Raw genomic sequence first — 139,231 nt, forward strand, 5'->3', positions numbered from 1 at the left:
GGGGCCAGTTGGCATCCTTGGCAGAGCGTTCCTGTGAACGGTCTCAGACACAGGAGGGGCAGAAATTGAAGAAGGAGGCGAGGAGGAGGGGACACTTCTTTTAAGAATGGGGAGATCTGAGCAGAGAAAAGAACATATTGAGACACAAATAGGAGATGGGTGGGGTAACCTCAGGAAAGGCAGAAGACAGGACTGAGCAAAAAGGTTCCACATCCATCTCCACAGTGGAAGACGGGGAGAAGAGAATGGGTGAAAAGACAGAAATGAGGAAGAGCATGCACTGCTGATGGTGCCAGCAGAGTTCTGCCAGGATTCCCTGAGTCCTCTCCACTGGGTAAGAGGAAGGGTGTCTGCTGGAAATGAGAGCCAGTGGTGGGTCTTAATGTTGGGGAGAGGAGTGGAGCAAGTGTGGAACAGCTCTGGAGGGCTTCTCACTTGTAATGTGTGTACAGGTCTTGGAAAATTGCAGGTTCTGATTCAGCAGGTCCGGGCAGGGCCTAAGAGTCTGCATTCCTCACCACCAGCTCCCAGGTGATGTCAGTGCTGCTGGTCCAGGGACCACACTGTGAGAAGCAAGATTTAGAGAGGCACATCAGGAGAAGGAGAAAGAGACTGGCTTAAGAATTGTCTTACGGAGAGACCCATGTTTGATAATCCTACCTAGGGTAAAAGCTGAGACCTGAAGGAGTCCTGGTGGGAATGGCAGCCCCCTGTGAGTGATGGGGAGAGGCATAGAGAGAAGCGGTGGTAAAGAGACCAGGAAAGGAGGTGAGAGGGCCTCTGTGATGGTAGGAGAACCAGCAGTGCCCCCAGGACGCCTCATCTGGGCCAATGTGTGACAGAACATAACTCACCCTTGGAGCCCCCCCAAAAGAGGATGAGAGTGAGTTGGAGCAGGAAGGTGTTATTGCAGGGGTGTCTGAGCGTGAACATGGCAGGCAGGGCAGGTGGCCCCCATGCTGTTCTGCGGGAAAGTGCTGGACTCATTCTGGGCTTGCTCAAAGCCTGGCCAGGACAACGTGGGGAGAGGGGCAGAAATGTCTCTGCCCCACGGTCAAGGGCCAGACGACTTCTGTGCCAGGAACTAATAAAAAAAAAAAAAAAAAAGGAATGGGATCTGAGAGGGGACGCGGCTGGGGAGAAACAGAAGGTGAGATGGGCTCTGAGCCTACCTGTCCAACTTGCAATGAGAAATCAGGAGGTTCCTGAAAGGCACAGATGGAAACTGAAAATGCTTTAGGCTTAGGTAACCCAGCATCAGGAATAGGGATGGTTGGATGCAGGGAACTCGCCCAGCTTGTCTGGGGCCCCAGCCTGAGGCAGAGACGTTTCAGTCCTTAGCTGGGGTTAAAGTGAGGTCAGGGTCGCCGGGGAAATGCGGGAGTACAGTCACGCAGGAGAAAAACGTCAAGAGCGAAAGCTCGGAGGCGTCAAAACGAGCAGCAAGTCCAGGCACAAGGCGTCGGGCGCGAAGAGTACAGCGGGTGCCGGGGGAGGGAGATGAGGCCGCGAAGACGCCGGGGCTTCGTCCGGCGGCGACGGGGAGGCCGCGGAGGTTCCAGAGCGCAGCGGGGCGCGCACCTCCCGCTCGGGCCGGGCTCCCTCGCCGCGCGGCCCCAGATCCTCCCTGCGCGGGTTTCCGTGGCCCCCGCCGGGCTCTTCCGTTCCCTCCCGCGGCCTCGAGCAGGCCGCAGCCCCCAGCCCGGGCGACAGACTCGCCAGGGTCCGCCCCGCCGCAGCGGCCCGGGCCCGGCCGCTCCTCCCCCGATGATGTCACGTCCCCGGCCGCCCCTCGGCCGGCCGCGCCGCCCCGCCCCCGCCTCCCCCGGGCCCCCGTCCCCTGGGCCCGCCCGCTCCCGACATCCCTCCTCCCGCCTGCGCTCCCTCCCTTCGGCTACCGCTCCCCCGGGAGCGGCGGCGGCGGCGGCGGGATGGCCCGGGCCCGAGGCCAGGCCCCGGGGAGCGGCGGGCGGCGGCGGCCGCGGCGGGGCGGCGCGGGAACCGGGCCCCGGGGGGAGTCGGCCGGGCTGTTGCTGCTGCTGCTCCAGGTGCTGCCGCCCGGGGCTACGGCAGGGCCGGGACGCCGGGGCACGCGGGGCGCCGGCGGCGGCGGCGTCTGCTGGCCCGGCGCGGCCCCAGCCTTTCCCCGGGACGCGCGGCTGCTGCTGCTCCTGCCGCCGCTGCCGCCACTGTCGCCGCCGCCGCCGAGCTCCGCGCCCGCAGCCTCCGCCTCCCGGATGGTAATCAGCGCCCCGCGCTGGCGCCGCGGGCGGGCGGGAGGTGGGGGCGGCGAGGGGGAAAGGGCGGGCAGCCCCGCGCCCCCGCCTTGCCCGAGGCAGCTCCCGGGGCGCTCGGGCCCCCCCCTCCGACGACCGCGGCCCCGGGCAGCCGCCAGAGCGCGCCTCTGGGGCGCCTCCGCGCGGATCGGGTGCGGGCTCCGCTCCCCGCCCTCCCCGCCCCGCTCGCAGTCCGCCCGCCAGCGCTCAGGCCGCGGGGGAATCCCTCCATCTCTCCGCCCCGCGCCCCAGGAGGGGAGGGGACAGCGCCGGCGCCCGCGGACCCGCTTTCTCCGAGGGAGCGCCCAAGAGGCGAGCGCGCACTGAGCCGCCCGGACTCGGCGCTGCGCTGCTGGAGGCGCCTGGTGCCGTCGAGTCGGGCTGAGCTAGACGCCCGCAGCCTCAGCGAGACCGGATCCGGGGCGGCGGGGGCGCTCACTCACCGCGCGCCCTCATGTTCCCTGCGCAGGACGCTCTGCCCCGCAGCGGGCTGAACCTGAAGGAGGAGCCGCTGCTGCCCGCCGGCCTGGGCTCAGTGCGCTCCTGGATGCAGGGCGCGGGCATCCTGGACGCCAGCACCGCGGCGCAGAGGTAAGCGCTCGGACCGGACCCGGTGCGCTCGGGTTGGACGGCTCCGCGCCGCCTCAGCTCAGCTTGCTGGAGCTGCTGGAGCCAGGGGCGGAAGGAGCCCTAACTCTGGACGGTCCCGGCAAGCTCCCCCGCCCACCCCGTCCGGAGTGCCGGTGCTGCCTCCTGAGGATATGGGGCGGGCCGGGGCGGGGCTTCTGCCTCCACTCCGGGCTGCCCGGGTAGATTTCTGACGGCCGCTTGCGGGTTCGGCGGTGAATGCCACCCCAGCCGGGCTGTCTATGGCTCTGAGAGAAGAGGCAGAGCTCCGAGCCATGACCCACAGCCACCGGCCGTCTAGGAACGTCCAGCCCCTCCTTCCTGGGCAGTCCCAGTGACTCTCCTTGTCCAATTCCGCAGCTCTCTGTCAGGAAAGGCACGAAACCCAGCCCCCTTTTTCCTTTCCCACGCCCCTCAGAGTTGGAGGATGGGGGTGTGCAGAGCCAGAGAAGCGGCTGGGGGCTGGACAGTGGCGAAGAGATGAGGTGGGCAGTCGGCCTGGCTGGACTGATTGGCCTGGGAACTGGGCAGGGCCCCTGCCTTTCCCTCAGGTATTTTTCTGGTAGGTCCTTTGGAAGGCAGAGAGTCCCTGGGAACCTAGCACCCGCGCCGGTCTCCTCTGACTTCTTTGCAGGGGTCTGGGAACCTCAGCAGGGGATTGACTCCAGGATTTGAAGGCGAACTTTAAAAGTTTATTGACCTGCCCCCAAAGCACCTGCACCCCCTGGCTTTTTGCACCTTCAGCTGTGACCATGGAGGGAGGCATTTAGGTATCCTATGGGGAGTCACTGTGGTTAGGATTAGGGAGGTGCCAGCTCTGCTGACAGCTGGGACAGGGTGGGCACTGGGCTTCCCAGAAGTCTGAGCTGTTCCAGCAGCCCAAAGGGATTCTGAATGGGGGGCTTAGGGCAGACCGGGCCTGACACAGGAGCCCACATTCACACCCCGGAGGACGCCTCAACCTCACCGTGTAACAGACACCGCGCTTCATGCGCAAACTGAAGCCGTTTCTGCACGCCGGTCCTTTCCTGGCTGTCAGGGAACGCTGGGGGGCTCTAGAGCTGATCTCTTCCGGAAGAGAAAGGGTCTTGTGGATGAATTAATTTCCAAAACTTTTACAAGGGATATAGCTATATTCCAGAAAAACTGGAAAATAAAAAATTTAGTCCCTCCTCTCTAATACAACTACTGTCAACATTTTATTGTATTTCCTTCCTATTTTTCTTCCCATTAACTTGTGTTTTCCTGTGCTATGCTTACAATTCCACCTCCTGCCTATTCTTCTGTTGGTTCTGGTTTTTTTTTTCAACTTGAGAAGGTCAGTTTCTTAACATGGCCCCCTCATTGTCCCCACCACCTGCTGTGTGGCGAGAGCTCTTAGTAAGAGTGGGTGAGGAGTGCTGACGGGGGCCTCTGGGAGTTAAGGTTCCATTTCTCTGCAACCTTTCCCTCTGCCTACCCAGAGGCAGGTCTGATGAAGGGGAAGCAGACGTGAAGGAGGCAGTGCCCTTGGAGACTGCGTGGGGTTCAAGAAGTGTGGGGATAAGGCTTCCCCCAGAGCATGGGCCACAGCAGTGGTGTCTGCGCATAGTGGGGTTGAGTGGGCTTGGGGTGTCCAGTCTGAGTCCCCACATTGTGAGGGCCACATGCTGGGATGCAGAGGGCTTCCGCAATGTGAACGGGCTTTCTTTCAGGCTCGGTCTGCTAATCCCCAGGTTTGGAGACTTCTCTGTCTCAGGACATAGACAAGGAGCCCCCACTCGCTTTGTTGTTCAGCTGACTTTCCTCCCTGTCCCAGAGGGAGCTGCTTCATCCTTCCTCCCCACTCTTCCCTGTGTTGTCTGTCATCACTACAGTTGTATCTTGTTCCTCAGTCAGTCCTCTGCGCAGGTCTTCTCATCCCAAAACAGCAACAATGAAAATTCCTCCCCCTGGCCCTGCCGCCGCCTTCATCGCTGCCTGGTTTCTCTCCCTCTCATCTCTGAGAAACTTTCACGGAAGTGCTGTCCCAAAAGACTCCCCGGGATCCGAGAGTTGGCTTTGACACCTTCCTCAGCCTCACCCCACAGTTGCCTGATTGTCAAGGCTTAGGAATGTTCTTTTCTGTGTCCTAGTCCCAATCTCAGTGCCCTGAGCCACCACTTTTAGCAATGAAACCCCCTGGCCCTCCACCCGCTTCCTCCCTGGCTTGAAGGTTAACTGCACCCTGGTTACCACCTCAGCCTCCTGGCCCAGCGCCTAGCCCCAGCCATTCACCACACCCCTAAAACCATCTTCCCTGCATTGGGGACCAAAGCAGTATTTCCAAAGTACTTTTTTCTGATCATGTCTCTCTCCGATTACAAATAAAGCGACCAGACTAGGCGCAGTGGGTCATGCCTGTAATTCCAGCACTTTGGGAGGCCCAGGTGGGCGTTTCACTTGAGGCCAGGAGTTCGAGACCAGTCTAGCCAACATGGTGAAACCCTATCTCTACTAATAATACAAAAATTAGCCGGGCGTGGTGAAGCATGCCTGTAGTCCCAGCTACTTGGGAGGCTGAGGTGGGAGGATTGCTTGATCTCGGGAGGCAGAGGCTTCAGTGAGCCGAGATCGCACCACCGTACTCCAGCCTGGGCGGCAGAGTGAAACTGTGCCTCAAAAATAAATAAGTAAATAAATAAAATAAAATAAAATAAAGCGACCAACCCCCAAGCCCCACTGCTTCCTCATGGATATCTCCAACATTCAAGGCCTATCATGGTCTGACTCCAGCCTTCCTCCCCAGCCTCCTCTGCATGATACTTGGCAGGCAGTGGATACTTGGAGAATTAGCTGCGCCTCCAGTAAGTGCTATGGTCTATTGAAACAATCCCTCTGCCCTCAGCACCCGCACATCCCCTGGATTAAGTCTCACCAGCCTCAGGACTCCCTCCCACACCCACTGACCCCAGCACCTGCTCTTTCTGTGCCCTCCCACCCTGCCCAGGGGAGTGGCTTTAGTGCTGCCTACGAATGCTTACCATAGGCCAGCATCTGCTGTCCTCTGCCTGTCCCGGTCCTCCTTGCCCTGCCAGCTGGGGCCTTCCCCTATGGCAAGGGTAGCGGTCCATTCATCCTTGTGTCCACAGCACCCAGGGCAGGCTCAAGCTGTCCATGGGAGGTGGGGCTGATGATCGTCTGCCGGAGGAAGCAGTAATGTTTCTCAGAGGGCTCCCAAGTCCCCTTATGTTGGGTTCCCCTCTTGACTTTGGGAGACTCCAGGTTCTACCTGACCCAGGAATCAGCTACTGGAGCAGCTTCTCCTGTCCAGTTGTACAGCTTGACTTTTACAACAATGCTAAGATTTTACAGAAGGTGGGTGGGGAGGAAAAGGCCCAGAAAGCCTGCTAAGATCAGTGAGGGAGGCTCTGCCAACAGGAAGGAAAGTTCTGAGCAAAAGAGGGGTAGGGAGGGCCGGGTGCGATGGCTCATGCCTGTAATGCCAGCACTTTGGGAGGCCAAGGCGGGCAGATCACGAGGTCAGGAGATTGAGACCATCCTGGCTGACACAGTGAAACCCCATCTCTACTAAAAATACAAGAAAATTAGCCGGGCATGGTGGCCGGCACCTGTAGTCCCAGCTACTCAGGAGGCTGAGGCAGGAGAATGGCGTGAACCTGGGAGGCAGAGCTTGCAGTGAGCCGAGATCGTGCCACTGCACTCCAGCCTGGGTGACAGAGCAAGACTCTGTCTCCAAAAAAAAAAGGGGGGGGGGGTAGGGAGAGCAGAGGGGCTGCCTCCCCTTAAACTGGAGGCAATGGGGATGGGAAAGCTGGTGGAGAGGGTTGCCCTCTCCCTACCAATGTCTTCCTACCAGGGAAGTCTGCACAAGGACCCCTGCCCCTGCCCTGAGCCGACAGGACTTTATCTCTGAGCTCCATTTGCCCAGCCCCAGCCCATCTTCCCCTGACTCCCCTGAAGACCCAAGTCCTCCTGCTGGCACACTCGACACAGAAGTAGCTCTCTTCTCCTTCTGATGTGCTTCCCAGTCTGGGGAGACCTCTGGAGGGCCCAGGCCAGACCTCCCACTGGAGCTGGTCCCTGCACACTAACAGGGCCCCGGAGAGGGAGGCCAGCTGGGGCTGCCTTTCCTGTAAGCAGCTGCAGGCTAGCATCCCTGCTAGGAAATGCTTTTGTTTGCTTTAATAATTCATAGCCGATTCTCAGCCTGGGACCTGGCAGGCAGGCCTGTGGGTGGGTGGCGAGAGGGTGGGCAGAGAGCAGTGGAGTGTGGAGTCTTTAGGTAGAATTGAAGGCCAAAAGAAGAGGGGGAGAGCAGGCCTGTGAGATCCTTCCCCCTCCCTTTCCCCTGCCTTCAGGGACTTTGGTCACTGTGCCAATTTCCTGGGGCAGGTGAGCAGGGCAGCTGCTGGGACAGTGGGAAGAGGGGATAGGGACCCTCCCCAGACCCAAACCTCATCTCCATCAGGACCATCTGGACACAGGCTCTGGGCAGCTGCCTGCAGCCACCAGGTCCTCCCTGTGCAAGCATTGTTGAGGTGGGTGTGCCCCACTGAGCTGCTGCTTTCATCTTCCACTGGGCTGCTGCTTTTATCTTCCCCAGTCTGCACCATGGTCAGGGGTTGGCATGTCAGGGGCTGGGCAGGGCCAGGCCAATAGATCTTGTCTGGGGCAGGAAGGCCAGGCCCAGCTTGATCATCATCAGCAGTCCCGGGGTCCAGAGGATGCCTGCAGGGGAGAGCGGGGGCCAACGGGATGCTTGGAGGAAGGGGGGGATGTAGAGGAAAGGGACTGATGGAGCCCTGTCAGGATGGGGCTAAGAAGAGCTGGACTTAGCAGAGAGAGACTTTGGGGAAATCTGCGAAAAGGGATGAGATGCAGGAGTTTTTGCTCCTTCCACTTCCTGGGGTGAGGGGTGTCAACAAAGAGCCTCCCCACATTACTGATGAAAGTAGGGCTTGTCCCCTGTAGCCCCAGCATCCCAGACTCAAAGACAAATTAGGGCCAGGGCAAGGCACGGCTCAAAACCTTGAGTTATCAAGGCAGCCAAGAGTTAGGATTTGGTGGGGAGAAGGGAAGGCAAGACGCCTGGGGGTGCCTCTGAGAGGAGGCCAAGGCTCCAGCCTCGGTCACTTGTCCTCTGTGGGATTTGAGCTGGCTGTGGTTAAATTGCTCACATTTATAACAAGCATGTAGTCAAGGATGTGAAGAGCCGTGAGTGGCCTTGGGAAGAGAGAACAGAGACTGTGAGGGGGGCTTTGTCTGTACCAGACAGTTATGCTGTGGCAGGGGAGAGCAGCTGCCACGAAAAGGGCCCTGGAGTGTCCTGCTCAGCCTTGCAAAGGAGCATCTCCCAGGACCTGCTGGGCAGCCCCAGCAGTAGCAGTCAGACACGTCTGCAGCTTCCAGCATCTCCCCACGGGCATCCGCATACACTCTGGAGCACAGTCCACCTGAATGGCCTAGGCTGTGAAGGTCAGGTTGCCCTTGGTGTTGGCTTGAACCTGGATTCTTAACAGTGCTCAGGATGTCCGTGCACACCCATGCTCACTACAAAGCATGTTGACTCTGACCAAAATGCATCTGTGCAACATAAATCTTTTTAGGTGTCTCAAAGAGTCTCCTTTAATTTTCAGTCTATTTAAGAACGAAAGATGGGAAGGAGGTGAGTGGGGCACAGTGGAAATACAAAAGCGAGCATATTCTCTTCCCAAATCTGGGTTCTTTAGTACAGGGGCAAATGTCCCACTGCCTCAGGACACTGGAGTTGAGAAGAAAGTGTTTTGAACATTGTGCTTGAAACAATCTTCTTAAGAAAGCGAGGAAATGTATAATTCATTTTGCAGTCTTGCAAAAGTGGTTAATGTGGCTGATTTTGTCACTCAGCTGCATTTCTCTGGAAAAGGCGCTTATGTGGCATGGTTTGTTCACTAATGATGCTAAGTGAATAAGCTGTTTCTGAATTATGGGTGCCAGCAGTACATGTGCCAGGTGAGGCAGTTCTTACTTGTATTTGTCATAAACTGATACCTGCCAAGCTGCACTCAGGGCCTTGGGGCTGTAGCTTTGCTGGCATCCATCGTACCCCAGACCTCTGAATGACTGGCAGTTGGTACCCACCCACATCCCCTCAGGACCCTTGGTCAAGGGTCTGCCTCCCCTGCTATTATCTGCTTCCCTTTGCTTGAGGACTTGCTCAGGCTGCCAGGGCCTGCTCTGCTCAGCCCAGAAGTACCTGAGAAGTAACAGCCCTAGAAGCCTTCCATCAGTGACTGACTGGAGTTGGTGGATAAATACCCCAGCTCCCTCACCCATCCCTCTGGTGGGGTAATGCTGAGGCACACATTCCATGCTGTTTCCAGAGTTCCCCATGGAATGGAGCTCCAGGGTGCCCACAGTGGGGACTTGAAAATGCACCCTCTATAGGCTGCTTTCTCATCTTTGTCTCACCCCCAACCCCCAGTGTTTCTGAATCACTGCCCAGATACACTGTTGGTATTTGAATCCTTGTCCCCAGGTCTGCTTCTAGGGGAACCCAAATAAAGTACTTGCCTCTCCAGGCTTCAGAAGCTCTATTCCCCCTCTCCCACTTTCTTTCTTTTAGATTAAGGATACATATCAAAAGACATACTTGCAGTTTCTCTCCACCCCCCAATGTTTGTCTTAGGCGGCGTCCCTTTGGAGCAGCACCATGGGATCAAAGACATTGGCCTTGGTCCACATCTCTCTGTCTCTAAGCCAGTCTGAGAGCAGACAGTGGCCCCCACCTCCCACCTGTGTCCCCACACATCTGCACCCAGGATGTGCCCATCAGGGGCCCTCAGACCACTCAGCACCTCCTGAGCTGTTTGAGTCTCTATCTCTATGTTTCTTTCTTTCTGTTCTTTAGTCTGGGTTTGTTTTCTCATTACAAGAGCATCAGCTACCCCCAAGGAGTAAGAAATCTCCCCTTCCCCTTCCCCAGCCCTGTCTCTTTGGAACTTGCATTTCCATTCTACGAGTGTTGATTGGTCACCTCCTGCACATTGGGGTCAATAAGGAGGAGGCACCGTCGACACCTGCCTCAAGTCCTATTCCCTGCAACATGCTGTTCCTCGTGTCCTTCTCCGTCTCTTGTTCATAGGAAGTATCCTTTGCTCGTCTTGCCTTGAGCTTCTCCAGGCCTGACAGGGCTACCAACAGGGTGAGCTGGAGACATTCCCAGGCAAGGGGCAACCCCATGTGTGCTGCAGGGCTCCTGCCCACTCTGCAGTCCTGCTCTGGTTGGAAGGGGCTGGGGCTGCCCTGTTGTTGTCCATGGCACGGATCTTGTCCTGCAGCTGTAAACTAACCAGTGCTGCTCCACGGGTGGGTGTGAGCCTGGGAGGGTGAGTGTGCCTCAGACCCACTGAGCCGTGCTGGGGAAGGGCAGGATGCCGCTCTGGGCTGCCTCGGGGCAATGGACTGAGCCTAAACCTACTATGGGGCAGGGCACAGGCGCGCAAAGCAGGGCAGCCCCTCCTTGCCCCAGCTGGCAGAAGACACTGGCCCAGAGACCCTAGGGGAACCTGCTGTCTTCCCCCTCCCTAGGTCCCTGTGCCCTCGCTCCTGTGTAATCCCCTCCTGCAGGGATGCTGAGCCCTGGGAAGGAAGCTTGGCTTGGGGCTTATGCCAGACTTCCCAGGTCTGGTCCTCAGCAGCCTGGCAGGAGCTGGGGGGCAGCCAGGACCCAGGAATGGCTGATATTTGGGTGGGACAGGAAGCTCAGGCCAGCATCTTTGATTTATGCTGCACCAGTCTGGAATTTGGCCTGAGCACTTGCAGGGTGTCTGTGTAGAAAGGGCATGTCCAGTGGTCTGGGAGATTCCATTATTTCTCAGCACCCACCACTCCTCTGACAAGGCTTCCTTTTCCCTCTACAGCCTCCCTCCCCGCTGCCTGAGAGCCTTCCAGGGTCTTCGCTGGGCTAGATGACAGGATAAAAGCCACAGGGACCTGGGAGTGCTTCACAAACCCATCTCCTCTGGCCTTCTCTCCCACTAGGTGGTCCTGGAACCCATCCCCGGTGGAGTTCAAGTTAAGCTGGTCCTGGGAGCAGGAGGGAGGAGCTCAGGGTTGAGGCCTCATTAGCATATTCATCAACAGTAATCAGGGCCCCGCTGTGATCGAAAGCCCTCTTAGGGCTTCCCTGCCTCTTGCTGGCTGGGGAGCGGGTGAGGAGCCATCAAGGCCTCAACTTGAAAGGACTGCAGCCTGAGGGCGAGGGGGTGAAGCGGGGAAGGATGGAGGGACAGTGAATTCCCTAGGGAAAGGAGCATCTGTAAAAAGAATCTGGTCAGAAAGAAAGGTGTTGAGGCCGGGCGCAGTGGCTCAAGACTATAATCCCAGCACTTTGGGAGGCCAAGGCAGGAGGATCACTTGAGCCCAGGAGTTCAAGATCAGCCTGGATAACATAGTGAGACCCCATCTCTCCAAAATTAATTAGCTGGGCATGGTGGCTCATGCCTGTAGTCCCAGCTACTCAGAAGGCTGAGGTGGGAGGATCACGTGAGCCTAGGAGGTTGAGGCTGCAGTGAGCTATAATTGTGCCATCGCACTCCAGCCTGGGTGACAGAGCAAAAAAAAAAAGATATTGGAGGTCCCCTCCCCTCATCTTGATCAGGGACAAGAAGACTTATGGCTTCTGCCTCCTAAGTCAGCATTTCATGTGGACCACTGAGGGAGGCTCCGGGGCAAGCTTTCAAGAGGAGGAAATATTTTCCATTTTACTATTTATTATAATTTGTATGTGTAAAACAATAGCAAGTCCCTCATGCCCATGACATCCTAGGTGTTATGGCTTAGCCTGAAGCCAAGTAAAAGAATAAACTGATTTAAAGTTATATGAAGAAAAACAGTAATTAGTGGTGACTGTGGCAGCCATTGTCACAGGAGCATGCTCATGATGGGCACCTGGACAAGCTGACCTAAGTGGTCCTCAAGGCAGTTCCCCATCCTCGGCGCTCCCCTGCATCCCTGCAGCAGCCTCTCTCTTGTCCTCCACACTGCACCCTCCTTTCCCCCATAGCATCTTTAAGCCCTGCCTGGCTTCAGAACTTTCTAGTGGCCTTTAGTCATGTTTCCCAAACCATGACCCTCAACAAAAGTGCTCCGTAGTCAGGCAAGCAGGGTGTGCTAGTTGGCCGGGTGTAGTGGTTGGCACCTGTAATCCCAGCACTTTGGGAGGCCAAGATGGGAGAAAGCTGGAGCCCAGAAGTTCAAGTCCAGCCTCATCTCTACAAAAAGTAAACAAAATTGTCCAGGCATGGTGGTGCATGCCTGTAGTCCCAGCTAGTCAGGAGGCTGAGGTGGGAGGATTGCCTGAGTCCCAGAGGTTGAGGCTACAGTGAGCTGAGATCACACCACTGCACTCCAGCCTGGACAACAGAGCAAGACCCTGTCTTTAAAAAAAAAAGTTACTCCAAGCTGAGTATGATGGCTCACATCTGTAATCCCAGCTCTTTGGGAGGCTGAGGCAGGAGGATCGCTTAAGTCTAGGAGTTCAAGGTTGCTATGAGCTATGATCACTCCAGCCCAGATGAGAGAGCAAAACCCTGTCTCAAAAAAAATTATTCCAGGTTGGGCATGGTGGCCCATGCCTGTAATCACAGCACTTTGGGAAGCCAAGGCAGAAGGATCATTTAGCCGGGTGTGGAGGCATGCACCTGTAGTCACACCTGCTTGGAGGACTGAGGCAGCGGGATCATTTGAGCCAGTAGGTCGAAGCCGCAGTGAGCTGTGATTGCAGCCTGCACTCCAGCCTGCGTGACAGAGTGAGATCCTGCCTTGAAGAAAAAAAGGCGGGGCAGGTCTTGAGCCCAAGTCTTCAAATTTGTATCTTAAAAAAAAAAAAAAAAAAAAAAAAAAACTGACTCCAAAACTTAGCAACTTAAAACAACAAACATTTATTATCTCACACAATTTCTGAGGTCAGAAATAAGGGAGCAGACTAACCTGGTGGTTCTGGATCAGGGCCTCTCATGAGGCTGCAGCAAGATGAGAGCTGGGGCTGCAGTCGTCTGAAGGATTGACTGAGGCGGGTGGATCTGCTTCCAAGGTCACTCATGCTGGCAAGTCAGGGCTGGCTGTCGGCAGGAGGTCTCAGTTATTCTCCCTGTGGACCTCTCCATTGGGCTACTTGAGTGTCATCAAGACATGGCAGCTGGCTTCCCCCTGAATCACTAATCCAAAAGAGGGAAGAAGTCAGAAGCGACAGTGCTTTTATGATCTAACCTTGGAAGTTATATGCTATTACTCCTGCCATAGTCTATTGACCTCACAGGCCAATCCCAACACAATACAAGAGAGGGCTAAGGGCACGAATCCCAGGCGGTGGGGCTCACTGGGAACCATCTTGTAGGCTGGCTCCCACATATGCAGGGCACCAGCCCTAGCCAACTCAAGCAGGGTACATTCCTGGAGGGTGTCCTAGGGCCCCCCAAATACACCCATGTATGCGGCCACAGCATCCTTTTCTCAAGGGAGGCTCTGGAGCCATGAGAGATCTAAGGAACACACTTTGGAAGGCCGTGGCTCAGAGAAGAGAATCTAACCCCTTCCCCTGGTGTCTGTGTCCTTCCATGATCTGACACGAACTTCCAGTACAAACTTTCCTCCTTTCACTTCACTTTTTGACACCTGCGGTACAGCAGCAGCCTCTACACATCCAGCCATTCCTTATGCTGTTTATTCTGCCCTTTTCCTTGTTCATCTGTTGAGCTTCTGTTTATTCCTCAAGGACTTAGGGAAAAGCCACCATTCCATGAAGCCTTCCCTTCATCTCCCATAAAAAGAATTAATGTTTTCTTCCTTTACTTCTCGAGTTTTTTTGCATGGTGACATCTTTCGGGGGGCACCTGCCCCTTTTTCTGATGTTGTACCTCTCTCTCTCTCTCCCCTCTTCCAGGCATTTGCTCCCAGCCCCAGTTGTTGCCATGCGTCCAGTGCTTGGTGTATCAGTGGGATGTAGGGGATATTTGGGGAAGAGGGAATGCCTTCCTCCTGCTCTCACTCTGGCCTTGCTTCTGGGCATGGTTTCTGATGAGCCAGGAGAGATCCCTTAGCAAGGGCAGAAGAGAAGTTCCTCCTGCCCAAGGGAGCCTGTGGTTGTCTCTCCCAAAGCCTGGAGGCAGGTTCCTCTACACTTTGGGGGTGCTCCCCACCTTCAGCCAGGGCCCAGGCCAGGCAGACTAGTGGTCCTGAGCCAGTTTGATGCCTCCAAGGGTCTGATGGACATCGTCATTCCCCAGGCAACACCACAGGCTCATGACAGCCTCAGCCTGGGCTGGGGTTTAGTGGGATATTTGTTCTAGGGCCCCCCGGGTCTCCTTGAAGTCCTAAAGGACAGTCACAAGAGCCTCTGGTCAGAAAGACGGATTGGTTCGTACTTTTGATTTTTGAGACTGGCCTTGCAAAATGTGCTGCCCAGGGAAAAGCCTGGGAGGGAGACTGACAGGGCCTCCTCCTTTGCAGTCACCACTGTGCCTCTTGTTTTCCAGGGGGCAGGCTGGGGTGCCCTCAGTGCTGAGAGACCTCTATCTGGAAGCAAGATGGCCCTGGTCAGGCTGGAAAGGGCCTGTCTAGTTGGATTTTTTGCCCAAACTCTTGGCATCTTGGAGCCATGTCCTGGCCAGCGTGCCTGCCTGGCCCGAGGCGCTGGAGTCTTTCTCACTGGGGGGCCTTCCAGTGGTTTTCCAGCTCTTTTCCTCCCACAGTGGCGTGGGTCTGGCACGAGCACATTTTGAGAAGCAGCCTCCCTCCAACCTCAGGAAATCCAACTTCTTCCACTTCGTGCTGGCCATGTACGACCGGCAAGGGCAGCCCGTGGAGGTGGAGCGCACAGCCTTCATCGACTTCGTGGAAAAGGACCGAGTGAGAGGCTCGTGGGCTTGGCTGGGACTGGCCCCGGGAGGGAACCCCCAACCACACACACACACACACACACACAAACACACACACACTAGGGCAGATGAATGGATGGATGCTGGCTGAGTGGCTGGAAGGGGTGGGAAAGAAGTTGGGGTTAGGAGAAGGGGTGGGCGAGGGAGGCTGGAGGATCCCTGAGCACCCGAGCATCCTCCTATCTTGTCCCTGCAGGAGCCCGGGGCAGAAAAGACTAACAATGGGATCCATTACCGCCTCCGGCTGGTGTATAACAATGGTGAGTGCAGGCCCCTGCCCTACCCAGCCCTGCCCCTGAAGTCTGGGCACTGCAGCATCATGTGACACCTAATGCCCCACATGCTAGGGCTGGGGAGGGTGTGATGTGGTCTGGTCATTGAGGCTGCACATGCTCCCCCGGCAGCAAGCCCTCTCCATCTTCCCATCCTAGGACTGCGGACAGAGCAAGACCTCTATGTGCGTCTCATCGACTCCATGTCCAAGCAGGTGAGTCAGCGCAGGGGGTGCCGAGGCCCATCTCACTCTCTTCCTGGACCCTGCCTCCTCCTGGTCTGAGTGAGCCTCCTTGTTCCTGCCCTCATCTCCCTATGCTGTTCGTCCCCATCAGCCTAGCTCCCCCAGTTCTCACCCCAGCCTATGCCGGAGGGTGTGTGGTTCTTGCCCTCTGTTCTAGAAAAGACAATATTTGTACAAAAACCCTGGCTTGGGTCATGTTTCCTAGCAGCCCAGCTTTAGATGGGAACTCAGGTGCAGGTAGTTTATTTGGGGAAATGGGAGGGGCTCCTAGGAGCAGGGGAGGGAGGCAAGCTGGACAGAAAACTGCACGGGGAGCTCTGGAGAAGGAATGGCACCAGACGTGTCCCCCCTCAAAGCAAGTACCAGGATTTTGTACCCCGTATCACCAGTCATTGGATATCCCCATATCCTAGTCATTGGCTGGGAACCACTCCTAAGGGTAGCATGTAACCTCCCAGACATTTTCAGACCAGGCAGTTCCTATCCACTGAGAGCAGTTCTCAGGAGGAAGCCCTCTGCAGCCAACATCAGCCACAGCCATGGGAAGGTACACGTGTCCAGTAAAGGGGATGTGGGTGCAGCCCTGGGAATTTCCACTGCAGACCCTCAGCACCTTGCTGATGTGATGGTTACGGGAAGGAGGCTCAGAGGCCAGCATAAGGAGCTAGAGGAAACTGAAACCTGAATAGGCCCTGATGGATTCTGCCAACACAGGGCCCCAAATCTCAGGGCTTTTCAGAGAAGCTGTGCATGCTGGCAAGGAGGGGGCTGAGTCTCAAATGGGCCAGATTAGCGGGCTAGGAATGCAAGGTGGAGATCTGGGCTTCCTACACAGGCAGGGTCTTTTGGCAGCCCCCACCCAATCCCAGGGCAGAGGGAAGAATGGTTTATTTCTAGAATACCCACGGCCACTGGGCTGGGGGTGGCAGGCCAGGCAGTGCCGAGTGGAACTGTCAAGGGGATGGGTGTGGAAGGGGTTCGAGGAAGTCCACAGGGAGAGGGATCCCACAAATGGGGGAAGGCACAGAGGGTTATAAACTGGGAAGGCAGATTTGCAGTTAGGAAGCTCACTTCTTGCTTCTGGGCAGAGGGAGGCTGGAAGACTGGTGAGGAGGTGATGCAGCAGTCCCAGGGGAAGACCAAGCTGGGCTGGGGATTGTATGGGGGAAGAGGCAATAGGTATCTAGGGGGAAGAGGCAGCCGTGCAGCCCTCGGAGCTGACTGGGCTGGCAGGGATAGCTGAGAAGGACAACACTCATCAACAGAAGCAGAGGTCCGCCAGGACATGGAGGATGCATACAGGAGGATGCTGGGGGAGGGGAGGGGCCTGGTGCTGGGTGGGCACAGGAGTATGTCTACCCCACCAGCCACCTGACCTTTGTCCTGGCACCATGAGGAACCCCCTGTCCCAAGCAGAGCCAGCTCTGGAAAGAGCCACCTACAGACAGACAGAATCTGCAGACTTCATACCATTCTTGCCAGCCGATGGTGGTCTGGTTTGGGAGGAGGGGTTATCCCCGGCCAGGGCAGCCCAGAGCAAGGCAGAGGGCATGCTCTTCCCTGGGGCAGGGTCTCCCTGGGCCTAGGCTTGGGAGATGCCAGGTCCGTCTGTGCTGCCACCTGCACCTCAGAGGAGCCTCCTTCCCCTCCAGCCTGTGCACCTCCCTCTCCCCAGGCCATCATCTATGAGGGGCAGGACAAGAACCCCGAAATGTGCCGAGTGCTGCTCACCCATGAGATCATGTGCAGGTGAGATGGCCATGTCACTCACACCTCGCCCCTCTGCCAAGGCGTTTCCGAGGACTCCACCCAGGCCCTGCCCCCTTGCCGCCCTTGCCCTTGGCTGCTCTCTGCTGCTGCTCCCTGGAGAAGCCTGGTGGCAGGTGATGAAGGGAGGGGTGAGGCCCCTGGGCACAGCACTGGCTGAGGAGAGGGTCCTTGAGGCCCCATTAGCCTGGCCTGTTTATGTGGCTTCTCTGAGTGTTTTTATAAGAGAGGCCTCCTGCCGCCGCTGGGAAGCTTAGCTAATAAAGCTCAGGGGAGGGCTGCTGGGGTTGCGGGAACAGGGCCTGGGAAGGCCTCTGGGATTAGCTCAGAAGCTAATCTTTGAGGAAATTTTGAATCCTAGGGCAGCTCTCTGGTGGGGCAGGGCAGGAGTGAGGGGGTGCACAGCTCTTGGCTCCCTTTTCCCTGTTATCCCAGAGCTTGGCATTTCTAGTAAGGTCTCCCCAGGAGATGCCAGTCATACAGGGTCCTCGGAGGCAGTTCCTGATGCATGGAAAAGAGAACAGCGTTCTGAAATCTGTGGTTGGTAGCTAGGCGCCTGTGATCCCAGCTACTTGGAAGGCTGAGGCAGGAGGATCGCATGAGCCCAGGAGTTCAAGGCTGCAGTGAGCTATGATTGCACCACTGCATTCTAGCCTGGGTGACAGATCCAGACCCTGTCTCTAAAAAAATAAATAAAGTAAAATAAATTTAAAATAAATAAATCTGTGGTTGGAACTGTGGCTACCCTTGGAAAGGGGAGTGACAAGGAAGAGGCATGACCGGCATCTGGGCTGCTGGCCACACAGCACTTCTTGGTGTGGATGCTGCTTTCACGGGCAGATTCACTTTGTGGCCATCCGTTGGCCAGGCACAGTGGCTCACGCCTGTAATCCCAGCACTTTGGGAAGCCGAGGCAGGCAGATCACTTGAGGCCAGGAGTTCAAAACCAGCCTGGCCAACATGGTGAAACCCCATCTCTACCAAAATTACAAAAATTAGCCAGGCGTGGTGGTGCACACCCGTGATCCCAGCTATGTTAGGAGACTGAGGCACAAGAATTGCCTGAACTCAGGAGGCAGAAGTTGCAGTGAGCCAAGATCATGTCACTGAACTCCAGCCTGAGCGACAGAATCAGACTCTGTTTCAAAAAAAGAAAAAAAGATTCACTTTGTGGTCATTCATGAGCTCACCGTTTGAGCTCCTGTCTCTGCGTAGACTGTGCTTCCATAGAGACCCTGTGGGTGACCTGCAGCCTGCCCTTTCCTGGGTCCTCCAGGAACGAGGTGCCTTTGGGGCAGGGGTCTCTGGCCAGCCTCATCCCCAGGCTAGGCTCTCGGGGTCCCTGCGGAGGAGCCCACAGCCTTTCTCCCCCAAGGCCCTGGGAGTGAGCCCCTCCAGCCCAAGGATTCCACACCCAGAGACAGGACATCAGCACCCTCAGCTCAGGGAGCCCCCCACAACTCACGCACTGTCATGGCCCCCTCCTTCCTTGGCTTCCACCTTCCCTCCTTCCTCATCTTTCCTTCAGCCGGTGCTGTGACCGGAAGAGCTGTGGCAACCGGAATGAGACGCCCTCAGACCCCGTCATCATTGACAGGTACAGGCTCAGGGAGGGGGCCTGGAAGCTCAGAGGGGAGTTGGGGAGGGGCGGCTGTTTTCAACCGCAGAGCACGAAGGCTCAAGGGAGGAGTGGAGCAGCCGCCCAGGGCACCAGGTTGGGTGGCTCTGAGCAGAGAGAGAAACTGCCAGGCACCAGGGAGCCTCCAGCCGTGTCCCCTGAGTGAGGCCCCTGGTGGCCAACTTTCTGGAGCTGCTTTCCCAGACTCCCTGAGAGAAGGAGCCAGGGAGGGCAGGGAGGTTGAGAGGGGTGTGGGAAAGGAGGGGAGGAATTGCACTCAGGAACTGCCCAGGTGTAGTGGCCGGCGTGGTCATGTCAGCAAAAACCAGGTTCAGGCTCCCAGTTCACCCCTGTGCTGTCTGATTTGACTTCTCTGAATGTTCGTTTCCTTCACTGGAAAAGTGGGGAAAGAACTGGCAGGTTTCGGTCATAGAATTGTCGAGGTGATGCATGTGAAAGTGCATTTGCACACCATGATTTCTATTTCTTTATTTTCTTTTGTGTGTGTTTGTTTTGTTTTGTCGCCCAGGCTAAAGTGCAGTGGTGTGGTCATGGCTCACTGCAGCCTTAGTCTCCGAGGTTCCAGTGATCCTCCCACCTCAGCCTCCCAGGTAATTGGGACCACAAGCACACGCCTCCACACCTAGCTAATTTTTGTATTTTTTGGAGACCGGGTTTTGCCATATTGCCCAGGCTGGTCTTGAACTCCTGGGCTCAAGCAATCCACCCACCTCGACTTTCCAAAGTGCTGGGATTACAAACATGAGCCACTGTGCCTGGCCTACTTCTTTTTGAAGAGGAAATGCATAAATAAGGTGCAAAATTCAAATGGTACAAAACAGTAAATAATGAAAAGTAAGTCTCCCTCCACCTCTATGTAGAGCATACTGTACATGTTATTTTTTTGGTAACAATATATTTTAGATATTCCATACAGGAACATAAACCATATCTTATTCTCCTTTTAATAGAAAAAGCATTCATAGGTGCAAAAATTCAAGAAGTTTAAAAGGGTTTACAGCAAACTATCTCCCACCTCTGTCTCCCACCCATCCATTCCCCACCAAATAAGCCGCCACTGTTAGCAGTTTCTGTGGTATCCTTCCTGAGATAGTCTATATACAACAAAACAGTTATATGTTCTTTTTGTACCCTTTCCTTTTGTTTTTATAAAAATGGTGACAGTGGCTGGGTGCAGTGGCCCATGCCTGTAATCCCAACACTTTGGGAGGCTGAGGCAGGGGGATTGCTTGAGCCCGTGAATTTGAGACCAGCCTGGCCAACAGGGTAAAATCCCGTCTCAACAAAAAATACACACACAAAAATTAGCTGGGCATGGTGGTGTACATCTGTGGTCCCAGCTACTCAGGAGGCCGAGGTGGGAGGATCACCTGAGCCCAGGAGGTCTAGACTGCAGTGAGCTGTGATTGTGCCACTGCACTCCAGTCTGGGCAACAGAGTGAGACCCTGTCTAAAATAATAATAATAATAATAAAATTAAATTAAAATTAAAATGGTGGCAGGAAGCACAACTTTCAGCACCTTTCTTTTTCCTTGAAAAATTTAGATCTGGGAGTTTATATCAGGACACAAGAAGTCTTATTCTTTTTTGCCACTGCAAAATATTTCATTGTATGGGTATGCCATAATTTATTTAAATAGTCAGCTATTGCTGGACATTTTGGTTGTTTTCATCCCTTTTCAGGGATTTTAAAATGCTGCAGTGAATTACTTTGTCCATGTGTCATTTCACACATGTGTAAATTTATATGAAGGCTATTACTAAGTAGAATTGCTGGGACAAAGAATATGTGCATTTATAGTTTTGATAGTTACTGCCAATTCGACCTCTGTAGGGGTTATATCAACGGCATTGAAACCAGCAATTTTGAGAATGCTTATTCCTTACACTCTGGCCAATTAAATATTTTTGTTTATTTGTTCAATCAACAATTCTTGAGCATCTACTCTGTGCCAAGATCTTTTCTATATGCTGTGGATTAAGCAATAACCAAAATAGACAAAAAGCCTTGTGTTCATGGGCTTACAATCTGGTAGGGGAAATAGACATTAACAAACTAAATGAAAAAAATGCATAGCTGGTTAGATGGTGATAACAGCTAAGAAAAATAAAGCCACTGAGGAAGATCTGGGAGTGCCTAGGAAGGAAGGTTTGAAGCTTTAGGGTATTTAAGGTCTCATTGAGAAGATGACATTTGAGCCAAGACCTCAAGGAAGTAAGAGAGTGAGTGATGTATTTATGTATCTGGGGGAAGAATGTTCTCCGCAAGAGTGTGCCTGCTGTGTTTAAGGGACAACAAGGAGGCCCAGGTGGCTGGAGCAAGGAAAGTAGTAGGAGGAAATGATGTCAGGAATAATGAATGGGGCAGAGGAAGGCACGACCATGCAGGGTCTTATAGGCTGCATGTAGGCCACACATGTGGGTCATTGTAAGGGCTTTGGCATGACATGGAAGCCATTGAGGGGTGTTGAGAATGATAAGACCTGGCTTATATTTTAGCAGGATCACTCTAGCTGCCATGTTGACAATGACCTGTACGAGGCAGGGAGATGAGTTAGGAAGCCAGTACAATAGCCCAGGTGAAGGATGATGGAAGCTGAGACTAGGGATGCTATAGGGGAGGTTGTAAGAAGCGGCTGCATTCTGTGTACGTTTCATTTCATAGGCAGGACTGACAGGATTTGTTATGGAAGGAGAGAGAGAGAGAGTCAAAGATTCAAAGATGTCTCCAAGGTTTCTGACCTGATCAACTTAGAAGGATGGAGTTTCCTGAGAAGGGTGTGATTTGGGGAAGAGCAGGTTTTGGAGGAGAAAGATCTGGAGTTTGGTTTGAACATGTTATGTTTATCATGCTCACTAAACATCCAAGTGAGGGGCTGAAAAAGCCACTGAAAACATGAGGATGGGACTCAAGAGAAAGGTTCAGGCTGCAGATGTAAATTTGAATGAATGAAATAATCAAGGGGATGAGTGTTGATAGCAAACAGAAGAGGCCTAAGAACTGAATCCTGGGGTGTCTAGTATTTAGAGGTCACGGAGATGTGGAACCTGCAAAGGAGAATGAGAAGAAGTGATCAGTGAGGTAAGAGGGAAGTCAGGGGAGTGTCGTGTCCTGGAGCCAAGATAAGAAAATGTTCCAAGAAGGAGGCATCTGTGTCCTGTGCTGCTCATGGATATGATAACAAAGACTAGGGACTGATCATTAGATTTAGCAATGAGGAGGATATTGGTGACTGTCACAGAAGCCATTTCAGTGGAGCGGAGAGGCAGAAGCCTGATAGGATTGTGTCTAAGAGAGAACAGGAGGAGAGAGATTGGAGACAATGAGTAGAGGAACTCCTTTGAGTTTTGCTCTAAAGAGATCAAAGGAATCAGATGATGGCTGGAGCACAGTGTAGGGCCAAGAAAAAATATAGCTTGCTTGTATGCTGATGAGAAACAGCCAGGAGGGAAGGGAAAAATGAGGATGCAAGAGAGAGGGGAGAATTGCTGAAGCAATATCCTTCAGGTGGCAAAAGGGATGGGACCTAGTGCACAGATAAAGAGGCTGGTTTTAGCTGGGAGCACAGAGAGTTCATCCATAGAAAAGCAGGGAAGAGAGAGAACATGGACATAGAAGTGGATAAATGGGTATATCCAAGTGGGAGCTTGGACGTTGTCTTCTGGTTGCTTTGTTTTCTCCATGAACTAAGAACCAAGGTCAACAGTTGAAGATAAGGATAGAGAGGGAGACACTAGAGGGCGTGATATAGTTATCCAAGAGTGAGTGAACCGGGGGCGGGGTGAATGTCATGTGATTGACAAGCAGCACTGAGGGTACCCCTGACATTTATGATCATAAATTTGGTGATAACTTTATCCAGGCACGTTGAGCTGCACAGGTGCAGGTGCAGAACAGGTGAGTGGTTGCATAAAACCAGAGTTAGGGGTTTGTCAGTTGAGTAGAAGGAAACATGAGAGGGCAAGAGAGTGAAATGTATGTGCAAGGGGATTTTTTTTTTTTTAAATGGAAGGATTCAAGGTGGGTAAAGAGAAGAGTATGATGAGAGTGTGGACATCGATTCTGATGGAGCCAAAGAATTGTTGGAGTTGAGATATGAGACAGGGGTTGAGCTGGATATTAGATGGATGGAGAATGGGTTGCCTGTAAATGGGATTCAGGGTTGAATTGGTAATGCTTGACCAGGGAAGGTGGAGACAAGATCCTTGGAGAAAAGATGCTCACGGAATAGAGAAGAGAGTGCATTGGAAGGATTATGTGTCTATATTGACATTGAAATAACCAAGAATTATGACAGGGACAAATGTTCAAGGGTGTATATAATGATCCAGGAGTAAAGCTTCATGGAGTGAAGGTAAGTGATCTTGGGGAAGATAAATGGCAACAACAAGCAGTGGTTACCATAACTGTTTTTTCTCATATTTCTCCATCGTGTAAGCGAACTACGGTATCCCAGTGACTTCCGTTTCTCTTACTCTGAATGAGGTTGAGCCCACCAGGGCTATTTAAAGGCTATTCATGTTTCCTTTACTGTGAACTGTCTGTTCATATCCTGTGCTTATTTTTCTTTTCTCCTTCCTTCCTTCTTTGCTTCCTTCCTTCTTTCTTTCCTTCCTTCCTTCTTTCCTTCCTTCCTTCCTTCTTTCCTTCTCTCTCTCTTTCTTTCTTTCTTTCTTTTCTTTCTTTCTTTTTTTTTGACAGGATCTTGCTCTGTTGCCCAGGCTGGAGTGCAGTGGCTCAATCATAGCTCACTGCACCTTGACCTCCTGGGCTCAAGCCATCGCCCACCTTAGCCTCTGAAGTAGCTGGGTCCACAGGCTCGCACCAACAAGCCCAGCTAACTTGTGTATTTTTTGTAGAGATGGGGTTTTGCCATGTTGCCCAAGCTGGTCTCGAACTCCTGGGCTCCAGCAGTTCTTCTGCCTTGGCCTCCCAAAGTGCTGGGATTACAGGCATGAGCCACAACACCCCACCATGTGCTTATTTTTATATAAATTATTGACTTTTTAAAAAACTGATGTGTAGGAGTGTGTATTAATGAAATTATCCCTTTGTGATGAGTTGTCCATATTTATTCAAGTCATTTAACTTTGCCTATGGTGAAATTTGCCCAGTTCCTAAATCTTTTACATACTCTGGGTTTTCATTATATTTAGAAAGGCCTTTATCACTCCAATATTATTTTTAAAATGTATCCTGTGGTTGCTTCCAGTATTTAGATGGTTTCATTGTTTACATTTAAATGTTTGATTCATTTGAAAAATATTTTGTTATTGTATCCTACATGATACATGCAAAAGAAAAATAAAACAAAATAAAAATTATAAGGTATAATAACCAATGTACACCTGTGAACCTACCAACAAACTTAAAATTAGAACATGAGAAATTCCACTGAAGCCAGTTGCCCCCAGTCTCATACCACTGCCCAACCCTCTCCCACAGGTAAACCAAGTTTTGTGTTTATCATGACCTTGCTTGTTAAAAAAAAATTCATCACAGATTGCATAATCCTAAAAAAAAGTGTGTAGGCGTAGTTTAGTTGTGCTTGTGTTTAACTTCATAAAAAAATGATATCATGTTGCAGCAACCTTCTGCAAGCCTCTTTTTAAATTCAGCATATTTCTAAGATGTATCTATCTTGTTGTATTTAGCTGTAGTTTGTCGTATTTAGTTTTTGCTATTATAAGCAAAGCTGCTATGAGCATTCTTGTTTGTGTCTCTTAATTTGAGTAAGTGCAAGAGTTTGTTTAGGATATAAACTAGGTCAGGAATTGTCAGGTCATGGGATATGCACGTGATCATCTTAACAAGTTAATGTCAACTGTTTTCCAAGGTGGTTTGACTAAGTAACACTCCCACCCACAATACTGAGTTTCTATTGCTCCACATCCTCACCAACACTTAATAATGTCACACTTCTTATCGTTTGCCAACCTAGTGGGTGTACAGGGAATTTTGTGATGGCCTTAATTTGTGTTTTCCATGGTACTATTGAAGTTGAACATCTTTTAATTTGTTTGCTTATTTATTTATTTATTTATTTTTGAGACACAGTTGCACTCTGTCACCCAGGCTGGAGTGCAGGGGCGCAATCTCGGCTCACTGCAACCTCTGCCTCCCTGGTTCAAGTGATTCTTGTGCCTCAGCCTTCCGAGTAGCTGGGATTACAGGCGTGCGCCATCACACCCTGTTAATTTTTGTATTTTTAGCAGAGATGGGATTTCGCCATGTTGGCCAGGCTGGTCTCGAACTCCTGACCTCAAGTGGTCTGCCTGCCTTGGCCTCCCAAAGTGCTGAGATTACAGGTGTGAGATACCACACCTGGCTTTTTTTTTTTTTTTTTTTTTTTTTTTTTGAGACAGGGTCTCATTCTGTCATCCAGACTGGAGAGCAATGATGTGATTATGGTTCACTGCAGCCTCTACTCCTGGGCTCAAGCAATCCTCCCACCTCAGCCTCCTGAGTAGCTGGGACTAGAGATGTGTGCCACTATGCCTGGTTGATTTTTTTTTTTTTTTTTTTTTTTTTTGTAGAGACAAGATCTCACTGTGTTGTCCAGGCTGGTCTCAATCTCCTCGGCTCAAGCGATACTCCTGCCTTGGCCTCTCAAAGTGCTGGGATTACAGGCTTGAGCCATCGTGCCTGGCCTGCCTTAGCGATTCTTCATAAATCCTAGACACTGATCCTTTCTCAGAGTAGTACATTGCAAGTTTTTTTTAATTTTTTCTTTTTTTGACAGAATCTCACTCTCTTGCCCAGGCTGGAGTGCAGCAGCACAATTATAGCTCACTGCACTCTCTAACTCCTCCAACTCCTGGGCTCAAGCAACCCTCCCATCTCAGCCTCCCAAGGAGCTAGGAGTACAGGTGTATGCCACTGCACCTGTCTAACTTTTAAAAATATTTGGTAGAGACAGTGTCTTACTATGTTGCCCAGGTTGGTCTTGAACTCCTGGGCTCAAGCAATCCTCCTGCCTCGGCCTTCCAAAGTGCTGGGATTACAGGTATGAGCCACCGTTCCTAGCCACAAATATCTTTTTTTTTTTTTTTACTTTGGCTGGAGGAGTGCAGTGGCACGATCTCAGCTCACTGCAACCTCCGCCTCCTGGGTTTAGCGATTCTCCTGCCTCAGCCTCCTGATTAGCTGACACCTGGCTTATTTTTGTATTTTTTTGTAGAGATGCGGTTTCACCATGTTGGCCAGGCTGGTCTCGAACTTCTGACCTCAGGTGATCCACCCACCTCAGCCTCCCGAAGTGCTGGGATTACAGACATGAGCCACCACGGCTGGCCTTACTCTGTATTTTACTTTAAAAATCTTGCCAGGCACAATAGCTCATGCCTGTAGTCCCAGTTACTTAGCAGTTGAGGTGGGAGGATTGCTTGAGCCTGGAAGATCGAGGGTGCAGTGAGCCATAATCCCATCACTACACTCCAGCTGGGGAACAGAATAAGAACCTGTCTCAAAAAAAAAAAAAAAAAAAAATTCTTGCCAGGCGTGGTGGCTCACACCTGTAATTCCAGCACTTTGGGAGGCCAAGGCAGGCAGATCACCTGAGGTCAGGAGTTCGAGACTAGGCTGACCAACACGGAGAAACCCCGTCTCTACTAAAAATACAAAAAAATCAGCTGGGTGTGGTGGTGCATGCCTGTAATCACAGCTACTCAGGAGGCTGAGGCAGGAGAATCGCTTGAACTCAGGAGGCAGAGGTTGTGGTGAGCTGAGATCATGCCATTGCACTCCAGCCTGGGCAACAAGAGTGAAACTCCGTCTCAAAAAAAAAAAAAAAAAAAAAAAAAAATTCTTTTTCTCGGCTGGGGTCATGAAGATATTCTTCTATATTTTCTTCCAAAGGTTTCACAGTTTTCCCTTTCACATTTAAGTTTGTCATCCCTATGGAACTAATTAGGGGTATGGTGTGAATTAAGGAATCAATGTGATTATTTTTTACTTAGGAACTACCGATTATTCCAATACCATTTATTAAAGAGCTCATCCTTTCCCACTGAGTTGTAGTACCAGCTATGTCCTATATCAAGTTTTCTGCTATTTGTGGGTCTGTTCCTAGACTCTCTATTTTATTCCTTTGATCTATTTGATAACTCCTATGTAATCATCACTTTTTAAAATCACTATGTATTTATAATACCAATGCAAGGACAAGTGTATAGGGCAAGTCTCCCACCTTCCCTGAACATTTTTCAGTTGAATGTTGGATATTTTGGCCTTTTGTGTTTCCATGTAAACACCACACTCCTCTTAGAGTTTTAAGTAATATTACAATGAACCTATATGTCAATTTGAAGAAGAATTTGTCTTTATGCTACTGAGTCTTCTGATCCATTAATATGGTTTATCTCACCATTTTTGTAGATCTTCTTTAATGCTTTTCAATATAGTTTTATAATTTTTTCAATAAAGGCCACAAATACTCATTATTTTCACTAATTCATTTATTCAATATTTATTTATTTATTTATTTGTTATTTATCAATGTTTTTAAATATTTATTATACTATGTACCAGGCAGTAGGTAAATAGTGCACCTACCAGGTTCTAGGCTTTAGGAATACGAGAGTAAACAAAGCAGACAAAAAAAACCTGTTCTGGAGAGAGAATATATAGGGATGGGGAATAAATAATTATTATAAGTCTTTAGAAGATAATAAATGAAAAAATAGAGAAAAATAAAACAAATTAGGATTGGGGGAATGTACAATTTTAAATGAGGTGGTCAATTAGGCCAAATTGAGAACGTAGAGTTACAGGAAACACTGAAGAGATGAGGAAATGAGCTATTTAGTTGTATGGGTAGCTTATTTCCAGGTACTATTTGTATTTTGTTGCTATTGTAAATGGCATCTTTTGTTATGTTTTCCAATTCTTTGTTTATATTATAGAGAAATGCAATTATTTTTGCATTGATCTTTGTCTTTAATTTGCCTTGTTTTTATTTTTTTTATGTAGACAGCCATCTTATACAAATAAATACTGTTTTATCTATCCAGTCCTTACATATTTTATTTCTTTTTCTTGCTTTATTGCACTGGCTAGGACCTCAGTTACAGCTTCAAATATAAGCAGTGGTAGTGGGCATTCTTTTTTTATTTTTTATTTTTATTTTTTTGAGACAGAATCTCACTCTGTCTCTCAGGCTGGAGTACAGTGGCATGATTGCAGCTCACTGCAACCTCTGCCTCCTGGGTTCAAGTGATTCTCCTGCCTCAGCCTCCTGAGTAGCTGGGATTACAGATGCGTGCCACCACGCCCCACTAATTTTTGTATTTTTAGTAGAGACGGAGTTTCACCATGTTGGTCAGGCTGGTCTGGAACTCCTGACCTCATGATCCACCCACCTCAGCCTCCCAAAGTGCTGGGATTACAGGCATGAGCCACCACACCTGGCTGGTTAATGTTAAGCCAATTCTACATTTCCCAGATAAACTCCACTTAATAAGGATGTATTATCTTTTTAAATATACTGTTCGATTCTACTTTACATTTTGTTTAGAATTTTTGCATCTATGTTCATAATGGATATTTTTCTGTAGTTTTCTTGTAATTTCTTTGGTTTTGGGATTGGGGTAATGCTGGCCTCATTTGAATTGATTGGGAAGCATTTCCTTCTCTTCAAATTTTTTTGAAGAGCTTGTGTGGAATCAGTATAATTTCTTCTTTAAGTGTTTGGTGGAATTCACCATAAAGCCATCTGGGGCTGGAGTTTTCTTTGTTGGAAGGATTTTAACTGTAATCTCAATTTCTCTAATAGATAAAGAAGGTTATTCATTTCTTTCTGAGTGAGCTTTGGTAATTTATGTCTTTCAAAGAATTTGTCAATTTCTTATGAACTGTTGAATCTGTTGGCATAAAATGTTTGGCATAATATTCCCTTTATCATCCATTTAGTATTTCTAGAACCTATAGTGATGTCACCTCTCTCATTCCTGATACTGGCAAATTGTGTCTTCTCTTTTTCCTCATCAATCTGGCTACAGGTTTTTCATTGATTTTCTCTATCATTTTTCTGTTTTTTGTTTCATTGATTTCCACTTTGGTATTTATTTCCTTTCTTCTGCTTACTTTTGGTTAATTCCTTCTCCTTCTGGTGTCTTAAGGTGGAAGCTAAGTTATTGGCTTAAAATCTTTCATTTTTGTCTTAAAATAGACTTTTAGAGACATACATTTCTCCTCAAGTACTGCTTTAGGAGCATACCCAAAATTCTGATATGTTTTCATTTTTATTCAGTTTAGAATGCTCTCAAATTTCCCTTTTGAGGTCTTTTTTGACCCACATGTTACTTAATTTCCAAAAACTTGGGGGGATTCTCCTAGAATCTTTTTATTATTAATTTGTTTTATTTACTTATTTGTTTTGAGACTGAGTCTCACTCTGTCACCCAGGCTGGAGTGCAGTGGCATTATGATGGCTCACTGCAGCCTCAACCTCCTGGGCTCAAGCGCTCCCTCTGCCTCAGCCTCCTAAGTAGCTGAGTAGCTGGGACCACAGGTGCATGCCACCACACCCAGCTAATTTTCGCATTTTTTTTTTTTTTTTTTTGAGATGGAGTCTCGCTCTGTCGCCCAGGCTGGAGTGCAGTGGCGCGATCATGGCTCACTGCAAGCTCCGCCTCCCGGGTTCACGCCATTCTCCTGTCTCAGCCTCCGGAGTAGCTGGGACTTCAGGCGCCCACCACCACGCCCAGCTAATTTTTTGTATTTTTTTTAGTAGAGACAGGGTTTCACCGTGGTCTCGATCTCCTGACCTCATGATCCACCCGCCTCGGCCTCCTAAAGAGCTAGGATTACAGGCGTGAGCCACCGCGCCCGGCCAATTTTTGTATTTTTTGTATTTGTTTGTTTGTTTGTTTTGAGATGGAGTCTTGCTCTATCGCCCAGGCTGGAGTGCAGTGGTATAATCTCGGCTCACTGCAACCGCCGCCTCCCAGGCTCAAGCGATTCTCCTGCCTCAGCCTCCTGAGTAGCTGGGACTAAAGGTGCCCACCACCACGCCCAGCTAATTTTTGTATTTTTGGTAGAGACGGGGTTTCACCATATTGGCCAGGCTGGTCTCAAACTCCTGACCTCAAGTAATCTAGGCCTTGGCCTCCCAAAGTGCTGGGATTACAGGCATGAACCACCATGCCTGGCCTTTTGTATTTTTTGTAGAGACGAGGTCTCACCATGTTTTCCATGCTGGTCTTGAACTACAGGGCTCAAGCAATCTGCCCACCTCAGCCTCCCAAAGTACTGGGATTAAAGGCGTGAGTCACCATGCCCAGCTCTTCATTATTAATTTCTAATTTAATTGCATTGTTTGTCAGACAACATGTGCTTTGTGTGACTTGAATCCTTTTGAATTTATTGAAACTTGCTTTATGGCATAGAATATGGCCCACGTTGGTAAATATTTTGTCTGCGCTTGTGAAGAATGTTTATTCTGTTGCTATTGGGTGAAATGTTCTATAAATATCAAACATGTCAAGTTAATTGATAGTGTTGTTCAAGTGCTGTTTTAGCTGATTTTCTTCCTATTTATTCTATTATTGAAAGAAGGGTATTAAAATCACTGACCATTATTGTACATTTGTCTATTTCTCCTTGAGGTTCTATCAATTTTCCTTCATATAATTTGAAAATTTATTGTTAGGTACATGGATGTCTAGAATTATTATGTCTTCTTGTTTAATTGACTTCTTTATCATAAAATTCACAAAATCTACTTTGATAATATATAGTCACACTAGCTCACTGCAACCTCCGCCTCCCAGGTTCACGCAATTTTCCTGCCTCAGCCTCCCAAGTAGCTGGGATTACAGGCACCCACTGCCACGCCCAGCTGAATTTTTGTATTTTTGGTAAAGACAGAGTTTCACTATGTTGGCCAGGCTGGTCTCAAACTCCTGACCTCATGATCCCCCTGCCTCGGCCTCCCAAAGTGCTGGGATTACAGGCATGAGCCACCGCCCCTGGTCCATTTTTCTTTTCCTTATCTTTTTATTTGTTTTTTTCTCCCTTTCTTTAGATGACTTGGGTTTTTCAGATTATCTTATTTTTTGTCTCCTGTGTTGGCTTCTTAGCAAAACTCTATATTTTGTTATTTCAGTTGTTTATTTAGAACTTATTGTATATATCCTAAATTTATTACAATCTACCTTCAATTATACCCCTTCTTGTATTGTATGCTATTACTGTCGCAGACTATTTTTACGTGTTGTAAAATCCACAATACATTGTTATTATTTTGCTTTGTCAATCGCTTTTAATGAGATTTAAATAATGTTTAAAATATTTTATCTATTTATCCATGTAGTTACCATTTCCTTTCTGTTGATCCAGATTTCCATCTGGTATCAATTTTCTTAGGCCTGAAGGGCATCCTTAAATATTTCTTGTATTGTCTGTGAAAGCTATTTTGCTGGGTATAGAATTATAGGTGATAGTTGGGTTTCTTTTTTGTTCGTTTTTAAGATGTTGCTCCACTGTCTTCTCTCCTGTGTTTCTGATAAGAAATCTGATGTTTATCCTTATCTTTGTTCCTCTGCACATAACATGTCTTTCATTTCTAGCTGCTTTTAAGATATTCTTATAATTCATTTTGAGCAACTTCATGATGATGTACATTGATGGAGTTTTCTTCATGTTTCTTGTGCTTAGAGTACATTGATCTTTTTGTATCTGGGAGTTTACAGTTTTCATTCAATTTGGAAAGTTTTTGACCATGATTTATTCAGTTATTTTTTTCTGCCCCTCTTCTTTGGGGACTCCAATTACTCACATATTGGAACTCCTTGAAGTTTTTCTGCAGCTCACTGATTCTCTTCATGTTTTTTTTTTTTTGGATTTTTTTCCCTCTGTGTTCATTTTGAATAGTTTTAACTGTTATGCCTTCAAGTTCACTAATCTTTTTTTCTGCCAGTTTTCATCTGCCATTAATCCCATTCCATGCAATTTTAAAAATCTCAGACATTGTAGTTTTTATCTCTACAAGTTTGATTTGATTTGTATCTTTTTTATATCTTCCATGTCCCTAAGTTTCTTTTTTTTAGATGGAGTCTTGCTTTGTCACCCAGGCTGGAGTGCAGTGGCACAATCTCGGCTCACTGCAACTTCCACCTCCTGGGTTCAAGTGATTGTCCTGCCTCAGCCTCCCGAGTAGCTGGGTTTACAGGCAAGTGCCACCACGCCCAGCTAATTTTTGTATTTTTAGTAGAGACGGGGTTTCACCATGTTGGCCAGGCTGGTCTCGAAATCCTGACCTCAGGTGACCCGCCTGCCTCAGCCTCCCAAAGTGCTGGAATTACAGGTGTGAGCCACTGCACCTGGCCCCATGTCTCTAACTTTCTGAACATATAAAACACAGTTATAATAGCTCTTCTATTATATTTTTCTGCTGATTCTAACATCTGTGTCTGTTCTGAGTCAGTTTCAATTGACTGATTATTCTGTTCCTTACAGATCTTTTTTAAAGCATTTTGGCATGCCTGGTAATGTGTAATTGGATGTCAGATATTGTGAACTTTTTCTTGGGTGGTAGATATTTTTGTATTTCTGTAAATCTTGAGCTTTGTTCTGGGATATAGTTAAATTACTTGGAACCAGTTTGTCTTTTTGAGCCTTGGTCTTGTTTTTGTTTTTGTTTTTTCTTTTTTGAGATGGGAGTCTCACTGTGTTGTCCAGGTTGGACTTGAAATCCTGGGCTCAAGCAGTCCTCCCACCTCAGCCTCCTGAAGTAACCAGGACTACGGGTATGTGCCACTGCCCTCATTGAGCCTTGCTTTTATGATTTCTTAGATGGTCCACAGCAGTATTCAGTCTGGGGCTAATTGTTCCTCACTACTAAAGTAAGACCTTCCTGAGTACTCTACCCAATGCCCTATGAATTACGAGGTTTTTTTTCAGTCTAGTTGGTAGAAACAAGCACTATTTTCATCCTTATGTGAGCACCAAGTCATGCTTCCTTTATTCGTTTTGAGTGATTCTTTACTTGGCTTCAGGTAATTTTCTCACATGCATGCCTTTATCAGTACTCTACTAAATGTTCAAGGAGGTTCCTCCGCAAATCTCTAGGATACTCTTTGTATGCGGCTGTCTCCTCTCCAAGAAGTCTAGCTGCCTTGGTCTCCCTAGACGCTGAGCTCTATCTCCTCAACTCTGGGAGTCTGCTGGGAAGTGCCTCAGTTCCTTCTCCCTGTGCCACAGCCTGGAAACTCTCAGAGCATTATGCTGGGATATTTGTAAGGCTTAGCCTGTTTATTTCTCATCTCTTGGGGATCACTGTCCTTCATGGTGTAATATCTATTGTCTTGAAAAATGTTTTCTTTATTTTGTCTGGTTTGTTTTGTTTTGTTTTGTTTTGTTTTCAGGATGCAGGTAAATGTGGTCTCTGTTACTCCATCTTGGCTAGAGCAGAAGTGTGTTTCTTAATTTCCAAATATGTAGTATTTTTCTAGTTATCTTTTGTCACTAATTTCTAACCTAATCATGTGTCTTATTGGATCTACTATATTACACATGTCCATTAAATCAAGATTGTGTTGTTCAGATCTGTCGTTACTTATAATTGTCTGCTTGATCTATTGGAAATGGAGAGATGAGGTTACAATCTCCCACATGCGTTTTCACCTTATCCCTGTTGTTCATCAATTTTTGACACATATATATTATTGACTATTCGATAAATTGTGGACAGGTTTTTAAAAACTTTATAACTTCCTTCTGAATTGAACCTTTTATCAGTATTTATTGATACTTTATTTCTAATAATACTTTTGCTTCAAAGTCTGTTTTATCTGATATTATTTACAGGCTCCCTCAACACACTTTTGGTGATATTTGCCTCAGATACTTTTTACTCTGCATTTATTTTCAACCATTATGTGTCCTTATGTTTAGATGTTTCTCTTTTATTTTTATTATTTTTATTTTTTATTTTTTATTTTAGACGGAGTCATGCTCTGTCGCCCAGGCTGGAGTGCAGTGGAGCGATCTCAGCTCACTGCAGGCTCCACCTCCCGGGTTCACCCCATTATCCTGCCTCAGCCTCCCTAGTAGCTGGGACTACAGGCGCCCGCCACCACGCCTGGCTAATTTTTTGTATTTTTAATAGAGACAGCATTTCACCATGTTAGCCAGGATGGTGTCGATCTCCTGATCTCGTGATCCGCCTGCCTCGGCCTCCCAAAGTGCTGGCATTACAGGCTTGAGCCACTGTGCCCTGCCAGATGTTTCTCTTTTAATAGCACGTTGCTGGATTTTTTTAATCTAGTCTATTTTTTAACTGGCAAGTTTAGTTCATTTACTTTATTGAGATTTTTTTTTCAATTTTATTGGAGTATAGGTGACAAATAAAAATTTTATATATTTAATATGTACAATATATTTTAACCATTTTCTACCATATTGCTTTGTGCTTTCTATTTGTTCCACTTCTGTGTTTGTTTTCATTTCTTGTCATTTAAAAAATTAAGTATTTCATTTGATGTGTGTGTGTGTTTCTTATTTCATTTTCTCTTCTTTGATGGTTTGGAAATGTATTCACTTCAATTCTATTCTTTGAGTTATTGCCCTTGAAATTTACTATATATTCTTAAGAAAGTCATAATTCCTCTCCTGACTAATATTACAATTTTTAGCCGTGATGTGTTGGAGCTGGTTTGTACTGGCTCACAAGAGCTGATTGTTAGCATCTCTTCTCAGTTTTATGTTCAGTGACACCCATTGGCAGTTTGAAATCAACCATGCTGGGAACATATAACCATGGAAGTCAACAACACTATGAATCAGAGTTTTGCACCCTGAAAATTTGGAAATTGTTGTTAAACATTAACCAGCACACTACTGATCTTAGGCCATTCTATCACACCTGCCCTATTTTTAAAGCTGCATATCATTGTTATTATTTTTTATTATATATGAATAATTTTTTTTAGCTCTACCAAATTTTCTGCTCACCTTTTCCTTCTTGCATTTTGCAACTCTTTGGAGGGTCATTTTCTTTCTTTCTAAAGTACATCTTTTAGAAGTTCCTTGAAAAGATTGGCTGGTAGTAAATAATGTTCTCACTTTTGTCTTTATGTGACTCTATTTCTTGAAGGATGGTTGTTCTGGGAACACAATTCCACATTGACAGTTATTTTTTACTTAGTGCTTTGAAAATATTTCCATTTTTGTTGTTGAAAAGTCCAGCATGCCAGGCATGATGGCTCATGCCTTTAATCCCAACACTTTGGGATGACAAGGTGCAAGGATCACCTGAGCCCAGGAGTTTGAGACCAGCCTGTGCAACATAGTGAGACCCCATCTCTACAAAAATAAGAAAATTAGCCAGGTATTGTGGTGCATGCCTGTAGTACCAGCTACTTGAGTGGCTGAGGCAGGAAGATCATCTGAGCCCAGGAGTTGGGGATTACAGTGAGCTATGATGGCACCACTGCATTCCAGCCTGGGCAACAGAGTGCGATCCTTTCTCAAAAAAGAAAAAGTTCAGCATAATTGTCATTCTTTTGTAGATAAACTCACTCTTCTCTCTGGCAGTATATGAGAGCTTCTTTTTGTCTTTAAAGTTCTTCAGTTTCACTCTGGTATGTCTAGGTGTGGATTTTTAAGAATTCTGCTTAGAATGTGTTGGCTTATTTACATCTATGGATATACGTCTTTTACCACGTCTGCAAATTTCTTAGCCTTTGTCTCTCCTAATGTTACATCTCATTCGTTTTCTCTCGTTTCTCTTCTGGCACTCCAAAGAACACTCCAATTTAGATCTTTTTATTTTATCCTCCATGTATCCTAAACAATTTTATATTTCCTGCCTATTTTTCTCTTCGTATTGCATTCTGGGTAATTGTTTTTCATTCATCTTTCAAGTCATTAATTATTTCTTTAGCTGTATCTAATTTTTCATTTATCCCATGAGTTTTTTATTTCAATGATTCTATTTTTTATTTCTGAAAGTTTTATTTAGATCTTTTTCAATATGTCTAGTTATTTTGCATGGTCTCTTCTTGCTTGCTCATATTTCTAAGTTGATTTTTATTTCTTTAAACGTTTTGTAGTTATTTTACATTCTGTATTTGGTAATTTCAATATCTGAAGTCCTTGGGGCTTTAAATCTGTTGTCCATTATTTCTGCTATTACTCATGGTGGCTTGTTTCTGTGTTTGGTCTTTTTGTTATTGATGTGGTGGTGGTTATTTTAGTTGATATTTGGTTGAACCAAATCTGACCCCAAACTGGGTGTGTTTTCCCCCAGAAGAATTTTGTTTGATTCTGCCTGGAATAAGGGGTGCTACCAACCTCAGACTTTTGTAGGTTCCTCAGAGGATCCAGGGCCCTCCTCTCAGGTGGTTCCTATTCTCCATCCCAGTGTTTATACTGACATTTGCCACAAGTACAGTCCTGATATTTGTGTATTTGTGTTAGCTCATAGCTTATGGCTCCCAATTAGATTTCAACTCACTTATTTTTGTTTTTTAATATCTTTGGCAATTTCCCTTACCGTTTTTATGAAAGTCTGGTATCTAGTTCTGTTGCCGGGGGGACCTCAAGATATGTAGTCTGCTATTATCCTAGAAGAGGAACTCATTCATTCAGAATTTACACTGGTGAAAGGTAGAAAATAAGGCTCTACATGTATTTTTTTTCTTACGGCTGCCAGTTGCCCCAAGAGCATTTATTTAATAATCCATCAATTGGAAATATCAATCACATCATATTCCAAATTCCTAAATGTAATTGTATGTTTTTCTGGACTTTTCATTCAATTTTATTATTCCATCTGTTTTTCATGGGGAAATATGATGCTGTGGCCAGGCAAAGTGGCTCATACCTATAATCCCAGCACTTTGGGAGGGCAAGGCAGGAGGTGAGGTGCAGTAGCAGCTACTTGAGAGGCTGAGGCAGGAGAATCCTGACTTGAAGTCAGGAGTTTGAGAACAGCCAGGGCAACATAGTGAGACCATGTCTCTACAAAAAAATTTTTTAATTAACCAGGGGTGATGGTGTACTCCTGTAGCCTCAGCTTCTCAAGAGGCTGAGTTGGAGGATCACTCGAACCCAGGAGTTCAAAGTTACTGTGAGCTATGATTGTACCACTATACTCTAGCCTAGGTGAGAGAGAAAGACCCTGTCGCAAAAAAAAAAAAAAAAAAAAAAAAAAAAGAAAAGAAATATGATGCTGTTTCAATTTTTGAAGATTTAAAATGTGTTTTAATAACTGGTAGATCTAGTCCTTTTCCCCCGTTACTCTTATATTTTAGAATTTTCCCAACTATTCTTGATTATTTGTTATACAAACTTTACAATTAGATTATCTAGATCACCAAAACATAACTTCTTGGTGTTATTTTTTTAGGTTGTGGTAAAAAACACATAACATAAAATTTTCCATCTTCACATTCATGAGAGTATGGTTCGGTAGTGTTATATTCAAATTGTTATGCAACAGATCTCCAGAACTTTTTCATCTTGCAAACCCAAAACTCTATATTTATTAAGCAGCTCCCCATCTCCCTCTCCCCCGAGCCCATGGTAGCTGCCATCCTACTCTCTGTTTCTATGAATTTGACTACTTCAGACTCCTCACATAAGTGGACTCACATAGCATTTATCTTTTTGTGACCGGCTTATTTTACTTGGCATACTGTCCTCAAGGTTAATTCATGTAACATGTGACAGGATTGCCTTCCTTTTTAAGGCTTAATAATATTCCATTATATGTATATACCACATTTTATTATATATTATATGTTTATAACATGTATATATATTTTATTATATACATACATCACATTGTATGTATATACTACATTTATCCATCAATGAACCCTTCAGTTGCTTCTGTCTCTTGGCTATGAACATGGGTGTGCAAATATCTCTCTGAGATCTTACTCCTTTCAATTTTTTTGGATATGCAGTCATCCCTCAGTATATGCAGGGATTGGCCAGGTTTCCCATGCTGCCCACACATGTACCAAAAGTGCCACAGTTGTCCCTGCAGAACTGCATATATGAAAAGCCATCCCTCTGATAAGCAGGTTTTGCATCCTTTGAATACTGTATTTTTTAATCTGCATTTGGTTAAAATAAATCCACATGTAAGTGTACCCACACAGTTCAAACCTGTGTTTTTCAAGGGTCAACTGTATACCTAGAAGTGGAATTGCTGAATCAGTGGTAGTTCTATTTCTAATTTTTTGAAGAACCATCATACTGTTTTCTATTTAAAAGGTTGCACCACTTAAAAATCCCACCGACAAAGGTTCCAATTTCCCCACATCCTTGCCAACACTTACCATCTTTTTTATAGTAGTCATCCTAATGCGCGTGAGGTAATATTTGATTATAATTTTGATTTGCATTTCTCTAATGATGTTGAACATCTTTTCATATGCTTCTTGACCATTTGTACATGCTCTTTGGAGAAATGTTCACTGAGATCCGTTGCCTATTTTTAAATTGGGTTATTTGGGGGTTTTCTGAGTGTTGAGTTTTAGGAGTTCGTTGTATATTCTAGATACTAACCCCTCCTCAGATATATGATTTGCAAATATTTTCTCCCATTCTACAGGTTGCCTTTTCACCCTATTAATTGTGTCACTTTTATTGAAATCATGTTTAACTCAGATTAACCTGGAGGAAATGGAATATTTATGATGCCAAATCTTTAAAGTGCTTTGAAAATGTAATTCATTTATTGTATAAGTTGCACTAAGAAGGGTGCAGACAAAATCAGCTTTACCATTTCTAACAACTGCCCTATAAACCTGCTTGGTGGGATCATTTCTCTCCATCCCTGGATGAAATAATGGACTATTCCTTCATCTTTTTTCCATCACTCTCATGAAATAAAAATTCTCTGATCACTTAGGTAAGAAAATGTCCAGAGGAGTGTAACAAACTCCAGAGATTGTCTGATTCTAAAGCATCTCATCTTCCTGGCTTGGTCCTGCCTTGGGTTTAGTGGTGGGGATGGGTTTGGTAGAAGGGTCTTCTCCCTTTCTCCATTCACCTTCACCCCAACTTATTACCTGTAGTCTAGAGTCACCTCCATGGTTGAAGTGGCTGAAGGGAAAAGAGGTTCGGGGGGGGTTGAAGGGACAAGGTGTTCCTAGGTGGCACAGTGGCAATCTGTCATTTGTGCCTCTGGAAATGGTGAATAACTCTGGCTTTCTTTCTGAGCTTTTGTAGATCTCTCAGATCCCCCACCCAGGACCCTCTGATGGCCTTTTATGATCCCCTCAGCTTCTAGACCTGGTTCTTTATCCACAGCAGGATTCCTAACCTGAGGTCTACAAGAATTCCCGTGGGTCCATAGGTAGAGTTCTGGGAACTTGGATGGGAAAATTCCATTTTTTTTTTTACACAGTTTCCAGTCCTGGAAACCTTTAGCTAATCTGTAGCATTCCTTCAATAGTGGGAATGGGCAACAGATCACCATAGTATTAACACTCTGTGTAATTTTGTCATTAGAATGGTTAATTACCATATCGTAGTAGAGCTGTTGCAGATATTTTGAAATCCCATTATACTCACTGCCACTTCAAGATTACTATGGTTGTTAGAACAGCTGCTAGATCTTTTTACTTAATAAATTAATAAAGTGTGAATATAACTATATTACTATTTTAAAATGTTTTTTGATAACTTTCAATATAATTGGTTTATTTTACAATTCTATGAATTTCTTTTGTACTTATGAAAACAAGATGCTGAGAATGGGTTCAATGGGTCCATGGCACCAAAAAAAAAAAGGTTAAAAACTCCTGACTGAAAGCCTTCACCGACTCCTATTGAGTGCATTTTCGCAACAGTTCACAGCCAGCCACGCTCAAAGAACCCAAATCTGGCTGATGAAAAACAGGCATGGTCCTTGCCCTAATCAGCTCTGAAACAGCATCCGGTTCTTAAAGCCACCCCCACCAATGTCTGGCCCCGTTTAGCTACTCAGGATGAGCTTGCCTTTCCCCAGCCTCTTGCTGTTAAACTTCACAAGTATGAATTTAGTATGGATCTCTCTGCTCTTTGAATTCTAGTAGATGCTTGTCAACTTCTGCAAGCAGTCCTTTTGAAGCTCCCCCACTAGGCCGAAGTGAGACAGACACACCCCACACTTCCTCCCCATTGAGATGGGGGGAGCTACAGCATCTTGAGAGCTCCACCTACTACAGTTCCTATTTTTCACCCTAGAGAGAGATGATGAGCTCAAGGACAGTCTGTGACCGGGTAACATAGGTGCTCCAGCAGCTACATTGTCATTCTTAACTTTGAGACCTCAGCTGAAACCAAGACAAAAAGAGTCCATTTTCACATCCTATTACACCGAGAGTAGTAAGTTGAGGTTGTTACTATTTATAGAGATTGTTACCCTCTAAAGCAGAGCCTGAGATGGGGATTCTCTTTCAAGTTCCTCCCTCACAGGGAGTGAAGGAAGCGGGAGGAGGCAGGAGGCAGAGCTGAGTAAGGATGTGCATTGAACTGGAATCCAACCTCTAGCCTCAGAGCCACTGGAAGCTCTGCAGTGTGGATCCCACTCTGTGGCAAGGACACAGTCTTTGGCAGCTCTTTGAGAGCAAGTCAGTCAGAGGCTGCCGGCCAGCCCTATGGTGAGGGAATAACCACCCCTGGCATTTCCAGGTGCCCCGTGGCTGAGGACACTTTGCAGCTGGGGGATGAATGCACTTGCTTAGTGTATTAGTTTCCTAGGGCTGTCCTAACAAATTACTGCAAACTTGGTGGTTTAAAACAGATGTTAATTATCTCCCCATTCTGGAGGCCAGAAGTCCAAAATCAAGGTGTTGGCAGGTCTGTGCTCCCTCCAAAGGCCCTAAGGGTGAATCTTCCCTTGCCTCTCTTAGCTTCTGGATTCTGTTGGCAGTCCCTGTGGCTGCAGCACTCCAATCCCTGCCTTCCTCTTCACAGTGCCTCTTCCTCTTCTGTCTAATCTCCCTCTGTCCTATTGTTATAAGGACCTCATCACTAAATTTAGGGCCCACTCAGATAATCCAAGTTGATTTCATCTCCAGATCCTGCAAAGACCCTTTTTCCAAATAAAGTCAGTTTCACAGGTTCTGGGACATAGACATAACTTTTGGGGAGCCACCATTCAACTCACTACCCCCAGTGAAGGGGATTGGGGTGAGGCAACAATGACATCCCCTACACAAGTAATTCTTAAGCCACCACATCACTCAAAACAAGCTCTGTGGACTCTGCTGTCCCCTTAACTGCTGGAGAGACTCATGAGCACACATACATGAAGCACTGTTCCCTTTAGGCATGCGAAGCTGGCCTGTCCATCCTCTGCAAAAACAGGACATGCAGGGGCCTGTCGGCTGTGCAGCAGCTCTGCTGGTAGAAAGCATTCTCTTTCTCCTCCACCAAACTTCTTGTATACCATCCTATCAGTCAGTGCTCCAATCATAAAGCCCATCTCATTTCCCTCCTACCAGCCTTGCTGGGTTTTGTTTGTTTGTTTGCTTGTGTTTGTTTGTTTGTTTGTTTTAGACGGAGTCTCGCTCCATCACCAGGCTGGAGTGCAGTGGCGCAATCTCGGCTCACTGCAACCTCCACCTCCAGGGTTCAAGCAATTCTCCTGCCTCAGCTTCCTGAGTAGCTGGAATTACAGGCACGCGCCACCATGCTTAGCTAATTTGTGTATTTTTAGTAGAGACGGGGTTTCACCATGTTGGTCAGGCTGGTCTCAATCTCATGACCTTGTGATCCACCCACCTCGGCCTCCCAAAATGCTGGGATTACAGGCATGAGCCACTGTGCCCGGCCCAGCTTTGCTGTTTGATGACACTATAAGTTAGCGTAATCTACTGTAACAAAGAATCCCCAAATGTAGTAGCTTAAATATTTGTTTAGTTCTCTCAAAACAATCCAGGGCATCAGTCCGGGTGGCTCTTCTCCATAAAGTCATCCAGGACCAAGCAGTCTTTTCCTCAGCTCTCCCCTAAGGTGACACCCTCATCTGTATAGCCCAAACAGGCTCAGAGATACCACAAGGGGATAGAAGAAATGGGGCATGCAGCTTACTTATAAAGACATAACCTAAAGGTCCCACCTTACCTCTGCTCATGCCATTAGCCACACCCTGCTGCAAGGGAGGCTGGGAAAGGTAGGGTCTAAATGGGCATTCCTAAACCTAGGTAAGACTCAGAGGGTTCTATCATGAAAAGAAAGGAAGGAAGCTAGATAACGGGGACAGCCAGCATTCTCTGCCACAGACATCTGTCTGGCCGCTTCTGCTGTCCTTCTTACTATGAACAAACCAAGTTTTTCTCTGTCCATGGGTACCAGGTGCCTCTCCCTCTTAAGCAAGCCCCTGTAATCTATGGTATTCCTTTTAGAACAGAGAACTGGCACAGAACCCAGGCCTCCATCTGCCTGTGACTTGATGGGCCTTGTGCTTCTGGGATGTGAACGTGAATTCTTAGGAATAGAGCTAAAACCAGGAGTACCTCACCTTTCACTTGCCACTTCATATTGTGTGTATAGAGCTTCAACACACAGAATGTGAGTTTCTTTACCAGTTGCATGCTAAGTTGGGCCCCAGTCAAACCTAATAGTTCTATGCATTCTTGCAAGTAGGGTATTGAAGTTGTCAGTTATTATTGTTTGTTCCTTCAATTCTGTTAGTTTTTGCTTCATGCATTTTGGAGCTGTTATTAGATACATATGCTTTTTTGTTTGTTTGTTTGTTTTTTTCTTTTGAGGCAGGATCTCACTCCGGTTGACCAGCCTAGAGGGCAGTGATGCAGTCTCAACTCACTACAGCCTTATGGCTCACTACAGCCTCAACCTCCCAAGCTCAGCTGATTCTGCCACCTCAGCCCCCTGAGTAGCTGGGACTACAGGTGCATGCCACCACACCCAGTTAATTTTTTGTATTTTTAGTTGAGACGGGGTTTCACCATGTTGCCTGGGCTGGTCTTGAGCTCCTGGATTCAAGCAATCTGCCTGCCTCAGCCTCCCAACGTGCAGGGGTTATGGGCATGAGCCACCACACCTGGACTGTTATTAGATACATATGCTTATAATTGTTATTTCTTTCTGACGATAGACACTTTTATCGTTATAACATGTCCTTCTTTGTCTCTCATAATTTTTATCTTAATGTCTATTCATAAATTAGTATAGCCACTCCAGCTATCTTTCAGTTAGGGTTCACATGATATCTCTTTTTCCACCCCTTTATTTTCAAAGCCTTTTGTACATTTGAATTTAAAGTATGTCTCACATAGACAGCATATAGTTGGATTGTGTTGTAGTTTTCTTTTTAATCCATTCTGCCAATCTCTTCCTTTTAATGAAGCATTTCATCCATTTATATTTAATGTAATTGCTGATAAAACAGGATTTATGTCTGCCATTGTGCTTTGTGTTTTCTTTTTCTTTTCTTTTTTTCTTTTTCTTTTTTTTTTTGAGACAGGGAATTATGAAGAGTTCCCATATATCCCATACCCCAACAAATGTGCAGTTGTCTTTTAAATTAGATAGGAAAACAAAATCGTTACAAACAAAAATACATTTATACTGTCTTTTATGTTTACCTATGTAGTGACTTTTACCAGTGCTCTTTATCTGTTCATGTTAATTCATATTACTGTCTTGCCTTTTTTCATTTCAGACTGAAGGACTCCCTTTAGTATTTCCTGTAGGACAAACCTGTTAGTGATGAATCCTCTCAGTTTTTGTTTATCTGAAAATGTCTCAATTTCTCCTTCATTTTTGAAGTTGATCATTTTAGAAGTTGATAGTTTTTCTGGACGTGCAATTTTTTGGTTGATAGTTGTTTTCTTTTAACACAATATGTCATCTCACTGCCTTCTGACCTTCATGGTTTCAGAAGTTATGTGGTGATCTTATTGAGGATTCCTTATACATGACGAGTTACTTCTCTCTCTCTCGTTGCTTCTCAGATCCTTTCTTTTTCTTTGGCTTTCAAATGTTTGAGTATGATGTGTCTTTGTATAGATCATACACTTCGTGTTCATACTACTTGGAGTTTATTGAGCTTCTTAAGATGTGCTCAATAATGTTTTTCATTACTGAGCACATTTAGGAAATTTAGGGGCATTTTCTTGAACATTTTTCTGTGCTGTTCTGTCTCTACTCTCCTTCTCAGATTCCCATTATGCATATACTGGTATGCTTGATGGCTCCCACAGGTCTCTTAAGCTCTGTTCATTTTTCTTCATTCTTTTTTCTTTCTGTTCCTGAGCTAGATAATTTAAATTGGCCTATATTCAAGTATACTGATTTTTTTTCCTTCCACCAAATGAGATATGTTGTTGAGTTCCTCTAGGTCAGGGGTGTCCAATCTTTTGGCTTCTGTGGGCCATACTGGAAGAAGACTTGTCTTGAGCCACACATAAAATATATTAACACTAGCGATAGCTGATGAGGAAAAAAAAAAGCAAAAACATCTCATAATAAGAAAGTGTACAAATTCGCGGCCGAATTCAAAGTCAACCTGGGCTGCATGTGCCCCGTGGGTCACAGGTTAGAGAAGCTTGTTCCAGGTATTTTTAAATTTTACTTATTGTTCTTTTCTACTTCAGAATTTCATGGGTTTTTAAAAATATAATTTGAAATCTTTTATTGATTTTTTTGGTGTGACTTCATTCTCATACTTTTCTTGAATTTTTTAGACATAGTTTCCTTTAGTTCTATGAACATATTTATAATTGCTCATTTAAAGTCTTTGTCTGTGCCAGGTGCAGTGGCTCACTGCTATAATCCCAGCATTTTGGGAGGCAGAGATGGGCAGATTGCTTGAGCCTAGGAGTTTGAGACCAGCCTAGGCAACATGGTGAAACCCTGTCTCTACAAAAACCTACAAAAATTAGCTGGGCATGGTGGCTCATACCTGTAGTCCCAGATACTTGGGAACTAAGGCGGGAGGATCACTTGAACCTGGGAGGTCAAGGCTTCAGTGAGCCATGATCACACCACTGCACTTCAGCCTGGGCAACAGAGCAAGACCTTGTTCCAAAAATAAATAAATTAATAAAGTATTTGTCTAAAAAGTCTAACCTCCGGGCTTCCTCAGGGATAGTTCCTATTGACTGCTTTATTACAATGTATGGGTCTTACTGTCCTGTACTTTGCATGTCTCATAATTGTTGAAAACTGGACATTCTAATCATATAATGTTGCACTCTGGAAATCAGATCCTCCCTCCCAATTTTGTTCTTATTGCTATTGCTGTTTGTTTGTTTAGTGACTTTCTTGGACTAATTATATAAAGTCTGTATTTCCTGTCATGTATGATCACTGAAGTTTCTGCTCTTGGCTTAGTTATCAGGCCATGATTGGACAGGCATTTCTTTAAATGCCTTGAATGCCAATAAGTGTTCAACCCTTTGCCAAAAGGCTCTGTATGTGTGTTAGGACATGCCTTCGGTGCTCCAGCAATTTACAACTCTGCCTTGACCTTCACTTCCTGCTTGCTCAGGGCCTTGGGATAAACCAGAGGTGAGAGACCAGGGGCTTTCCATGCCTTTTTTGGGCATGTGCCTCTCCCTGCACATATGCATAGCTTTCTAGATCTCCAGGAATATGTCAGAGCTTTTCAGAGCCCCCTGTGAACATCTTATTCCCCACTTTTTCATTTAAAATATTATGCCAAACTTTTATTTGCCCCCCACTTATATTGCTGCCTCATGTAGCTGCAATGTTAAGCAATTGACACTGGTCGTTTTCAACAAACACCCTGAAGATAGGGTCTGTCCGACTAAGTAAGTTCTGAATCAGGTCAAATAACAAGTTCTGCAAATAAAGCTGTCAGGGAGTTGCTAGAAAGGTTAAAGAGTGAAAACTGACGGGAATACAGCTTGTTGAGAGGCTCCAAACCCACTCTACACCTTCCTATGGTTGCTAGCTTGCTAGTTTTCACAACTACAATAGTGGTTGCAAGGTAGCTGGTCTTCAACAGGGCTGGGGAGTAGGGGATGGGAATAGGGCAAATTAAAACACCACAAAGCTTTCTGTTCTTATTACAACTCAGCCATCTTTCCTGCCTCAATGTTCCTTGAGTTGTTGCACACATTTTGTTAATTTTTAGAGTTCTGAGAAAATTGATTTTGACCATGTTTGCCAGCGTTCTTGTTTCTTTATGGAAGAACGGATTTTCAGAGGTCTTTACTTAGCAATTCCCGAAGTCCTGTCCCTGTAATTGTTATTTCTTACCTGGGCACAAGTTAAAAGTGACTTGGGGGCTTTAGTCCAGCATTAAGCCAGTCACAGTAATTTTTGACTCTTGAATTCCATCATGAATCACTTAGCACCTGTTGTGGGGCTGGCATTATGATGGATGCTTGGGAGAAGAGAGGCTTAAACAATGATCCCTGCCCTCCGAGAGCTTACAGAGCAGTTGACAAGACAAATATAATTATGTAAACATTTTATAATTTTGAAAAAAATGTGTGTACTTGAAGAAAGGTCAGTAGAGACTATCTATAATTACATAATGATAAGAAGAAATAGAGAACAATGTAAGGCTTGAAGACCACACTATCAAATAGTACTTTCTGCAATGACGGAAATGTTCTGTACCAACCAATATGGTAGCCAATAGCCACACATATTTACTGGGCACTTGAAATGTAGCTACTGTGACTGAGGAATTGAATATTTAATTGTGTTTAATTTAAATCAAATTTAAGAAATAACACATGGTTACTCTATCTGACATCACAGCTCTAAGACTTTAAATATTTGCTTGATTGTCCAGGATGACCCTATGGTAGGGGTGGGGAAAGATCCCCTCCCATGGGAGGCTCATAGCTCTTCTCTGGCTCCTAGGGATAGATAGGAGCTGGGGGCTATGGATACTCCCTGGCATGTAATTGTGCCTGCTGCCTGGTGAGTGTTGTTCAGTGACACTGTTGGAATAGTTTAGGTCTGAGCCACCTGGCAAAGGTAAGCTCTGGTCTACTCTATTGGGGGCAAATTTAGACCCTAGATCAGGCACATTGTAAGTGCAATTAGATGAAAGGGGCTGTGGGAACTGCAAAAGAATCAGCCCCCTTCCTAATCCACTGGTCAATGCAACATTCCCTGTTTTCCTCTACAGCCACAAAACTAGCCCAATGTCATCCATCTCCTTCCACCCTTTCCAGCAGGATCTCCCACATTCATGGTGCAAGCACAGACTTCTGTCCAGATCCATTCTGGCAATCCCCCTTGAGGTTCCAGAACCTCCCTGCTGGGTCAGTGCTGAGGTGAGACTAAGGTCTTCCCTCTTGCCACCTGAATGCACTGCATTTCCTTCCCCATTCCCCCCAACCACCACCACTCTTTTCAGAGCTGAGAGCATTTGAGAGAGGGAGAAGCAGAGGGGGTTCAAGAGAGATTCGCTCATGTGCTCTGAGGGTCATATAGGCTGAGATGCCAGTCATAAGGACAAGGGTCTCCAAAGGACCCCTAATGAAGAGGAAGGACTTATGAGGAGATCTCTGGGCAGCCGAAGCCAAGCTTAGGGCCAGATTGGCCCCCATGCTGAGACAGGAGCAGAGATTTGGACAGTGCCTCCATAGAAAACTGGGGGAAGAGGGCCGGGCACGGTGGCTCATACTTGTAATCCCAGCACTTTGGGAGGCCAAGGTGGGCGGGCGGATCACAAGGTCAGGAGATCGAGACCATCCTGGCTAACACGGTGAAACCCCATCTCTACTAAAAATACAAAAGAATTATCCGGGCATGGTGGCGGGCACCTATAGTCCCAGCTACTTGGGAGGCTGAGGCAGGAGAATGGCGTGAACCCAGAAGGTGGAGCTTGCAGTGAGCCGAGATCACACCACTGCACTCCAGCTTGGGCAACAGGAGCGTAACTCCGTCTCAAAAAAAAAAAAGAAAAGAAAAGAAAATTGGGGGAAGAGGGGGACCGCAGGCATGAGGCAGCCTAGGAACCATAATAGGTGGAGTGGAGGCGGCTAGTGAGTGAACCACCTGCAACTTGAATAATAAGCTTTCTCCACAAAGTGGAAAGTTATTGAGGGTTGGGGACTCAAGCCAACCTGGGATGTCTGGCTGTGTAACTTGGAGCAAGTTCTCACCTCCCACAGCTTCAGTTCCCTAATGTGTAAAATAGAGCTGACCAATGAGCCTCCTGTGATTCTGGGAAGGAGAGGATGCTGTGGAGTTAGTAGGATGTATTCATGCAGTGCCCAGCACAGTGACTACCTCAGAGTCATTTCTTACCCTCCTGCTGCCCCACCCTTACCGATCATCTTAGAGTAAGTGCAGCTGAGCCTGGACGGCAGCAAGAAAGTTCAGGCCGGGCGCAGTGGCTCACGCCTGTAATCCCAGCACTTTGGGAGGCCAAGGTGGGCGGATCACTTGAGGTCGGGAGTTTGAGACCAGCCTGGCCAACATGGTGAAACCCCGTCTCTACTAAAAATGTGAAAAAAAAAAAAAGGCACCTGTAGTCCCAGCTACTCAGGAGGCTGAGGCAGGAGAATCACTTGAACCCAGGAGGCAGAGGTTGCAGTGAGCCAAGATTGCGCCATTGCACTCCAGCCTGGGCAACAGAGCGAGACTCCGTTTCAAAAAAAAAAAAAGAAAGTTTAGTGGGAACCAAGGAGGAACGTCCTGCCTCCAGAGCCAGAGCCCACAGTCAGGGGTAGACATCCCAGGCTGGGGATGGGTCTTTCTCTGAATAGGAAGGGGGACACTCTCACTTGATCTTCTGTCTGTTCTCTCTGCCCTGAGTGCTTGGTGAATTGTAGAAGATGCTAGGCCTTGCTAACACCCCCTACCCACCTCTCACCTGATTCAGATAAGAGGTGCCGAGGTCTCTGGCCTTGGAGCCCGGGGTTCACCTCCACCACCACCTCTGTCCAAGGCCAGAGGAACCCACAACTTCTTTCCTTCAGACTTCCACCTTCTCCTTTAAATCTCTTTCTGACTCACAAGCACCCCTTCCAGCTCTGTGACTTCTGCTGCTGTCCATGCCCCATCCCCCCTCCTCCCTCCTTTTTCTCTATCTCTCCTTCTCTTCTGTTCCTCCTGTGGACTCTGATAGCCTGCACTCGCAGAAGACTCCCCAGGTTTGAGGGGACTTGTGTGGGTGTGTGTGTACATCTGTGTCCACACAGGCACACACCATGGTGACCATGCACCAGCCCCTTCCTGCCGCTGCATGTGGTATGCCCAGAGGCCTCCCATTAGTGGCCACTCCACCCTTCCTCCTCTCCCCTCAGGCCTAGTTTGGGGGAAGTGGAGCCACTGCCACTCTTGGTGGGCAGCTGGGGGCCCCTTAGCAGTCTCTCCACACCCCCTCCCCTTCTCCTCAGGCCCCATGCCCAGCCCTGAGGTTTGGAGAGCCTAGTAAGTGCCCTATCAACATGTTAATCAAATTACTTAGGAGCTAAAATTGACGCTGTTCATTAATTATACAAGATTATGCTAATTGTGCATGCAAATGCATGCAGGGGAACAGAAGGTGTTCAGGCGCATGGTGGGCCATTAGCATAGAGGATGGGGTGCGGGTGCATTGGCATGCTAATGTATGCGCCCTGGCTATTTATAGTCCCCCAGCCCATCTGCACTGCAGCCACCTCTACCCGGGTGGGGATCATGGTGGGGAGGCCAGGTCCAGGCCTGGCAGGTGGCTATGGCCCTGGGGACAGTCTGTCTTGGCTTCTACTGCAGGCTAAGACCAGGAAGCAGCCTGGGCCAACCCCACATGGGCCTGAACTATTACAGTAAGTTCCTCATTTCCCTTCCCTTCTCTAGCCTAGGCCCTTTGGTGCCTGTTTCTGCCTGAAGGGAGACATCCCCTGCAGCCTCCCCATCACTCGGAGGATCCCAGTCCCGCATGATTTGGCCCCAGGCCCCAAGCCACGCTGCCCTCCTCAGTCTTGTCAGGCACCACTGGACAAGTGAGCCATCTGCCCCATGGTGGAGCTGTTAGTCCCTTTGCATGGAGGGCCCTGCCTCCTACTTCTTGGTGAGATCCTCCAAGACCCAACACCCAAGACCAAATCGGAGCTCTAGGAAGCATTCCACCTCCCCTAGGCAGATTACACTTGGCACATCCTCCTGCCGTGCCCACCACTCTGTCTTCCTGAGTTTGTCTTTCCTGTTGGGTTGTAATTTCCCTAAGATTTTGTACAATGCCCCAGTGCCTAACACATAGAAGGCATTTAATAAATCTTTTTAAGTGGGTGCATGGAATGAATGAGGGGATGAATGGCGCAGCCATCTGTGTCCTCCTCTGTCCCTGAGCTGAGGGTAGAGAGAGGCAGACAATGAACACGCTGGAGAGCCAGAAACTGCTTCAGTTTCTTCTGAGGCTCATGGGAGTCCAAGACAAATCTTTTAGGATAAAAATTAGCAGAGGATCCCTTGTCCCCTTATTTCCCCGTCTCAGGCTGCAGTGCCAACTTTGGGCTTGGAAACACATATCCAATTTAATCTACCCTTCACTCTTAATCTGTTGTCTTTCCCAAGGCCTTCACAGGACACACTGTTGTTTGGAACATCCTGCCCTGGCTCGTATATCCATTCACTGCACGCCTTCTTTCTCGATCTGCACTGTCCAATATGGTAGTCTCGAGCCACATGTGACTATTTAGATGTATGTTAATTAAAATGGCCAGGCCCAGTGGCCCACGCCTGTAATTCCAGCACTTTGGGAGGCCAACGCGGGTGGATCACCCGAGGTCAGGAGTTCGTGACCAGCCTGACCAATATGGTGAAACCCTGTCTCTACTAAAAATACAAAAATTAGCTGGGCGTGGTGGCAGCCGCCTTTAGTCCCAGCTACTCAGGAGGCTGAGGCAGGAGAATCGCTTGAACCCAGGAGGTGGAGGTTGCAGTGAGCCAAGATCACGCCACTGCACTCCAGCCTGGGCAACAGAGCGAGACTCTGTTTCAAAAAAAAATAGATTTATGTTCATTAAAATGAAATAAAATTCAGTTCCTCAGTCGCACTAGCCACATTTCAAGTGCTCAGTAGCCATGTGTGGCTACTGCATATCATTCTGGAAAAAGTTCCCTTAGGGAGCACTGTAATCTAGACACGTTCTTCCTTGCCCCTGACAGTCCTGTAGTGGGCAATGCGTTCGGGCTCTCCTTCCAGCTCCTTGAGTTACTGACAGCTTTCTCTTTGGAAGTGAGAACATAATTTCAGCCCTAAATATCTCGTGGGGATGCAGGGAAGAAAAAGCTGGTGAAAAGCCTTAGCTCTGTGACCTACGTTTTCTTAGGGTGGGATTCCTGGAAGCAGAGCCTGAGATGGGGATTCTTGTGAAAGAGGTTTATTGAAGGAGAGCTCTCAGGAGAAAAGGAATGAGCATAGAGGGAGCTTAACAAGGATGTGGTCTCGGTCGGAGTCTAGCGTCAGCCTATCCATGCGGCGGCCCGGAGTGTGAGTGGCCAGAGAGTTGGTCCTCCTTGTAATGTCAATCTGTCATTGGCTGTGGGCTACTGGTGGGGAGTATATGCTCTTGGCTGAGGGTAATTCTCAGATTACCTCGGGGCAGCTGTGAGCCATTTGACAGTCTACATTGCAGCTGGGGTGTGAGGGAATCAGGCAGGCATCAACTCACTGGACGTTGATAAAGTTCCTGGACATTGTCTTCCAAAAGAAGCTCCAGGCCAGGCATGGTGGCTCATGCCTGTAATCTCAGCATTTTGAGAGGCTGAGTCAGAAGGATCGCCTGAGCCCAGGAGTTTGAGACCAGGCTGGGCAACATACTGAGACTTCCGTCTCTTCAAAAAATAAACAAAATTAGCTGAGCATGGTAGTGTGACCCATAGTCCCAGCTGCTCAGGAGGCTGAGGTGAGAGGATCACTTAAGCCCGGGAGACAAGGCTGCAGTGAGCAAAGATCACACCACTGCACTCCAGTCTGAGCTAGACCTGGAGTGCACGCCACTGCAATCCAGACAGAGCTAGACCCTGACTCAAAAAAAAAAAAAAAAAACAAAAAACAGCTCCATCCCATTCTGCCTTCTACCCCCTGAAAACCTAGAGTTTATCAGTGGACTCACATCAATTGCCTGCACACTTGCCTTCTCTACTGAGTGTCTCTTTTGAGTAAAGCACTGTGCTTGGGGAGTTAATGCAATGGTGTCACCCCTGAGAAGTAGTGTATAAGTTAAATGTTTGCACTTCAGCCATACTCAACCCAGAATTTGCTTCTTTGGTAGGAAATACTCCATGGACAAGACGTTTCTTTTCATTTCATCTTGAGCTGTTTTTACGGGGAGGAATAAAAAGCATTTATAGACATGATTACGAAGGCTAAACTAAGTTCAGGATGTAGTAAGGTGGGTGTGTGGGTGAACTACTCTGAGCTTTCCTTTAAGTCACAGGCATCAGAGTCGTGATGCATAACTACCATCCTTTAGATACTTCATTAGTTGGATGACCACTGTTCACAGCTCTTCTTCTGGTCTTTCATTAAAGTTTTTATTGAGAATGTGGAATATAGGCAGAATGGAATAATGAAGCCCATATAGCCCCAATGAGCTAGGACAATTTTTTTTTTTTTTTTTTTTGAGACGGAGTCTCCCTCTGTCGCCCAGGCTGGAGTGCAGTGGCGCGATCTCGGCTCACTGCAAGCTCCGCCTCCCAGGTTCACGCCATTCTCCTGCCTCAGCCTCTCCGAGTAGCTGGGACTACAGGCGCCCGCCACCACGCCCGGCTAATTTTTTGTATTTTTAGTAGAGATGGGGTTTCACCGTGGTCTCCATCTCCTGACCTCATGATCCGCCTGCCTCGGCCTCCCAAAGTGCTGGGATTACAAGCGTGAGCCACCACGCCCGGCCTGAGCTAGGACAATTTTTAACCATTGGTTCCATTGTTTTTTAATATTGAAGATCTTCTCGACTGACAACAGCAGTCACAACAGCCAAAAGCCCAAAACTAGGAGCAAGAGGACCTGAGTTTGTCCTTTGCAACCCTGTTGAATTTGTAACCTCTAGGAAATCCCCACAACATACTATCCTGGTCCCCACACAGCCTGCCTCTCAGAGCTGCTTTTGAAGGCGGGTTTGCCGCTGCAGTACCAGCCTGGGTCAGACTGTGAGAGCCCCACTTAGAAGGACTATTAGGACTCTTGTCGGCATCAGTGGTTCATAAAGACCCGTGTTCATATCCTGACTTTGGCATTGACTGTGATGACTTTGTCAAGTCATAGTAAATAGCTTAGTCTTGGTTTTCTCATCCGTAAAGTGGGAATGGTTGCAGAGCGACACCAGCTGGGGGATTCAGCAAGATAATGCCAAAGGGACAAACTCAGCAGCGTTCTGGGCACTTGCTAAGCTGCTAAGTGCCTGATGGGTTAGACCTGGTTCCCTGTTTTTCTTTTTTTGTTGTTTGTTTGTTTGTTTTGTTTTTGCATAGTTACCTCCCTAATGCATTTTATTTGTAAGTCATGCTTGTATTTATGGTGTTTTCTTCCAGTAAACCTAATGGGAACTTCTGGGACTTCGCCTTTCCCTTACTCCCTTTTCTGTGGGGTCTGGATTAGGAAGCTGTGCCCTCTGAGAGCCTCATGGCCACAGTGGGATGGCACTGGGCACTGGTCCTGCAGTGGTCACCCTCCATGGGGATCCTCAGGTCAGAGAGGGCTGTGGACTTGGGCTCACTTTATTCCCCCCACTCACTGCCCCCTGCTCCCATCCTGGTCAGGAAAAAGGGGCTTTCCTAGACTCCTTTTCAGCCCCATAGGGCCAGGAGTGGGGAGGGCTGCTCAGAGAACACCCCCAGGCTCATCCGAGCTTTAGAGGTGGGGGGTGGTTCCATGCTGACAAGCAGGGCTTCAAGCCCCTCAACAAAGTGCACATCCCTTCCTGCCTCAAGTCCCTACAGGGTGTCCCAGGCCCAGAACCTTGTCCTCACTTACCCAGCCCCTTCCCAGGCTCTCTTCTTTCAAGGGGAGCACCTGCCCGCAGTTCCCATGTCCACATGTGTTCCACGTATGTATGTGTCTCCCTCCAACTCCCCTGCCCACCGGGTCCCTCACTCTCCTCCAGTCCCCAGCCCCCGCATCTGGCCTCTGTGCAGACATGGCTTGGAGGACCTGCTGCCCCGCCTTCTTCTTCCCTGACTCCATTCTCATCCTTCCCTGACTGCTCAGGTGGAATAAAGTGTCACCCCTGGGTGTCAGCCAAGGGAGAAGTCTCCTGGGTTGTCCTCACGTTCGCCCTTCCAGCCTCCGCGGTGTGTCTGTCTTCCCCTGGTGGGCAAGGAGAGGACCAGGCAGCGGCACCCGGAGGGTCGGCAGTCACTCTAGGTCCAGGGGAGAGCCAGGGCACTGCTCCTGGTTCTAGAGCCCAATGGAAATCCTCTAATTCCAGGTCCAGCCTTGGAAGGTAGGAGCCTTTGGGCGCCGGTCACCTTTGCCAAAGCACAGTCTTCAAAATGTCAAAAGCATGATTCTCATACAAATTGCTACTGAGCATGTGTTGAAGTTTTCTATAACATTGGTGAGGTAACCAATGGGATGACAAAGCTGATTCAAAGAAGACGAAGAGAAACTGATACATGTGTGAGTGTGTGAGTGTGCGTGCGTATGTGGAAAGGGGTTGAGGGGAGGGAGGGAGAGGCAAGGGATTGTGTGAAAAATACTGGAATAAGATTGCCAAATTAGATACAAAGCTAGTTAATGTCCATAGGACAATTTTATCATCTTTAGGGCTAATTTCTCCACCAAACAGAAATTATTTACTTCTCCTGACAAATATCATTTGTTTCCAAGTCATATGAATTTGGGGGGGTATAAATTCACAGGGTACAAGTGAAAGTATACAATGTGTGGTGATCCAATCTGGATATTTAGGGTGTCCATCACGCAGGTACAATACATTTTGGCTTAGTATAGTCACCTTACTCTGCTATCAAACATCAAGTTTATTCCTTCTATCTTGCTGTTTGTACCCTATAACCCACTTCTCTTCACTCCCCGCCCCCTAACTCACCCTTCCCAGTCTCTATTATCTGTCTTTCCATGCTCTACCTCCAGGTCATCAAAGTTTTTATTTATTTATTTATTTATTTATTTATTTTTGAGACAAAGTTTCACTCTTGTCCCCCAGGATGGAGTGCAATGTCGTGATCTCAGCTCACTGCAATCTCCGCCTCCCAGGTTCAAGCGATTCTCCTGCCTCAGCCTCCCGAGTAGCTGGGATTACAGGCCTCTGCCACCACGCCTGGCTAATTTTTGTATCAGGTCATCAAAGTTTTTAGCTCCCACTGACAAATATCATTTGTATCTTATCAGTTTTCTACAAATTAGCACTTAACTTTATAGTCTGTGCTCCAATCAATCAGTAGTAAATGTGAGTCACTTTGCCCTAGAGACATACACTCCAGAGAAGCATTGTCCAATATTAATATAATGCAAGCAAGCCACATATGTAAATATGCTTTTTTCTTTTCTTTCTTTCTTTTTTTTTTTTTTTTTTTTTTGAGACAGGGTCACACTCTGTCACCCAGGCTGGAGTGTAGTGGCTCAGCCTTGGCTCACTGCAACCTCCACCTCCCCCGTTCAAGCAATTCTCATGCCTCAGCCTCCCGAGTAGCTGGGACTACAGGCATGCACCACCTCGCCCAGCTAATTTCTGTATTTTTGGTAGAGATGGAGTTTCGCAGCGTTGGCCAGGCTAGTCTCAAACTCTGGCCTCAAGCGATCCACCCACCTCAGCCTCCCAAAATGCTGAGATTACAGGCATGAGCCACCGAGCAGGGCCTCAAGTCACATATGTAATGTTAAATTTTCCAGTAGCCACAAGAAACTGATACAACTAATTATCATAATACATTTTATTTAACCCAATATATCTAAAAGATGAGCATTCCCACATAAAATCAACATAAAAGATTACTGATGAATTATTTTATATTCTTTTTTTCTAAGTCTTGGAAATCTGATGTGTATTTTACACTTAGAGCACATCTCAAGTTCGGACTAGCCACACTGCAAGAGTTCATGCCACGTGGGGCTGGTGGCTATGGTAATGGGTAGCGCAGCTCCAGTGCAGTAGTTCTCAAACTTCAAGGTGCACCAGCATCACCTGGAAGGCGTATGAACGCAGAAATGTGATTCTGACTCAGCAGGTCTGAGGTAGGGGCTGAGATTCTACACTTGTAGCAAGGTCTCAGGTGACGCTGATGCTGCTGGTCTTGGGGGATGGTGCAGGCTCTCTGACTGGGAGCAGCCTCATGGACTACCAGCTGGAAGGGAGTGAGGTTTCAGCCACACCATAGATGGCTGCGACTATGTGCTGGCTCTGAGGACAGGCCCAGAGGGAAGGGAGAAGGGGACTGACCCTCAGCCCCCACCACAGGCCATGGCCTTGTGCGGCAGCTTTTACTCACCCACACTCTGCAGGTAATGCTAGCCAGGCTGAAACACTGAGGTGTCCCCATAGACAGAGGTGCTGGCAGGGCCCTAGTGCTCTCAGGGAGGGGTGGTCCTTGAAACCTAGAGTGGCCAGAAAATGGTGGCTGTACAGGGCGTGAGAATTGGTGTGGACCCAAAGGACAAATGAAACCTGTGCTGGAAAGGGACAGTGGGAAGACCTGCTGAGCAAAGGCTTGGGGAAGGGCCAGTGAGGGAACAGGAAACCACAGCCTTGGGGAGGGCAGAAGTAAAGGATGTCCCAGAGGCAGGACTAGAAGGTGTCATGGCAGCCTTCAATCGCTACTCTCCCTTCATGGGTGTGGAAGGATTTACCTACCCCAGGTCACGCAGAGAGTCCGAGCCTGGCCAAAGCCCCTATCTTGTCCCCTTCCCAAGGACCCTTCCTCTTGATTCTGTAGGTTTGAGTAGAGTGCGGTGCAGTGGGCACATGTGTCATCTTTTGGTGCAGTCCTATGCTTGTCGCATCTTCAGTGGTATCCAAAGGTGAGCCTTCAATCCCTTTAGGACAGAGACCGTGCCCCATCCTGGTGTTTTTCCCTCCACCTAGCACCTGCCAAAGGACCGAGCACATGAGTACTTAATTTAAATGAACTGGTCTGCACTGTGTGTGTGAGTAGGGAGTCTATAGTCTGTCACATGTGAGTGTGGGGCATGGATGAGGAACATGTTGCACGTGTGGGTGTAGTGTGTTTACACCATGGGGTGTCATAAGGGGTGTAGGGAGTGATTACTGTAGTAACTAATAAGAGAGAAATGGAGTGTGTCCGCTGTGCAGGTGTACCTCTCAGGAGCACTGGAGGTGTCTGCACCTTGGGGTGACCCATAGGGGTATATATGGCATCTACACATTGGTGACTACTGTTTGGGGGCATAACAGCTGTCTGCACTGCAGGGTATCCTGTAGGGGTAAATGGATTGTCTACACTGTAGGGGTGCACCATTTGGGAAATATACGGGGTGCCCACTGTGGGGGAACATGACAAGTGCTGAGAATGTAGACAGATGCAGGACCCCAGGGAGAGGTATCTCTAGGAAGGTGACTGCCACCAGCTCCCAAGGAGGGGCTGCCCCCTGGGGACACCTCAGTTCCAGGGCTGGTGCTTACTCCTCCCAGCACTTGGTGACCTCCTTTTTGGGGACTAGGCTTTCAGGACCTGTAACAAATCTTCCTCTGAACAGGAATTTAATGTTTGCAGACTTTGGAGGCAACTCTGGTGAATTAAATGAACATTCAAATTTGGGGTATATAAGTAGTACATGAGTAACTATACAGTGGTTAAAGTTCCACCCCAGGTTTGGGACTCTTGTATTTGCTTTAGTAAATAGTATGGTAAAAATATCTCCCAACTGGGTGGAGGTAAAATGAGGAAGCTGACTGACTGGAGAAACTCAAACAGTGGCCTAGGAGGCTGTGCCACATATCAGGACCTATTGCAGACGTTAGCCCTGCGCTCTACAGTTTGTAAAGGGCATCTTCCCAGATGCTCACAGAGTGCTATAAGGCATAAGGCAGACACTGATCATATTCCAAGTTTACTAAGAGTTAAACAGGGCCGGGTGCAGTGGCTCATGCCTATAATCCCAACACTTTGGGAGGCTGAGGTGGGTGAATCACCTGAGGTCAGGAATCGAGACCAGCCTGGCCAACATGGCAAAACACCATCTCTACTAAAACTACAAAAATTAGCCAGGCGTGGTGGCAGGCCCCTGTAATCCCAGCTACTTGGGAAGCTGAGGGCTGAGGCAGGGACAATTGCTTGAACCCGGGAAGTGGAGATTGCAGTGAGACATGGCGAGCCTGGGCAACAGAGCAAGACTCTGTCTCAAAACAAAAAGCAAAACAAAACAGGAAAAAAAAAAAAAGAGTACAACAGCCAGAATATTGTCCATGGCTACCTTACTGGTAGGTGACAGGACCAAGGACCCACCCTCCCAGCCAACTGCCGGGAAGGCGAGGAGGACCAAGTGCTCATGTGTTTGTCTAAAAAGCAGCCTCATCAGCGCATATGTGTTTTTTTTCCCAATAACTCTATGTAAAAAAGAAGACATTCACGGTGTCTCTGTACCACATGTCTGACAGATACACCATGTGTATATGGTGGGTATGTGCTCTGTACGATTAAGCTTTTCCTACGTGTATAATGGATATAAAATGTGTGGGAGGAGGATATGCCATGTGGGAGGTGAATTTGCTGGGGGTATCTGCTATATGGGATGGCTTTACAGTATTTGCAATAACTATATTTTGGGTAATCATTTACAACATAAAATGTGTATTAATGTATTTGTTCTGTGTATTTCCTATTTCTCTGTGCATATACTGTGTAGGGCAGGCATACACCGTGCATGATGGGTACAGGCTCTGTGTCTGATTAGTATGCCATGTGTGTGATGAGTGCAGGCTATATGTGGAGTACATGTTGTTTATGCTTGTGTGAAGGTTGTACCCTGAGTGTGTGTGATGGCTGTATTTTGTAATAGTATACAAGGCATAAACAGTGTCTACAAAGAATGTGCTGTGTCTGAGGAGTGTACGTTGTGTGGGTGATGTGTATACTCTGGGGAGGGATGTGTTGTGTAACATGTACTATATGGGTGATGAGCATATACTGTGACATATACTCAGTGTGTGATAAAATTACATTGGGTAAGTGTGCATACACGCCACATACGGAGCATATATTGTATGTGTGATGGGTATACAGCGTGTTGGGTATAATGAGTAATAGGTATATGTAGTGTATATAATGGACTTACTCTTTATGGTGAATATATACTGTGTGGGAGTGCTAAATATACACTTTGTAGCATAAATAAGCACTGTGTGATCAGTACATGGTGTGTATGGTTGTGTCGCAAAGTTGTCATTGTGATGGGTCTGTTTGGTGTGTATCAGGCACCCTGGTGTATGGAGGCCATGATGGGAATATGGGATGTGCGCCTGAGTGGGAGCAGGCAGAGGAGAGTCATCCTGCGGGGAGGGGGCATGGCAGGGAGCAGTTGGATCTTCATCTGTTTCCAGAACCCCCAGACCCTTGAGCCCACCGACCACACTGTTTCAGGTTCTTCCTCAAGTTCTTCCTCAAATGCAACCAGAACTGCCTGAAGAATGCGGGGAATCCCAGAGACATGCGCCGCTTCCAGGTGGGTCTGGAGAGAGGGTTTCCCCTTGCAACCCCACCCTTTCCTAATGGAGGGGAGGCGAGGGGGAAGGGAAGACTGTGACCCTGCCACCCTGGGAACGGCCTCCAAGGCAGATCTCTGCCCAGCCCTGTGCCTCCCCAGCCTGGTTGGTGCCTGCTGGGGGTGGGGCAGCTCCTTCTCTACTTGTGCTGGCTGCCAAGGGAGGCTTCATTAGAGTCCCACTTAAGAAGATGCTAATTGTGACATTTTTACATGATTAACGACCCAGGCAATTTGCATAGCGTGAAGCGGAGAGCAGCTGCCCTTAGCACATCCCCAAGCTGCACACCCCTCCCAGTGCAGGGCGGGGGAAGAAGGCAGCCCTAGTTTTCTCCCCATAATAGGGCAGGGGCTCCTGCTGCTGGGTTCTCCGGCTGATGCTGCCCACCTCCACTTGCCTAAGACCCCATTCCTGCCTTGGAGGCCCGTGGATACAGCCCAGCATTCTCTGTATGCAAAAACAGTAGCCTTTCTTTGCCTAAGGAGCCAGTTTTTTCAGGGGTCTTTATTTTTGTAGCGCCTGGGGAGTCAGTTCATCTGGGGGTATCACCTGATCCAGCTGGCCCCCTTCCACCAGCTCAGACACTGCAGGATTGAAGCCCTCCTCCTCCCACCAGTGACCCTAAATTCCAGCATCCAGCCACCAGCCTCAAGGTGCTGGTTCCCCACCACATTCCCCTCCCGGGAGCCCCCGAGGGCCCCAGCCAGGCTGGCCTCGGCTCTCCCCGCAGGTGGTGGTGTCCACGACGGTGAGCGTGGACGGACACGTGCTGGCCGTGTCCGACAACATGTTTGTGCACAACAACTCCAAGCATGGCCGCAGGGCGCGCCGCCTGGACCCCTCCGAAGGTCAGGACCCTGGCCCAGCCCCGGCCGCCGCGGGCCCAGCCAGCCCCCAGGCCCCACCTCAGCGCGGTCCCCTGACCTGGGTCCTCTCCTGCCTCCCAGCTGCCACCCCCTGCATCAAGGCCATCAGCCCCGGGGAGGGCTGGACCACGGGCGGCGCCACCGTCATTGTCATCGGCGACAACTTCTTCGACGGGTTGCAGGTCGTGTTCGGAAACGTGCTCGTGTGGAGCGAGGTGGGCCAACCCCGCCTGTCTCCCTCTGGGCCTAGGGGCTGGGCCCTCCCCTCGCCGGTGCGGGACCTGCAGGCCTCCCCTCTCCCCTCGCAGCTCATCACGCCCCACGCCATCCGGGTGCAGACGCCCCCGCGACACATCCCCGGGGTGGTGGAGGTGACCCTCTCCTACAAGTCCAAGCAGTTTTGCAAGGGATCCCCCGGCCGCTTTGTCTACACAGGTAAGGAGTCCGGCGGGGGAGGGGGGGTCTAAGGTGCGCGGAGGGAGCCCTCCCCGCGCACTGATCTCGGTTCTTGGTGTTGGGAGTTAGCAGAGCTCTACGCTGTGGCCACGCCCCCTAGGCGGCCTCGGGTCCCTTCAACCACCTATGCCTGTGATCGCTCCGCTCGCAGGACCGTCTTTCTCTGGCTCTGTGTGTTTCCCTCCCTGGCCTCTGGCTCCTTAGTCCCTTCCCCGGGGCAAAGTCCTCCCCACAACCAACATTCTTACTCCCTCGGCCATCTCACCTCCTGAGCATTGTGTCTCCCGCCCGCAGACTCTCCAGGGTTTAGAGCCTCTCCAAAGGGATGTTTATTTCAAAGATGCCAATGGGGTCGCTGCTCCCCGAATCTTCTCTGGGTCTCTTGGTTCCCCCACGCTACCCCAGGCCTCACTCTGCATGTACACGCACACACACGTGCGTACATACACACCCCTTGCACGACGCCAGGGCGAGCAGTGAACACACGTGGAGAGGCAGTGTAGAACCCCCCAGCCTCGCTCTATTTGGCCGCTGGCCGAGTCTTCTCCATTTCCATCCTCCCGCCCCGCCCCCAGCTAAGCCACCCACTTCTCTCCACGCCACCGCAGTCCCCACCATCGCGCCGCCGCCCGCACCGATGCTCATCGAGCCCTTCGAGGGACGCTCGGTAGTGACCCTACTTACCCTCCCCGGAGCTCCAGTCTAACACGGAAAGGCTGAGCAGAGAACCGCATGGGGTGGATGGGGTCACACGGTCAAGGGGCTGACAATCAAGGAAAACCTTTGGTAGGGAGTGTCTGCTGAGCCCGGCTAAGCCGAAACCCGAGGGCTGAGTGGGGAGGTTGACCTGGGGAAGGAAGGGCGGTTGCAGAAGGAATGACAAGGACCGAGCCCCAGAAGTGAGTGCTTTCTCTTTGCCGGGAAACTAAAGGAAATTCACTAAGTCAGAATTAGAGGTGAAGGTAGGGCTTTGAGACTGGTGGATTAGGTCGGGGCCAGGCTATCTGAAAAGGGCGGTGCGGGGATCAGGAAAAGGGGAGGGAGGAGGAGAAGGGCGTGGGGAGCTGGGTCAGACGCGCATACACACACACCCCTTGCACAACGCCAGGGTGAGCAGTGAACACAACACACGTGGAGATGCAATGTAGAATCTGGCTGCTGGCCGGATCTTCTCTACTTCCATCCTCCCGCCCCAGCCCAAGCCACCCACTTCTCCAGCTGCTTCCCTAGGGTGCATGCAAACCTCTAGCTCTCAGATGCTGCAGAGAGTCCGCTTGAGCCGTGATAAATGAAGATTGTTAAGTTTTTTCTTTTTTATAATAAACTCCTGATTTGACCAGATGAAAAGAGAAAACTCTCCATCGAGTCCTGCCCTTAGGACTATAACTCATATGTGTATACGGTTTCCCTTTTTTCTAATCACAAATGGGTGCATGTGTGTTCATGCCAAGCGCCTAGGGCCGAGGACAGAGCCTGGCTCAGTAAGTATTTGTTGAATAAACAAACGAAGGAACTGAAACTTCCCTGAACCTCGCTGCCAGGCGTGCCTGGAGTTTTCCGGGGCACTTGGGCTGGCCTGGTGGAGAGGGCTGCAGCGAGGCTCCTGGATTGGGCGCTGGCCTGCTTTTGGCGCCCTGCGTCTCACCCTGGGAGTGGGGGGCTGCGGGGGAGACGTCCTCCAAACGCCGCCCTCTTCCCCAGCTCTGAACGAGCCTACCATTGACTACGGATTCCAGAGGCTACAGAAAGTCATTCCCAGACACCCCGGAGACCCCGAGAGGCTGCCCAAGGTACTCAGAGGGGTGGGGCGGGGCTGAGGGTGTCCTGTGGGCAAGGGGGTGAGGAGGGGCTCCCGAGGGCCCCTTCGTCGCCCCCAGGGGCTGCCCCTCCGTCCCGCTGTCTCTCCCCGTGTCCCCAGGAAGTGCTGCTGAAGCGGGCGGCCGACTTGGCAGAGGCCCTGTACGGAGTGCCCGGCAGTAACCAGGTATGGCGCCTCCGCCCTCCCAGCGCCGCCGGGACCCGGGCTCCCCAGCACGCGGCGCCCGCGGCTGCCCCGGCCGTGCCCCGCTCTTGTCTTCGCAGGAGCTCCTCCTGAAGCGCGCGGCGGACGTGGCCGAGGCTCTGTACAGCACCCCCCGCGCACCCGGGCCGCTCGGACCCCTGGCCCCGAGCCACCCACACCCCGCCGTCGTGGGCATCAACGCCTTCAGCAGCCCGCTGGCCATCGCCGTCGGGGACGCCACCCCGGGGCCCGAGCCGGGTGCGTGCGCCGCGCCTCCCCGCCGTCCTCGGGCCTCGCCACCGTCCCTCCCCGGCCGGCACCGCCCCCTGACGGCCGCGCTCTCTCTCGCAGGCTACGCGCGCAGCTGCAGTAGCGCGTCCCCCCGCGGGTTCGCGCCCAGCCCCGGCTCGCAGCAGAGCGGCTACGGCAGCGGCCTCGGAGCTGGCCTGGGCGGCTACGGCGCGCCGGGCGTGGCCGGCCTCGGCGTGCCTGGGTCCCCTAGCTTCCTCAATGGCTCCACCGCCACCTCGCCCTTCGCCAGTGAGTGTCCCTCGCCCGCGAGGGAAGGTCGGGGGCCGGGGAGCGGAACGGGACTCAGCCCCGCCCCCGCCCATACCGGAGAGGTTGGGGCGCCGGCGCCGTGAGAGTCGACCCTGGCTCAGCCCTCGGGGGCAGGCCCACAGTCCCCGTCTGGCACCTCCCCTGCCGCAGGACCTCAACCCCACCCCTAGGCTGCACATCCTGGGGTCCTGGGGCCAGAGTACTTAGTGCACCTTTAGCCTTCTTTGCCGATCCGTTATGCACATCGCTTCTAGGCCTCCAGTCCCCCTGAAATGGGCTTTAATGGGTGGCGGGCGTCCATCTGAAATCTGGGACACCGCCCCCTTCCCATCTCGCGCCGGGACTTGGGGAGGAGGCTGGCGCCGCCTGCCGGAAGCCTAAGGAAACTCAGGGCTCGAGGGAAGCCGGCTTCCAGCCGCCCCCAGCTCCCAGGACTCCAGAGGCCAGGTGGGCGTGGGGAGGATGCGGTCCCTGCGATGTCGTCCGGCAGAGCGAGCGAGCGAGTTCTGTATGATCAGACAGAATTTGAGTTTCAGTGTCCAAATCAGGAGCTGCCGGGCATTCAGCAAGTTACTTATTTGAACTTGTTTCCTCGCAGTCAAATAGGGTCAGTTCCACCCCCTGCTTAAGGTTGATCTCGGATCTGAATGTGCCACTGTGCCTAAAGGGCCAGTGTATGATTTCAGAGTCCCAGCCCTGACTGTGGGCGCCGACCACGTCCCATCTGGCTTCTTAGAGTGGGGAGCTCAGAGCTGGGTGGACAGGCAATGTCTGCGTGTCATGAGTGAGTGACATTCCGAACGGCTTTTATGCCTTGTCATTTTACACTGCCCTCAAGACTCTTCCATCATCAAGTTCCAGATCAGCATGTTCACAGCTCTTTTTAGCTTAGCTATTCAGCAGGCATTTATAAAACGCCCACTGTATGCAAAGCCCAGGGCTTGGGGGATCCCCCCACTCCTGTCACCTGCAAGAAGCCTCCCTATCAATCATAAGAGAGATTGTCCCTGAAGTCCTAGGCGACTCTGCAGAGCTGGAGAGGTGGTGAAGGCTGTCCCAGAAGGAACTGGTCATGGCTCTGCCCGTGGTGCCCTCCCCTCTCCCTGTCCCATATTTGCCATTGCCGACACTGCACTGTCTGTCCACCAGCCTGGCTTTCCTTGCAGGGCATGTGTCCTGCCTGCTTTCTGGCTGAAGGCTTGAGCCTGGCCCTCTCCTCTGGCCTGGGCTCAACTTCTGGGTCCTAACGCCCCATAAGCCAGAGTCCACATAGGCCATGGCCCTCTGGTGTCCCTCCTAAGGCCCCTGCCTCTCCTGGCTCTTTGCTCAGGCCAGGATTGGCTGCTCCTCCTTCCCCTCAGTTCTGGGGCAGTACCCTCACAACCTCTCTGTGGGCACCCCCTTGGTTTTGAAGCTTTCCCCTTGGGCCAACACTAGTGGGGTCTGGAACATCAGTTCCTTCCCGCACATACACTGTGGTCAACAGTAGAGGAACACACTGCCCCAGTGTGCAGAACCCAGCCCACCTGGGGTCTTCCGATTCATTCAAGAAGATCAAGAATTCTAGAGCTGCTTAAACCCAGCATCAGCTGGAGACACACTGGACTTGAGGGAGGGTTGGGTCCTATTTCATGATATTGTCTTGACCAAGGCTTACCCAGGTACCCTTCCACTCCCCACGTTCAGGGTGCTTTGTGGCCCAACTCCAAGGGGTGTCATTCTCATTGAGTTTGCCAGAACATTCCTGGAATGACATCAGAACTGCCCCAGCCAGAGGCTCGGGCTGTTTGCTTGGGTCTCTCTTTGTTTTTCTGCTTCAGCCACCAGCAACCCTGAAATGACTCACAACTCCCCACACTACCTACCCAAGGTACAAAATGTGGCTGTGAGCCCTGGGCATTGAGAGCTATAGTACATTTTCTGGCATTAGTCTCAAGCCCTTCATCGGGCTCTGGGGGCCTCTCCAGCTGGCAGTAACTGTTGTCTTAAAGGAGATGAGGCTGAGGGCATTTGGAAGAGGGGCAGCTGTCCAAGGCATTATTGTATCAAGGGAGGTAGGAGGGTCCTCTGATGCCAAAGGCAGCCTTCTCAGGCTATTGCTTTCTTCCAGGAAGCCCCACCCACCCCACTGCCTGCTGCCTGGACAATACTCAAATCACAGCCTTACCAGTCTTTATAGGAGAGAGGCAGGGAATTGGGTTCAGATGAGGATGTAGAAAGGTGGGATCCAGCGATGCCCTGGGCCTGAGCCTCCAGGAGAGGAGGCTGCAGGAAGAGGGGGCAGGCAAAGCCTGTGTGCAGGAGGCTCCCTTGCCATTCCCAGGAGGGCAAGCCACAGCCTGGGTGGCTAGGGAGTTTGAGAACAGGAAGATCTGAGGATGTAGATCCCTGCACTTTGCTTTAAAATTGACCAGCTGGAAGGGGGAAATTCAAGAGACCCCCAAGGGCCCAGGCTGGAGATGACAAGGACCTGCATTAAGCTGTAAGGAAACAAAGTGCCCCAGCGTGCAGGGGGAAGTGGGAGAGGGACAGAGGAGCATAGGGGACATTGGCAAGGAGAGCATATTTGAGGAGGAAGTTGGAGTGCTGTTTATGATGTTGGGCAGAGAGGCTTATAACAGGAGCCTGTGCGTTCCCCCAAACTTCATCCCTGACTACTTGCTCCAGCTCTTCTGTGACCCCTGAACTATGACTATAGCCTTGGCACCCCAAGCAAGGCTCATAAACGTTTCCTAGCATCTCAGAATCCCAGGGGTTTTCAGCAGAAATCCTGAAGTAGTCCAGCTGTTGCTCATCTCATTTTTGAGTTTGGTTGGGTTTTTTTGAATGTTCTGGTTTTGCTTTTGTCTTTACCTCATCTGGCCCTGTCATCCCCAGCCCCAAGAAAAGGTCTCCAGAACCGTTGAGAGGTCAGGGCTGGCCCAGGACCCTCACAGCTCCCAGTGAGGTCTGAGCCTGGTACCTGGGTCAGCAGCCCACGTGGGGCCCCAGCGAAGCTCACTCTGGTGCTGTCTCCCTGTTGTGTCTCCCACCACCTTCCCTGCTGCGCCTGCCCCTCCCCGCCCCGCCCCGGAGTCATGCCCTCTAGCCCCCCGCTGGCGGCTGCCTCCTCCATGTCCCTCCCGGCCGCTGCCCCCACCACCAGCATCTTCTCCTTCTCGCCTGTCAACATGATCTCCGCCGTCAAACAGAGGAGCGCCTTCGCCCCCGTGCTGCGCCCCCCGAGCTCCCCACCCCAGGCCTGCCCCAGAGCCCACGGAGAGGGGCTTCCAGGTGAGTGCTCCACCCTGCCTCACTGCGGCAGGAAGGAAGGGCCCTTGTGGAGCAGCTGGGCTAGAGGGGCCTGCTCCATCCGCATCTCACCAGTGCCTCATGCTGGCTAACCCGCTCTTCTTGGAGGACGGAGAGCAGGGAGCTCTGCTGGGGTCCAGGGAGGTCCCTCTGGCCCCCACTCCCCTGGTCTCGCAGCCTGGGATGGTCACCATTCTGGATGCTCTCAGTTGACCACTTGGCCAAGGAGAAGAGACTCAAATCACAGTTGATGAGGTCTAGAAACTACCCCAACATGCCATCCCCATCCAGCTGAGCCCAGAGCAAAGACCCTTGGAGCTGGTGGGCTGCACGCCTGTACCTGTGCCTCCCTGTGTCCACCAGAGGGTAGCACACACCACTGTGAGGGACTGGGTCGCTGACGATGGAAGGGGACTGACCTTAGAAGAGGCTTAGCCCAGCTTCCCTCCCCACATTTTACAGATTAGGACTTGAGACCAAGTCATCTTCCCACATCCCATTCGTGAAATGGCTGTTCTCTCACTTTACCCACGTGCAGCAGAACCTTTGAACCAGCAGAGCCTTTCCTATTCACGTGGTGATTGGAAACTCACTGGGAGGACAGAGGGAGGGACCGGCTGTGGAAAAGGAGGAGGCAACAGGATGTGGGTGGGGCAGAACAGGTCCTTGTTGATGGGGATGTTGGGGGCCGGGGCCAGTGTCTTCCCTAAGAGGCTTACAGGTGTTTTTCTTATCTGGCTAAGGGATGCTTCCACGGGATCCCCTAGGACTCAATCTGGCACGCAGCAGGTGCTTAATAAATAGTCGAATTATTGAATGAATACATGAGTCAGAAGGGCACCATTCACACCCACACAGAAGGCTGCAGTGCAGTTTGTGGGGCACTGATCTGGAAGAGGCTGGGTTAGAGCATGTCCTATCGCGTATTCCCCAAGACAATAATGGGTCAGAGCAACAGAGCATTAGGAAAGAATCAGTGTTGAAATTATGTAAGTGGCTACTGAAGAATTTGTCAGAGCCTTTCATGTGCCAGGGTACATTGTGAACCTTCTAGGAAACAGGAGATGCAAATTTATTTGAGCACAAAAATGTATTTTTCTAACAGCATCTTGAGATTAGTTCCTGGGGAATGACCTTGAGATGCAGGAAGAGATACCCTCATGGTTTCCTCAGCCTGATGTGGGGGCTGATCAGGCTGGGATGCCTGTCACAAGAGCAAGGCCAATGGCCTGGGCCCCAGAGCCATCTCCAAATCCAAGGCAGGGGCAGGTGGGGCAGCCTCCAGGCTGAGGCAGGGGAGGGGGCTGTGGACAATGCTCTACGGAGCCTCTGTGCTCCAGGGTCCCTGTATGAGAGTCCAGGGACGCCGGAAAGAGGGTGCGAAACCTCAGGGCCTGGGAGAACAACTGAGGATGATACATGTCTGCAGCGTCCTGCAGAATCAGCTGCTCTGGGGGCAGTCAGAGCAACTAGGTGCAGCCCAGAAACTTCTGAGAACTGTGCTGATGCCCTGCCCTGCACACAGAATGGGGCCCCTTCCCACCAGGGACCCTCCTCTGCACAGTTCAGACAGGCCTGTGATGGTGACTCAAATAATAACAGACTTTTGTGCCAGGAAGGGCAGGCGGGCAAGGGGGCTGCTTGGTGACCCATCCAGGGGTAGCCCATCTTCAGGGAAGGACTTGCCCAAGCAGGGTTTGAAGAAAAAGGCAGGGGTTCTTAGTGGGGGAGGAATGCCCTAGATAGAGTAGACCTCGGGCTGAAGGTGTGTGGGTGGGAAGGCAGAGATTTGGAGCCCACATTCAAAACATTAAGAACATAACATGGCCACGTGCAGTGGCTCACATGTGTAATCCTAGCACTTTGGCAGGCTGAGGTGGGCAGATCACTTGAGATCAGGAGTTCAAGACCAGTCTGGGCAACATGGCAAAACCTCGTCTCTAAAAAAAATACAAAAATGAGCTGGGTGTGGTGGCCCATGCCTGTAGTCCCAGCTACTCGGGAGGCTGAGGTGGGAGGATCACTTGAGCCTGGGAGGTCAAGGCTGCAGTGAGCTGAGATTGCGCCATTGCACTCCAGTCTGTCTAGCCTGGACAACAGAGCAAGACTCTGTCTCAATAAATAAATAAATAAATAACATACAAATATAGGCCAAAGATTTATTTAACTCATCAGTGAGGGAGCTAACAGGATGACAGAGTGGCTTAAAGGAGACAGTGACAGACTGAAGCCAGTAAAACAAGGAGGGCTGAAATAAGATTGCTGGCTGCAAACTGCTTCCACAGAGCAATAAACTTGTAACCTTCCTCTGGGGATTGTCTTTTCTACCAATGAGAAATCATCCGCCATTTCTCAGCCTCCTCCAAGTGAACATCCATTCAACTGAGCAAAGCCTGGGCCCTAGCCAGTAGCGTGGAATCAAAAGACGTCACATGCCCCAGAATAAGATGACTCTTAAGGTGGGCTTATTTGATAATGGTCTAGGGTGACTTTGAAAGGATACACAGTCACTTTTTTGGCCTTATTTCCAAGTTTTGGATAATTTTTCTTAGGTGTGTCTGGAGCTTAGAATGTGAGGGATGGAGAGAACAGAGGGTCACTGATTTCTCCTGCCAGCAAAGAGAACCATGGGGGGGAGTCAGGCAGGGGTGGGGAGTGGTGAAGTGACGAATTTCATAGGTGTGGGAGGCAGACAGGATGCTGCTGTGGGTATGTCAATCAGTACTCCTGGAGGCTGGCCTCTTTCCTTTTCTGCCCTGGTACATGGCCATGTGCTTGAGGAAGCAGATGGGCCCTCTGAAGGAGGCCACCCTGGGAGAAGGAGCCTGGGGTCATCTCTCTCTCGAGGGAGGTAGGGAGCAAGAGCATGGGCTGCATCCCCTGAGCATCTGAGAGGCACCCCTCACCCCTGATCTGCAGTGCTGCCGCGGGCCAGGGCTAGGGATGGCTGACTGCCTTCAGAAAGTGCTATATCCCCTGCCTGCTGTCTCCAGCCCAGAGAGTGACAGGCAGGTGGCTCCCCAGGTGGCGCATGGCTTATGGCTCCTTTCTCCTTGATTACCGCAGACCAGTCTTTTGAGGATTCTGACAAGTTCCACTCTCCAGCCCGGGGGCTTCAGGGCCTGGCGTACTCCTAATTACGGTAGGTCTCTGACTGGGTCTGGCCTCCCCCGCCCCACCTGGCCCTGAGATGGGCTTGCTCTCTAAAGGCCTTCATCCTGTGCTCAAGCCTCCCCGCTAGCAGCCCCGCAGGGATGGGGAGCTGGGGTCCAAGTCTTCCTCCCCGGGGCCCATCTAGACAGCTTTCTGAGGTACATAGCCCACCCCAGTAACCCAAGCTGACCAGGTAGAGAGAAGTGGCTTCCTGTCCCCTGGCAGCCAGCCTTCCTCCCCGACCTTCTTCTCTCCCTCTCTCGCCCCACCAGGTCTGCAGCTGTTCCCGTGGAGCCCGGACTGGAGGTCCCTCTGGGATTCACAGCCACACCCTGGATGGTGGCACAGACAGATGCAAGGCCAGGGCCATGGGCAGACCTCAACCCGTGAGCTGAACGGGGAGAGGCCTTCACCCCATGCTCAAGCCTCCCCGCTAGCAGCCCCACAGGCTTCTCTCGCCTCCCTGTCTTGGGGTGGTCAGAAACCCCAGCACTGTGCAGATGCTCTTGGCAGGAGAGTGTCCCAGGGAGGTGCTGGGATTCTGGGCCTCAATGTCTGGGTCTTGGTTCCTCTGAAAGAAATGGATCTTGTGCAGACCAGGGATGTCGAGTGAGGGGAGCATGGGATGGGGACCGTGGGAAAGAGGACAGCTCAGGGAGAAGTGACCTGAAAAGGTCCTGTTTGCATCTGACCCATCTCAACTGGCCCAGCATCCCAACTTCTCTACAGCAGAAGGGTGGCGCCCCGCAGCCTCGGGAGGCCTGCCCAGGCTCCCGTGGAGCTTCCAACAGCTGCTTGGCCCCGCAGCTGCCCCCACTTCCTTTGAGACCTGCACTCTCATGCCTGCCACATCGTGCCTCCCTGTGGGGGCCTTGGGCATGGAGGAGGCAGAAGAGGGGGTGCCAGGCCTCCTGTATTTGGGGTCTTCCCCCAGTGGATGTCTCATGTACTCTGGCCCCACACACTCACAATGACTCTGGCTGGCCCCATGCAGCGGGCCCAGCCGCCCCCCAGGTGGCCTCACATTCTGCTCTGCTAAGTTTGGAGAAAACAGAACAATAAACCAGATGCAGGTGGTGCCCGCCCGGCCTCTCACCTGCCTCCTTGGTGTGAGTTTGCTTTTCTTAGCAGCAGTTCAGCAGCTCTAGGGGAGGCTCCAAACCCTGCCCCCGGGGAGCCCTCTTGCGCCTTGGGCTTTTTAAACAGCCCCAGAGTTCGACTAAGCAAGTATTCCCTGCCCCACCTCTGTTCTTGGGGACTGTTGGGGGAGGGGGAGCAGGCTAGCAGGCCTGAGCTCTGCCTGGGAGCATAATAGGGCCACTGAGGACTCAGCTGCCCAGCTCTCTAGTCAAGATCAAAGTGGTGGTTGTCAGGACATTGCTGAGAACCAGGAGAGACCAAACCAAATATGACCCAGATGTACAGAGGCTCAGAAATTGGATCCAATCCAACATAGAGGCTGCAGGGCCACGCCTGGGCTGGGTGGGGCAGCTTGTGGCTCCCAGGGCGGTTTATCTGAGCCACACCCCAATCCCATCCCACCGCCCCCACCCCCAGGCCTAGGCACCTTATGGCTCACCTGCCTCAGAGTTTGGGTGGAAGGAGGGTAAGGAGGCAAGATTCCTGTGCCCATTCACTCCACCACCCACCCCTCTAGGATGAGTCCCAGTTGTCCCCCTGAGATATGTCCCCTGGATGATGGTCTGGCTGTCTGACCCTGAAAGCCACCTTTTTGACCCACGATCCAGTGAGCCCCGTGTCTAGCCCCAAGCCTCAGGCCTTCCTCTTTCTCTTCCTGGCCCTGCTTCTGGGCTCTGGCCTCTGGACACCCTGGCCCTTTCAACCCATGCGTCCATGACCTGCAAATGCAGCCTTCTGGACAGGCACACTTGCCAGGGCAGATGGGCTGGTCCTGTCTTTCAGAGGCCTCTACTTCTTTCTCTGGTGTTCTTGGCCAGCGCCTGGGATTCATCTTTCCTGGGCACACGGCAAGAGGTCATGCTGCCTTCTGGTCATCCTGTCCCATTCTCAGTGCTTGTGTGGCCTCCCGCTCAGAGCACCAAAGCCTGCCTGCCCACGCCCTGCTTTATTTGGCTCTGAGCAGCTCCCATTGCCCAGGGCCCTCCCAGCTGAGGCCCTGCAAAATTCTAATCTGCACTGGACACAGGTGATAACTGGATAGTGGTCACACTCTGGTTCCCAGGATGGGTCAGGTGCCATGGTGGATATAAATGAGACATGATGTCTGTCCCTAACAATCCCACAATGCTGCTCAAGCCACCATTTGAGTCCACACTGTCCTTTTCCTTCATCCACAGCAGACATAGCTAACCAGTTACCATGTTTGCGATGGCCTGGATTGTGCCTCCCTAAAATCCATATGTTGAAGCATTAACCTCCCACGTGACTGTATTGAGGATGGAGCCTTTAAGGAGGTGATTAAGGTTGGACGAGGTCATCAGAGTAGAGTCTTGATCCAATAGAATTGGTGCTCTTATAAGAAGAGGAACAGACACCAGAGTGCGCTCTCTCTGTCAGGTAAGGACACAGAGAAGGCAGCCGTCTGCAAACCAGGAAGAGAGCCCTCACCAGGAATCAAATCAACTGGCACCTTGGCCTGCGATTTGCAGCCTCTAGGACTGTAAGAAAACAAAATTCTGTGGTTTAAGCCACCCAGTCCATGGTATTTTGTTATGATAGCCCAAGCAAACTAATACAACATTTTTTTTTCCATCTGTGAGCTGAGGGCTGCTTCCAGGAAATTAACCCTTTAGTGTTTCTGGCCTGCCCCTCCCACCTACATGGAGGAAAAATCACCAGTTAGGCTTTGTTGTAGAATATTGTCAGCAAATTCTGGGACAGTAATCTGAGATGATGTGGACAAGGCACCAAGAGCCTCTGCTATGCCACAAAACCACCATGATGACAGAATCATTTTCAACGAAGCTACTGATCAGAGTTGTCATTTGAGATGAAAACTATTAGCCAAGTCAATATCACACCAGGCCTTCTTGTAGTCTATAATCAGTGAGGAGCAAGTCAAACTGCTGACCATGAGTCAGTACAAGACTGGCCCACCAGCAAACCTGGGCCTGTGTCTGGGTCTGCGGCACCCTCTGCAAAGCAACTGGGGCATCTTCTGGGCCTTGCAAATGGAACACCTTTCTGGACTTCCCACATCCTGTAGTCAAAGAGGTTCCATTCTCAATAGCACCAGCAATCCTCAGTCTGAGGATGACATTAAGCCAAGTGGCAGAAACTTGTCCTTGAGCTTACATAAATCTGTAGTGGAGACCCACTACCCAATAAATGCTATCAAATGACCAGGTCTTAGTTTAGCTCAGTCCTGAGGCCTTGCACACAAGTAGAATTGATTGGCTCATTGGCATTCATCCCTACAGAGCCTGGATATCCCAGGCCAGTGATGAAAATCCTAACCTTAGCTCCAATTCCTATGTGAATATTGGTCAGGGTGGGATCATTCGCCTGGAATGGAAGTTGTCTTTGTTTCGGTTCCCCCAGCAGCAGACCTTGGGACAGGAGGTGGGTCCAGATGGTTTATTTGGGCAACAATCCCAGAAGGCACCAGTCAGGCGAGCAGGGAGGGGAGGCAGCAGAAAGAAGGAAGCCCAATACAGAGTGCTACTGAGCAGGCTACTACTGTGGGTTTTTCTGAAGCTTAATCCCAGCTGGGAGCTCTGGGAGGCTATAAAATGCATACCTCAGGAATTTCGCACCTGAGGAGCGAGGCAGCTGGCGTACTTATACACTAATTCTCATCAGTCAGGGGTTAGGGCTTCTGGATGGAGTGGGAAGGCAGCACTAGCTTTCTGACACCTCCAGTCTTCCCCACAGGTGGTAAAACAGTCCCAGTAGCTAGAGAAAACACTCAGACAAAGAGAAGCAGGAGCTGACAGTTGGAATCAGACAGGTGTACACAGAGGAGGTACAGATGAGGGCATGTGGGTGGGGCACATACCTGGAGGTGGTCCCTGGCAGTCATCCAGGGGAAGATGGTTTTTTCTACTTAAAGTAAGTTTGGAGCAGGCATGGATTTTTCCTATATCTGCAGGTCCCACCTCTACCTGGGACCAGGTGACAGAAACTGCCCAGGCTATTTCTTGTTGAAGTACCAAGATGCCAGGTGACAAAGGGGTCCCTCTCAGCGTCAGCCCACCCCCAGGCTTCTAATGGGGATGGGAGTAGAAAGGGCATCAGACCCTTGGCTGCTCACCCTTCAGAGAGAGTACATCTCCAGTAAGTCCTCTGCTTTCCTCTTACAAATGTTTCCCAGCAGAACCAGGCTGCTACACTTTGCATCTGACCCTGGGGACCAGAGAGCTTCTGGGGCTACATTTTGGCTCAGACAGCACCCGCTATAGACAGGTCTCACTGGCTCAAGAGAAGCCAGGCAGCAGCTTTGACCAGCCCTCTGCTGACTATTCTGCAAAATATTCTCCCTGCCCCCTGCCCCCTGCCCCCTGCCCATATTGGCAGAGCCTTTCAACTTCTTCCAAAAACAAAAATCCCCTAGAGAAATGGAAACTGCTGTGCAGTGTGGAAAGGATGGTCTTTTAAAAATATGATGTTAGAGCCCAGGCAGCTAGTTGGGAGGCTGAGGCAGGAGGATTGCTTGAGCCCAGAGGTTTGAGGCCACCCTGGGCAACAAGTGAGACCCCCATCTCTCAAAAAAGAAAATGGTGTTGGGTTAATTGGATAGTCATATGCAAAAATTACATTTGACCTCTCCACATACACAAAAATCAATTCCAGGTGGATCGTGGATGGAACTGTGAAACCTAAAGCAATAAGTCTTTATGCCCTTGAAGATAGACTAGAAGCTTTTTGCCAGAGTGATATCCAAGGTCTGTTTCTCTACCCATGTGACCAACTTTGGAATAAAGCAAGCCCTGAACATATTTGAAATGGTTCAAATGGACCCCAAAGTCTCTTTTCACTTCTCTAGGAGAACTTTTCCAAATAGGAAAAAGTTCACAGTTCACAGTGTCTTTCTAACTGAGGAGAGACTAGGTCTTCACAGTTAGTGATTCCCCGAAGCTCTTAACTGCTTATCCTGGGGCAGCCGCCTTCCCCACCCTGTCCACAGCTCCCTCCTCTGCTACCACCTCAGTGGTAGTAACAACACCCACTGGGTGATGGAAGGGAATGGGCCACCTCCTTGGAGCCACCAGCCTAGAAGTTGGCTGTTCACAAGAAGACCTTCAACGTGAGAGTCCTGATGGGGGCGAGGCATCGACAAATACGGACCTAGGATCCTCTTATCACTTCTCCCATGTTCCCCTTCTCTTCACTCTTATTGAGAGGTGTGTGTGTGTGTGTGTGTGTGTGTGTGTGTGTGTGTGTGTCAGGGTTTCGCTCTGTCACCCAGGCTGGAGTGCAGTGGCACAATCAGAGCTCACTCCTGGGTTCAAGCAACCCTCCTGCCTCAGCCACTTGAGTAGTTGGGACTACAGGTACCACACCCAGCTAATTTTTTGGAGGGTAAGAGATGGAGGTCTCACTATATTGCCCAGACTGGTCTCAGACTCCTGGGTTCAAGTGATCCTCCTGCCTCAGACTCCCACAGTGTTGGTATTACAGGCGTAAGCCACCACGCCTGCCTTCATTATGAGATTTTTTTTTCTTTTCTTTTCTTTCTTCATTTATTTTTTGAGACAGGGTCTTGCTCTGTCACCCAGGCTGGAGTGCAGTGGCACAATCACAGCTCACTGCAGCCTCAGCCTCCTGGCTCAAGTGATCCCCCCACTTCAGCCCCCGGAGTAGCTGGGACCACAGGCACGTACCACCATGCTAGGCTAATTTTTCGGTGTGTGTTTTGTGGAGACAGGTTTCTCCACGTTGCCCGGGTTGGTCTCAAACTCCTGCGCTCAAACAATCCACCTGCCGCAGCCTCCCAAAGTGCTGGGATTATAGTTGTGAGCCACACACCCGGCCATTAGATTTTTCATAACCAGAATGTCTTAATTGAATGTAGTATAAGTTATTAATCTTTTCTTCATGATTAGTGTTTCTTGTATGCTTTTAATTTATTTATTATTTTGCTTCACGCTTCTCCTCCCCTTTTGTGTGCTTTTAAACAAATCTTCTGCTGGGTGCGGTGGGTCACGCCCGTAATCCTGGCACTCTGGGAGGCCAAGGTGGGCAGATCACCTGAGGTCAGGAGTTCAAGACCAGCCTGGCCAACATAATGAAACCCCGTCTACCCCGTCTCTACTAAAAATACAAAAATTAGTCAGGCATGGTGGTGCATGCCCGTAGTCCCAGCTACTCAGGAGACTGAGGCAAGAGAATCACTTGAACCCAGGAGGCAGAGGTTGCAGTAAGCTGAGATCACGCCACAGCCTGGGCAACAGAATGAGACCCCATCTCAAAAAAATTAATTGATTAATTAAATGAAATTAAAATAAAATAAATTTTCAAATCTTCACTTACACCAAAGTCAAGAAGATATTTTAGAATTTTTCGTTTTTTTTTTTTTTGGCTTTTATATTTAGGTCCACAATCCAACTAAAATTTATTTTTGTGTACAGTGTAACCTACAGATCAAATTTAATTTTTTTTCATATGGATAGCCAATTGGCCCAGCACCATTTACTGAAATGAGTATATTTTCCCCCACTTCATTGAACTGAAATCTTTGTTATAAATCAAATGTTCATATATGTATGTGTCTGTCCTGGATTCTCTATTCTGATCCATTTGTCTTTTTATCTATCCTTATACCAATGCCACATTATCTTAATAACTTTAGATTTATAGTATGTTTTGCTGTGTAGTATGGCAAGTCATCCAATTTAATTCTTCCTTTCAAATTTTTTTGTTTTTATTTTTAATTTTTTATAGAGATAGGGCCTCGCTATGTTACCCAGGCTGGTCCTGAACTTCTGGCCTGAAGTGATCGTCCTGCCTTAGCCTCCCAAAGTGCTCGTATTACAGGCTTAAACCACCACACCCGGCCTGTTCAACTTAGTTCTTCACAATTATGTCAGCTACATGTGGTCCTTTTCATTTCAATACAAATTTTATAATCAGTTTATTAATTTCTATTTTTCAAACTGATAGGCAGATTGCCTGAGCTCAGGAGTTCAAGACCAGCCTGGGCAACACAGTGAAACCCCATCTGTACTAAAATGCAAAAAATTAGCCAGGCATGGTGCATGTGCTTGTAGTCCCAGCTACTCGGGAGGCTGAGGCAGGAGAATTTCTTGAACCCTAGAGGCAGAGGTTGCAGTGAGTCAAGATCACACCACTGCACTATAGCCTGGGCAACAGAGCGAGACTCCGTCTCCCAAAAAAAAAACAAATCTGCTGGATTTTCATTGGGATTACATTAAATTTACAAACTAATTAATGGAGAATTGATGTCTTTAAAATATTGTGTGTTTCAGTCTATGAATATTGTATATCCCTCCATTTATTTAGATCTTTTAAAACTTCTCTTAATAATGTTTTATAGACTTCTGTATGAAAGTTTTGCACCTATTTCGTTTATTTCTACTTGATTATTTTGTGGTATTATAAATAGTATCATTTTCTTAATTTTATTTATTTGTTGTGAATATATAGAAACAATGGATTTTTGTATAATTACCTTGTATCCAGCAATCTTGCTTAGCCACTTATCCTTAGATTATCTTGAATTTTCTTAGCTACATAGTTATGTCATCTGCAAAAAAAGGACAGTTTCATTTCTTCACTTGCAGTCCTTACTTTTTTATTTTTACTTATTTTTCTTGCTTAAATGCACTGGCTGCAACCTCCAATACAATGTTGAATAGAAGCAGTGAGAGTGGACATCTTTGTTTTGCTCCTGATTCTGGAGGAAAAACTTTTAATATTTCATCATTAAGCATTGTGTTTGGTTTATAGATATCCTTCTATTCCTAATTTTCTAAAAATGTTTAAAAATTATAAATAGATGCCAAAATTTATGAAATATTTTCTACATATATTAGTAATCAAATTACTTTCTCCGTTATTTCATTAATGTGCTGAATTACATTAATTACATGTCTAATTTTAAGCCACTGCATTAGTTAATTATATGTTTAATTATAAATGGCCATATATTCTTTTTTTTTTTTTTTTTTTTTTTTTTTTTTTGAGTGCAATGGCACGATCTCGGCTCACTGCAGCCTCCCCTCCCTGGTTCAAGCAATTTTCTTGCCTCAGCCTCCTGAGTAGCTGGGATTACAGGCGCACACCACCACGCCTGGCTAATTTTTGTATTTTTAGTACAGATGAGCTTTCACCATGTTGACCAGGCTGGTCGGGAACTCCCGACCTCAAGTGATCTGCTCTCCTTGGCCTCCGAAAGTGCTGGGATTACAGGCATGAGCCACCATGCCTGGCCTTATTCTTTATACAGGGTATACCAATTATTAACACAGAGCCCATTTTCTCTTTCTCTCTCTGCACTACTCTCTAAGAAGTCACTCACTGGCCCTCGCCCTTCCCTGCTTCTCCTGGAGAAGCTAGGCTTTCTGCAGACCACCTCGGTACCTCACACTGCTATGCTGGCTTTGGCTACCTTCTGGGAGCAGTGGAGGGAAAAACATGAGAACAAACACAAATTAATCTCTCACTAAGTCATTCTACTTTGATCCTAACCCATCTTTTACCATTCTATTCTAACCTTTAAGATTCAAACCCAGCTGGGCTCCTTAGCTCTGGGTCCCCTCTGTTGGAAATCCAGAACAGTCCTCGTGAGTCCTCTGTTCAGGAGCCCCTGACCGCTCACTTCCAAAGGTGAAGATACTCAAAGCTCCCCTCCTTGCCTCACCTTGGCAGGGGGTCACAGAGTGGCAGCCTCAGGAGGGTGGGAGGTCCTGGGTTTGGAGCTGCAGAGACTGACAAGCAGAATGGGTAGGAGGGTCTCAGAGACCCCCACTGGAGACAGAATGGAAGAGAATTCATGACTCTAAGGATGCAGGAGAGGCTGCCTAGCAGGGCAGGAACAGAAACAAGACCGTTTTGTTTGTATACATTCCTTTTTGAGTATTTTATTCCTTGAGAGAGAAGGTGCCAAGTGTTTATGGGGGAAGGAAAGCTGGCCATCCAGTAGCAGATTTGCTGTTCCCTGGGGCTCAGCATCCCAGCATATTCATTCTCCAAAGCCTCTCCTGCCCCTCCCCTGTCAGCCTGGGAGCGAGAGCTACCGAGATGCACCCTCATCTGGCGGGGTGTGAGGAGGAGGCTCAGGCTAGGCTGCCAGGGCTCCGGGCAGTCATCCCATGAGTCCAGTTCCTGAAGGGCTGATTCGTGTAGGGCAGAAAAACCCTCTGGCTTGGCTCCTGCCCCTGCTGCCTCTCTGGGGGTTCCACCCATGTAGGAGCCTGCCCCTTCCACGCACCCACCCGCTCACCCAGAACTGAGTTCACCTTTAGGTGGGTGTGGGAGGCTCCAGCCACTCTCAGGCTGGCTCTGCCTCAAGCCCAGCCAGCGTTGGCTTCTGTGGTGAAAGCTGGTTTGTCTGGGCTGCTCCCCAGGGCCTTCCTGGAGCTGGGCCTGGAGGCTGACCTTGCCAAGACAAACTGTGGCTGCCGGTGGAATGTGGCTGAGCAGGCCCAAACCTGGCAGGTCTGTCCGTGGTGCCCCCGCAGGTTCCACAACACAGAGCCCTACAGAGTCAGGTGGGGCCAGGAGCAGGTACCGAGAGACTTCTGGGCATCTCTCTGTCCCTTGTTGAGTAAGGACGGGGCAGCCTCTCTTTTGGTCTCAACTGAAAGTGAAAAAGGCTATCATCAAGTGTGAAGGTTGACAGAATACCTCAACCCACTTCCTCTGGGAAGCGGCTGTGCAGGAGAAGGCATGGTGGGGAGGGGGTACAGGGAGGAGCGTGTGCCCGTGTGGGTGTGGGCATAAAGCAGGAGCTGCCAGGGGAGGAGAAAGAGCGCTGGCAAGACCTCTTCTTCCCTTAACACAGCCCGGTGGGATGGGGCTACACTGCTGTTAAAGCCACAGTTTAATTTTTTTTTTTTTTTTGGAGGCAGGGTCTTGTTCTGTCGCCCAGGTTGGAGTCCAGTGGCACTGTCTCAGCTCACTGCAGCCTCGACCTCCTGAGCGCAAGCAATCCTACCTCAGCCTCCTGAGTAGCTGGGACTACAGGCATGTGCCACCAGACCCGGCTAACTTTTCTATTTTTTATAGAGATAGGGGTCTCACTATGTTGCCCAGGATAGTCTTGAACTCCTGCCCTCAAGCAGTCCTCCTACCTCTGCCTCCCAAAGTGCCGAGATTACACCGTGTCCAGCCAGATCCACAATTTGTTCAGCCCATACCATCAGCCCATTATTTTAGGTGGGGTTCCCTGGACACAGAGCCTGAAATGGGGATTTGGGTGCACATGAAAGGGCTCTCTGGACAAAAAGGAGAGAAGAAAGCAGAACAGGGCAGGGGAAAGAGCTGGGCAAGTCTCTGCAGGAGGCTAGCACAGTCCCACGCGGAGCCTAAGCATGAAGGGCACCTCAGTTGGACCTTGCCATGACAAAGAGATGCCTCTAATATCTCTGAGCCTGTCAGCCACTGGCTGCAGGCTGCCAGAGGAGAGTGGAGAGTGAAACCTCCTGGGCAAAGCAGCTCCCATTTGGCCAAGGGCAATACTTAGGAGAAGGGGGCAGCTGTGAGCTGTCAGCAGCCAACACTCACTGCAGTTGGGGATGAGCACACTGGCTGGTAAGGATCTGGTGGAACTCTAAGAGCTCCACTGCACCCCTCTACCTAGTAAATCCGAGACCAGGAGCAACACCCGTCTTTACACCAGCCGTACTTCTTGGGTGGCAAGGACTCCTCTTCTGTTGCAAGTAGGGCTTATAGGGAATGTCCTGGGCCATTGACAAACAAAGGGCAGGAATCCACCCAGGGAGATCAGGTGATGCTCAACAGAGCTGTGCAGCAGAGGTGGACACACACAGCAAGCACACAGTTGACTCAATCATAGTCACTGCTTGGGAGGGCCATGGGTGCTGTCCACGTCAGCTCTGCTGGCTCGGGACTCGTGTCATTGCCTTGGATGTCTCTAAAAGCTGACTCTCTCTTCTGCCTGTCCTCCCACCTACCCCCTACCCAGGTTGAACCCCATTTCCCTTCTCTTCTACCTCCCAGATCAGCGACGCTGAGCCAGTCCCTAAGGTAGGGTGAGGGCTGGCAGTCTTGCTGTTGCTCTAGTCTCTTTCCAAGATATCACCTTGGCATCTGCTCCTGTTTCTCTGTGGCCTTCCCTTTTCATACTCAAGAGTCTGTTTCCAGGCCAGGTACGGTGGCTCATGCCTGTAATCCCATCACTTTGGGAGGCCAAGGCAGGCCGATCACTTGAGGTCAGGAGTTGGAAACCAGCCTGGCCAACGTCCACTAAAAATACAAAACTATTAGCCGGGCGTGGTGGGGCGTGCCTGTAATCCCAGCTACTTGGGAGGCTGAGGCAGGAGAACTGCTCGAACCCGGTAGGCGGAGGTTGCAGTGAGTCGAGATCACGCCACTGCACTCCAGCCTGGGTGACAGAGCAAGACTCTGTCTCCAAAACAAACAAACAAACAAAAAAAACACAAACAAAAACAAAAAAAAGGAATCTGTTTCCCAAACAAAACAAAAACTCTGAGTCTGCTCTGTTTCTCCCTCTGCAATGCCCGGCAGCAACACTAATTTCCCTTAGGCAGTAGGGACACTACTGACTAAGTAGGGGAAGCTCACAGAAATTAGAACAAAGGGGTGAAGGGAAGTCCAAGGGACTCGATGCAGTGCCCAGAGAGGAAGGACAGCAGTGTCCTCTGGGAGGGTGAGCCCCAGAAAGAGGCACCCCACAGGAAATATGACAGGAGGTGGAGGGAGCTGAAGAGAAAAGAAAACGTGTGAAAAGCACCTCATGCTCCAAAAAACAAACAAAACAAGAAAAGTAGAGACTTCCCAGAAGATGGAATGATGTAGTTTTGCCATTTCTTCTGCTAAGTATAATTTAAAACCCTGAACGGCTCACGCCTGTAATCCCAACACTTTGGGAGGCCCAAGTAGGAGGATCACTTGAAGCCAGGAGTTCGAGACCAGCCAGTGCAACATAGTGAGACCACCTGACTCTACAAAAGAAAAATTAGCCAGGCTCAGTAGTGCACGCCTGTAGTCCCAGCTACTCAGGGAACTGAGGCTGGAGGATTGCTTGAGGCCAAGAGTTTGAGGTTATAGTAGCACCACTGCACTCCAGCCTGAGCAACAGCGAGACCTTGTTGCTTAAAAAAATAAATAAATAAAAATGAAAAATAAAACCCTGGACATTATATATACAACAAGCATAAACAGATTCTAGGGGGAAAAAGGATTCTGAATGGTGGAGAAAAAGAGGCAGATTATCTAGAGGCCTCTGCACCCCAGGAAAGACGTGGCAGAGAGTCCCCTGGGTTTTCTTTCTGTTCCACATATCCTAGATTTGGAACTTAAGAAACTGGCAACCCAGCAATGCCAAGGCGTGCCAAAAAATAAAAAAAAAGCCCCAATAAAAACCTGCTCCTCTAGCCAAAGGACCAAGTGAACAGCAACCTAGTAAGGCTGAAACCGAGACACAAAAACCACTTTACTTCAGCCAAGCCCCACGGAATAAACTGAGACCTCACCTACATCCACACAGCAAAGGCCCAGTGGGGAGCGTAAATTCCACCCTCCCAAGCTGCAATGAGGTTCCCCAACGACCACCACCAGAGCAGTGCCAGTGAAGACCGGGCAGAGAGTTGAGCCGTCCATCTGTGTCAGCCAGCAAAGCGGCCTCCTCCACGCTCCACGGTCTCACTAGCACCACCACCACCACACTGGGAACCACGTGAAGAACCTGGATTTCCAGCCTGTACTCCCCAGTAAAGAGGCGCCTCTCCCCCTTCCTGCTGAGATGTGTCACAGGAAGCCTTGTGGAGAGTCAGGATTTTCGCCATGGCCCAGAGCAATTTATTAGACCACCTACCCTGCCTCTTCGCCCCGCAGCTGTGGTGTCAGTGGAGATCACAGCTGGAGTCAGACTTCCCACCTTTGCCCATCAGTAAAAAGGAGCACCTGCCCCCTAAAGGTGTCAATAGAGGTCATTTTTTACTCCCACCTGGCAGAGAAGACGCAACCCCACCCCTCACCACCCTGCCTTGCCCTGCCAGATTGGTGTCAGAAAAAAGCCAGCTAAAACACAAAGTTTATATTTATTTATTCATATTTTTCAATTTTATTTTTAAAGAGAGAGGGTCTTGCTCTGTCATCCAAGCTGGAGTGCAGTGGCATGATCACAACTCACTGCAGCCTTGAACTCCTGGGCTCAAGCAATCCTCTCCGCTCAGCCTCCCAAGTAGCTGGGACTACAGGCATGCACCACCATGCCCGGCTAAAACATAAAGTTTAAATAAGATCCGGAGTCTAATAACACAATACAAAAAGGTCCAAGTTTCAGGCCGGGCGCAGTGACTCACACCTGTAATCCCAGCACTTTGGGAGGCCGAGGTGGGCGGATCACCTGAGGTTGGGAGTTCGAGACCAGCCTGACCAACATGGAGAAACCCCATCTCTACTAAAAATACAAAAATAGCTGGGCGTGGTGACTCATGCCTGTAATCCCAGCTACTTGGGAGGCAGAGGCAGAAGAATCACTTGAACCGGGGAGGTGGAGGTTGTGGTGAGCCGAGATGGCGCCATTGCACTCCAGCCTGGGCAACAAGAGTGAAACTCCATCTCAAAAAAAAAAAGAAAAAAGGCCAAGTTTCAACCAAAAATCACTTGTCATGCCAGTAACCAGGAAGATCTCAAACCAAATAAAGAAAGGCCATCTATTGGATGTAACACCAAGATGCTAGAATTAACTGATGAAGATATTAAAGCAGTCATGATCAAGATACTTCAACAAACAACTAAGAATATGCTTAAAACAAATGAAAAAATTGCCTCAGCAAAGAAATAGAAAGTCTCTGAAAAAGTAGATAATAACAAGAGCCAAATGGAAACATTGGAACTGAAAAAACAGAATCACTAAAATTTTAAAATTCAGTGGATGGGCTCAACAACAAAATGGAAGGTACAAAGGAAAAAATCCATAAACTCAATGACAGAATAATAGAAATGGCAAATCTGTAAAGAGAGAAGAGAAACTGAAAAAAAAAAAAAGATAAAGAGAACCTCTAGAGACTATGGAGCTATAACGAAAGAGCTAACATTAGTGTCACTGGAGTTCTGGAAGGAGAGCAGGGATGGGTGTGGTGGCTCATGCCTGTAATCCCAGCACTTTGGGAGACTGAGGCAGGAGGATTGTGTGAGCTCAGGAGTTCGAGACCAGCCTGGGCAACATGGTGAAACCTTGCCTCTACAAAAAATACAAAAATTAGCCACATGTGGTGGCATACATCCTAGTCCCAGCTACTCAGGAGGCTAAGGTGGGAGGATGGCTTGAGTGTGGGAGGCAGAGGTTGCAGTGAGCTGAGATTGCACTGCTGTGCTCCAGCCTGGGCAATAGAGTGAGACCCTATCTCAAAAAAAAGAAAAAGAAAGAAAAGAAAAGAAGAAAAATACTCGAAGAAATAGTGGCTGAAAATTTGCCACTTATCACTCAAGTCATAAGGGACTTCAGCCACTGAAACACTGTTTTCTTTTTTTGGAGGCGGGCGGATTTGTTCTGTTTTGTTTTTTTGTTTTTGTTTTGAGACAGAGTCTCGCTCTATCACCAGGCTGGAGTGCAATGGCGCGATCTCAGCTCACCGCAACCTCTGCCTCCCGGGTTCAAGCAATTCTCCTGTCTCAGCCTCCCAAGTAGCTGGGACTACAGGCACCTGCCACCACGCCCAGCTAATTTTTGTATTTTTAGTAGAGAAGGGGTTTCACCATGTTGGCCAAGATGGTCTCGATCTCTTGACCTCGTGATCTGCCCACCTTGGCCTCCCAAAGTGCTGGGATTACAGGCCTGAGCCACCCTGCCCGGCCTCTGTTTTTCTGTTTTTTTTTGTCTGTTTGTTTGTTTTTTAAGAGACACTCTCACTCTGTCTCCCAGGCTGAAGTGTAGTGGCACGACAATAACTTACTGTAACCTTGAGCCCCTGGGCTCAAACAACCCTCCTGCTCAGCCTCCTGAGTAGCTGGGACTACAGGCATGTGCCATCACACCCAGCTAATTTTTTAATTTTTTGTAGAGATGCAGTCTCGCTATGCTGCCCAAGCTGATCTTGAATTCCTGGCCTCAAGCAATCCTCCTTCCTTGGCCTCCCAAAGTTTGGGATTACAGACATGAGCCACCGTGCCCAGCCCTGAAACACTTTTTGAAGCTTGTATTAGTAACCTAATACAAGCAAGCCATCAGAGATATCTATATTTCATATAGCTGTGTTTCTAATAAAGCTGTAATTGAAAGAACATTTGTAACTTAAAGTTCTAAGTTGTCTCAGGGGTTGGGTCACTATATTGAGCATACTCCCCCAATTCTTCTTCTCACATGCAGATTTTAGTAAGTGATAGTTTTAAATTAAATTTTGAACCTGTGCTTTGTTTTGTTTTGCTTTTTCTGAGACAGGGTCTTGCTCTGTCTTCCAAGCTGGAGTGCAGTGGCGTGATCTCGGCTCACTGCAACCTCTGCCTCCCAGGTTCAAGCGATTCTTGCGCCTCAGCCACCCGAGTAGCTGGGATTACAGACATGTGCCACCACGCCTGACTAATTTTTGTACTTTTAGTAGAGAAGGGGTTTCACTATCTTGGCCAGGCTGGTTTCGAACTCCTAACCTCAGGTGATCCACCCGCCTTGGCCTCCCAAAGTGCTGAGAGTACAGGCGTGAGCCACCGCATCCGGCCAAGCCTGTGCCCTTTATTTCCTCCATATTGCTTCACAAACATGGGGGCATTGAGCTTGGGACTTATCTCGCAGAGGCTGAAACCACCTTTCCTCTCCATGGAAATTAAATAGGTTTCATGTCAGGCATAGTACATATGGTGTCTGTACAAATTAGAAAAAGGTGTCTCTTCCTCAAGCCCCCCCCAAAAAAGTGTTATGTTAATATTTATTCCTTAACAACAATAATTAAGATAAACATACAGGAGCACTTGCGCCTCCCCCAAAGCTGACAGCCTTCGTGTCACCTGATGTATTAGCTGAAGCAGTATTCCTAGGTGAGAAATGTGTTGTTTCCAGAATCCAGAGGCCACCAAGTGCTGTGCTTCCTTCTTTGTGGCAGGGAATACAAAATACAGCAATTAGTCTCTAACTTTGGAGGAGATATCCTGGCATGCCCTTGGCCAACAGACCTCGTAAAACTTGACCAAAATGGCAGGTCCCTGAACCCTCCCAGGGTTTATCTCCTACCATCTGGATTGCATGTGTCTCACCAAGGCCTCCAGTGTGCTAGCCATGTTGTGCTTATCCTGCCCGCCTGCATGACATCAGTAACATAAAGGATCACTGCAGTGTCTGCATGACATATGGATAGTACAGAGACCTTCAAACTATATTATGATACAGACCAGGAAAATTAACATAGCCCTAGGGCAAAACGCTGAGTTAATATTTATGTGAATGAGGACTGTTTCTGATTTTTTTTTCTAATTGGGATGGAACTCTAATATAAAATCCACCACCATAACAAACTAAGAGAAAAAATATACGGTCACCTCAACAGATGCAGAAAAAGCATTTGACAAACCTAACATCTGCTATAAAAATTCTCAGCCAGCTAGGATGAGAAAACCTCCACATGATAAAGGGCATCTATGAAAACCTAACAGCTAACCCTAAACTGAATGTTTTTGCCCTAAAATCAGGAACTAGGCAAGGATGCCCAGTCTTATCACTCTTGTTTGTGCTTCTTTGATCTGAAAATATATGGCTTTCACAAAATTTGAGCAGTTTTCAGCCATTGTTTCTTAACTTTCATTTAATATAGTACTAGAAGTCCTAGCAAGTGTGATAAGGCAAGAAAAAGAAACAAAAGTCTTAATATTGAAAGGAAAAAATAAAATTATTCGCACTCACAAATAATATAATCATCTGTGCATAAAATCCTAAGGAATATGTATATATATATATATTTGGAAAAAAACAGCTCCACGGCCAAGCATGGTGGCTCACACATGTAATCCCAGCACTTTGGGAGGCCAAGACAGGAGAATTGCTTGAGGCCAGAAGTTCGAGACCAGCCTGAGCAACACAGGGAGACTCCATCTCTACAAAAAATGTTTAAAGTGGCCAGACATAGTGGTGTGTGCTTGTGGTCCCAGCTACTTGGGAAGCTGAGGCAGGAGGATCACTTGAGCCCAGGAGTCTGAAGCTGCAGTAAGCTGGATTATGCCACTGCAGCATAGAGCCTGGGCAACAGAGCGAGACAGCTGTCAAAAAAAAATAAAGCTTCTAACAAATACTCAAGTTTATCAAGATCACAAGATTTGAGATAAATATACAAAAATCAACTACATTTCAATATATTAGCAAGGAACAATTAAAAACGAAATTTAAAAAAATAACACCTGCATTTGTTTGCTAGGATTGACATTAAAAAGTACCACAGACCAAGTGGCTAAAATGACAGAGATTTATTTTCTCACAATTCTAGAGCATGGAGGTCAAAGATTGAAGTATCAGCTGATTTGGTTTCTCTTAAAGCCTCTCTCCTGGCCCTACAGGTGCCTACCTTCTCCCTATGTCTTCACATGGTGGACAGAGAAAACTCTTGTGTCTCTCTCCTCTCCTTTTTTTTTTTGAGACAGTCTCGCTCTGTCGCCCAGGCTGGAATGCAGTAGTGCAATCTTGGCTCACTGAAACCTCCACCTCCCGGGTTCAAGCAATTCTCCTTCCTCAGCCTCCTGAGTAGCTGGAATTACAGACTCGCGCCACCACCCCCAGCTAATTTTTGTATTTTTAGTAAAGATGGGGTTTCGCCATGTTAGCCAGGCTGGTCTCAAACTCCTGACCTCAACGACTCCGCCCACCTTGGCCTCCCAAAGTGCTGAGATTACAGGTGTGAGCCACTACGCCAGCCTCTCTCTCTTCTTAAAGGGACACTAGTCATACTGGATTAGGGCCCATGTGAACTTAATTATTTCTTTAAGGTTCTGTCTCCAAATACAGTCACAGTCTGAAGTATTGGGGGTTAGGAATTCAGCATATGAATTGGGGTGACATAATTCAGCCCATAAAAATGCCATAGATAAGAGCTCAAAAAATGAAATACTTCAATATAAATCTAACATAAGATGTGCAGGATTTGTATGCTGGAAACTACAAAACGCCAGTGAAAGAGATAGAAGAAGACCTAATAAGCTAATAAACACACAGTGTTCAAGGATTGGAAAGGATAGTATAGTTTTGTTTTGTTGTTGTTGTTGTTGTTTTTTTTTTTTTTTTTTTTTTTTTTTGAGACAGAGTCTTGCTCTGTGGCCCAAGTTAGAGTACAGTGGCACGATCTCGGCTCACCACAATCTCCACCTCCCGGGCTCAAGCGATTCTCCTGCCTCAGCCTCCTGAGTAGCTGGGATTACAGGTGCGTGCCACCACGCCCAGCTAATTTTTGTATTTTTAGTAGAGACGGGGCTTCACTGTGTTGGCCAGGCTGGTCTCGAACTCCTGACCTCCTGATCTGCCCACCTCAGCCTCCCAAAGTGCTGGGATTACAGGTGTGAGCCACCACACCCAGCCTCGCAGTATAGTTAAGATGCCAATTGTCCCCAAACTGACCCACAGATTTAATGCAATTCCAATCAAAATCCTAGCAAAATTCTTTGGAGATAGACAAGGTAAATCTAAACTGTGTATGGAAAGGTAAGAAGACAGTAGTAGCCAAAACAAGTTTGAAAAGAAAAAGGCATAGGATTCACACTACCCATTTGTGTGTGTATGTGTGTGTGTTTCCCAGATTGATGTTTATTTGTTTGTTTTTGAGACAGAGTCTTGCTCTGTTGCCCCAGCTGGAGTGCAATGGCACAATCTCGGCTCACTACAACTTCTGCCTCCCAGGTTCAAGCGATTCTCCAGCCTCAGCCTCCCAAGTAGCTAGGATTACAGGTGTATGCCACCACACTCAGCTAATTTTTGTATTTCTGGTAGAGACAGGGTTTTGCCATGTTGGCCAGGCTGGTCTCAAACTCCTGACCTCAGGTGATCCAACTACCTCAGCCTCCCAAAGTGCCGGGATTACAGGCGTAAGGCACTGGACCCAGCCTCCCAGATTGTTTTATTGTGGTAAAATATGGATAAGATGAAATTTACCATTTAGCTTTTTTTTTTTTTAAGAGATGGAGTCTCACTATGTTGCCAAGGCTAGATTGGAACTCCAGGCTAGAGTGATCCTCCTAGCTCAGCCTCCTGAGTAGCCGGGAACACAGGCTTGTGCCACCACACCCGGCCCTCAGCCATTTTTAAGTGTATAATTCAAATTCAGTGGCGTTAAATACATTCACAAGGTTGTGTAGCCAGCATTACTATCTATTTCCAGAACTTGTTCATCATTCCAAACAGAAACCCTGTACCCACTGGACATTAACTCCTCACTCCCTCTTCCAAGTGCCTGGTAACTTCTATTCTACTTTCTGTGTCTATGAATTTGCCTATTCCAGTTACCTCATATAAGCGGAATCATGTATTTGTCCTTTTGTATCTAGCTTATTTCTCTTAGCATAATATTTGCAAAGTTCATCCTTGCTGTAGCTGCTTGTATCAGAATTTTATTCCTTTTTAAGGCTGAGTAATATTCTATTTCATGTGTATACCACATTTTGTGTATTCATTCATCCATTTGAACGCGTGGGTTGTTTTCACCTTTTGGATATTGTGAATAATGCTGCTATGAACATTTGGTGTACGAGTATCTCTTTGAGTCACTGCTTTCAATTCTTTGGAAGAATGTTGAGAAGTGAAATTGCTGGGTCATATTGTAATTCTGTGTTTAACTTTTTGAGGAATCACTGAACTGTTTTCCACCACAGATGCAATGTTTTACATTCTAGCAATGCACAAAGGTTTTGATTTCTCCACATCATCACCAACATCTTTTTGTTTGTTTGTTTTATTTTGTTTTGAGACAGTCTCACTCTGTTACCCAGGCTGGAATGCAGTGGTGCCATCTCAGCTCACTGCAACCTCCGCCTCCTGGGTTCAAGTAATTCTCATGCCTCAGCCTCCTGAGTAGCTGAGGCTACAGGCATGCGCCACCACGCCTGGCTAATTTTTGTGGTTTTGGTAGAGATGAGGTTTCACCATGTCGGCCAGGCTGGTCTCAAACTCCTGGCCTCAAGTAATCCACCTGGCTGGGCCTCCCAAAGTGCTGAAATTACAGGCATGAGCCACCGTGCCCAGCCCACCAATACTTTTTATTGTTAATTTTATTGATAGTAGCTATTCTAATTTAGGGTGTAAAGTGGTATCTCGTTTCAATTTGTATTTCCCTAATGACTAATGATGTTGAGCATTTTTTTCATGTGCTTACTGGCCATTCGTGTATCTTCTTTGAAGAAATGTTTATTAAAGTTCCTTGTTCAGGCCAGGCGCGGTGTCTCACGCCTGTAATCCCAGCACTTTGGGAGGCCAAGGCAGGCAGATCACGAGGTCAGGAGATGGAGACCATCCTGGCTAACACGGTGAAACCCCGTCTCTACTAAAAATACAAAAAAAATTAGCCGGGCACGGTGGCAGGTGCCTGTAGTCCCAGGGCTGAGGCAGGAGAATGGCGTGAACCCGGAAGGCAGAGCTTGCAGTGAGCCGAGATCGCGCCACCGCACTCCAGCCTGGGCGACAGAGTGAGACTCCGTCTCAAAAAAAAAAAAGTTCCTTGTCCATTTTTGAATTATGTTTTTTGTTTGTTTTGTTTTGTTTTGTTTTGTTTTTGATGTTGAGTTGTAGAAGTTCTTTATATATTCTGGATGTTTAAATTTCTGCAAATATTTTCTGCCATTCTGTGGGCTGTCGTTTCATTCTCTTTGATGCACAAAAGTTTTTAATGTTGATGAAGTTCACCTTATCTGTTTTTTCTCTTGTTGACTGTACTTTGGTGACATATCCAAGAAATGATTGACAAATTCAATGTCATGAAGATTTTTCACTGTTTTTTTCTCCTAGGAATTTTATGGTGTTAGCTCTTCAGTGCAGGGTTTGATCCATTGCGAGTTAATTTTTTGATATGGTGCAAAAAAGGATCCAGCTGCATTCTTTTGCATGTGCACACTACCTGGTTCTAAGATGTATCATAAAGCTACCATAGTCAAGGCACTGTGATATTGGCAAAAAGACAAATACCAATGCAACAAACTAAAAATTCTAGAAATAGACCCACACAAATATGGTCAGCTGATTTTTGACAAAGATGTAAAGACAATTCAATGAAGAAAGAACAGCCGTTTCAACAAAAGGTGCTGGAACAACTGGACTTCCACATGCAAAAAAAAACCTAGACTTACATTTCATATATATATATAAATTAACTCAAAATATATGATAAACATAAATTAATACGTAAAACTATAAAACTCTTAGACTTAGGAGAAAATATTCATGATCTTTGGTTAGTCAAAGAGCTTTCAGATAGGACACAAAAAACACCATCTATAAGAGAAAAAAAGGATAAATTTCACTTTCTCGGAATTTAAAACTTCTGCTCTGCAAAAAACACTATTAAGAGAATAAAAAGTTATTTCCTTTTGTCACTGCAGCAACAGCTGTATGTCCAAGCTTCATAAGAGACTTGCCTCTAAGATTCTCCACTGTGGCAAAAAGATGGTCTGGCTAGACCCTAACAAGACCAACGAAATCGCCAATGCCAACACCTGCCAGCAGATTCGAAAGCTGATCAAAGATGGGCTGATAATCCCAAGCCCCTGACTGTCCTTTCCTGGGCTTCATGCAGGGAAAACACCTTGACCTGCCAGGAAGGCAGGAATATGGGCATAAGTAAATGAAAGGATACTGTCAATGCTCAAGTGCCAAAGAATAAGTTACCCTGGATGGGGAGGATGCGAATTCTGCATCAGCTGGTCAGAAGATACTGGGAATCTAAGAAGACTGGCCACCACATGTATCACAGCCTATACCTGAAGGTGAAAGAGAACATGTTCAAAAATACACGGATTCTTATGGAACACATCCACAAGTTTGAGGTCTAAGACCAAGGAAGCATACAAATATATTCACCTGCAGTCCAAGAAGGTTCATCAAGGCTCTGTCCAAGGAGGAAGAGACAAAGAAAAAAAGCGCCCCCATCCTCCTTGTCTGTACTCAGTGGCCTCAGCAATTACATAGACCAATCACTCAAATAAAACAAGTCTCTTTTTTTTCCTTAAGAAAGTGAAAAAGAGAATGAAAAGACAAGCCACAGATTGGCAGAAAATATTTACAAATCAGGTATCAGACAAAGCACTTGTATCTAACTCTCAAAACTTAAAAACAAGAAAAGAAACAATGCAATTTTTTAAAACGGGCAGTTTAAAAAAACTCTGCAGTTTAAAAAAAATAAAAACAATCCAATTATAAAATGGGCAAAAGAGATAAACAGATATTTTTCCAAAGAGGAGATTTAGGTGACAAATAAGCACGTGAAAAGACTTCCAACATCCTTAGCCATTGGGGAAATGCAAATTAAAGCCACACTATTTCACTATACACCTATTAGAACAGCTAAAATAGGTGCGTAATGAACAGCTAAAATAACAAGTCATGGTAACACCAAGTGGTGACAAGTATGCAGAGAAGCTGGCTCTCTCGTACATTCCTGATGGGAATGTAAATGGTACAGACACTCACATACACTTACTATACGATCCAGCAATCACACCCTTGGGCATTTATCCCAGAAAAATGGAAACTTATGTGCATACAAAAATCTGTTCTTGAATGTTCCTATTAGCCCTATTTATAATAGCAAAATACTGGAAACAACTCAAATGTCCTTTAATGAGTGAATGGTTGAACAAGCTCTGGAACACCCATGTAAAGCAATTATCACTCTGCAATAAAATGATGTGAACTATCAAGGCATGCAACAACCTTGATGAATGTCAAGGGCATTATGCTTAGTGAAAACAAAGCCCATCTCAAAAGGTTACATGCTATATTATTCCATTCCTATAACGTTCTCTAAATGACAAAACTATAGAAATGAGAGAACAAATTAGGAGTAATCAAGGGAAAGAAATGGAGATGGGGGAGGCAGGGGACACAAATACAAAAAAGTAACATAAGGGAGTTCTTTGGTGGTGAGGGAGCAGTTCTATATCTTGATTGTGGTGGTGGTTACACAAATCTATACATAGGATAAAATTGCACAAAACTAAACACAACACACACACCACACACACACACACACAAATGGATACAGGGTTTTGGGGGGTTTTTTAATGCCAAAACCTGAACAAGGTCTGTAATCGAGTTGACTGTAATGTACCAATGTCAGTTTTCTCATTTGAATGTTTGTATTAGTTTGCTAGGGCTGCCACACCAAGTACCACAGACTGGGTAGCTTAAACCAACAAAATTATTTTCTCTGCCAGGTGCAGTGGCTCACGCCTGTAATCCCAGCACTTTGGGAGGCCGAGGAGGGTGGATCACCTGAGGTCAGGAGTTGGAGACCAGCCTGGCCAACATGGTGAAACCTTGTCTCTACTAAAAACACAAAAAATTAGCCAGGCGTGGTAGCAGGCGCCTGTAATTCCAGCTACTTGGGAGGCTGAAGCAGGAGAATTGCTTGGACCTGGGAGGCAGAGGTTTCAGTGAGCCGAAATTGCACCACTGTACTCCACTCTGGGTGACAGAGCAAGACTCTGTCTTGGGGGGAAAAAATTATTTCCTCACAGTATTGGAGTCTGGAAGTCCAAGGTCAGCAAATTTTATTCCTCCTGAAGCCTTTCTTCTTGGCTTGCAGATGGATGTCTTCTCTCTATGTCCTCACGTGGTCTTCCCTCTGTATCTGTGTCCTAATCTCTTTTTTTTTTTTTTTTTAAACAGGGCCTCTCTTTGTCACCCAGGCTAGAGTGCAGTGGTTCAAGCAATCCTCCCACTTCAGCCTTCCAAAGTGCTGGGATTACAGGCATGAGCTAATGCACCCGAACTCCTCTTCTTATAAGGACACCAGTCATATTGGAGGGACCATCTATTTGACCTTATTTAACCTTAATTACGTCTTGAAAGACCCTATCACCACATACATTCTGAGGAAGGTGGGGTTAGGACTACAACATATGAGTTTGGGAGGAAGACGATTAGGGCCATATGATACTGTACTACAGCTATATGTCACCACTGGGGGAATAGTCAAAAGCGCATGGATCTCTTTGCACTATGTGAACAACTTCCTGTGAACCTATAATTATTTCAAAATAAAAAGTTGGCCAGGCATGGTGGCTCACCTGTGTAATCCCAGCACTTTAGGAGGCTGAGGCGGGCCAATCACTTGAGGTCAGGAGTTCGAGACCAGCCTGGCCAACATGGTGAAATCCCGTCTCTACCAAAAAACATAAAAATTAGCCAGGTATGGTGGTGCGCACCTGTAGTCCCAGCTATTCAGGAAGCTGAGGTGGGAGGATCTCTTGAACCTGGGAGGGGGAAGTTGCAGTGAGCCGAGATCACACCACTGCACTCCAGCCTGGGCAACAGAGACTCTGTCTCAAATAAAATAAAAAAAAGTCCGGGCCCAGTGGCTCACACCTGTAATCCCAGCACTTTGGGAGGCCGAGGTGGGCAGATCACCTGAGGTTGGGAGTTCAAGACCAGACTGACCAACATGGAGAAACCCCATCTCTACTAAAAATACAAAATTAGCCAGGCGTGGTGGTGCATGCCTGTAATCCCAGCTACTTGGGAGGCTGAGGCAGGAGAATCGCTTGAACCTGGGAGGTGGAGGTTGCCGTGAGCCAAGATTGCGCCATTGCACTCCAGCCTGGGCAACAACAGCAAAACTCCATCTCAAAAAAAAAAAAAAAAAAAAATTTAAACAGTGGGGAAAAGATGTAAAGACATTACATCAAAGAATATATATGAATGGCAAATAAGCACATGAAAAGATGTTTAGCATAATTAGTCATTAAGGGAAATGCAAATTAAAACCAAAATGAGAAATCATTGCATGCCTATTATGATAACTAAAATTAAAAATACTATTAATACCTAATGCTGATGAGAATACAGAGCAACAAGAACTCTCATAATTGCTTGTGGGAATTCAAATTAATACAGTCACTCAGGAACAGTATCTTATAGTTACACATACACTTATCACATGACCCAGCAATCCCACCTCTAGGTATTTATCCTAAAGAAGGAAAAGTATATTCACACAAAAACCTGTACATGTTCACAGCAGCATTATTCATAATGGTCAAAACAACCTAAATGTCCTTCAACGGGTAAATAGATCCACAAGATGGGATACTGCTCAGAGATAAAAGGGACAAATGATTGATACACGCCACAACATGGATGACTCTGAAATGCATTATGCTAAGTGAAAGAACCTAGTCTCAATAGGTTACATACTTTATGATTCCACTTACATCACACTCTGGGAAGGGCAAAACTATAGCCACTTCGGCTTTCTTTCGGTTACTGTTTGCATAGGTTTTTTTCCATCCCACCTTCAACCTATTTGTGTCTTCGAATCTGAAGCATGTCTGGTGAAAACAACAAATAGGTTTTGTTTTTCTTTTTCTTTTTCTTTTTTTTTAGACAGAATCTCACTTTGTCCCCCAGGCTTGAGTGCAGTGGCACGATCTCAGCTCACTGCAGCCTCGAACTCCTGGGTTCCAGCAATCCTCCTGCCTCAGTCCCCCAAGTAGCTGGGACTACTGGCATGCGCCACCATGCCCAGTTAATTTTTGTATCTTTAGTAGAGATGGAGTTTCACCATGTTGCCCATGCTGGTCTCGAACTCCTGAGCTCAAGTGATCTGGCTGCCTTGGCCTCCCAAAGTGCTAGGATTACAGGTGTGAGCCACCGTGCCTGGCCAACAAATAGTTGAGTCATATTTTTTAGCCCATTATGTCAGTCTCTGCTGTATAATTAGAGCGTTTGTTTGTTTGTTTGTTGTTTGTTTGTTTTTGAGATGGAGTCTCGCTCTGTTGCCAGGCTGGATGGAGTACAGTGGTGCCATCTTGGCTCACTGCAACCTCCACCTCCCAGGTTCAAGCGATTCTCCTGCCTCAGACTCCCAAGTAGCTGGGACTACAGGTGCGCACCACCACGCCCAGCTAGTTTTTGTATTTTTAGTGGAGACGGGTTTTCACCATGTTGGCCAGGATAGTCTCAATCTCTTGACCTCATGATTCGCCTGCCTTGGCCTCCCAAAATGCTGGTATTATGGGCGTGATCCACCATGCCCGGCCGAGGGTTTAACCCACTTACATTTAAACTGATGAGGTAAGATTTACATCTGCCATTTTGCTATTTGTTTTCTGTCTTTCTTATTCTTCTTCTTCCATTGCTACCCCGTTCTTCCTTTCCTATATATATTTTTTGAGTTGTTTTCTTGGTGGTTGTGCTGGGGATTACAATAACATCTTAGCTTTTAACATCTAGATTGGATTAATGCCAAATTAATTTCAATTAATACTAATGTAACTTAATTTCAATTTTCTCCCATTTAGTTCCATTTCTCCCCGCCCCTTTGTGCTCTTACTGTAATACAAACTACATTTTTAAACACTGTACACTCATCAATGCAGATTTTTTTGAAAACAGTTTTCAGATAAAATTCACAACCATACAATTCATCCATTTAATGTGTACAATTCAACTTTTTAAAATATATTCATAGGTATGTATTACCATCAGCACAGTCCATTTTAAAACATTTTTATCACCTAAAATAAAAAATTAAAAAGGCCAGGTGCAGTGGCTCACACTTGCAATCCCAACATTTCGGGAGACCAAAGCAGGACTATCACTTGAGGCCAGGAGTTTGCGAGCAGCCTGAACAACATAGCAAGACTCCACCTAGTCCAGCTACTCAGGAGGCTGAGGCAGGAGTTCAAGGCCACAGTAAGCTATGATCATGCCATTGTACTCCAGCCTGGGTGACAGAGCAAGACTCTGTCTCTTAAAAAAATGAAAATAAAAATAAAAACTGTTCTCTTTAGCTATCATCCCTCTTCCTCAATTATGCCCAGCCCTAAGCAACCACTAATCTGCTGCTTTCTGTCTCTGCAGTTTTGCCTAATCTGGATATTTCATACAAATGGACTCATACACTATATGGCCTTTGTCACTGGCGTCTGGCATCTTCTACTTAACATAATGTTCTCAAGGTTTATCCATGTTGTAGTATGTATTTGTACTTCATTCCTTTTTTCTTTCTTTTTTTCTTTATATATATTTTTTCAGACAGTCTTACTTTGTCTCCTAGGCTGGAGTGCAGTGGCACCCTATCAGCTCACCACAACCTCTGCCTCCCAGGTTCAAGTGATTCTTGTGCCTCAGCCTCCTGAGTAGCTGGGATTACAGACACGCATGACCACGCCCAGCTAATTTTTGTATTTTTAGTAGAGATGGGGTTTCACCACGTTGGCCAGGCTGGTTTCGAACTCCTGATTTCAAGTGATCCACCCCCCTCAACTTCCCAAAGTGCTGGGATTACAGGGGTGAGCCACCACGCCCAGCCTTTACTTCATTTGTGAAGGATGTTTTGCTGGATTTAGAATTCTTAGTTGACAGTCTTTTTCTTTCTTTTGGATATTTCTTCCCACTCCTTTCTCCTCCACCACCCCAGCCACCATGGTTTCCAATAAGAAGTAAGCTGTTAATATTACTGAGGATTCCTTATACATGATGAGTTGCTCCTCTCTTGCTGCTTTCAAGATTTTCTTTGTCTTTGGCTTTTGACAGTTTGATTATAATATTTCTAGATGTGGATATATTTGACATTGTCCTGCTGAGAGTTCATTGAACTAAAGCAAAAGTATAAAAACAGGAAATAGATCAGTGGTTGCCTAGGGTTGGAGTGGGAGAAGGATCTGAATACAAAGGGACAGCATAAGGGAATTCTTTGGTGTGTTGCTTTTTTTTTTTTTTTTTTTTTTTTTGAGATGGAGTCTCGCTCCGTCGCCCAGGCTGGAGTGCAGTGATGCGATCTCGGCTCAATACAACCTCTGCCTCCCAGGTTCACGCCATTCTCCTGCCTCAGCTTCCCGAATAGCTGGGACTACAGGCACCCACTACCATGCCCAGCTAATTTTTTGTATTTTTAGTAGAGACGGGGTTTCACCGTGTTAGCCAGGATGGCCTCCATCTCCTAACCTCGTGATCTGCCCACCTCGGCCTCCCAAAGTGCTGGGATTACAGGCCTGAGCCACGGCGCCCAGCCCTTTGATGTCTGTTTCTATGAGGGTGGTGATAGTCAATACAAGAATCTATGCATGTGACTCATAGAACTGTACATCGAAAAGGTGAATTTTTATCATATGCAAATTTTTTAAATGCCAATAAATGAAAATCGATAATTTTTGTTTTTTTTTTAGATGGAGTCTCGCTCTGTCACCCAGGCTGGAGTGCAGTGGCATGATGGCAGCTCACTACAACCTCCACCTCCCGGGTTCAAGCGATTCTTCTGCCTCAGCCTCCCGAGTAGCTGGGACTACAGGCACATGCCACCACACTTGACTAATTTTTGTATTTTTAGTAGAGATGGGGTTTCACCATCTTGGCCAGGATGGTTTCAATCTCCTAACCTTGTGATCCGCCTGCCTCGGCCTCCCCAAGTGCTAGGATTACAGGTGTGAGCCACCGTGCCTGGCCAAAAATTGATAATTTTTAAAAATACATAGTATGTTCACTCAATGCTGAATATATATTTTTATTTTATTTTTTTGAGGTGGAGTTTTGTTCTTGTTGCCCAGGCTGGAGTGCAATGGCATGATCTTGGCTCAAGCAACCTCTGCTTCCCGGGTTCAACTTTGTACCTCAGCCTCCCAAGTAGCTGGTATTACAGGCACCCACCACCAAGCCTAGCTATTTTTTTTTTTTTGTATTTTTAGTAGAGACGGGGTTTCTCCATGTTGGTTAGGTTGGTCTCAAACTCCTGACCTCAGGTGATCTGCTCACTTCAGCATCCCAAAGTGCTGGTATTACAGGCGTGAGACACCACACCTGGCGTGAACATATATTTTTAAGTGAACACCCATGTACTCTCACCCAGGTAAGGGAAAAGCATATTGTGAGCATTCGAGAAGCTTCCTATGTTCTTCTCCCTGAATGTTGCTGCATTGCTCCCCCATAGAATCAATCACAATTCTAAATTTTATCATAATCATGTCCTTGTTATTTTTTATCTTTTTTTGTTTGTTTCTTTGTTTTTGAGACAGGATCTCACTTTGTTGGCCAGGCTGGGATGCAGTGGTGCAATTCCTGCTCACTACAGCTTCAACCTCCTGGGTACAAGCGATCCTCCTGCCTCAGCCCCTCAAGTAGCTTGAACCACAGGCACACACCACCACCACCACCAGCTAATTTTTGAATTTTGTTTTTTAGAGACCAGGTCTCGCTGTGTTGCGCAGGCTGGTCTTGAACTCTTGCACTCACACAATCTTCTCGCCTTGGCTTCCCTCACTGCTGGGATTACAGATGTGAGCCACTGTGCCCAGCTGTTCTTTATCTTTTTATCATTCATGCATCACTAAAAAATGTAATTCTTTTCCTTTTGCATTTTGCTTATTTACTCAGAATTGTTTTGCAAGAATCATCTATGTTGTGTGTACTAGTTTACTTATTTTCATTCTTGTATAATTCGATTGCACAAATATACCATATTTTATTCTTCATTCTTTTCTCCTTTTTTTTTTTTTTTTTTTTTTTGAGACAGGGCCTCACTCTGTTGCCCAGGCTGGAGTGCAGTGGCATGATCACTGCTCACTGCAGCCTCAACCTCCTGCTGGGCTTGTGATCCTCCCAGTTCCTCCTCCCACATAGCTAGGACCACAAGTAGGTGCCTTCATGCCTGGCTAATATTTGTATTTTTTGTAGAGATAGCATTTTTCCATGTTCCCACACTGGTCTTGAACTCCTGAGCTCAAGCAATCCACCCACCTCAGCCTCCTGAAGTGCTGGGATTAAAGGTGTGAGCCACCATACCTGGCCTCTTCATTCTATTTTTAGTGGTCATTTGGATTTGTTCCAATTTGGATCTATTTCAAACAAAACTGCTATGAGCATTCATGTACATGTATCTTTTGTATATTTGCAAGAGTTTCTCTATGGTATATATTATATATCTAGGAATTGGGCATGTGTGCCTTTAATGCTACTAGATTATGCTGAGGTGTTCTCCATCTTCTCATACCACACATGTCAAACGGAATGCAAGAGCAAATACCTCTAATGACATGTGGTACTGACACAGGTAAGGGTTTACTAGAGGAAACTTCCAGGCAAAGAGTTGAAAAAAATGTATATGATGCCCCAAATTCCCTTTATCCAAAAGGAAGCTTGCTTAGGTCAGGCAGGGCTAAACTCACTGTTGAAAGAGTTCCAGGAGAGTGGACCCCTTTTCATGACACTACATATTTATGAAGGCTAGCGAGGGCTGGGGGCACCTGGAAAACTAGCAACAACAGATGAAGATCTCTGGCCATGGAAATGTCTTAGCTGTAAATCAGGAGAATCCAGAGCTTGGACATCACTTGGGGAGCTCACATGCCAGTTCAGTCTTGTGAAACGCATGTTCACATCTTTGCCCATTATTATATTGGGTTATTTATTCTTCTTGGGGTTTGTCAGGATTCGTGTACCTGTGAATTAGTGTCTTTCATCAGTTCTGAAAAATTCTGTTAGCATCTCTTCAAAAGTTGCTCTTGGACTGGGCACGGTGGCTCACGCCTGTAATCCCAGCACTTTGGGAGGCCGAGGTGGGAGGATCCCTTGAACTCAGGATTTCAAGACTAGCCTGGGAAACATGGCAAAACCCTGTCTCTACAAAAAATGCAAAAATTACCTGGGCATGGTGGTACATGCCTGCAGTCCCAACTACTTGGGAGGCTGAGGTGGAAGGATTGCTTGAGTCCAGGAGGTTGAGGCTGCATGCAATGGGCAGTGATCACGCCACTGCACTCCACCCTATGTGACAGAGCGAGACCCTGTCTCAAAAATAAAAAATAAAAAGTTGCTCTTGACTTTGGTGGCGGCTAATGCCCATAATCTCAACACTTTGAGAGGCTGAGGCAGGAGGACCACTTGAACCCAGGAGTTTGAGACCAGCCTGTGCAACACAGGGAGACCCCATCTCTACAAAAAATACAAAACTTAGCTGGGCATGGTGGTGCATGCCTGCAGACCCAGCTACTCAGGAGGGTGAGGTGGGAGGATCACCTGAGTCCAGGAGGTAAAGGCTGCAGTGAGCTTTGATGACTGCACTCTGGGTGAGAGTGAGGCCCTGTCTAAAAAAAAAAAAAAAAAAAAAAAAAAAGCTGTCTCTCACCATTCTTCTCTCTTCACTTGTCAGTTTTTCTTCCATGTCTTTTAACATCTCTTCAATATTTTCTATCTCTTTCCACATTTTCCTCTATCTCTCTCTGTCCTTTCCCCAGAAAGGATATTCTCTTCTGACCTAACTTCTAGTTCATTAATTCTCTCTTTAACTCTCTAACCCACTATTATACACACCCATTCAGTTTTTAGTTTAGGTTATTGTATTTTTATTTGTAGAAATTGTTAGGTTATATAGATATAGATATATAGATATAAATATATATTTTTTGAAACGGGAGTCTCGCTCTGTTGCCCAGGCTGACTGCAAACTCCACCTCCAGGGTTCAAGCAATTCTCCTGCCTCAGCCTCCTGACTAGCTTGGATTACAGGCACCCGCCACCATACCTGGCTAATTTTTGTATTTTTAGTAGAAACAGGGTTTCACCATGTTAGCCAGGCTGGTCTCGAACTCCTGACCTCAGTTGATCTGCCTGCCTCAACCTCCCAAAGTGCTGAGATTACAGGCGCAAGCCACAGTGCCTGACCCAAATAGCTCATTTTAAAGTTTTTTTTTTCTCTAATCTGTGGAGGCATCTTGTATGACTTTTATTTTACACAATGTGAACATAGTTATTTTATAATCTGTAACTGGTGATTCAAATTTATTAAATCTTTGTAGGTCTAGATCTCCTATTTGTTACTGCTGCCTCATTTCCTTGATTTTTGATGTGATGCTTATTGTACTTAAAAAATTATTTGTATGACAATTGAGTAACAAGTTTACTGACGTAAAATTCTTGGTTCATTTTAAAAATTATGTGTCACATGTAACAGACTGACCGATATAAAATTCTCTGTTCATTTTACAAACAGTATTCCCTAAAGTTGTACAACACTGTGATCCTACTCATGGATATTCTACAATATTTCAGATAACACAGGCTGACCAGCCAGGCACGGTGGCTCACGCCTGTAATCCCAGCACTTTGGGGAGCTGATCACCTGAGGTCAGGAGTTTAGCCTGGCCAAAATGGTGAAACCCTGTATCCACTAAAAATACAAAAACTAGCTGGGCATGGTGGCACACGCCTGTAATCCCAGCTACTCTGGAGGCTGAGACAGGAGAATTACTTGAACCTGGGAGGCGGAGGTTGCAGTGAGCTGAGATTGCGCCAGTGTGCTCCAGCCTAGATGACAGAGCTAGACTCTCTTGGAAAAAGAAAAAGAAGGAAAGAAGGAAGGGAAGGAAGGAAGGAAGGAAGGAAGGAAGGAAGGAAGGAAGGAAGGAAGGAAAGAAGGAAAGAAGGAAGGAATATAGAGAGAGACTGGCCCATTTAACTTCATTTTAACCTCTCTTTGGCTTGACTTCCTATAATGTAAAGGCTGGAAAGCTAAAAGCTAAATATCCCAGCTTCTTTTCTATCTGGCATTCCTCGTGTAATCTAGGTCCTGTCAAACAGATGCACTGGCCCTAAACTTGGAGCTAAGAATGGGCAAAAGGAGGTGGCAACCACATTCAGGGAGATCAGATTTTCTGGCAGTCATGGTAGTGGAGCTGTATGGTTTCTTTGGTACAAATATGAAATGTTCTGGCGTCTAGTCCCCAGTATCTTAGTTGCCAAATATAAAGCAATGGTGAAAGTGATTATTTCTCTAGGAATATTCCCATGACATACATGGTTGGGGATTCCCTCTTGCCGTTGTTGACATTGACTGTAACGTTTCCGGTTATGAAGCATCCAAGTCCGGTTTCCATCCCTCCTGGAGAGTGTGCGAGCTTCCTAAGACCCTTTAATCAATCCCTTTCTGCTTATTTAGAGTGCTATTTAGAGTGGATTCTATCATCTACACCTAAGAACTCTTATATCCAGTGAAACCAAAATAGAATCCAAGAAACTGTAGAACAAACTCAAGAATACAATATGAAATCTTAGACAAAAAAGCAGGCAAAGTTAAACTATGATGTTAGATATGAGGATAGTGGTTACTCTTGACAGACAGGGGTATTGACTGGAAGGATAAACAAAGGGAGAATTTTGGAGTGCTGGTAGTATTGGGGTTTTTTAAACCTGGGTTATGGGTGCCTGAGTGTGCTCTGTCTGTGTACATTTATATGGCTGTGAACTTATATGCACTTTTCATTATATACGATAAACTTCAATGAATTAAAAATCTGTTTTTGAAAAATAACACTATATAAGTGGAGGTGAGGGGAAAAGGTGCAGGGAAATTTGGCACTAGATCCTTCATGGTGATTAATGGATATTGACGATGTGTGGGAGAGACAGAGACATCTCAAGAAACAGTGCAAGAGCCAAGTAGTAGGCAGAACTTACATGGCAAAAGACTGCATGATGTCTTTATGCCTGATTTTGCCTATTAGTATTTGCCCCATTCCTGTCCTTGGAAGCTCTACTCTGAATGACAAGGGGGTTGGGAGACTACATTTTGTAGGCTTCCTTGCCAGCTGAGTTACTGTTAGATTTTGCCAGTGGACTTCATAGGTCAGGGACTAGAAAGTGGGAGGAAATGAGAAACGATCCTGTTTCTGGCTCTAGCCATGGCAGGTGATTGCTTGTGGTTGCAAGTAGTCACAAGTGATTACAAGCCTCCAGCACCATCAGCAAATACAGGTTATAAGCACCAGACCAAGAGTGCTATCCTGATTTCTGGGTAAAATTCCCTTCCTTTTTCTCATCCAGCTCTTTTTTGTTTATTTTGTTATGGCCATCCAGGTTGGAGTACAGTGGCGCCATCATGGCTCACTGCTGCCTCTGCAGCCTCCACCTCCCAGGCTCCAGTGATCCTCCCACCTCTGCCTCCCTCAGCCATGCGCCACTGCACCTGACTATGTTTCTTATTTCTTATTTTTGTAGAGGCGGGGTCTTGCTGTGTTATCCAGGCTGGTCTCAAACTCCTGGGCTCAAGCAATCCTCCCACCTCAGCCTCCCAAAGTGCTGGGATTACAGGCATGAGCCACCACACCCGGCCTCATCCAGCTCTTCCAACACCTTCCTATCCAATTTCCAGCATTAAATTTCCCTCCACTTTAAATGCCTAGAATGGGTTGTTTACCTGGCAAGACACAGACTGATACACAACTTCCCCTTCAGTCTGATAGAAACTCAGCAAAGCCTATCAGTTATCAATACTCTGAGAATGGCTGAAGCAAATTCAAACGTTCTCAGCTGACCCACCTTTGGCTGACCCTCCTCCTTGGAGCCATCCCTATCCATAGTCCACACCCTGCCCACCTCCCGCCTGAACTTCTAGAGCCACTACCTCTATTGCATCCTTGACTGCCCCAGTCCTGTTGATCTGCAGTGCTGTATTTCACGTGTGCAGCTCCTCTGCACTCTCACGGCACCTGGCTTCCACCCTAGCATGCCTCACAATGTACTGAACTGTCCTTTCCCTTGACTAGAAGCCCCAGGAGTTTGAGTGCAGGCACTGCTGATCCTGATTCCTTGCACACCTGGCAATGAGCAGGTGCTTACAGAATGCCTGGCAGCAGCGTAATGGTACCTGTAGCAGAAGCTGATGAGCAGAAATGAGTTGCTCTGCCAGGCCCTTGGTTCAAGAAGAGCCCAGGTGGGATCCTCTTTTCACACAATGTGTCCAGAAGCCAACTGATGAGTGTGCAAGTGTGCAAAATAGGAACTGAGGGGTGGGCTGAGGCCCACCCCAGGGAGAGGACCTGGGGCATAGAGACAACACGAAGATGAGCTAAGGTGCCTGGTAGCTTTAATGAGCACCTTTTCCTCACTTTGTCCCTCCCTCTCTACTCTTCCCCTTCCCATCTTGACAGGTCCAGCCTGCCCTAAGGCTCTTAAACCGCAGGTATCAATCCTTCTGTCCCCTTAGCCGCTCCAGGCGCCTGCGAAGGTCCGGGGGCACCTTGGCCCCAGCTGCCAGCAGCTCGCGCAGTCTCTGTTTGGGAGTCTTGGTGAGCACGAAATTGCAGGGGAAGGGGCCCTCTTCAAAGGTGACCCGACAGTTCCGTGTCACTGAATGGTAGCCCTCGGCACTGGCAGTCACCATGTAGTCCCCCGGGGTCAGCAGACGCCAATAATCCCCGCCCCACGCTGAGGAGAGTGAAGGGCACGATCAGGACCCAATCAATGATCCTCTGCTTCTTCCCAAGCCTCCAGGCCTCCAGCCCCTTCCCTTGCCCTCCCGGTCAAACACACCCGTGGTCACGTCATGGTTAATCCCATCCACGGCAATGACAGCATCAGCAATCCCAAGCTCCGTGTCCTTGTCCCGCACCACTCCTGCAATGCCCACGCGCACCTGTGTGGGAAGAGGTTATCAGAGCCCTTCCCCTTCTGCAGGATAACATGCCGTTTAGTTAACTTGCTGGCTCTGTTGCCCTGCAAACCTGATCAAAGTGGTAGGTCTACTATGTTCCTAGGTGACACTACTTCTGGAAAAAAAAAAAAGAAATCTTGATTGATAAATCACATCTGGACTAAGAAAACGACAAATGCCTGTTAGGAAGGCTTATCTATCCTTGGGCTTTCCCAGATTATTGGGCTTATCTTTGGTAGACCCTTTGGAAGCTCTGCTTATGGAGCCATTACAAGGGTTATGAGCTCCATGAAACATGAAGCTTCTATGCCAGGACAGCTCCTGCACCTGCCTCACATGAGTCTCTCCTGAGGATAGCTCTGGGGCAGCGCCATGGACCACCACCTAGACTGCAGTGGAGGCTCCTCCCACCGGCTCTAACACGATGCCACGCTGCCAGCAAACTGCACTTCCTGTCCTGTGTGCTTCCAAGACAATCTGATACCAAGCATGGCCCATGGCATCTTGTGAGTCTGAATGCTCAGCTGGACCTTAGAAGAACCCCTGGTAGGAGCTGTAGCCTAAATGGACAGCAGGAGTGATTCAGGCAGGCTCGGGGCTGGGATGCAGATCCGACCTGCTCCAGGTAGGTGAGGAGGGCGTCTTTGTTGTTCTCCCACTCCTGGGGCAATTCATTCTCATGAGGGAACTTGTCACAGGACAGCTCTACAGTGACCTCAAAGCAGTTGGTGTGTAGGTAGCTGAAGTCATTCATGCCTAAGGGTACCACAGACACTGGTGCCTAAGCAGGCAAGATGCAGTCCCATCCTCCCGCTACCCTCCCTTCTCTGAGGGACACTTCAGGGTGGGAACAGACGCCAGCACTGTACGCGACCGCAGAATGTCTTATCAGGGCAGGGGTTACGGGGCCAGGGCTAACTCCACCCTCAGGCACATACTCCCGGGGACTGTGTGCCAGTCAGCCCCGTTGATGATGTTGCCGTGCACGGAGAAGTCCTGGCTGTGGCAGGGTCGTCGGCTGGTGTCCTGCATGGCCAGATTACTGCCAGCATAGACAGTGCTGAGCCAGCGAAACACAGCATCATCTGGTGTGGGCGTGAGCTCGCGGGCAGCCCACGGGGTGCGAGTCATGTCGAATGGGTAGGACACCACGAGCTCACCCCCGTGGAGGTTGGCACTTAGCACAAAGGGGATCCGCTTCATCCACTTGATTACTGCTCGAGTTTCAGGAGCCACCTGGATGGGGCAGGTCAGGAGGGGCAGGAGACAGAGACAAGGTGCCCCCCCCCGCCCACAGCCCTCCACTGCCACCTTCAGAATACTCACGGTGGCATTGGGCAGGGTGTAGTAAGTGGGCAATGGCAGGTGATGATTGGGGACGATGTGGGGCACCTTCCCATCGTCCTGCGCTTCCCACAGTGGTGTGTTGAGGTCAGCAAAGTTATGGTTAAGGTCGATGCTCTGGTTGTTCCAGCGGCCCTCGGCCCAGCCCACCAGCTCTGAACCCTGCCAGGTAAGCAGCTTGTTCAAGTCGAGCAGGTCCAGCCACCAGGACAGAAGGACAGAGTGGCCCTCATGTTGGGTGGCCTACCCGGTGGTAGGCGATCTCATAGCCATCAGGGTTCATGGAGGGCAGCAGGTGAATGCGCATCTCAGTGAGCAGCCGGGTCACCCGTGGGTTCCCTCGCAGGAACTCATGGCACAGGAACTGCATCAGGAGCAGAAGCAACTCCCGCCCTAGGGCCTCATTCCCATGCATGCCAGCCACGTAGCGCACCTCAGGCTCCCCTGGGGACACATGGGGGCTTGCAGCGGGCTCGTGCCTGGGGCCCTGCCCTGTGCCTACCTCTCCCCACTCCCCTTGCCAGTACCCAGCTCATGCTCCCCAGGCTGGTCCGACATTTCCATCACATACAGCTTCAGGCCCTGGTAGCTCTTCCCAATGCTGTAGATGCGGGTGATGTTGGGGCATTGCTCGTGTACCTGCTTCATCAGCTGGCAGGAAGAGTGTAGCATGGCATGAGGCATGGGAGGGGTACACCCAGGGGCAGATCACATGTGCCATGGAAAGACTTAAAAAGTCAGCGATGGCCCACACAGAGGGGGCATCCCATCATGGTACAAGAGGGCAGCGGCAGCAGAGCCGGGAGGAAGGGGCAAGACAGGGGGGCGCCATAATAAGGGAAAGTGGGATGGAGCTTAGGGGTCCACAGGAGAGAAGGCTGAGACATCAGGAGGCAGCAGGGGCATACAAGCGCAGTCACAGCAGGTTGTGCCCCGGTGGGAAGGGGACCTGAGATGGGTGAGCCCTCCTTCCCAGGTCATAGTGGTTATATCTGACCTTCCTCATGGCTTTGTAATTGTGATGCCGAAAGTCTAGAGGGTCAGAGGATCCCGACGCAGAGACCTCAAGGAATAGGTCATTGGGGTCTGGTGGAGATTGAGTTTATGGTAAAGGGTATGTCCACAGTGAAGGATGCACCCTGCATCCAGGCCCTGCCCAACCAGCCCTGGCCTGACTGCCCACCTGAGACTGGGCAGGCCAGGATCTCTGCCCGGAGGCAAGGCGCGCCTCCCTGGAGCCAGGTCTGGGGCAGCAGGCGAATGAAGCGGGCCACCTGGGGCTCTGGCAGGAGGTTCAGCACTGGAGTTTCTGGGTCTGAATTGGCAGGAAATACCTGGGGGCAGCAAATTCTCTGTTGTGGCTGCTCAAACCCCAGAAGCCTGGCCCAGGACCCAGGGAAGGAGCTCAGGCCTCGAAGCTCACTGTCTCCCCACCCCAGTGGGCTCAGCTACAGACTTGTACTGTGCATCAAACACAGACCCCAGCCCACAGCCCCTCCCAATGGACAGCCCTAGGCAGCCTTGCTCTCTGGGTTGGACACAGTTCATTAGACCAGTTTGGCCACATGACTCGGGGGAAGCCAATCCTAGAGCTGGTCAGGACTCCACATTGTAGCCTGGTGTAAAAGAGGTCCATGAGACACAGAAGTCAGAACCACGAGGAGGCAAGAAGTGATGTGGACCAGAGGCCCCAGGCCAGAAGGGGCATGTCAGGAGCAAGCTGTACCGTGAAGCAGCACCCACCCTGTGGTGGCATTATCTGGGGAGGATGTGGGCATGTCCCAAAGCAGCTGGCTCCCAATGGTGCCTGCCGCGTGCCACCCTCCTGACAACAAGCCCCACCCCCCTGAGAAGCCTAAGCTGGCATCTATTCCTTGTCCTCAGAGGAGCCTCAGCCTAGCCTGGACTGGGTGCCCAACTCCCAGCATGGAGGGCCCAGCCACAGTGGGACCACTCACTGCGTCCATCCCACTGCTGTGGTTCCTACTTCCCCACCAGGTCCGACTGTCATTGCTGAACTGGACCTTGTATGATGTGACCCAGTCATACCTGGCAGAGGTGGAGAGAGATCATCAGTGCCCCCAGGACTCCCACCCCAGTCCTTCTGTGACCTCCTGACCTAGGGTTAGTCTGCCTCACCTCCAGACAGAGTTCCTGCCCTGTGTGATAACACCCGAGAAGCGGGTGGGGTGCCCAGCATCCACCTGAAACCATGGATCAGTGTCCTGCTCCTCAGCACACCAGGCTCCATCATATAGATCACCGTCCTCCAGGCCTGACTGCAGACACAGGACATGGTGGTCAGGCCCAGGTGGACAGAGTGGGGCAGGCCAGGACAGAGAGGAGGCAGCAGAGAAGCTCCCAGGGGCTGCCTTCCCTACCCTGAGACCATAGCTCTGAGCCAGGATTACTGACCTGAATGTTGAGCCGTCCTCGGTGTGGTCCAAGACCAAAGGACTGGCTGCTGGATGCCTCAAGCCGGCTATCTGAAACTCGCAGGGACTCCAGACCCAAAGGAGGACAGCCTGGGGTGGGGATAGAGCAGTGAGACAGGACCAGAGGGAGGGTAGCCAGGGCAGGTGGGAAGCTGAGACTAAGCTTGCTCCTGTGCTAGGCAAGCAAGGGGCATGCCGGTGCCCATGAGGCCAAGAGCTGTGTTGGTAAAGTGCCCCAGGGGCTGCAAGTCTGGGCTGGGCCCCTGGAGAGGAAGTACCTGTTTCTTGTTTCTCAGCGGGGTTGAGGGTCCCTGCTGGAGTGGGGGTCACAAGGGGCCTGGCAGTCACCAGAGGGGTGGGACGAGTTAGCTTCTTCCGCTTCTTCATAATGACTTTTTTCTTCTTGATGACTCGAATCCGGACATGCTGTTCTGAGGTCCCTTGGGGTCCGAGAGGCACAGCATGGGGGAAAGGAAGAATGGTGAAACCCCGGATGGAAAGGTCTGCCAATCCAAGAAGACATGCGAGCCCACAGCAGGCCACACCGCCAGGATCTAACAGCCTTCGCATGACATCAAAGGCCTGCAATCTGACCCCAACCTGCCTCTCCAGCCACTTCCTTGGCTCCTCCTTCTCCTCCCTGATGTGACTACATGCTTGGCCAGCCTCCCCTCTGAACCTCTAATCCAATGGAGAGCTGCACCCAGCCTCTAGAAACTGGTTGGTTGCTCCAAAGAGCTGAGTCTGGCACTTTACCTTCAGGCCTCTGCACTAGCTATCCCCTCCCCTGTAATGCTACCCCTCGCCTCTGATTTTTTCACCTAATTCCCATTCTTCCTTTGCACCTCAGCCCAGATGCCTTTCCAAGGAGGCTTTCTTAGCTCCAGACTCAGCATCATGCCCCAAAACCCCTGTGCCGCTTCCATTGTTGTATCTGCCCTCTGGGCTCAGATGGCCTGTCCTGGAATCCATGTCTGCCTGGGTGTCGAGGCTTTCAGGGCTGGGCCTGCCCGCCTGCCCACCCGCCCGCCCTTCAGCACAAGGTTCTGCACAGGGCAGGTGCTGGGGATACCCATCAAAGCTCCACAGCTGCCTCCAGAACAGGCTGCCCATTTCCACATCTGGTGCCCCTGTGCCTTTGCCCGCCGCTTCCTTCTTGGCAGCCCTCTCTCTCTCTCTCTCCAGACTCTCCTGACTCGGGAACATCACCCTTCAAGACCGTCTTCCACTTGCCTCCTCTAGAAGCCCCTGAGTGCCATCCGCTTGCGCTCCTCCTCTCCTATTCCACATCTGGAAAGCTGGGAGGTCGGGCTGCCTTCCTCTCTCGCTCTGCCCCATCCTCCCGGCAGCCTCAGCGAGGGGCTCTCCCTTCTTTCCTTTTGTTCTTTCTCTCCAGCCCTCGCCTTCAAACTCTCTCCTACGCAGTCTTGCTCTCCACCTTGAGAGCTTTTGCCCCTCTGTCTCCCCTCCTGCCAGCTCTGGCCTGTTTCGTCTTTGGTGAAAAGGAAAGGTTTGGGGCTTGGAAGAGGCAGCATCCCACTGGCGCCTGTCCTGGGACTGCTGACTAGGTCTGGCAGGGAACCGGGGCTGCCGAGTCAGCAGCCATTGCTCCCAGCAGGGAGTTGAGGGAGTGTGAGTGTGTATATGTGTGTGTGCACTGTGAGTGTGTGTGTGTGCACTGTGAGTGTGTGCGCGCGCGTGCGCGTGTGAGTGTGCGTGTGTGAATGTGCATGAGTGTGAATGCGCGCGCGTGTGCGTGCAAGTGTGCGTGAGTGTGTGTGAATGTGTGAGTGCGCGCGCGTATATGCGCGTGTAAGTGCCAGCGTGCGTGTGGGGTGAGTGTGCATGAGTGTGAGTGTGCGTGGGTGTGAGTGTGCGTGTGCCCGCGTGTGTTAGGGAGGGGTCGCCCCACGGGGCAGGGGAGCCGAGCAGTCGGCTTGCGGGCGAGCGGACCGTCGGTCGGGGAACTCACCGTTAGCTGTCTCCGCCGGCGGCTGTGCCGGGCTGCTATGCGGGGCCGGGATCGAGCCTGGGACCTTGGTGGTCCCGGGCTGCGCGAGGCCCAGCACCGAGTTCCTAGGCGCCCCCAGAGCCGGGCCGACGGCCGGCGCGAAGGCGGCCAGGGCCAGCAGGAGCCCCCACATGGCGGGGATTCAGTGCCAGGGGCGCGCGGGCCGCGGCGGGTGGTGGGTCGGTCTCTTCCTGCCGAGTGCGCCGAGCCCCCCGCCCCTTCCTGCCCCCCGCCCCTCCGCAGCCTCCTGCCCGCCCACAGCCCGCTGCCCGCCTCGGACCTCGGAGAGGAGGAGAGGGCCGGGAGGAGCGAGCGGGGCTGACCTCCAAGGGGCCGCCCCAGGTCTCGGGACCGCCGACTCTGCCCTTCCTCTCCGCCGTCTGGGGCTAACCCGCCTCATTGGCGCGCTGCGCCTTTATAGTCTGCAAAGCCACACTGAAGAGACCAAAGATCACCTGGTGGCCATCAAGTCGACCAACAGGAGGCAAAGCCCCTTATCTGAGGAATTCAGAATAACACTTCCCTATTGTCTAAAGCCACATCTGGTACCAAGCTTCCTTCCCAAGAATTTATAAGTAACTAGAATTTCTGTACATTTCTGGAATGCGTGCACGTTAAGACCCATTGTGCAAACTTTGCTGACATCAAGGCACCAAAATATCGACAAATGTAACCATTTACCATGACCTAAGTGACTAATGTGGTCCAAATTACCCTGCAGTTCCCCGCAGGGAGCTCAGTCCTCTCTTGCTGAAGCGCCTACTGCGCTCTGCTGCAGCGTCCTTTCCATCTAATAAAACTTTCCTTTTCAAACCTATACTGTTGTTAATAAGTTATTTCACCACCCGGGAGCCAACCACTTCCCAGTTCCGGAGCTCTGACACTTCGCCTGGCATCTTGGTGGCCCATACGGGGACTTCGCTGGGATTTCCCTCTTCCTTTTACTCTCTGCTTCCTTCCACGGTCTGGTTCTTTACTCTTTGGGGAACTGACGGTCCTGGTGGAGGCAGCTCTTCTGTGGGATCCTGAAGCCCTAGAGAAGGGATACCTGGCTGTCCTTGCCCTTAGGGGTGAGGTACTGGCCAGGGCTCTTTTATATTTTCGGACTGCCAGTGAACCGGCTTGAGTTCTCGTTGGCAACTGACAGTTTCTGGCCAAGCGCCATCCCCCAGTGTTACCCCAAGGCCAAGACAAAAGAGCTATAGCCCGTCAGAGTGGCAGGACACTTTCATTTTAACACCCCGTAAGCCTTGTCTGGAAACGGTGGATCTCAATTCTACACAGGGATGCCTCAGGGATCTTGTAGTTCCTTGTCTAAACCCAACTTCGGTTCAATTAATTCAGTTCCATCCAACTCGCCCTTGGATTGCCTCCTTAAAAATGGTCCCATTGGTCTCATTTTGACCCACAAACTCTTAAAAATAAGCATATAAGGCTGAGCACAATGGCTTATGCCTGTAACCCCAGCACTTTGGGAGGCCAAGGCAGGCAGATCACCTGAGGTCCGGAGTTAAAGACCCCGACTCTACTAAAATACAAAAATTGGCCGGGCACAGTGACTCACACCTGTAATCCTAGCACGTTGGGAGGCCAAGGCGGGTGGGTCACCTGAGGTCAGGAGTTTGAGATCAGCCTGGTCAACATGGCGAAACGCTGTCTCTACTAAAAGTACAAAAAAAAAATTAGCCAGCGGGCTAATTATATGTGGCGGGCACATATAATCCCAGCTACTAGGGAGGCTGAGGCAGGAGAATCGCTTGAACCCAGGGGCGGAGGTTGCTGTGGGCCAAGATGGCGCCACTTCACTCCAGTCTGGGCAAAAGGGTGAAACAACGTCTCAAAAAAAAATACAAAAGTTAGCTGGGCGTGGTGATGCGCGCCTGTAATTCCACCTACTCCAGAGGCCGAAGCAAGAGAATCACTTGAACCTAGGAGGCGGGGGTTGCAGTGAGCCAAGATGGCGCCACAGCACTCCAGCCTGGGCAACAAAGCAAGACTCTGTCTCAAAAAATAAAAATAAAAAATAAGTAAGATTTTAAAAAGCATATACTTTTTTTTGTAATATTGCTTGGGTTCAATACAAGCTCCCTAATCAATCAATTTGGCCAATTAATGAAACTTGGGATTGCAATGTTATTTTACAACTTAACTGATTTTTTGCCGGAACCTTGGAAAGGATTCAGAAGTCCCATATGTTCAGGTCTTTGTTGCTTTATCCCCAAACCCAAACCCAAAATTACATACAAATTGTCATGTATGCTTCCAAGGAACTTCCTCCCTCCCCGATTCTGATGTCTTAGATGATCCTTCGTTTTGCCTATTACATCCTCCTCAACCTGCTCACTCTTCACCTACACCCTCTCCGTCTGCTCCATTCCCTAGTCAATCTCCCACCCACATACCCAAATACTTTCTCCCCTTCACATACTCTCAGGGGAGTCACATATGCTACTAGTACAGAGTCCTCAGAAAAATCCCCAAAATATTTTGCCTCTCCCTAAGGTGGCTAATGAAGATTTGGGAACAAGCCGAGTTCATGTCTCTTTTCTGATCATGTCTGATCTTTTGCAAATTCAATCCAAGTTGGGTTCATTTAGTCAGGATCCCTCTAAATTCATTCAAGAATTTCGGACTTTAACTGTCACCTTTGATTTAACCTGGCAAGATGTATTTGTGGTGTTAACTACCTGCTGTACCCACACAAAAAAAGTCACACGTGGTCTTTAGCGTGGGCAGATGAAGCTCATGCTCCCAATCCTAATAACAGAGCTGGGCAGAAGCTGTCCCCAACATAGAACCTATTGGCAATACCAGGCCACCAATTCTGGCCCAAACAGAGGTAGGGGCAGACAGAATCATATGGTAATTTCTCCGTTGGAAGGATTGAAAAATATATAATAAAACCTGTTAATTTTTCTAAATTATAAGAAATAATAGCTGGGCCCAGTGGCTCACACCTGTAATCCCAGCACTTCGGGAGGCTGAGGTGAGTGGGTCACCTGAGATCAGGAGTTTGAGACCAGCCTAGCCAACACGGAGAAAACCCGTCTCTACTAAAAATACAAAATTAGCTGGGCATGGTGGTGCATGCCTGTAATCCCAGTTACTCCGGCGGTTGAGGCAGGAGAATCATTTGAACCTGGGAGGTGGAAGTTTCGGTGAGTTGAGATTGTGCCATTGCACTCCAGCCTGGGCAACAACAGCGAAATTCCATCTCAAATAAAATAAAAAGAAATAATAATTTTGTATGTGTGAAACTATCTGAAAGCCCTGCCCTTTTCCAAGCTAGACTGGTGGAGGCCATGCATAAATACACAAATTGAAACCCCAGGGGCCAGGCGTGGTGGCTCACGCCTGTAATCCTAGTACTTTGGGAGACCAAGGCGAGGCGGGCGGATCACCTGAGGTCAGGAGTTGGAGACCAGCCTGGCCAACATGGTGAGACCCTGTCTCTACTAAAAACACAAAAATCTGTGGGCATGGAGGTGCATACCTGTAATTCCTGCCTTTTAATGCTTATATCTTCCAGCTTACGATGATTCCACCTATGGATGACTATGCAATCCCAATACCAGCCTGCAACAGCAACTTCTATTTTTCTTGGGGCCTCTTGATGAAATCTGGTCTTCCCTCCATGAACAAGTTTTTCATGACCCTTCATTCCATTCATGATAGAAAGCAAGAAAGGGAAAAATGCAACTAATCCTTTCAACACCCCTTTTTAGCAGGAAGTAGCCAGACAGACTGGACACCCCTCTTCACTGTGCCATTTTCCATTTCTTGGGATCCTAACAGACAAGTAGACATGAGCATGGAGAAATACAAAGGGTCAAAGGTTTGCCCAAAATATTTATCAGGGGGAAAATGAGGAGAGCAAGGATCACCTGGTGGCCATCAAGCAGACCATCAGGAGGCAAAGCCCCCTATCTAAGGAACTCAGAATGATATTTTCCTATTATCTAAAGCCACATCTGGTACCAGGCTTCTTTCCCTAGAATTTCTATACATCTTCGGAATGCACACATGTTGGAACCCATTGTGCAACCTTTGCTGTCATCTAGGTACCAAAATGTCTACAAATTGAATCATTTACTATGACCTACATAACTAATGTGGTCAAAATTACCCTTCGGTTCCCTGCAAGTGAGCTCAGGCCTCTCTTGCTGAAGCGCCCCGCTGTGCTCTGCTGTGGAGTTCTTTCCATCTAATAAAACGTTTCAAACCTATACTGCTATTGATAAATTCTTTTACCACCTGGGAGCCAACCATTTGTGGCTGCGGCTCCCGGGGCTCTGACACCCCGCCTGGCACACAACATTTCACTTAGCCCCTCGAGGCCCTTAGCCCGCAGCAGACATCTACTTTGTACTATGCACTATGCCAGGAGTTTCACACGTGGCCGCTTAATCAAACTTCATTTTACAAACTGGTAAACTGAGGCTCAGAGTGGCTAATGACTTGGGCGAGGTAGCAAAGCTGAGAACTTTGGGAAGGAAACTACAATCCGAGAGGAAAAGCTATCCAGAGCCAGAGGCCCCCTGTCAGGGCGGGTGGGACAGAAGGGGGAAAAGAGTGAAGGGAAAATGAGGCGGCAGGGGGCTAGGGGGCGACCCAGAGCCTGGAGAGAGGGCTGGTCCCGGAATCCTCCAGAAAGACAACCCAAGGGGACCAAGAAGAGGCGGCACGGCGGCGCTTCCCACCACCACCATCACCAACCCCGGCCCCGCCCCTCCTCTCCTTTCCCTTCCCTCCCCTACTCCTTCGCTCACTCACCCGGCTGCCACGTCCCGTCCCGGGGTTACATAACCCGGAGAGAGAAGCCTGAGCGATAGCCCGCGGGCTGGGGCTGGAGTGGAGGAGCCAAGGCTTGACGCGCGCCCTGACCTCCCCTCCAGCTCCCCGCCCCCAACCCGTGTTCTCCTCGGGCAGCCGGCAGCCCTGGGTCTGCCCAGATCCGGAGATGCCCTTCCCGTCCTCCCTCCAAGACCCCCTTTGGATCCTGCATTCCTGGTCATCTCTCCAAAAGGAAGGAAACGCGTCCAGCGGTGTGCCTTTGGCCAGCGCTTGGCCTTGGCAAAGGGCTCTCCAGGGAGATGCTCCCATCCCCACGAGAAGCGATGCCCAGAAGTGGCCCGCAATCCTCTGGCGTAAGCGGGGCCCTGCGCAAATTTTTTTTGCGGGGCCACTATCTATATAAATGATTTGAATCACCCAAAATCAGCTTGTCGGCACCATTCTGGCGGCCCACGTTCACACGAACCCCAGAAATAGCGCGCCGCAGTCTGGGACTGGGGTCCACCACCGGCAGGGACTGCCTCATAGGCACCGGTCCTGGAGCTCCTCGAGGCATCTGGTCTGCCCCACGCGCGCAGGGTAAAGAGCTAGAGGACCCCCGAAAGGGAGTGACCCCACAGGGCACGTGCAACTGGGTCCCGCGTCGGAGCGCCCTGCCTCGACGGCGCTGCCGGGTCCCAGGCACTGGATGGGAGGACAGAGAGGCATTCAAGGGAAGCGCTGCATAGCCGGGACTCCCTGGACGCCAGGCCGGGGCAGATGGGCAGCGCCGATGCTTCCTGAAGGTGGGAGGCCGCAGTCTGAACAGGTCCCGAGGGCTGCTAAGCCTCCCGCCAAAGCCCAATCTGGCCACCTCCAGGTCTCTGGTCCCCACACCCATCCATGTTTCTCAGGGGTTGGGAAGGAAGGACAGGGCACAAGAAACAGGACATCTCAGCCTCCTGAAGCCCACACCCCCTCCAAGCCGTTCCCCACACAGTAGGCAAATTTTGTCAAGTTCCTCCAGGCTTAAGCCCCCAGTGGGTTCACCTGCAAGGTCTTCAAGACCAAGTTCTTCCTGCCCACGCCTTTCCCATACCATCTGCCTCCCTATCCCCTGGCTCCCATCCCCCCAGTCACTCTGGCATTCTAGCTGCTCCTCCTAGGCAACAGCCCAACTAGCCTCCCGGCCTTTTAATTTGTGCATGGAATTTGCCTTCTCAGTCAGATTTCCTTTCAATATCACCTGCTCCCAAAGGCTTTCCCTGACTACCCTGACTAAAGCAAACTTTTTCACTTTACACACTCTATCCTCCCACCCGTTTAAATTATTGCCTTCAAGGCACTCAACACTGAGATGATCTTGCTTTACTTATGTGTTGGCTGTTCAGGTTCCCCCGCCCCAAGCAGGAGGTAAGTACCCTGCCAGAAGAACTTTGTACCCAAATGTCCACAGCTGCACCTCAGAGCCTAGAACAGCACCTGGTCCCTAGTCGGCTCTCATAAAGTGTGTGTATAATATATTCAAGGTTAGAGGGGACAAAGCAGGGCTGAAAGGATCTCCCCAACAGTGCCAGGTTTTGCAGGAGAGGACATGGCAGGCCATTAACTGAAAGACCAGTTCCCAAAGTGACTAGGATGGAGCAGCTGGCACTCTCCCACCAATCTTTTAGGGGCCAGGTCTGCAGGATGCTCCACCTCTTTTTTTTTTTTTTTTTTTTTTTTTGAGGCAGAGTCTCGCTCTGTCTCCCAGGCTGGAGTGCAGTGGCCCGATCTCGGCTCACTAAACTGCCACCTCCCGGGTTCAAGCAATTCTCCTGCCTCAGTCTCCTGAGTAGCTGGGACTACAGGCGTCTGCCACCACACCCGGCTAATTTTTGTGTTTTTAGTAGAGATGGGGTTTCACTGTGTTAGCCAGGATGGTCTCAATCTCCTGACCTTGTGATCCCCCCGCTTTGGCCTCAGAATCTGCATTTTAACAAGACCTCCAGAGGATTCAACCCCAGGAGATACATATGCGTGTTAAAGACTGAGTTTTATCCCTGGTATTTGATGCTGTCACTGGTAATTTTATCTTATGCATATATCCACGTAACTTTAGGGAATTGGTCTTTCATTTACCCTGGGAAAGAATATTCCTGATCTCCACAGCATAACTATCTGTTGATTTGTTCTTTGTATCTAAGGCATTTTTATTAAAATAGTACAAAATATAGTTTTGGTTTTTTTTTTAGAGACACTGTCCTGCTCTGTTGCCTATGTTGGGGAACACAGCCCCATACCACCTAGCGGTTACCCCGAGTCCCTCGGAGACAAAGGAGTTAGAAAGAGACAGAATAAGCGTTTAAAAGGCGGGTCCAGGGGACCGGAGCGTCGGAGGCTTGCTCACGGCCCAGAGCTCTCAGGCTCCGCCCAATTTGTTGGTTTACAAGCTCTTTGTTCGTAGCGCAGATGGGAGGAGGAGGAAAGGATGAGGAAAAGGATTAATCAGTGAAGGAGAACTCGAGAGTCATTCGATAAGATGTATAGCAGTGGCGGTTTCTGTGAATTTCCTTGAGCAAAGGCGAGTGTCTAAACTACTTAAGATCTTTAATTGGCCGGGCGCGGTGGCTCACGCCTGTAATCCCAGCACTTTGGGAGGCCGAGGCGGGCGGATCACGAAGTTAGGAGATCGAGACACTTCTGGCTAACATGGTGAAACCCCGTCTCTACTGAAAATACAAAAAATTAGCCGGGCATGGTGGCGGGCGCCTGTAGTCCCAGCTACTCGGGAGGCTGAGGCAGGAGAATGGCGTGAACCCGGGAGGCGGAGCTTGCAGTGAGCCGAGATCACACCACTCCACTCCAGCCTGGGCGACAGAGCAAGACTCCGTCTCAAACAAAAACAAAACAAAACAAAATTTTAACTTATCGGGACTGAAACGGGTGGCAGTGGGTTTCAGGAGGAGCCAAGATGTTTGATTATACTCCACTGCTTCAAGGGAGTGTTATCTGCCTGAGCAACCTGTGGAATGCCGCTGAGGGGTTATGCTCTCCGGCATAAAGACATGAAGGCAATAAGGAGACTTTTCTCCTCAGAGGCCGCCCATGGCTTCCCATGGGTGTCTCACACAGGGAAGACTAACTCAACTGGCACCCCAGAAACTCTCTTTCCCACAGCCTAGGCTGGAGTGCAGTAGTGTGATCACAGCTCACTGCAGTCTCAAACTCCTGGGTTCAAGCGATCCTCCCACCTTGCCTCCCAAGTATCTGGGACGTGTCACCACGCTCAGCTAATTTCTACTTTTTTTTTTTTTTTTTGAAACGAAGTCTCACTCTGTCACCAGGCTGCAGTGCTGTGGCGCAATCTCGGATCACTGCAACCTCCACCTCCGGGTTCAAGCGATTCTCCTGCCTCAGCCTCCCAAGTAGCTGGGATTACAGGCGTGTGCCACCACACCCGGCTAATTTTTTGTATTTTTAGTAGAGATGGGGTTTCACTGTGTTAGCCAGGATGGTCTCAATCTCCTGACCTTGTGATCCACCCGCCTTGGGCCTCCCAAAGTGCTGGGATTACAGGTGTGAGCCACTGTGCCCGGCCACATTTTTTTTTTTAAGAGACAAGTTTTCGCTATGTCATCCAGGCTACAACATAGTTTTTATTTTTATTTCAATTGCTTTAGGGGTACAAGCGGTTTTTGGTTACAGGAGAGAATTGTATAGTGGCGAAGTTTGAAATTTTAGAGCACCCATCACCCAAGTAGTGTACATTGTATGCAACATGTCGTTTTTTATCTGTCACCCCCCCACTTACCTTCCTCCTTCTGAGTCTCCTATGTCCATTATACCATTCTGTATGCCTTTGCATATCCACAGCTTAGCTTCCATTTATTTATTTATTTATTTATTGAGACGGAGTCTCACTCTGTTGCCCAGGCTGGAGTGCAGTGGCACAATCTCGGCTCACTGCAAGCTCTGCCTCCCGGGTTCACGCCATTCTCCTGCCTCAGCCTCCCGAGTAGCTGGGACTACAGGCGCCTGCCACCATGCCCGGCTAATTTTTTGTATTTTTAGTAGAGACAGGTTTCACCGTGTTAGCCAGGATGGTCTCGATCTCCTGACCTCGTGAACCACCCTCCTCAGCCTCCCAAAGTGCTGGGATTACAGGCATGAGCCACCGCGCCTGGCCAGCTTCCATTTATAAGTGAGAACATATGGTATTTGGCTTTCCATTCCTTAGTTACTTCACTTAGAATAATGACCTCCAGTTCTATCCAAAAGACATTATTTCACTCTTTTTTATGGCTGAGTAGTATTCCATGGTGTGTGTGTGTGTGTGTGTGTGTGTGTGTACACACACACACACACCATATTCCCTCTATTCACTCATCAGTTGATGGGCACTTAGATTGGTTCCATATCTTTGCAATTGTAAACTGTGCTGCAATAAACTATGTAGGCAGGTGTCTTTTTGATATAATAACTTATTTTCCTTTGGGTAGATATCCAGTAGTGAGATCGCTGAACTGAATGTAGATCTATGTTTGGTTATCTGATAAATCTCCATACAGTTTTCCATAGAGGTCCAGGCTACAATATAGTTTTAAATGTAAATCACATTTAGGCTTGTAATGGAAGACTCTGCTCTATGCCTTTCCCAAGCCAAGCACTTTTAGTTCTTTTTGTTATTTCTCCTGTATTTATCTCTATGCTTAGATTTCTTGCTATTTCCTTTTTTTCTTTTTTCTTTTCTTTTCTTCTTCTTCTTTTTTTTTTTTAAAGACAATTTCTTGCTCTGTTGTCCAGGCTGGAGTGCAGTGGTAAGATCTCAGCTCACTGCAACCTCCGCCTCCCAGGCTCAAGCGATCTGTGTGCCTCAGCCACTCAAGTAGCTGGGATTACAGGTACCTGCCACCATGCTCAGTTAATTTTTGCATTTTTAGTAGAGATGGGGTTTTACCATGTTGGCCAGGCTGGTCTTGAACTCCTGGCCTCAAGTGATCTGCCCGCCTCAGCCTCCCAAAGTTCTGGGACTACAGTGTGAGTCACTGTGCATTTCTTGATTTTTCTATATGTAGTTGTTATCTGTGGATTTCTGCTATGAAATTGAGGAGTTAGTTTTTCCACCACCCTCCCCTCAATACACACATCCAGATACACAAACTTACACTCCCTTCTTCCATTTTCAGTAAAGCTAAATTGCCATTTGGAATCAATATTCAGTGCTTTTGTTACGACTATGTAAATATTATGTTTAACTTTTTGTGCTACCTGGAGTTAGTAATTACTTTGTTTTTATCATTTGCTTAGTTTTCTAGGCATCAATCATTAATTCAATCCCAAAGCTTCCAATACAACTGAACATTTACCCAATATAGCCAAACATAGCTAACAATCAGTTGATTTCATTTTCCTCTGGAGACATCACTCCTGGAGCACATCTTCTGGTTTCAGGCTGGGTTGGTTACTTTCCATACCCGGGGGTATAGTTGACATCCCAGGCCTTTCTCATCGTCCCTTTTCTGTGTTTAATCTCATTTATTGAATGCCATATTTCTCTCTTTCTTAGTTTAATTCCTTGTTTTGCTGAAGCACATCCTCCAGTAGCTTTCTAAGAAAGGGTATATGCAAGGTCAAATTTTTGAGACCTTGTATGATTGAAACATCATTATTCTACCCTCCCAATTAATAATCATTTAGACATATACATTTCTATATTGGAAATAATTTTGAGGGCATTTATTGTCTTCCAGCTACCAGTACTGGTGTTTAGAAGTGTGATACCATTCTTGCTTCAGATCCGATGTATGTGATGTTTTTATTTGGTGGAAGCTCTTAGGAGTGTCTTTTTATCCCTGCTAATGTGAATTTCATTATATGCCTTGATGTTAGTTAGCCCTTTTTCATGTATTGGGCTGTGAATTGGTGGAAACTTATGGTCTAGAGAATCATGTCCTTCAATTCTGAAGAGTCTCTTGATTTTTAAAAATCTTCCCCTTCTGGTTGGACAGGGTGGCTCACGCCTATAATCCCAGCACTTTGGGAGCCTGAGGCAGGCAGATCACCTGAGGTCAGGAGTTTGAGACCAGCCTGGCCGGCATGGTGAAACCCTGTCTCTACTAAAAATACAAAAATTAGCCAGGTGTGGTGGTGGGCACCTATAATCCCAGTTACTTGGGAGGCTGAAGCAGGAGAATCGCTTAAACCTGGGAGGTAGAGGTTGCAGTGAGCCGAGATGGCACCATTGCACTCCAGCCTGGGCAACAAGAGCGAAACTCTGTCTCAAAAAAAAAAAAAAAGTTTTCCTCCTCAGAACACTCCCTCAATAAACCATGTGTACAAGTATCCCCATCTCAGGCTCTACTTTTAGAAATTATGGCCCATTGATATAGTCTGAATATTTGTCCAAATCTCATGTTGAAATCTCAAATCCCAATGTTGGAGGTAGGTCCTGATGGGAGGTGTTTGGGTCATGGGGGTGGATACTTCATGGCTTGGTGCTGTCCTTGAAATAGTGAGTGAGTTCTCTCAAGATCTGGTTGTTTAAGTGTGTGGCAACTCCCCCAACCACCATTTTCTGCCTTGCTCCTCACCCTTTGCCTTCTGCCATGATTGGAAGTTTCCTGAGGCCTCCCCAAAAGCAGATGCTGGTACCCTACTTCCTGTACAGCCTGCAAAACTGCAAGCCAATTAAGCCTCTTTTCTTATAAATTACCCAGTCTCAGGTATTTCTTCATAGCAACGCAAGAATGGCCTAATACACTCACCATCTGGTGCAGTGCCTGGCACATAGGAAGCACTTAAATAAATGATTGTTGAATAAAAAATAAACTCTGAGAAAATCACAGACAGAACTCTCCTATACATGCGTACAGAGCACTTGGTGTGTAGTAAATCTTTAAGGAGCTTTAGTCTCTCCGATCCCCCCATGCCCTGCAATATGGAGTAGCCTCATCTTGGTGGACTCATCAGGACATGCTCCCCAGGTCTGTATGTCCAGGAATGCAATTGTGTGGATGCATCCAGGGTTGAGTCCAGGAATGCAATTGTGTGGATGCATCCAGGGTTGATCAGGCTCAGGGAATTGGCAATCTTAAACCTTAATGCTCCTTGGCCGGGTGCGGTGGCTCACGCTTGTAATCCCAGCACTTTGGGAGGCCGAGGCGGGCGGACCACGAGGTCAGGAGATCGAGACCACAGTGAAACTCCGTCTCTACTAAAAATACAAAAAAATTAGCCAGGCGTGGTGGCGGGCGCCTGTAGTCCCAGCTACTTGGAGAGGCTGAGGCAGGAGAATGGTGTGAACCCGGGAGGCGGAGCTTGCAGTGAGCCGAGATTGCACCACTGCACTCCAGCCTGGGCGACAGAGAGAGACTCCGTCTCAAAAAAAAAAAAAAAAAAACCTTAATGCTCCTTTACAAACACAATTGGAACTTAATGCCAAAAAAGAAATTCTGGGATCTTCTGTTACACCCTATCCCATTATGGACAAATCTACTCCTAAAACCCAGCTGCTGGATAAGCAAGAACAGCCAGAGCAAGGGCGATCAGTGCATGGTCGTTAGGGCTGGTGACCCTCGTCTCTGGGCAAGGCTTGCTGGAGGTGGATATGCAGCCTGATTCTTGTTCTGTCTCCTCCTCTCCTAGGGGCTGTATGGCCACTGTCTCCCCTTTTGCCACCCCTACCAGTTTTCCTTCAACGTATGATATGTTGGCAAAGATTAAGTTCTCTTAATTATGACACATTTCCGCTCTTGCCTCTCAAGTCACTAAACTGAGATGTGCTGGACCCCTATGGCCACCACCATTTACAGATTATCAGTATAATCTGATATACTGATAGTCCAAGTGACTAACCCCTTCATTATATGTTCATTTTCCTTAACTCCATTCTCAGACTGTAACCTTAACCTCTAATATGGGGGTTACTAGGTCATAGTCCTCTTAAGTTCATGTCCTCTACCTCAGTATGCATAATACCCCCTATAAACTGTAGTGCTTAGAATACCTGAACAGCCCCCTCCTCTCTCACCCCCATTTAGCAGGTTATGCGGAAGCCCAGCCCCAGAAGCCTCAGGCAGTCTCCTGGCAGAGCCCATCTCTGCAATCTGGAACTTCAGGCCTGAAAAATCCCCCAGAAGGACCCACAGGGAAGACAGCTGGGGACAGAGATATTGAATGACTTGGCCCTGGACCTGCAGCTCTGCAAACTCACAGGAAGAAGAAAGCAGACCTCGCTCCCTTGGACAGATGCCCAAGCAGTAATGGGGTTAGAATGCCTTCCTGACAACTCAGATCCCCAAGGGAGGGCCCTAGGGCAGAGAATCAGCAAAGGCAAGAGGATGAGTCTTAGTTCTCAGAAATCCCTGACTTCCCAGCTAAGCCCCACCTAGACCACCAGCTGCTTATGAGACCAGGGCAGCAGCAGCAGCAGCCTCCTCCCTACCCCACGGCCCCACCTGGCAACAGGTCACAATGCCCCAGGTGACCATTCCCAGAATGCTGACCAAAGTGGAAGGAGGTTAGGAGGGTTTGGTGGGTGGGTATGGGGGAGGGGGAGACTCTGCAGGAGCCTAATTCCCCACTCTGAGATCACCCTTGTGTCTGCCAGGGCCCTACCCCTTCCCCCACTCTCACCCTTATAATCCTTTTCAGCACTAGGTCTTCCTGTCACCTCTACCTCCCTCCATGACCCGGCTCTGCTTACCCAGACCCGAAGCACGTGAGGATCCGATCCCAGTTCCTCCAAGGGGCCTGGGTGCTGCGGAGGGATCAGATAGACCAGTGTGTCCACGTGTATCCCCCTGGGGCCCTAGCTGGGCCCAGCTCCTGGACATTGTCCTAGGGCTGGGGACACTAGGACTGACAATCCGGGCAGTCTTTTCCACGACTGGCCCAGCCCTGCTACTGTTTCTGGTCAGCTTCCTCGCCTTTGACCTGCTCCATAGGTAAGTAGGCAGCAGCCTGGCAGGTGGGCATAGTAGGCGGGCAGGCCAGTGGACAACTTCCCTAAGCCCAGTCGACACCCTCTCTCTCCACAGGCCCGCAGGTGGCACTCTGCCACAGCGCAAACTTCTCACCAGGGGCCAGAGTCAGGGGGCTGGTGAGGGTCCAGGACAGCATGAGGCTCTACTCCTGCAAATGGGTACAGTCTCAGGACAACTTAGCCTCCAGGACGCACTGCTGCTGCTGCTCATGGGGCTGGGCCCGCTCCTGAGAGCCTGTGGCATGCCCTTGACCCTGCTTGGGCTGGCTTTCTGCCTCCATCCTTGGGCCTGAGAGCCCCTCTCCACAACTCAGTGTCCTTCAAATATACAATGGCCACCCTGCTTCCTCAGGCCCCCTTTTCTCCTTCCTGGCTGGGCAGGTGGGATGTCTTCCCAGCCTGAACCTTCCTTTCTTCCTTTCTTCCCAGCCTGAACCTCACAGGACCTCCAGTCCCATATTATAGGTATCAGATACCTGGGTCTGAGTCTTGGGGCAGCAAGAGAAGGCAGGATACTAGCCAGGGAGCCCGAGGAAGAATGTGGCAGCCTTCTCAGAGCCTGTGGGTTGGGGGCAGCCACTCTGGCCTCCTCTGTGGCTCTAGAGAATGAAGGTCCAGACAGAAAGACTTGCGAGAGAACAGGTTGGAAAGGGGTGGATATCAGCCAGCAGGGAAAGCAGGAAAGGGACAGGACCCAGGGAGGGCTTCCCATGAGAACACATGAGAAACTACATCTGCAGGGCTCTGAGGCTCCCCTGCCAGCCTGGAGGTTCTGCGCAGAGGGACTTGGGTGGGCCTCACACCCTACAGTGACTCCTCTCTTGGATGGACCCCACCCTAGCCCGGGTCACAAAGGGGCTCCTCTGGGGTGGGTGGGGGTAGATGAGAGTGGGGACTTGGATCTGCCTGCCAGGCCATCCTGGGCGCTGCAGGAAGCAACATGACTTAGGTAACTGCCCAGAGGTAAGTCCCAGGCCCTAATTCTGTTGCCCTACCCCACCCACACTGGTGCCCTCCTGACCCCTGCACCCCCTCTCTGCCCCACCTGAGGTCCCAGGCATCTCCAAGGCCCTGGCCCTCTCCCCAGGTGCACCAGCCATGATGCAGCAGCTGCGAGTGGAGACAGATATCATCGGGGCTGGCGAGGGGCCACAGCAGGCAGTGCCCTGGTCAGCCTGGGTCACAAGGCACGGCTGGGTGCGCTGGTGGGTGAGCCACATGCCCCCGAGCTGGATCCAGTGGTGGAGCACCTCGAACTGGCGGCAACCGCTGCAGCGCCTGCTGTGGGGTCTGGAGGGGATACTCTACCTGCTGCTGGCACTGATGTTGTGCCATGCACTCTTCACCACTGGCTCCTACCTGCTGAGCTCCTTGTGGCCCGTCGTGGCCGCGGTGTGGCGCCACCTGCTACCGGCTCTCCTGCTGCTGGTGCTCAGTGCCCTGCCTGCCCTCCTCTTCACGGCCTCCTTCCTGCTGCTCTTCTCCACACTGCTGAGCCTCGTGGGCCTCCTCACCTCCATGACTCACCCAGGCTACACTCAGGATTTGGATCAATAGAAGGGCAACCCCATCCCACTGCCTGTGTCTGTTGAGCCCTGGCCTAGGGCCTGAGACCCCATGGGGAGAGGGAGGACAATGGGATCAGGGCCTCCTGCCTTGGCAGGCCCCAGACCCCCAATCCCTAACAAGTAGACTGGCCTGACCCCAGACTCCTTCCTCAAGTCAATGCTGAAGGTTCCTGGTGTGAGGGGCTGGGGGCTTTCAGAAGAGGGGGCAAGAAAGATGGCTTAGCCATTGGTGGAAATTGCTTAGCCAGGGGCAGAGCTTGACCAAGCCACTGATAGCGCCCATATGGATGTGATGATACCCATGGGGCCCCCTTGGCAACTGACAGCATCTTTTTCTCACGCCACTCAGCTGTCTCAGCTTCAGACTCACTGAGAACTTCTACCTGGGTACCCCTGGCCTTGCCATTCCTCCCACCAATCCCCTCTTTCCACTTCCAGGAGAAACACAGACTCTAGAGAGGGTCCCAGTGACAAAAATCTATCAGGGAGAAGGCTGGCCAGAAGCCCCAGAAGACCTCAACTCACTTGCTCTCCAAACCTTGCAGCCCACGCATCCTCCTCCCTACATTTCCTACTTCCTGCCTCACTCCACATCCCCAAGTCTGAGAAATGGGCCAACTGGGGTCAGACAGCACCTACTCACTCTCTAAGAATCCCAAGGTCTGTTACGGAAAAATGATCAAGAAGTCCCATTTCACCCACTTACACAATGTGCGGCCTTGGCCAATTAATTCATTCGAGCCTCAATGTTACGTGGGCCACTTCTGTCATGGGGTTGTTGTGAGTCAAAGACAATATCTATTTGTGAAGCATTTTGTAAAAGCCAAAAACCTGTAAGATGTTGTTTTGAGCTCTAAGAACATTCTGCAGGCGCATAAGATCTTTTGACCCCAAAGACTGTTGAAGGAACAGGAAGCTTCTCTGGGCTTTCAGATCAACTCTCTATCCTGGATAGAATTTTGGCCCTAAAATGGTAAACAAGAGGTTGGTTAAGTGTGGACAAGATGTAAAAGGTCATGTGCCATGAAATCTCAAAATGTGCAGATGTTGAACTATTTTGATTATGAAATGCTTGGGCCTGGGGCTGGGTGCCAGGAGATGCTTGCACAGCTGTGTGAGTGGGGAAAGCACAGCCCCAGGGTTTCCAAAACTGACCCAGCAAGCCGCTCAGGCACCAGAAGGGCTTTGGAAAGGGCAATCCTTTGATGCCCTGAATGCTGGCCATTCGTTCACTTGCTGGCCCCTCCAACAAAACATTGAGTGATCGGTTATTACCAAGTAAGGTACATGATAGATAACTTTATCCACACCTGATCCCCACCCAATCCCTGGCCATCCCCAACTCCTGCCCAGTTCTGATCCCTGCTTTATATATAACCCTAAAATCCTTGCTCTTGAAGCCCTAGACCCAAGGTCCCCCTCTTTTGCCCCATAAATACTCAGGGCCTTGGGGCTAGCCCCTAGAACCCTGGTTCATTTTTGCCTTAGAGTTTTGCAACCCTCCATGCCACTGATTAGATGCCTTCAGCATCAGTGCCAAAACCCAAGGTCCAGTCCTTCCTTTCTATTTCTTTGTATTTTTCCCTGCATTATGGCCTGGTAGTGAGAGCGAGGTAGGACATGGGACTGACATGGTCTCATGGTTAGATGGGTTTTGGTGTATGAGCTGAGGCTGGGCTTGAATCCCAGCACTCTCACTTACTAGCTCTATGCCCTTAGTGGAAATTGCTAAACCTTCCTCAACTTCACTTTCCTCATGGGTAAAACTAAGGCAAGAATCCCTGTCTTAGGGCTCTGGCATGTAAGTGAAGGACCTGGGACTGCTCCTAGCACCACAAATTATAGCTATGCTGTGACCATCCCATTTTAGAGATGAGAAGTCAGGCCCAGGATAGCCATTTGCCAGTGGGAAGGCCAGGCCATCTGAATCCTACCAGGCTACTCAAGGGAAGGTGAAGGGGGCAAAGGAAACACAAACAACCTAACTAACTGAAGACCCCATGGCTTCTCAAGAGCTCCTATCAGAGCTAAAGCCCAGGCCTAGGGAGGTCATGAGTCAAACCAATCTAGATGTCTGGCAGGCTGAGGATTCAGGATCCCATGTGGTGAGGGCAGAGACCAGGCTGCCTGGCCTAGATCCATCATTGACTTGGCCATGCATTGCTAGCCAGGGACGTTGCTCTGGAGCCTTGGGTCCATTCCAATGAAGGGAGAGAGGAGTTTTGGGCCCTGACCAGTTGCACTGGTGGATGGGATGTGGGCAGCAGCAAGGAGAAGACCTTCTTCCTTTCCCCACAGACTATATACCTTTTACCCTCCTGCCCAGCTGGTATGGGGTAAGGAGGTGCAGCCAGACTAGAGAGCAGATGGGCAATACTCATCAAATCAGATCTACATATACCCTAGGACTCAAAACCCAAAATTTTCACAGAGGTCCATAAGGGCCTTGCTCCTCAAAATGTAGTCCCAGAATCAGCAACATAGGCATCACCTGGAAGCTGGTTGGAACTACAGTCTCAGGCCCTGCTCCAGACCAGCTGAATCAGAGCCTGCATTTTTTTTTTTTTTGAGACAGAGTCTTGCTCTGTTGTCCAGGCTGGAGTGCAGTGGTGCAATCTTGGCTCACTGCGCTCCACCTCCCAGGTTCAAGCAATTCTGCCTCAGCCTCCTGAGTAGCTGGGATTATAGGCACCTGCCACCGAGTCCGACTAATTTTTGTATTTTTAGTAGAGACGGGGTTTCACCATGTTGGCCAGGCTGGTCTTGAATCCCTGACCTCAGGTGATCTGCCCACCACAGCCTCCCAAAGTGCTGGGATTACAGGCATGAGCCACCATGCCTGGCCAAGAGCCTGCATTTTAACAAGATTCCCAGGTGATACATTGCACCCTGTTTGAGAAGCGAAGCATAAAGTGGTATTATGAGAATGCCTATTGCACTGTTACTAGTGGGAGCAGGATAGGTAAAGGGAAGGGTAAAACAAGGCAAATGGGCCCAAGGGTAGTAATTAGAAGGGGCAGAAGGTACATGAACCAGTCTTAAAATCTAAGCATTGAAAAAGAAATGGAATGAGAATACAATTCCTCTTACACAAATTTAAAAGCATGTCAGCAAAACAAGACACTTTTTGGCAAGAACACATAAAAACGAAAGATAAACAGAATGGAATGGACAACTCTAGGGGCAGGCAAGTGGGAGTAGGGTATAGAGATAACAGGCAATAAAGCTAGAGAGCTTACAGAGGTGAAACGTGATACCATCAACGTAATTCCTGAAATTCCTTTCAAAGTAGAAAAAGTCGTCCATTTAGAGTTAAAAGGCTTAAAAATGCAAGTCTGGGGAGAATGGGCATGGTGAAATGATGGAGTTCTAAGCCATTCGGTTTGGGCCAAGAAGGGCGAGCCTTCCTATCGGCCTGTGTGTGACCTGGGCTGCTGGGTGGATGTCTTTGCCGGCCCTCCCCCACCGCACCCCGCAGACTGCTCTCATGGGATTGGACTGTGGGCCGGGGATCCAGCAACAACTTCGGCCTGGCCAGAAAAATAAAGTCAAGGAGAGCATAAGGAACCGGAGCGGAGGCGGTGTCAGCGAAAGGGGCCTTGCGTCTAAAGAGAGAGGGCATCTACAGCGGTGCACACATGTGCTGGGGGATACTTGGGGTAGGGCTTCCCTACGCCCCTAGGAACAGGGAAGGCGGCGTCAGGGGGCGCAAGCTGCTGAGGGGTACCCCTTCAAGAGATGGAGCGTCAGTGGCCACTCAGGAAAGGACAGGGGTCCCCGAAAGGAGGAAGCCGTGCGACACCCAGGAACCTCCAAGGACCAGCTGCGGGAAACTGCGAGGGGGGCGCTGTCCTTTAGACTCGTGGGTGCAGAGAAAGGGGGAGGCTAGGAGAGGCTGAGTGAGGCTGGGGGTAGGGGAGGGGCAGCCGGCCTCAAGGAATGATGGAGGAGACAGGGTCGTCAGGGAGCGGGAGAACGCCTGTGCAGCGCGCGCTAGACCAACGCCCGGGGGCGGGGACAAGGTCACTGAAGCCGTGATCACAGACCCGTCGGGAGGGAAGGGGCCACGTCGGGCGGGATGCATTGAGGCGACAGGAACGCCTGGTCAGACAGCAGCTACTCTGAGGCGGGGGAAGGCGTGGTGGGGGATCCCCTGCTGTGGGAACCCGGCGAGGACACCGGAGGCCGGCCGCCGGGTGCAGAGCGCCGAGGGCACTGCTCTCCCCCAGGCCCAGGCGCGCGGAGCCGGGCGAGGGCGACAGCTGGAGGGCGTCGAGGCCGGAGCGATGACCCTCGGGCGGAGGGGGACAGGCCAGGGTCTGAGGCTGGGAGGGAAATCCCAAGCCCGGCCCGGCTGGGAGGCCGTGGGCATCCACACGGGGAATGTGCTGGCAGCCCTGAAGCGTCGATGTCCCCGGACTCGCCGCACGCGGACTGGGGACCAACGGCACGCAAGGAGAGCCCTCTGGCTCTGGCAACGAAGGGGCGGGCTTGGCGGGGGTGGGAGGAGGGAGCGGGGGGAGGGGTGTCCCACAGGCTAAGACACCAGCACTCGGGGAGGGGCGGGAGGGTAAGGAGACGGATCTCAGGGCCACTGTCATCACAGTGGCAGCTTCGTTGACTCTCACTCCTTGCCCCAAATCGCCGGCCTGCCGCCACTCCCCCTCACTAGAGACCCCGAGGCATCGGGGAGAACCCTGAGAGTTCCTGAGAACGCTGGAGAAGGAACAGCCCGATATAGCCAACTGAGCTGGGACTCCCACTCCTGGAACAGCCTGAGCCTGATATTATCCAATGCCCCTGAGGTAAAGAGCTGTCATTTGTGAGGATCTGACAGGGTCTGGATGCAGCCACCTTTGGACAAGTTTTTTGGTTTGTTCGTTTTTGTATTTTTCTGCTGAGCATTTTCATCTATGTTCTGGAGCTCATACTTGCATCCTTTGTACTGATTCTGTTACCGACCCTCAAGGGGGTCTTTGATCCCATGGGGTTTTTTCCCTGCTTGGTGCCATTCATGCCAATAGATTGAGACTAGGTTCGGTTAAGCAGAGCAGAAACTTTATCATTGATCAAGGAATGGAGAAGGGGAGCCTGTGCTCAAAGCACCTTCTTGGGGTGGGGGGTGAAAGTAGGGCAAAGGGGGATTTGTAAGATGTCTTAGGGCAGTAGGCAGAGACTAGGGGCGGGGATTCCTGGAAAGATGGGGCTTTCCAGGGAGAACTGGAGCGTGTGCACTCTCTCCTTCACTCCAGCACTGTATGTGCCCCGGCAAAGTACACCTCCACCCTCAATCCCCCAACCCCCTGGGCGGAGATTTCAATGTGATAATGAGGTGAGGATTCAGGTCAGGATAGCACTGCTGAGCTCCTTTCTCATCTTGTGGCTTGTTTGTGGTTACTGGCTTCCAGCCTCCATTTTTTAAAGTAAGCACAGCTGTGAACACCGGTTAATTTCACAGGTTTTGGGGCTTGCTGAAAGATTTGGGGTTACTCTGCGGTGACAATTCCCTACCTTGAAAATATTTTCCATCTTAAAAGAACTTGATTTAACATCTGTTGGTTCTATCATATTTTCCAGGTTGCGTCTTCAAATGTCTTACTCCCAAAATACCAGTTTTTAAACTTAATATTGTATCCTTGCAAAATATTTGTAACGTATGAAAATTATAAACCTCTTTAAACCGAGAGACCGCATCAATCTAAAAGACAGATGTTATCAGGTTAGGGCCTCTTCCTGTGTGCTCATCTTACTGTGCAAGCTGGGATTCCCGGACAATGGCAAATTGAACTGGTTCACAGATCTCTTTGACTTGATATTGATTTAAAATGAACTACTTGCTTCTAAGTTTCCACCATTAAGAATTACGTACATTGTTGTAGGTTTCTGGTAGTTAACTTTTATTCAGTTAAAGAAATTCCTTTCAAGACCTAGTTTACTAACAATTTTGGTCAAGAATGGATGTTGAATTATAAAATTGCTTTTTCTATGTCTATTATGAGAACTATTCTACTGTATTCTGTTTATTCAGTGAATTACATTTTTGTTTCTTTTATTAAACTGGTTTTATGGTTGTTTTGTTTTGTTTGAGATGGAGTCTCTCTCTGTTGCCCAGGCTGGAGTGCAGTGGCATGATCTCAGGTCACTGCAACCTCTGCCTCCCGAATTCAAGCGATTCTCCAGCCTCAGTCTCCCAAGTAGCTGGGACTACAGGCACCCATCACCATGCCCAGCTAACTTTTTGTTATTTTTTTCTTGTTGTTATTGTAGAGACAGGGTTTTGCCATGTTGCCCAGGCTGGTCTCAAACCCCTGGACTCAAGCAATCCACCTGCCTCGGCTTCCCAAAGTGCTTGGGTTACAGGTGTGAGCCATGGCGGCTGGCCAGTTTGTTCTTTTTTTATTATTATTATTAGTGTGTACTATTCCATTGGATGAAAATACAATAATTTATCCGTTCTCTTGTTGACAAACATTTGGGCTGTTTCCAGGTTTTGGCTATCAATAAAACATCTACGAATATTTTTAAGTCTCTCAGTGGACAGAGTCACTCATTTTTTTTTGCACCAGAATTGTTGGGTCATAAAGTATGCAAATGTTCAACTTTAGTAAATGTTGCCCAATCATCTCCAAAGTTATTATATCAATTTATATCAATTTCCACTGCTTTTTTGCAACATGTCCGCCTGATTTGTTTGGAGTTTCTGCTCTCCAAGGTCTCATCAGACATGATATTTGCATTTCTGTTTCTCATTTTCACTTGCTTGGGTGATTTCTTACAGGAAGAGGAAATACTGTATCATCTTCAAACTGCACAACCTCTTTCCTTTTAAAAACCAGGAATGCGGCCGGGCGCGGTGGCTCACGCTTGTAATCCCAGCACTTTGGGAGGCCGAGGCGGGCGGATCACGAGGTCAGGAGATCGAGACCATGGTGAAACCCCGTCTCTACTAAAAATACAAAAAATTAGCCGGGCGCGGTGGCGGGCGCCTGTAGTCCCAGCTACTCGGAGAGGCTGAGGCGGGAGAATGGCGTGAACCCGGGAGGCGGAGCTTGCAGTGAGCCGAGATTGCGCCACTGCACTCCAGCCTGGGTGACAGAGCGAGACTCCGTCTCAAAAAAAAAAAAAAAAAAAAAACCAGGAATGCAAGTTTGGTTTAACATCCAAAAAACAACTAATGTAATCCTCCAAATTATAAAAAAAAGAAACCCATATGATTATTTCAATACATGCAGAAAAGGCATTTGACAATATACAACATCTATTCTCTGTAAAAGCTCTCAGCAAACTAGGAATAAAAGGAAATATTCTCAACTTGACAGAAGGCATCCATGAAAAACCTGCAGCTAGTATCATGGTAGTAGCATCAGCTACTTCATGGTGGAAAAACTGAATACTTTCCACTTAAGATCAGAAACAAGGAATGTCCACTCTCACTACTTCTATTCAATGTTGTACTAAGTGTCCTAGCCACTGCAATAACACAAGAAATATAAATAAAAGGCATACAGATTGGAAAGCAGTAAGTAAAACTGTCTTTATTGGTAGACAAAGGAATCATCTATGTAGAAAATCCAAAGAAATCTATAAAAAAGATACTAGGACGAAGTGAATTTAACAAGGTAGTTAACACGTGTACACAGTCATGACTGTGATATAAGGTCAATATACAAAAATCAATTGTATTTCTCTGTACTTGCAATGAACAATCAGAATAGAAAAAATTTTAAAATGACTACTTCCAAGAATAGAAAAATATGAAGCACTTAGGGGTAAATCTGACAAAATATGTGAAAGACCTGTACACTGAAAACTACAAAATACTGCTGAGAAAAATTACAGACCTAAATAAGTAGAGAGATATACTTTGTGCATGGGGTCAGATATGGATCAGACATATTGTTAAGATGTCAATTTCCCCCAATTTATCTATATATTCAATACAATCACAATAAAAATCACAGCAGCATTTTTATAGGAATTAACAAGCTGATTTTAAAACTCATATGGAAATGTAAAGGACCTAGAATAGCCAAAATAACTTTGATAAAGAACAAAGTTGAGGCCGGGCACGGTGGCTCACGCCTATAATCCTAGCACTTTGGGAGGCTGAGGCGGGCACATCACCTTGGAGGAGGTCAGGAGTCCAAGATCAGCCTGGCCAATATGGTGAAACCCTGCCTCTACTAAAGATACAAAAATTAGCCAGGTGTAATGGCGTGTGCCTGTAATCCCAGCTACTCGGGAGGCTGAGGCAGGAGAATCGCTTGAACCCGGGAGGCGGAGGTTGCAGTGAGCTGAGATCATACCATTGCACTCCAGCCTGGGAGACAAGAGCGAAACTCTGTCTCAAAAAAAGAAAAAAAAAAAGAACCAAGTTGAAGGACTAACACTTCCCAATGTCAAGATTTCATAAAGGTACAGTTAAAAGAGTGTGGTATTGGTATAAAGACAGACAAATAGACCAGTGGAACACAGTAGAGTCCAGAATTAGATCCACACATATATGAACAAGTGAGTCTCAATGCAAGTGCAAAGGTAATTTAGCGGAGAAAGTATAGTCTTCAACCAATGGTGCTGAAAAAGTGTATATTCATATAAAAATGAATTTCAATTTATACTTCACACCATAAACAAAAATTAACTCAAATTTGATCATAGACCTACATGTAAAACCAAAAACTATAACCCTTCTAAGAGAAAACATAGAAAACAAATAGTTGTAACCTTGGATTAGGAAAAGATTTCTTAGATATGACACCAAAAGCACAATCCATAAAAGAAAAACTTGATTAACTGTACTTTATCAAAATTAAAAATTTCTGTTCTTGAAAAGACACTGTTAAGAAAAAAAGAAGACAAGCCACAGACTGGAAGAAAGTATCTTCAGATCATATCTGATAAAATATTTGTATCCAGAATAAAGAACTGTCAAAGTCCAATATGTAAAAAGGGGGATAGAGGGAAAGAGAGAAAAATGTGAAAACATACTTAACAGAAGAGGATATATAGATGAAAAATAAGCACATGAAAAGATGTTCAACATATTTGGTCATTAGAAAAATGTGAACTAAAACCATAATGGAGATACCACTACTCATCTATTGGAATGGCTAATATTAAAAAGACTGATCATACCAAGTGCTGGCAACGATGTGGAGGAATTGCAACTCTCATTGTTGGTGGGAATGTAAAATTGTACAACCACTTTGAAAAATTCTTTGGCAATTTCTTAAAATGTGAAACATACACCTACCATATAATCTAGCCATTTCATTCTTAGGTAAAAATGAAAACATATGTCCATACAAAGACTTGTATATAAATTTTCATAGCAGCTTTACTTATAATAGTCAAAAGCTGAAAATAACTCAAATGTCCATCAATAGGTGAATGGATAAATGTTGATATATCATCACAGCTGAATACTACTCAGCTATAAAAAGGAATAAATTGTTGATACAACATGGATGAATTTCCAGTTGTTCCATTAATCCCATTCATTAGGATGAGTGAAAGACACCAGATGAAAAAAAAGAGTATGCATAAGTAAGAGTTGAACAATGAGGACACATGGACACCAGGAGGCAAACAACACACAGCAGGGCCAGTCAGGGGGTGGGTGGCGAGGGGAAGGAGAGCATTAGGACAACTAGCTAATGCGTGCAGGGCTCAAAATTTAGATGACCAGTTGATAGGTATAGCAAACCATCATGGTGCACGTATACCTATGTAACAAGCCTGTATGTTCTGCACTTGTATCCTGGAACTTAAAGTAAAAAATAAGAAGAAGAAGAAGAAGAAGAAAGAAAGAAAAAAGTACCTATTGAAAGATTCCATCCATATAAAATTCTAGAAAATACAAACTGATCTATAGTAACAGAAAGCAATAAGTACCCATGATTGCTTGGGGACAGCAGCAGGGGGATGTGAGGAAGCTATGGGGAGGAATGAGAGGGAGGAATTATAAAGAGGTAGAAGAATAAATTTCATTATCTTAATTGTGATGATTTCATAGACGTATATATATATACTTCTATGTGAAGTCTATTACATGTCAATCCCACTTCAGTAAAAAAGGTTTTTGTTTTGTTTTTTAGAGACAGGGTCTCATTTTGTCACTCAGGCTGGAGTGCAGTGGTGGAATCATTGGTCACCACAGCCTCAAACTTCTGGGCTCAAGCGATCCTCCTAAGTGATCCTCCTGTCTCAGCCTCCCATGTAGCTGGGACTATAGGCATCCACCACTACGTCTAGAGAATTTTTTATTTTTTGTAGAGTTGAAGGTGGGGAGAGGGTGTCACTTTGTTGCCCAGACTGGTCTCAAACTTCTGCCTTCAAGTGATCCGCCCACCTCAGCCTTCCAAAGCGCTGAGTTTACAGGTGTCAGCCACCACATCTGGCTGAGCAGGTTTTGCTTTGCTTTGTTTTGTTTTTTGAGAGGAGTCTCGCTCTGTCACCCAGGCTGGAGTGCAGTGGTGCGATCTCGGCTCACTGCAAGCTCCGCCTCCTGGGTTCACCCCATTCTCCTGCCTCAGCCTCCCGAGTAGCTGGGACTATTACAGGTGCCCACCACCATGCCCAGCTAATTTTTTTGTATTTTTTACTAGAGACGGGGTTTCACTGCGTTAGCCAGGATGGCCTCGATCTCCTGACCCCATGATCTGCCTGCCTCAGCCTCCCAAAGTGCTGGGATTACAGGCGTAAGCCACTGCGCCTGGCCCAAGCAGGTTTTTTTTTTTTTTGAAAAGAATAGGCTCATTTCCTTGCAATCAGAGTTTATCTTTCACTGATGTACCTGTTTAGATGTACTTCAATACTGTACTGAACACACAACCTAGGCAGGGAACTGGGTAATGCAATAGACGGCAAGTTATCTGCTTTTGCTGGGAAACGTACGATTTTATTATTATTATTATTATTATTATTATTATTATTTTTTTTTTTGAGATGGAGTTTCACTCTTGTCACCCAGACCGGAGTGCAGGGGCGTGATCTTGGCTCACTGCAGCCTCTGTCATCTGGGCTCAAGTGATTCTCCTGCCTCAGCCTCCCAAGTAGCTGGGATTACAGGTGTGTGCCACAACATCCAGCTAATTTTTGTATTTTTAGTAGAGACAGGGTTTCATCATGTTGGCCAGGATGGTCTCAAACTCCTGACCTCAAGTGATCCACCTGCCTCAGGCTCCCAAAGTGCTGGGATTACAGGTGTGAGCCACTGCGCCTGGCCAAGTTTTACTTTTTTTTTTTTTTTTTTTTTGAGATGGAGTCTTGCTCTGTTGCCCAGGCTGGGGTGCAGTGGTGTGATCTCGGCTCACTGCAATCTCCATCTCCCAGATTCAAGCAATTCTCCTGCCTCAGCCTCCCAAGTAGCTAGGATTACAGACACGCACCATCACGCCTGGCTAATTTTTTTTGTTGTTCTTGTTTTTTTTTTTCTTTTGAGACGGAGTTTCGCTCTTGTTGCCCAGGCTGGAGTGTAGCGCCATGATATTGGCTCACTGCAACCTCTGCCTCCCTGCTCAAGTGATTCTTCTACCTCAGCCTCCCGAGTATCTTGGGATTACAGGTATGCGCCATCACACCCAACTAATTTTTGTATCTTTAGTAGGGACGGGGTTTCACCATGTTGGTCGGGCTGGTCACGAACTCCTGACCTCAGGCGATCCGCCTGCCTCGGCCTCCCAAAGTGCTTACAGGTGTGAGCCACTGCGCCTGGCTGAAGTTTTACTTTTCTTAAAGATAATTTTTTTTTTTCCTGGAAAATAAGTGCTGACATCACAACTGAAGTGCTCATGCATCTTTTACTCCTTTCAGGAATATCTTGGTATGGCAAATGAATGGATACGGAGTCCATTCTTTAAAACCAATTCCATGAATGAGAGGAAGTCAATGTAAGATTGTCTTCTTAAACGATCTGTCAATGGTCAAATATGAATGGTTTCCGAGACAATGAAGTTTGAGTTCTCTCTTGCTTAACTAGCAAATAGTGGGCCTATATACCAGGGCAACTTAAGATTTCCATTATCTTCACATCTCAAAAAAAAAAAAAGGAAAAAAAGGGAAACAATTTAAATGTAAGCGATGACTCATATAAGTGATAACTCATATAAGGCTATTTGTAAGTTTCTTGCTTCCCAGTCGGGACTGAATAAAATCTACAATAGAGGAGTCAAATTTTTAAGCATTTTGTACCATATGCTTATATGACAACAAACTGAGAAACATTTACCTCCTTTATTCTATTCGTTTTTTTCTTCTGAGACGGAGTCTCACTCTGTCGCCCAGGCTGAAGGGCAGTAGCGAGACCTCGGCTCACTGCAAGCTCCGCCTCCCGGGTTCACGCCATTCTCCTGCCTTAGCCTCCTGAATAGCTGGGACTACAGGCGCCCGCCACCACACCTGGCTAATTTTTTGTATTTTTAGTAGAGACGGGGTTTCATGTGTTAGCTAGGATGGTCTCGAACTCCTGACCTCATGATCTGCCCGCCTCGGCCTCCCAAAGTGCTGGGATTACAGGCATGAGCCACCACGCCCGGCTTTATTCTATTCTTATGGTAAATTTCAAGTTTAAAGAGATTAGGCTATTTCCATAAATTTTAAAGGAATGTAAGAAAGTTTTAAGGACAAAAGTGTTGGCACATTGCAGTAAAGGTTATGAAACCTCACCGTGGGCCATGCCAGCCACATAGTAAAATGGGTTGGAAATTAAAAATATGGAGACAGGGCCAAGCATGGTGGCTCACACCTATAATCCTAGCACTTTGGGAGGCTGAGGCAGGCAGATCACTTAAGCCCAGGAGTTCGTGACCAGCCTGGGCAACAT

At 48.5% G+C, this 139,231-nt stretch overlaps 4 protein-coding genes and 1 pseudogene across 10 annotated transcripts; 4 read left to right on the top strand and 1 right to left on the bottom strand.

The window, feature by feature from the left end:
* The first annotated feature begins 1,892 nt into the window (after nt 1-1,892).
* Nucleotides 1,893-70,738, top strand: EBF4 (EBF family member 4). 5 transcript variants are annotated; one of them, XM_030826590.1, is made up of 18 exons: nt 1,893-2,240; nt 2,746-2,867; nt 14,618-14,774; nt 15,000-15,063; nt 15,235-15,290; nt 16,996-17,069; nt 18,616-18,684; nt 59,175-59,256; nt 60,027-60,144; nt 60,244-60,377; nt 60,471-60,597; nt 62,320-62,408; nt 62,537-62,602; nt 62,701-62,878; nt 62,972-63,160; nt 66,373-66,454; nt 69,539-69,614; nt 69,898-70,738. In XM_030826590.1, exons 1-17 carry the CDS (start codon nt 1,932-1,934, stop codon nt 69,549-69,551), a joined length of 1,929 nt encoding a protein of 642 aa, XP_030682450.1. In that variant the 5' UTR covers nt 1,893-1,931; the 3' UTR covers nt 69,552-69,614; nt 69,898-70,738. The 5 variants fall into 5 exon arrangements, with proteins under 5 accessions (XP_030682450.1, XP_030682452.1, XP_030682453.1 ...); XM_030826592.1 differs by having other exon boundaries at nt 1,982-2,240; nt 66,257-66,454; XM_030826593.1 differs by lacking the exon at nt 60,027-60,144 and having other exon boundaries at nt 2,211-2,240; nt 60,345-60,377; nt 66,257-66,454.
* A 20,542-nt stretch (nt 70,739-91,280) lies between these two features.
* Nucleotides 91,281-104,274, top strand: LOC115838026 (annotated as a pseudogene).
* Nucleotides 104,275-104,728: 454 nt separating this feature from the next.
* CPXM1 (carboxypeptidase X, M14 family member 1) lies at nt 104,729-111,295 on the bottom strand. 2 transcript variants are annotated; one of them, XM_012511891.2, is made up of 14 exons: nt 111,064-111,295; nt 109,370-109,531; nt 109,072-109,181; nt 108,796-108,935; nt 108,615-108,705; nt 107,840-107,990; nt 107,654-107,742; nt 107,184-107,307; nt 106,904-107,100; nt 106,639-106,818; nt 106,473-106,548; nt 105,929-106,068; nt 105,192-105,294; nt 104,729-105,086 (listed from the first exon to the last, which is right to left on the bottom strand). In XM_012511891.2, exons 1-14 carry the CDS (start codon nt 111,233-111,235, stop codon nt 104,845-104,847), a joined length of 1,977 nt encoding a protein of 658 aa, XP_012367345.2. In that variant the 5' UTR covers nt 111,236-111,295; the 3' UTR covers nt 104,729-104,844. The 2 variants fall into 2 exon arrangements, with proteins under 2 accessions (XP_012367345.2, XP_003273469.4); XM_003273421.3 differs by having other exon boundaries at nt 106,251-106,548; nt 111,064-111,290.
* Nucleotides 111,296-124,370: 13,075 nt separating this feature from the next.
* Nucleotides 124,371-125,187, top strand: C13H20orf141 (chromosome 13 C20orf141 homolog). The gene is made up of 2 exons (XM_003273420.4): nt 124,371-124,802; nt 124,896-125,187. Exons 1-2 carry the CDS (start codon nt 124,543-124,545, stop codon nt 125,131-125,133), a joined length of 498 nt encoding a protein of 165 aa, XP_003273468.1. The 5' UTR covers nt 124,371-124,542; the 3' UTR covers nt 125,134-125,187.
* A 502-nt stretch (nt 125,188-125,689) lies between these two features.
* TMEM239 (transmembrane protein 239) lies at nt 125,690-129,661 on the top strand. 2 transcript variants are annotated; one of them, XM_003273418.1, is made up of 2 exons: nt 125,690-125,803; nt 125,891-129,661. In XM_003273418.1, the coding sequence occupies exons 1-2, from the start codon at nt 125,723-125,725 to the stop codon at nt 126,395-126,397; spliced, it is 588 nt and encodes a 195-aa protein (XP_003273466.1). In that variant the 5' UTR covers nt 125,690-125,722; the 3' UTR covers nt 126,398-129,661. The 2 variants fall into 2 exon arrangements, with proteins under 2 accessions (XP_003273466.1, XP_003273467.1); XM_003273419.3 differs by having other exon boundaries at nt 125,721-125,803; nt 125,928-126,410.
* Nucleotides 129,662-139,231: the final 9,570 nt, after the last annotated feature.

Source organism: Nomascus leucogenys, chromosome 13 (genome assembly GCF_006542625.1).
Source record: "Nomascus leucogenys isolate Asia chromosome 13, Asia_NLE_v1, whole genome shotgun sequence".
Taxonomy (NCBI): Eukaryota; Metazoa; Chordata; class Mammalia; order Primates; family Hylobatidae; genus Nomascus; species Nomascus leucogenys.

Excerpts from the sequence above, each read along its gene's own strand:
- EBF4 (XM_030826590.1), top strand. The coding sequence starts at position 1,932 with ATGGCCCGGGCCCGAGGCCAGGCCCCGGGGAGCGGCGGGCGGCGGCGG. Across the intron at positions 60,598-62,319 it reads CGGCCGCTTTGTCTACACAG|CTCTGAACGAGCCTACCATT; the intron begins GTAAGGAGTCCG and ends CCTCTTCCCCAG. Across the intron at positions 62,603-62,700 it reads GAGTGCCCGGCAGTAACCAG|GAGCTCCTCCTGAAGCGCGC; the intron begins GTATGGCGCCTC and ends TTGTCTTCGCAG.
- CPXM1 (XM_003273421.3), bottom strand. The coding sequence starts at position 111,235 with ATGTGGGGGCTCCTGCTGGCCCTGGCCGCCTTCGCGCCGGCCGTCGGC. Across the intron at positions 105,295-105,928 it reads TCCTCACCTACCTGGAGCAG|GTGCGCGTGGGCATTGCAGG; the intron begins GTCGGATCTGCA and ends CTTCCCACACAG. Across the intron at positions 105,087-105,191 it reads TAACCATGACGTGACCACGG|CGTGGGGCGGGGATTATTGG; the intron begins GTGTGTTTGACC and ends CACTCTCCTCAG.
- C13H20orf141 (XM_003273420.4), top strand. The coding sequence starts at position 124,543 with ATGACCCGGCTCTGCTTACCCAGACCCGAAGCACGTGAGGATCCGATC. Across the intron at positions 124,803-124,895 it reads GCCTTTGACCTGCTCCATAG|GCCCGCAGGTGGCACTCTGC; the intron begins GTAAGTAGGCAG and ends CTCTCTCCACAG.
- TMEM239 (XM_003273418.1), top strand. The coding sequence starts at position 125,723 with ATGAGAGTGGGGACTTGGATCTGCCTGCCAGGCCATCCTGGGCGCTGC. Across the intron at positions 125,804-125,890 it reads ACTTAGGTAACTGCCCAGAG|GTCCCAGGCATCTCCAAGGC; the intron begins GTAAGTCCCAGG and ends GCCCCACCTGAG.